General features: G+C 38.5%; 3 protein-coding genes across 3 annotated transcripts in view; 1 reads left to right on the top strand and 2 right to left on the bottom strand.

Moving 5' to 3' along the window:
• Positions 1 to 376, bottom strand: part of FANCF (FA complementation group F) — a gene marked incomplete at its 5' end in the record, with an annotated part of 1,183 nt that extends 807 nt beyond the window's left edge. The window contains one exon of the mRNA XM_084288389.1: positions 1 to 376. This exon is cut by the window's left edge and continues 807 nt beyond it. Within this exon, the coding sequence (XP_084144515.1) occupies positions 1 to 376 (376 nt within the window).
• A 34,069-nt stretch (positions 377 to 34,445) lies between these two features.
• On the top strand, positions 34,446 to 113,128 carry GAS2 (growth arrest specific 2; the record flags this gene model as incomplete). The annotated part of the gene is made up of 7 exons (XM_084287235.1): positions 34,446 to 34,587; positions 42,329 to 42,453; positions 59,008 to 59,149; positions 69,186 to 69,249; positions 73,787 to 73,931; positions 77,937 to 78,044; positions 112,910 to 113,128. The coding sequence occupies 7 exons, from the start codon at positions 34,446 to 34,448 to the stop codon at positions 113,126 to 113,128; spliced, it is 945 nt and encodes a 314-aa protein (XP_084143361.1).
• A 5,879-nt stretch (positions 113,129 to 119,007) lies between these two features.
• On the bottom strand, positions 119,008 to 123,235 carry SVIP (small VCP interacting protein). The gene is made up of 4 exons (XM_084287128.1): positions 123,049 to 123,235; positions 122,396 to 122,446; positions 120,595 to 120,708; positions 119,008 to 119,793 (listed from the first exon to the last, which is right to left on the bottom strand). Exons 1-4 carry the CDS (start codon positions 123,109 to 123,111, stop codon positions 119,779 to 119,781), a joined length of 243 nt encoding a protein of 80 aa, XP_084143254.1. The 5' UTR covers positions 123,112 to 123,235; the 3' UTR covers positions 119,008 to 119,778.
• Positions 123,236 to 144,179: the final 20,944 nt, after the last annotated feature.

Raw genomic sequence — 144,179 nt, 5'->3', positions numbered from 1 at the left:
AAGCGGCTTTCCTGCGGGCCAGCAGCGCCAGGCGGCCGGGCCGGGCGGCGGGGGGCAGCAGCAGGCGCTGGAGGAGGCGGCGGCAGGCGGCAGGAGGCAGGGCGCGGTTCTCCAGCAGCGCCAGGCCCAGCAGCTCGGCGCAGCGGCCCAGCTGCCCGAAGGCGAGCGGGGCAGCGGGCCGGGCCCTCCGCAGCCGCTGCCCCACGGCGTGGCGGAGCCGGGGCCGGGCGCGGAGGCGGTCGTGGAGGTGCTGGAAGTAGCGGCCCCAGTCCAGGGCCCGCTCCAGGGTCGGCGGGTCCCAGGCGCGCACCAGCGCGGAGCGGCAGACGGCCAGCAGCGCCGGCAGCTGCTCCACCTGCCCCAGCACCGCCTCCATCGCCCCGCCGCAAGCCGAGCCCGCCGCTGCACCCCCAGCACCGCCTCCCGCAGCCGATCGGAGCCGATCCGAGGCGGCGAGGGAGGGGTTAGGGGCGGCATTGGCCGAGCCGGGCGTCAATCCGCTGCCTCCCCATAAAGGGGGACGGGGCGGGCGCCGCCGCCATTCCGTGACGGGAGCCCGCAGCGCGGGGCGGGAGGGGAGGGTTGTGGCGCTCCACCAGGAGGGAATATAAACCTTAAAAAATAAACCAAACGCGCTTGTGACGCCTGAACGCAATTTAAAGAAGTGGAAGCTGTTCGCGAGCACACTGTGTGGGGGTATTTGGCATCTCCAGGGTGGCTGTGTGGCCAGAGGGCAGCCGTGGTGTTCCCCACTGGGGATGGCTCCCAGCCCGCAGCCAAACCCTGCTCACCTGCACCCTGTGGTGCCTCACCCTAACACCCTGTCAGCCATGCCCCAGCTGGCCGCCTTCACCAAAGCACAATGTCCGTGCCTCGGATAGAAAAGCCTCTTGCTGAGGGAGCTGTGAGCTGCCACCCTGTCCTCTGAGGGAAAAAATTCTGGAAGATTCCCTCACAGGCATCCCCCATGGGGGCAACTTGAGCAACACCTCACGCAAGCCACGGTGTAAATGTGCCAGAACCGCTTCCACACGCAGCGATAGGAGAGAGGCCCTCCCTGCCTTCCCTTCCCGCCTGCGCCAGCAGGAGCTGAAGGCCATTTCTCCACAGTGCACAAAAAAAAAAAAAAACAAAAACAAAAACACAGCACAACCTGGCATACCTGTGAGACCAGCAGCTCAGAAAGACTTCCTTCACGCCCATGTCCTGAAGATCACCTCACGGAGAACAGCGCGTTGCCCTCCGTCTCGTCCCTGTGAGGGCTGTGCACACGGCACTGCCTCACCGCGTGGCTCGGCCGGCTTCTAGCACCTTCCATGGCGCCCCGGCGGCTCCTGAGGGCTGGGGAGGCTGCAGGCGTACAGTGTGGGGGCACACAGAATTGGTCTAAAAACAGTAAAAACCCAAAATTCAAGGACAAAGAATAATGCTTTTCTTAAGTGGAGGCCCTGTTTGATTTTCTTTTCTTTCCATACACCCTAGTACTGAATGTAGCTCTGTATGGTGCTGAATATATTCCCCCTCTACTCTGCCCTCGTGAGACCCTACATAGAGTACTACAACCACATTTGGGGCCCCCAGCACAAGAAAGATGAGGGCCTGTGAGGACAAGCCCAGAGGAGGGCCACGAAGGTGACCAGAGGGCTGGAGCACCTCTCCTACAAAGACAGGCTGAGAGAACTGGGGCTGTTCAGCCCAGAGGAGAGAAGGCCCTGTGAAAGCCCCATTGTGGCCTTTGAATACTTAAAGTTGGCTTATCAAGGAGAAGGATTCTTTACTTAGGTAGATAATGATAGGATAAAGGGGAACGGTGTTAAACTAACAGAGAAACAATTCAGTCTAGACATTTAAGTGGAAACTTCCCTGTAAGGGTATGAATGTAGTGGAAGAGGTTACCAAGAACGGTTGTGGATGCCTTATCCCTGGAATAGTTCAAGGCCAAGCTAGATAGGACCTTGGTCAGCCTGATTTAGTGTGTGGCATCCCCACCTCTGTCAGAAAAGTTGGAGCTACATGATCTTGAAGATCCCTTCCAATCCAAGCTATTCTGTAGCTTTCTTGGGGTTTTCTAACACACACCAATTGTTCCCTGGGCACAGACCCCACTCTTAAAGACAACTTCTAGTCATTGAGGGCTAGCTTTAATGACAAAATGCCTCCAAAGTAAATAAACTTAAAATAAACCAATCTAAACAGAAGTACGGGTACTAACCTTTGCTACTAAAACCTTTTCCTAGACTGCTCAAGGAGCATGGTTTAGGAACCTTCTGTCTTAAGTACCCTCATGAAAACATGTACCCTTTCACACCTGAGCGCCCTTATCCTGTTTTCTTATTTCAGCCACCTACTTAGGAAAGAATGGGGTTCAGCTGTAAATTAAGGGCCTAATAACAAGAATCACTGAGTGAAATCCTATGACCATTGTTGTTGAAGGAGAATGGTATCTCTCAGTATCTATGAATACCCTGTAATTAACTGTATCTCATCTCTTTCTGAATGAGATGTTTTTGTACTGAAAAATCTTTTAAGCTTTCCGTTGATTGTTTCTAGAGTAATAAAAATAAGATGTGCTAGGGTGTTGCATTGACAATAGAATTATTGCTTCTATTGTTAATCAGTTTATACTTTCCTATCATCTGCCATGTCCATCTATTCCAAAGCATATTAGAAACTAATAAAAATTAAAGGAAAGACGGAGCACACAAACTCTAGTCATGTACAGTAAGCAGGTCTCTGTAGAGCTGCCTGAAAAATGGAATTTCTATTGTATTAAAAATTCTGAATATATCAATATTTGTTCTTGTCTCAAATTAGGATAAAAAGTCTAAATATCAGTATATTTTTCAACAATGGGATACAGATTGACATCTCTATAATAAAAAGGTTATGAAGAAAGATTTTTATGTATTTCTAGGTATCACAGCTGTATTTGGAGTCTTGAGTCATGATGGGGGCACAGTTGATGTATATATAATAAAAAATATAAAGACTAATCCAAAGAAGTACCGACATTCTGCATAAGATAGCATTAGAAGATGAATTTAAGGAACAAACAAAATGAACAACGTAATGCTGAGACAGTTAGATTCGTATGTTAAATGGTTACATAACAACATGACAATAGTCTCTAAAATAGTCATTCTTGTTCTACACTTGCTGTTGAAGGAAATCCCTTTCTGCTTTTTTTTTTTTTTTTTTTTTTTTTTTAAGAGGGAGGGAGGGAAGGGAGGAAGGGATGGGAAGAAAGAATGGGGGTGGAAGGGAGGAAGAGGGAGGAGGAACAAGAGAGGGAGAGAGAAGGGGCACACCTGGCCACTCACAGAGTATGTTTTGAGTTGTTCCACTGCAAGCATGGAGCCTATTGATCTGCTCATGCTGTTGCCATCTAGTAATCAAATTGAATAAACTTGGTTTCTTTCTCACAGGTTAATTATTTACTTGTATTTTTAAGTGCTATTACCTTCACTTTCCTATTTTAGCTCTAGTGAAGTAATAGCTTGGGTAGGCTTAGGGCTTTTCATTATAACAGCAGAATTATTGACTATCAAATTTTGTTATTTATGTAGTTAATTTTTAACAATTTGTGTTGTCTGTTGTAACTCAATAGTATTGCTAAGCAGCTTTGCAAGTATTTGAATTGTTTGGATAGTAGTGCTGAGTTGGGTTTCTGGAAGAGGAGTGGAATAGCAAGGAGGCACTTAGAAAAGTAAACAGTGTAAGGCAAAAAGATGATGTTAGTAAAGTTATTGTAACTTTGATGAGAATAACCCCGTGTAACACTACAGGTTTGGGGTAGAGTGGCTCAAAAGCTTTGCAGAGGAAAAAGATCTGGGGGTGTTGGTCAACACTTGCCTGAACATGAGCTGGCAGTGTGCTCAGGTGGCTAAGAAGGCCAACGGCATCCTGGCTTTTGTCAGTAATAGTGTGGCCAGCAGGACCAGGGAGGTGATTGCCTCTCTGTACTCTGCTCAGGTGAGGGTGCACCTCGAGTACTGCGTTCAGCTTTGGACCCCTCAGTACAAGAAGGACATGGAGGCCCTGGAGCATGCCCAGAGAAGGGCAACGAAGCTGGGAAGGGCCTGGCACACAAGTCCTGTGAGGAGTGGCTGAGGAAACTGGTGTTGTTTAGTCTGGAGAAGAGGAGGCTCAAGGAAGACTTTGCTTTCTACAACTACCTGAAAGGAAGTTGTGGGGAGCTGGGGATTGGCCTCTTCTCGCAGATAACTGACCCTGGCAATTACAGGCCTGTCTGTCTTACGTCAGTGCGTGGTAAAATTACGGAGAAGATTATCCTTGAGGTTATCTAAGCGCACCTCAGGGACCATGTCCCAGCAAACATGGGTTCACGAGGGGTAGGTCCTATTTGACTAACTTGATTTACTTTTCCGGTAAGATCACCCATCCAGTAGATCAAGGGAAACCAGCTGACATGATCTTCTTGGATTTAAGTAAAGCTTTTGACAGTTTCCCATAGGATCCTATTGGACAAAATGTTCAGCATACAGCTAAACAAAAACATCATACGATGGGTGAGCAATTGGCTGACGGGCAGGACTCCAACGGTTGTGGTAAATGGGGCCGCATCAGGCTGGCAGATGGTCACCAGTGGGGTGCCCCAAGGCTCCATTTTAGAGCCAGTCCTCTTCAATGTTTTTATAAATGCGTTGGACGTAGGACTAGAAGTTGTTTTGAGCAAATTTTATGATGACACTAAACTTGGAGGAGTTGTTGACTCTGTTGAGGTTGGAAAGGCCTAGCAGAGAGATCTGGACAGATTGGAGAGCTGGGCAATCACCAACTGTGTGAAGTTTAACAAAAGCAAGTGCCAGGTCCTGCACCTGGGATAGGGCAACCCTGGCTGTACGTACAGACTGGGCGATGAGATGCTGGAGAGCAGCCCTGCAGAGAAGGATCTGGGAGTTGTGGTTGACAGCAAGCTGACCATGAGCCAGCAGTGTGCCCTGGCAGCCAGGAGGGCCAACCGTGTCCTGGGGTGCATGAAGCACGGCATCACTAGTCGGTCGGGGGAGGTGATTTTCCCGCTCTGCTCTGCACCGGTGTGGCCTCACCTCGAGCACTGTATGCAGTGCTGGGCACCACAGTACACGAAGGACATAGAACTGTTTGAGAGTGTCCAGAGGAGGGCAATGAAGATGGTGAAGGGCCTAGAGCGGAAGATGTATGAGGAGCGACTGAGGGCACTGGGCCTGCTCAGCCTGGAGAAGAGGAGGCTGACAGGAGACCTTGTTGCAGCCTACAGCCCCCTCAGAAGGGGGAGTGGAGGGACAGGTGACCTATTCTCTTTAGTCACCAGTGATAGGACCCATGACAATGGTGTCAAGCTGAGGCAGGGGAGGTTTACACTAGACATCAGGAAGAGGTTCTTCACTGAAAGGGTTATCGCGCACTCGTACAGGCTCCTCAGGGACATAGTCACAGCACCAAGGCTGTCGGAGTTTAAGAAGCATTTGGACTGTGCTCTCAGTCACATGGTCTGAAGTTTTGGGTAGACCTGTGTGGAGCCAGGAGTTGGACTTGATGATCCTTATGCGTACCTTCCAACTCGGGATATTCTATGATCCTAACTAGTGATAGGACTAGAGGGAATGACCTCAAGTTGTGCCAGGGGAGGTTCAGGTTGGAAATGAGGAGACATTTCTTCTCAGAAAGAGCAGTCAGGCATTGGGATGGGTTGCCCAGGGAGGCGGTGGCGTCACTGTTGCTGGGGGTGTTCAAGGAAAGGTTGGACGTGGTGCTTAGGGACATGGTTTAGTGGGTGGCATTGGTGGTAGGGGGATGGTTGGACCAGATGAGCTTGGAGGTCTTTTCCAACCTTAATGATTCTGTGAAAGGATGTAGTAGGAGCACATAGATGTGGGGATAGAGTATTATTGTTAGGATAGAGTGGATTGTCAGAGAGCTTTGTGGGGTGCATTCCTGCTTAGCTTGATTACTTCTTGAAGAAAAATTGAGGGTCTACGTCTGGGCTTCACAAAACTGTTTATGATCATGTAAGACCACGTGCTTTGGCCACTTATGATTGTAGAAATCTCCAACATTGTTTTAGGATGTGTTTAGCTGTGTGTTTCACGTAGGATAAACTATACAGTCTCCTTATTTTGTCTGACAAGTGAAAGCCATGTGGATATTTTAAGGGAGACTGTACAGACTACACATGTGAGTGCATGAGGCTTTATTTTAAGGAGGCCGAGGAAGCATGTAATCAGCTTTTGTCACCTCATCTGAAAAATTATCACTTCATTTCCCAGGCTGAGAACTCATGTGGCTGTTTTTTTCTGATTATTAAAAAAAATAATAAAAAGGAAAAAAAGTGTATTTTGTATGATAGGCCAGAGAACAGGCTTAAAATTGCAGCATATCAGACTGTTGAACTCTTCTGGTGGATGCTTCTCAGAAGTAGCTATGATAGTGTGAACAGGGGCTAGGTTGGGTTTTATTTTTATGATGTCTATTCTTCACTTTAATGTCTAAAATGTGTTAAAAGAATAGCTTCTTTGAGAACATTCATCTACTGTTATGTTAGGCTGTGGTAAATGTTTCTGTGTTACAGCTTTTGATTGATAAGATACGCAGCCAAAACGGCTGTTGAGCAAGTATGAAAAGTGCCTGTCTGATGCAGAATCAGGGCAGTCGTTTCCACAGCTCCTTGAACACAAACCCACTTTTCCATGAAACACTGCAAAACAGTTTCACAAGCCCTGTGTTTTGTATGAATTACTGTACTGTTTTGTTGAAGCTGAGAAGTCAAGTAAAAGATTTGTATGAAATTTTTATGAAACTAGTGAGTTTCTTTATTCTGGTTATGGAGCCAACAAAATGCGCTCTGGCAGGAAATAGCAGTTTTGAAGCAAAATTGGTCAAACTAGCCAGAGGTCTGCAGTCCATTGTTGTATTTACCTTCCTCTCAGAAGTCATATCGGCTGTAACAAGATCATACCGTTTCTCCTAAAAATAGAAGCTAAAGACATTCTGTTTCCGCAGTATATGTAGCAATTGAAAACTCCAAAATGGTCTTTCCTTACATATATTACTTCATAATAAAAAAGCCATTCAGTAAATTGAGCAAGATGTATAATCATGTAATATTTTACATTTATCCATCATTTACATTTATCCATCATTTATCAGCAGTCCTGGCGATTGGGGGAGGTCCCAGTTGACTGGCGGCTAGCAAACGTGACGCCCATCTACAAGAAGAGCCGGAGGGCAGACCCAGGAAACTACAGGCCTGTCAGTTTGACCTCAGTACCAGGGAAGCTCATGGAGCAGATCCTCCTGAGAGTCATCACGCAGCACTTGCAGGGCAAGCAGGCAATCAGGCCCAGTCAGCATGGGTTTATGAAAGGCAGATCCTGCTTGACGAACCTGATCTCCTTCTATGACAAAGTGACGCGCTGTGTGGACGAGGGAAAGGCTGTGGATGTGGTCTACCTTGACTTCAGCAAGGCTTTTGACACCGTCTCCCACAGCATTCTCCTCAAGAAACTGGCTGCTCTTGGCTTGGACTGGCGCACGCTTCGTTGGGTTAGAAACTGGCTGGATAGCCAGGCCCAAAGAGTCGTGGTGAATGGGGCCAAGTTCAGTTGGAGGCCAGTCACTAGCGGCGTCCCCCAGGGCTCGGTGCTGGGGCCGGTCCTCTTTAATATCTTCATCGATGATCTCGACGAGGGCATCGAGTGCACCCTCAGTAAGTTTGCAGATGACACCAAGCTATGCGCGTGTGTCGATCTGCTCAAGGGTAGGAAAGCTCTGCAGGAGGATCTGGATAGGCTGCACCGATGGGCTGAGGTCAACTGCATGAAGTTCAACAAGGCCAAGTGCCGGGTCCTGCACCTGGGGCGCAATAACCCCAAGCAGAGCTACAGGCTGGGAGAGGAATGGTTGGAGAGCTGCCAGGCGGAGAAGGACCTGGGAGTGATGGTGGATAGTCGGCTGAATATGAGCCAGCAGTGTGCTCAGGTGGCCAAGAAGGCCAACGGCATCCTGGCTTGTATCAGAAACAGTGTGGCCAGCAGGGCTAGGGAGGTGATCGTCCCCCTGTACTCGGCTCTGGTGAGGCCGCACCTCGAGTGCTGTGTTCAGTTTTGGGCCCCTCGCTACAAGAAGGACATCGAGGTGCTTGAGCGGGTGCAGAGAAGGGCGACGAAGCTGGTGAGGGGCCTGGAGAACAAGTCCTACGAGGAGCGGCTGAGGGAGCTGGGCTTGTTCAGCCTGGAGAAGAGGAGGCTCAGGGGCGACCTTATCGCTCTCTACAGGTACCTTAAAGGAGGCTGTAGCGAGGTGGGGGTTGGCCTGTTCTCCCACGTGCCTGGTGACAGGACGAGGGGGAATGGGCTTAAGTTGCACCAGGGGAGTTTTAGGTTAGATGTTAGGAAGAACTTCTTCACTGAAAGGGTTGTGAGGCATTGGAACAGGCTGCCCAGGGAAGTGGTGGAGTCACCATCCCTGGAAGTCTTCAAAAGACGTTTAGACGTAGAGCTTAGGGATATGGTTTAGTGGGGACTGTTAGTCTTAGGTCAGAGGTTGGACTCGATGATCTTGAGGTCTCTTCCAACCTAGAAATTCTGTGATTCTGTGATTTTTTTTTCTTTTTTTCTTTTTTTTAAAAAAAAAAAAAAAAAAAAAAAAAAAACAACCAAAAAAACAACTGTGGGGAGGGCGATTTTATCTACTTCAAATGACATAGTAGCCACCAGTCATTACATAGTGACTTGTGTATGTTGATTAATGTGAACCCACAGACCATTCTTGTACAATATCTTGCTATTTGTACCACAGATTTTATGTAAAAATGAGGTTTTAGTTGAGGCTGTACCTGGCAGAACATACCACCTTGTTCTCAACTTCGGCTGAAATCCTTTGAAATGTTATGTCAAAATGTCATCTCTCCAACCCTGAAGAGTAGCAAAGCCATGACGTGCTTTTGAAATGAGAACGGAATGAGTGTGTGATTAAATCACATTGGAAAGGTATTGAACCTATGAATTTATAGATCAGTGTGAGCCTCAGACGGTTTGGAAGGACTATGTTAAGACATGCACAAGATAGAGGAGTGATTTGAGACACCCAGCACGGATTCACTGAAGGCAGATCTTGCCTAACCAATCTGGTGGCCTTCTGTAAAGGAGTGACGGCATCGGTGGACAAAGGAAGGGCGATGGATATCATCTACCTGGACTTGAGCAAAGCCTTTGATACGGTGGTTCCTCACCACATTCTTCTCTCTAAATTGGAGAGGTATGGATTTGAAGGATGGACTGTTAGGTGGATAAAGAACGGGTTGGCTGGTGGCAGCCAAAGGGTTGTGGTCAACGGTTCTTTGTCTGGGTGGAGGCCAGTGACAAGTGGTGTCCCTCAGGGGTCAGTCTTGGGTCCAGTGCTCTTCAACATCTTTAGCAACGACATAGACAACAGAATCAAGTGCACCCTCAGCAAGTTTGCAGATGACACCAAGCTGAGTGGTGTAGTTAATACAACAGAGGGAAGGGATGCCATCCAGAGGGACCTGGACAGACTAATAAGCATGTGTACAGCTCTTCAGTATTCTGGAGAAAAGAAAAAAAAAAAAAAAAGAAAAAATAGAATTACATGGCAAGCTGTGCCATGGTTTTCTAATTGTGAATAATCAGAAGTGGAAAAGCAATTGCAGACTTAAGAAGCTGTCTTTCAGCAGAGGAGCCACATTAAATAACCACTTGTGTAATCCTACACCAAACGCCCAAAGTGTGTATTAGTTTTGACTGGTTTTACCTAAGGCTGTTCGAGCTAAAGCATTTTAATTTGCATTTGCAGTGGTATAAGAGCATGCATGCAGTCATTTAATGTTGATTAGCTAATGAATGTTAAGGTGTTAAGCCGTGTGCTTTGGTCAATTGCCATTGTTTATGAAAACTTAAAGAGAACTTCCATTTGCTGTGTGTTGTGGCCAGGGATTTGACGTGTATTGATTAGAATGTTTCTCTACATGCCTTTTCCCAGGCTTCTTTTCCTTGAAGCTATGAAAAGTCTTAATTACTTACGTTAATTACTATTCTTACAGGATCAGTTATACATATTCAGCCTTTGAGCCAGTCTGAGCTCCTTCCTTCATGGTACCCCCTACTTCTCCCCAGCATCTTTTAGGGTATGTGCTAAGAAGTATCTTAAGGAGGTATCTGTTTCAGAGGGCATCTTACTGGAATCCCTTGAAAATAATAGCTCCATAAAGCTTGTGGTAAACGTCACTGTCTATAGCTAAGGGTTTGTAACTTGGATATTTAATACTGTGGTGCTTGTATGAAGTCAAGCATATGAGGACTAAGCTAAGTCTAGTGTTAGTATTACTAGGCTTACCATTTAACAATGAAATGTCTTTAATAGCATTGGAACAAAAGTCCATGCACTTAAGAATAGGATGTAAAAGAAATTCTTTCCTACCCATATATTCTGTGTATTTCCATGACAGTTAAATTGCTGTCATTCACAAGAGTACAGGGAGATCTTATAAACACACTTTCATGTTGGAATTGGTTATATTTTTCACATATATATATAACTCAGTGCAAGACAACTATGTGTAGAGCTATTTTTTTATGTATACCTAGGTTCTAATAACATAAGTCACTTTGATTTTTTCACTTGCATTGCCTAATATCCTGAGAACATTGTAAATAACCAGATGCACTAATATTGCTCCTTCATAGCTCTGTACAGTATCTTTAAGAATAGTACCTGCCTCTGTGTACACAGAGGTAGATACATTAACACATGCACATGCACACGCAGAATAGACATTTCTTTTTTGAGCAGTATGGCTTTTAAGTGTCTGTTGTTTCCATTTTCATGTCTCCAAAGCTTTTATGTGAATTCTTCCAGCACATTTCTCATTATTCTCTCAACCTTTCCTCTGCTGGATGGCTGGGGTTTCCAGACATATAACCTGAAATGTCCTGGGAGAATTTACATAAAAACAATAAAGCCAAGGAAATGGAAACCACAGAATATATACATTTTTTTTTTCAGTCTTTGCTAAGTTCATTGGTTAATATTTACAAAGGAATTCAATTTTCCATATTAACATCCTTTTCACTGTTAAGCAAACGTGGAAGAGTGGGAGAATCATTACTTAAGCGAATGTTCTGGGTTGGAGGGGCTATATATGTTTATCTCATTAATGATTCAAAGATTTTACTTTTCTCTATTTCAGTATGTCAAGAAGAACATACCATGACCAAAAAAAAAAAAAAAAAGATAAATCAAGAAGCAGGTGTTAATGCAAAACTTCGAAGGGCCTTTTCTTTCTATTTAAGGAATCTATAAAGGTTGGTTGTTTATTTAAAGAAACAGAGTGGAATACTGGTTTCTGTTATCTTTATATCTAGCATACTCTGAAAGCAAATAATTAAAACCAATACAGCTTCTTATAGGTTCAGTTATACAGTAAAACAATTCCAGTTTCTCTTGAGGGCCACTTGTTAATAATGAGTTATGTACCTGTCTGTGAAATGCTTCTGGCTGGTTTAGGCCAGACCTTACTGATGGTAAGCCTCTAGGATCACAGAAACCACTACCGTAACTGCCCTATTGTCTTGATGTCAACATCTTCTGTGGAAAGGGCAGACTTGAACTTCATTCCTGGCTCCAGGGTTTTTAACCTAAATGTGTTCTTGTAAGACAAGCTTCTTCCCCCATGTTGCAGAAAATAGATGTGCAGAGATGAGATCAGGAAAGTTAAGGCACGGATGGAGCTGAACTTGGCAAAGGATGTGAAGAATAACAAGAAGGGGTTCTACAGATACTTAGGTAGGAGGAGGAGACACGCCAAGGAGACTCTTCTCCGTCTGATAAACAAGACGGGAGAACTGGCTTCCTCTGACATGGAAAAGGCTGAGGTACTCAATAAGTGCTTGCCTCAGTCTACACTGTTGGTCAAGTTTTCTATGTCTGTCAAGACCCTGAACCTCAAGGAGAGGGTGAGAGGAGTGGATTCTATCCCACTGTGACAGTGGAACAAGTCTGGGACAGCCTGATGAAACTGATTGTCTACAAGTCCATGGGGTCAGATGGTATACATCTCAGAGTGCTGAGAGAGATGGCTGATGTGGCTGCCGACCCACTCTCCATCATATTTGAAAAATCATGGCTGTCAGGTGAAGTCCCCAGTGACTGGAAAAGGGGAAACATTACTCCCATTTTTAAGAAAGGGAGGATGGAAGACTGGGGAGCTACAGGCCGGTGAGCCTCGCCTCTGTGCCTAGGAAGACCGTGGAACAGATGCTTCTGGAAGACATGTTAAAGCATGCAAAGATAGAGAAGTGATTTGAGACATCCAGCAGATCTTACCTAATCAATCTGATGGCCTTCTGTGATGGAGTGACAGCATCGGTGGACAAAGGAAGGGTGATGGATATCATCTACCTGGACTTGAGCAAAGCCTTTGATACAGTCCCTCACCACATTCTTCTCTCTAAATTGGAGAGGTTTGGATGATCATCTTAGTGACCCTCCAAGGATGGACTGTTAGGTGCATAAAGAACGGGTTCCTGGTGGCAGCCAAAGGGTTGTGGTCAACCGTTCTATGTCTGGGTGGAGGTTGGTCACAAGTGGTGTCCCTCAGGGGTCAGTCTTGGGTTTGGTGTTCTTCAACATCTTTATCAATGACATCGACAATGGAATCAAGTGCACCCTCAGCAAGTTTGCAGATGACACCAAGGTGAGCGGTGCAGTCGATGCAATGGAGGGAAGGGATGCCATCCACAGGGACGTGGATAGGCTGGGTAAGTAGGCCCATGAGAACTTAATGAGGTTCAACAAGGCCAAGTGCAAGGTGTTGCACTTGGGCTGGGGCAATCCCAGGTATTTATATAGACTGGGAGAAGAAGAACTCGAGAGCAGCCCTGCGGAGAAGGACGTGGGGTCCTGATGGATGAGAAGGTGGACATGAGCCAGTAGTGTGTGCTTGCAGCCTGGAAGGCCAACTATGTCCTGGGCTGCATCAAAAAGGGGTGGCGAGCAGGGAGAGGGAAGAGATTGTCCCCGTCTGCTATGCTCTTGTGAGACCCCACCTGGAATACTGTGTGCAGGCCTGGGGCCCCTAGCACAAGAAGGATGTGGAGCACATGGAATGGGTCCAGAGGAGCACCACTAAGATGATCAGAGGGCTGGAGCACCTCTCCTTTGCAGAAAGGTGGAGGGAACTGGGCTTGTTTAGCTTGGAGAAGAGAAGGCTCTGGGGAGACCTCATTGCAGCCTTCCAGTACTTGAAGGGAGCCTATAAACAGGATGAGGAACGCTTGTTTACATGTGTTGATAGTGATAGGACAAGGGGAGATGGTTTTAAACTAAGGGAGATTTAGGTTAGATATTAAGAGAAAGTTTTTCATTCAGAGGGTGGTGAGGCACTGGAATGGGTTGCCCAGGGAGGCTGTGGATGCCCCATCCCTAGAGGTGTTCAAGGCAGGGCTGGATGTGGCTCTGGGCAGCCTGCTCTAGTGGTTGGCAACCCTGCCCAGAGCAGGTGGGTTGAAACTAGATGATCCTTAAGGTCCTTTTCAACCCAGGCCATTCCATGATTCTTTGAAAATTCTGGTACTTAGTAGAAATGCTGGGAAACCCAAATATTTTAATCTAGTGTTATAGTACTCCATATTAGTGATGACTTGCATTTTTTATATTAATTTCATATTCTTTTGGTTATGAATTTGTTCCTAGTCCAATGCTGAATGAAAGTTAAGGGTTAGATAACCAATAAGCATCACAATACACATAATATATGTATTTAAATATGCTAGTTCATAGCTGAACCTGAAATACTGCTGCTGGTTACCTGAGTAAGACAGGAAATTATCAGTGTTAAAAACAATGAATTGTACTTACAGAAAAGAATAACCATGGGAAAAAATGAACAACAACAAAAAAGAGAATTGACATGGTAGCACATAGGATATTTGCATTAAACCTAAAAGCCATCAGAAAAAAAGTTCTTTGTGGTTCACAGCTGTGGATGGAATGAAGGTGATAGGTGAAGCTGAATTGTTGAATTCATGGAATTAAGATAAAAGTCTAAATAAAAGGTTAGCTTCATTAAAGATCCTCCTCCCCCCCCTTAAAAAAAAAAAAAAAAAAAAAAAAAAAAAGTAACAGTCAGTATTAAACCTGGAAATAATCAAATTCATATTAGTTCAATTACTTCAAATGAAAACACTATTTTCAGTTGAAACCACTGCTGCAAGCATCTTCATATTTCTTAATGTTACAATAGCTTCCTTTGTTTTAGAGAAATACATTTGAAACTTCTCCAATAATTACTCTCTAATAAATCTATTGGAGTTGTGCACCCTGCACAGAGAAAATAACACAATGGAGTATTATTATTTGTCTCTCTATTTCTGTGAAATGATGATGCTCATCAATTGTTCAGAAAAGAAGTTCTGTTAACTAACAACTTATGACCTTAAGGACTGGAGTCAGTTCCTTTTTATTTTTAGGAAAAGTTGGATCTGTGGATCTAGTAGTATTTTGAAAACGGACAGTTTGGAGCTAGTCTTCTAGACCTAACTTGCCTACGATTAACAGTTCAAAAACACCTAAGGGAGTCACGTGCCTGGATGCAATAGCAAGTCAATGGGAACCAGATGCCTAGGGGTCTTTAAATCTCCCCAAAAATTGTGTGTAAATAGAAATTCTTGTGTCTAGCTTAGGGGTCCTCACTCATCTAAGAAAAGCATCCAGTGCACCCAGAAGATATTCAGGGTTGAAGCTTTAGGCAGGAATTATATTTATGGTATATACTCTGTGTGTAACTCACCTGAATACTTCATTCATAATGGATACATGATACAAGCTGTAGTATAGAAATGATTCATTTGAAAGAATAGTCCAAAGCATTTCCCTGGGAGAAATCTAAGTAGATTTTTAATCTCAAAATGAAACTTGCTTCTATTTACTTGGGTAGTTAAACAGTCATTTGAGGGGTTAAAATTTTTTACTGAATTAAGTTATTAAATGAAATAACTTGGGATAAATAAAAATATTAGTTTCAAAAGGAAAACAATCATGTTTAATTTTCTTACCTAGTTTTTAAATGACCATTTAAAATGAAATTATTTAAAACATTTGAAAAACTGAAATATTTTCTAAAAGCATTCTAATTGTATAGTAACATTGAGGATGTATGGTTACCTTTACCCCCAAAATTTTTGTTCTAAGCAAAGCATTTGTTTGGGAGGTTCAGCTTTGGGTAAGACACTTTCCAGCCTTCTGCTGGAAAAGTTTTAACCTCCTCTTATACTTTTAGTGATTGTTCACCGGTTTGAACTGCTCTTTGCTCACCTGATCAATTCAAAGGGCTCAGAAAAGAAGAAAAGGTCTTGTCTCTCTCCTGTTGAGACGGTTGCGATAAATAGCCTGGTTGAAAATTATTTTCTCTGGCTGGTGTGGGAAGAACTGCAAAAGAGGAAGAACTGGAAATGTAGAGATGGCCTGGTAGGATGCAATGGTTCTTCAAACAGTAGGCTTAGAATGAAAAGATGTTTGCTTCTCCTTTTGCTTAAGGAGACCGTTGTTTATTTATTTTGTTGTTTGTTCCTGTGGTGGAAGATATCATTTTTTCTAACAGTATTTTGTTCTTCCTGGTTTCCAAGTCCTTTTCTTTTACAGTCTTGACAAAATTTTCACAGGGGAATGAATTCAAGATGTGTACTTAGGCTTCATACTAAACACGTAAGGCTCAAGTTATACACGCTACATTGGTTCAAAGTAAATTGTCCTACAGATATGCAGCGTGCAGATAAATGTGTTTTGTCTGCTTAACTTGCTACTTTGGCTAATGCACCGCTATCTCAGATCGTTTGAATTAACTAGTCTGCTGGGAAGTACTGACAAAGGTATTGGTTTAAAAACAAAACAAACAAACAAACAAAAACTACACAGATGTGATTTCAGTTTTGTTAGTTTTATTACGTGTTGGATTAATTAGCAAATTGCAAACAGTGACTTCAGACGTGTTCTGAATATTTCTCCAGTTGTAATACTAACAGAAGTTTATTTGGTCAGATTTGGTCATGGATTTCTTCTTAAATTTGTCCCAAAACAGATTCAGTGCTTCAGTTCTTAACAGCTCACAGAACACTTCAGTTATCACTGGTCCTCATGCAAATGGCTGCCATCTTCAACAAAACCCGGTTCATTGTTCCAAGCCCCAGGGGAGAGTTGTGTTGAACTTTGCAAAACTGGGAGTCTATGTTAGATTTGAGAATTTTTCACTATCTTTTCAAAGAGAGAGATTCCAGAATCCTTTTTCCAAAATTTACATATTGTGTGTCTGGCATTCTTTGTATTTGATTTGCTTTCAAAGTAGTGTAAATGTTTTGGCTTCTTTAACATTTCTCTTTATTTCTGTAGCATTTAATGAAGAAGCATCCCATGAACTCAGACTATATATAGAATGTGAAATATGATTATCTACTCTATTTAGACCATTGTATTTATTTATTCATTTTTATTATTAGAATAATGAAAATTAAAGCTACCCTAAGGAAGTTGTGATTTCTATCTGTGTCCAGTAAGACTTAGTGTTTGATAAAGCAGAAGATGTGGATCATTGGTGATGTCTTAATAGATAATTATATATATATATATATACTCCCTCTCTCTCTCTCTCTATATATATATATATATATATATTATTTTTTCCTGATCAAAATTTCACATGTTTAACTGCTGGTATGGAAATCACATAGCCCTTATGAAGGATTTAGACCCTACCATTTGTGTAAACTAAGACTGAAGTATTTCAAAGTAGTGTTTTTACCGTCCTTTTTGGTTGAATAAAGCCTGAGAGCCACAGATGAGCAGTGAAGCAGTTGATAGCAGATTACACAGAAAGTTACCAGCATTCATGTACCTCATACTATCAGATACCTGATCTGAAAGTTCAGTCATAGTTGTTTAGTCTCTTTTGTTCCTAATTCTTCTCACTCACCAAGCTTGTGATATTTTGCACAAGTGTTTTTCACATTTGTTGAATTATTTCTTGATTTAAATATTCTGTGGGTTGCTTATTTGGACTTGAGCCAACATGCTAAATTAAAAGATGACAGAGAATTATCCTTAATACTGGAAGCATTTGGAAGAATGACTATAGCGTTCACAAGGTAAAACACTAGCTTTCTATCTATAGTTTTCTTGCCTCATTGTTGGATTTGGGCATCTGGTTTCAAGGTTGGTCTGAAATTTGATCTTTCTGAAATTCTCTCAATGTGTTTCAGCAGCATATGTCATTAATGAAGGGAGTTGGGTAACCGGTCTCACCATCGTTTGTAATTCAGCCTATGACAGGCAGCAGGAAAGCAGAAAAGCTTCAGCCAGCTCCAATTAGGAAAACATGCCCAAGGCACAGGCTATAGTATAAACAGAGATATGTCAGGCTCCTCCCTAAAAGGAAACCAAAGAGCACACTGGGCTTTGATGCTTTGCTTTTGGGCTGAACAAGAAACCTGTTGAACAAAACAAAGTAATTTTGATACTGGTGTGGCTAAGAGCAAGGATAAAAAGGCATTCCAAATGAAGAGAGAGAAACTGGAGGAGGATGATCTGTGGATTGCAGATGCTGAAGTAACATCTATGGAAAATAATGTCCTCCTAAATATGAAATTTCCAGAGTTGTATAAGCCTACTTTGGCCTGAAACAAACAGACTGAAAATATAGATGCTAGTCATTTGTCAACAATTAGATATTCTCTTACCACATTTCAGACAGCAAGGCTGGGATCTGGGAGGATTCTGCTGAAGGAAACTGTCATTCCACAACATGCCCCTACATGAAGAATAATGTCACAGGCAGGGCTGATGCTGGAATTGAGTAATTTCTACACAGCAAGAAGAGTGCTTGCAAAAGAGGTAATATGTTTAAAGAAGTAATGTTCTCATTTCTGTTGAATTCTCAGTCTATGACATCAAATTATTTGAGTCTTTTACCTCACAACTGCCATGACATATTTATATTGCATCTTATAGATCAGAAATCTGAAGTATCTGGAAGGATAAGTAACTTTTCCAAGATCACAGATTTCTTATTTTCTTATGACAGCAAGTGAGTATCAGAGCCAAGGTTATTCCCAAACCTCTTAACTTCCCTTCTCTAATAGCATATTACCAGATACACGATTTGCAGTGTAAAGAAGGAGGAAAGACAGAGAAAGGAAATATGTGCAGGACTCTTCAATAAATTAAATTAATATATCGGGCCCATCTTTATAGAATTCTGTCCATTTGTTAATGTTGGACTACTTTACAAGGGGAAGTTTTTATGCATATGCCTATTTTACAGATGGGAAAATTGAAATAAAAAGTAATTTGATGAAACTTGTACAACAGATTAGTTTGCATGGCTAGCAAAAGAAACGAAGTCTCCTAACCTCCCACGAGACAGGAATAACTTATTAAATGAGCTTGCATTCATCTTGTCTCATTTTGCAATGTGACACGGGGAATAATGTTCTTTCCATTAGGAGTGCTTCCATGATACTTCTTCCATAGAAGAATGAAAAGGAGTGCTGGAATCAAGGCATTCCCTAAGGTATAAGATCGAGTGAGCTGAGCAGTTAGAGGAAAAGGGAACTGGAAAAGAATAGCAATAGTATCTCAAAATGGGGAAGAAAAACAATAGCTTCTGAGAAGAGTGAATTTGAAATGTTGGTGGAGAAAATATAGGGTTGAGGAATAATTGCTGAAAAGTAGTGTCAAAAACACCAGGAGAAGGGCTGGAAGTGCTTTGAAGGTAGTATGGAAAGAAAGTCAGACTTGAAGAGCACCAAATTTGCTCCTGTAAGGACCGCTCTGCCTCTCTTTCCTCCACATTGTTGGACAGGCAATAAAGCTCTTGAATTCTGTCATTACAAAGGCAAGTTTATTAGAGTTACGCATTTTGTGAGCATGCATCACTTCAAATGGGGTAGAATTGTCTGTTGCTTTTTACTTCATGAACAGAGCAATGTGCAAAAAGTTGATTTGAACTTGGAAGATAGCCAAAAAATCTGCTGCTTTATGGGGTTTTTCATATGGAAATAAGATCCTGAATTGGACTCTTGAAGTTGCTCCAGTGAACAAAATAATTTCATACACAGTCCAATAAACATAGGGAATAAGTTACTGGAAGGGGAAATTGAAGCAAGGAATACTAATGATTGTAAGAGGAAACCTAGGTATGTGTTAGGAGATGCAAGACATAGAAAGGTGAAGATACAATTAGGGAAGGCAGAGTTTTGACCAACCAAGAGGGAGCAGGTGTTATTAGTCTGTTAGAACATTTTCTGTTTTAAAAATGTTTTGAATTCTTAAGTAATGAATTGGTCTTCTGGTATTCTTGGTCTGGAAAGTTTGTTACTTTGAAAAAACGTGTGCGTCTGGAAATTTTACATTTTGTTTGTAAATTGCTTTCCAAAGCACAGCATCTATCAGTTAACTCCTATGAAGATTATTTTGTGTATTTTGAGTACAAAGAATACAAGAATCTGATTTAATATATATATACATATATAAATCCCAGAACATTTCTGATACAACAAAGCAATGATGTTTTGGTAGTTGCTGGCATTCTTGAATCCTCTTTTTCTCACTGGTGCTCTTGTGCTCTTAGTAGCTAAATTCTGATGCCTTAATTTGACTTGCAACAGCATCTTATTTTAATGATTTGTCCATCACAGGAAGAAACCCACTACAGAGTCTTGTTCTGTAATATGTATGGAACAGTAGAAGAGATTATTGATGTTTAGTTTTGCTCAGTTGCATTGTATATAGTAAGCAATATGGATATAATTGTTATTTCTTTAAATTATTTTGATAGTGAATATGCAAACAGAAAATGTTGCTGAAACTGGTTTCAACTTCAAGCTATTTTAGTCTGTAGTTACATTGATGTAACAGAGAACAGAGTGAAGTTGATAATATCAATAAGTTCATCTCACCCTGTGGCAAAACTCTCCTTACAGATAAATTTACTTTCTGAGAGGTGTATGAGAAAAGAAAAGATGATGATGCACTGAATTAAGTATGATTAATTTGTCTGACCAAGCAGTAGGCAAAATCTGAGAATCAAATATGCATTTTCCCATCACTGTTTACATTTGGGCTGAGAGGTATTTGAGTTGGTTTCTGTTGTATAGTCTTCTGAGTCACTTGCAATTGCTATACTGTCTCATGGAGACAGGAATGCAGTTACATATATGACTTGGAGTTTTCTTCTTCAGTTTCAGTTACTTCAGGAAGGAAGAAAAATGCCATGAGGCCTATGTAATCTCTGTTGTCATTTAAATAATCCTTATCAATGTAATATCTGAGTTCCTCCTATTTAAGAAAATAAAATAACAATCTGTCATTCTTGTTAATATTTAAGGTACTGGTTTGTTTGGAGACAGATTATAATGTTATAATCTAATTGTCAAACAGAACATAGAATTTGGCCTGTTAATCATTGTGTCAACTCCAGTAGTTTTCTTGGAATGACAGCTGTAAGCTCTGTATCCATGAGTAAACTATTATGACCTTCTCAGTCAAAAAATATTTTTCTGTAAAAATCAGAATTGTGACAGCTTCTTGCCAGTAGTGCATATCCATAAGATAGGTCTCCGAGAGGCTTGTACTATGCACCTTGAGCTTCTAAGCAGTTTATATATGCTGGTGCATGGTACATCAATTCAGGTATGTGTATTCTATAATGATGGAAAACTGTTCCTGGGTCTAATTTAATCTAGGTGTCTACCTTGACCGAAAGATTAACAATAAATACATTTTAATAAATATGATGCAGAGTACGCAGTTAACTTTTATTTAGGCTTACCATGACAAAAACTTGTTTTTCTCAGATTACAGCTGTTGGTTTCACATATAAGATATAAAGCAAAGATTTTCATGGTAGTTGTAATTATCCAAGGTAACATAACTGTGTGTTGATTAAATTACATTTCTAGCATAGTAAGTTTACAAGATGGAAGAACAAAACATTTTACTCCTATACTGAAGGAATTGTTTGCAAAGTCTTAATAGAGCTTTAAAATGGGTATTCCACTGCAGATTTGATCAAAGTACAATTGATTATAAAATCACTGTGTGCATTGAACTGAATTATTGGAGGATGGAATTAACTTAGAGCAGGCCTTATTTCCATGATAATTAAAATGGAAAATCACTCATGGCTGAATTCATTTCAGCTTTACCCATAGTCCCTTAAGTGGTAAAAAGCATGAAAGTCAACAGGTACGACATTCTGTACTAAATACACACTTTATTCATCATTTCTGCCGCTGTGTGTCGGTTGCTCTCTGCTGTCTCTATTCTCTTAGCTAACCAAAACGTCCCATTTAATGGCTGTATAGTCATGTGCTTTAAGAGTCTATAAAGAATTAGGATGTCTGTCATAAATTACATTATATCCATTATATATAATTGATATTAGACTAGTGAATTGTGACCCCGGTTACATAGTGAAGGAGGAGTACTTGGGGTTAGAATCCTCTTGAAATAGTAATAGCCAAGTGTGAGCCTGCTCCAATGACAAGCTGCAGGACGCTGAGTTATTCTTGAACCGAGAAGGTTCAAAGTCTAGGGATATGGCAAACATGATGCCTGTGACTCTTCTCTGCCCACCAAGAACTCCAAATGCCTCTCCGTGTTCTCCCTCTCCCTGCTCCCTTCTTTTCCTCCTGTTTAGTGACTGTTACTTGAGCTGGCTGTGCATTGATAACCCCTTGTTCCAGGTAATTTTCTCTTCCTACCAGTAGCTGACCTGCAAGAATGATATAGCATCGGCTGGCCACCAGGTGTGTTGATTTTAAGACATGTCTAGACCAGGGCTGACGAATTTCATGGAGGAAAATAGGCCATTGTAATCATCCTTGTTGACCTCGTGCTCCAGAATTTCATGTCTAGTTATCTAAATGTCAAGGTTTATAATGTGCAGCCAAGGTGGAGTAAAACTTCTGTAATTTTTGAATCCTGACTTGCGGTCCCAAAACATAATATAGTTTTTCACATCTTTGGATAGAATTTGCTGCATGTAAGCGGATTAGACACCTCTCTGTCTATCTCTACAGTCAAAATTATATCAGTGATGATGTGTGGAACCATTTTGTCCTAGTCAAGGTAACGATTTTGCTCAGGTTTTCCCTGTGACTGTATGATTTCCAAACAAGCTCTACCTTCCTCAGTCTCTGTAAGTCTTCCTTCTCTTTCTTCTTTCCAAGTCTGTCTTCAAATCATTGTCTTCATGTGCACAGTCATACTCATATCATATCAAAAGTATGGAGTGTCAGAAATATGATCAGAATGTATGGACGCTGGAAGTTGAAGGTGTGGGGAGAGAGGATTATTTATGTGGAAAAATAGTGAACGAAGTGCTAAGATTTCACAAGGAAACACTTGTGTATTTCCTCTACAAAGGTTAGCAAGAATGTTATTGAAATAACTTTATGTAAAAAATGTATTTCTGCTGCGGGGAGTTATGTCAAATTTGAAAGCCAAATTCAAATCTTAAAGCATGAAACAGAAAAGTTGTATTCCTGCTTCAAGTGTGAAGCTCAGTGCACTCGTAACTGTGGTGTCACTGGTGAAACGTCCATAGCATTCATTTAATGTACATTGCAGATGCATACTTGGCACTGTGTTCCACTCAGTCTTGCGTGCATAAGATTTGATCTAAGTCACAGGTTTTTGTTCTTAACAGTTGTAATGGTGTTGCATTTGCTAGTCCGCTATTGATTCTTTGTGGAATGATAGTAAAAGAGAAATATGATCAAAATGATAATAAGGATAAAACGATTCACATAGATGATTCATTTGTCAATGTATGCTCTGCTACTATCAGCATCTGTTAGGTTATTCTTTGGGACAAGCTACCACATCAAGGAGTGCATAACCAACCTGGGCTTTGAGATCTTACAACTGCCCTTTCAGTCCTTCTCACTGCTTCATGTGCAAATGTGTATACAAGGTTTATTGCTTGTGGTCTGGAAAAGCCTCATCTTTACTCCGTACGTGGAATTAACTTAATTCAGCGTAACTCCTTATATGAAATTCCTAAACTTGGTAGAAATCTTGTAACTTCCAGAGAACACATGAAGGGGCTTTCTTCTGAGGGCTTTCTTCTCTCGTTCTCTCCCTCTTTTTTTTTTTTTTTTTTTTTTTTTTTTTTCCTTGACTGAGAAATTGGACTAACCAAAGAAATCTGTCATGCTCAGGGCCGTCCACATTTTACTACCCAGAACAAAACTAGGATTCTGTGCAATTCTGTTACCCATCTACTACATGGCTAGAACTCTTGATAGTTAAATACATCAGCATGCTGATGAAATGCTCTCATTTAAGTAGCACTCATCGCAGCAGTTAATAGTCCATCAGACCAGCATAATACGAGTGTAGGAATACAACAAATAACGAAAGATGTGGCCATTCTGATTGGCCAGAATTGAACATCTGCTGCTCAGAGAAGAGGAATTTGCTTACAGTGCAATTATTGAGGAATAGCCCGGCATTAATTGTGCAAATCAAATTTTCCCAGCAGATCAGAGTACAAAAAAATGAATGCAAATGAAAAATAAGGGTCAGCTTGATGTGCTTTATAGCAATCGGGTTAAGACAATTCTTTCAGTATAATTATACGTAATGTGCTCTGGCTAGAACAATTTAATTAAGTGAATCTACGCTGTGCAAGAAAAAAAATAATCGTGCTGGTTGACTAGAGCGCTCTTACGGAAAGCGATAACATGATACCATTAGGAAACTCAACAAGACAATCTACATCCATGCATTAAGAGAAACAGAAGTCTGAACATCTGTTTCCCGCTATTGAATTCACGAAAGGGGCTTCTCTGTGCACGGAATAAGTGAATAAACAACAGTTGGAGAAGGTTATCTCTGACGTTTAACAAAATGTTGAAATGTCACAAAAATGAAATAAGGTGAGAAGGAAATAATGACTGCACTCAAGGTGTGCTAAGAGTTAGCTGGGGTTCAGCTGGGCAGACGAAGCCCAGACATACATGAACAAGCAAAACCTCTATCCATCACCCTTCTAAAAGTGTAATATAAGAATGATTAATTGAGGAACAGCATACAGTATTTGTTCAAAATGGACTGCAAGGTGGCACGGAATCGTTTGGGAGACATATGGAACAAAGCAGAGTTCCCAAGACACAAAGCTGAAATTCTGCTCCTTTAGCCAGAGGGGAAGAAGAAAAAAAAAGAAAAATTGAAACGTGACAATCAAAAGAGGTGCTCTTAAGTACTTAAAAGTTCCAGAAACAACTATCTGAATTAATGAAAAAGAGAGTTTTTACTTAGGTAGGATGACTTCCTTTCTCTCTCCCTCTCTCTCCTTTTTTCTTTTCCACAATCAAGAGTCTTGGAAAGGGAGTAATAATAATAAAAGAGAAATGGACCCCGGCAGTGACTCGCTGCCAAGGGCTGTAATACAATATCTCAGCATTTCAAGGGTAAATCAGTGTCAACTGCCTTTGCCGTCCCTCTGAAAAAAAGTAAGTATTTAACTTCCGTTCAGGCTGCGCGGACTGCTGAAATATAGGAAATCGGGTTCTGAGGAGGGAAGAAAAAAAAAAAAAAAAAAGGAAAAAAAAAATACGAAAAAGGCGGCTTTCCCCGAGAGAGGAAGGAGCCCGGGCGGAGCGGACAGGAGCATGAGGAGCGGCGGGCGGCTGCTGCCGGGCTGCGCAGGTCGGGGCACGGGGAGGGCTCCGGGGGGCTCCGGGGGCTGGGGGGAGCCGTGCCCGCCCCGCGGGGTCTCTGCCCCGGCTCTGGTAGCCCGGGGGCGCTCCGGGAGCTTGGCCCCTGCCTCCGCGGTTAGAGAAAGGGGAGCGCCGCGGGAAGGTGAGCTGCGGGAGGGAGGGAAGGAAGGAGAGCGGCTGCTGCTGCTGCTGTTGCAGCTTCCTTCCCCGCGGCCAGCTGGGGGTTTAGGGGTCCTCCCCTCCCGCTCTCGGGGCTCCCGGGCTTGGCAAGCGGCTTGGGGACGCGGCGGGGGTCTCCCGAAACCCCGCGGCCGGGGCTCGCTGCCGGGGCCGCCCCCGGGCACCCCGCGGCGGCCGCGCTTGGTCCTGCCCCCGAGGGGCAGAGCCGGGAGCGGCGCCGATGGCCAAGGCATTAGCTCAGCCGCGCCGCCGAGGGGCCCCGCCGAGGAACGATCGCAGCCCAGCGCCGAGCCGGGCTCCGCGGCGGGTGAGCGCGGGCGAGGGGTCGGGTCCCCCCCCGGGCTCTCGGGCTGCTGGGGAAGGGACGGGGACACGCGTCTGGCACGGTGGTGGAGCTGGGGGGAAGCGCATGGGAAGGGCTGCGGGAGCCGGCTGTGCCCGCCGCCTCCCTCGGGCTCCGGGGTCAGCTCTTAGGGCGACCCCAAAGCCTCGCCGGGAGGATGCTGCGGCAGCGGTGCGCCCCGCCGAGCCCCGTCTCTCCGGCGGGGGCACCAGGGCCGGCTCCCGGGGCACCGGGGAGGATGCGCCGCGGGCTCCCCGTGCAGCTCCTGCACGCCTGTGACGTGACTTGGAAATGAAAAGCAACCAACCCAGAGTCTGTCTGCGCTGCCGCGTGTGTTAAATCCCGACCGGTTGCTTCCCCGCGGGGTAGGTGCCGTGCCAGGTGTCGTGGGTTGGTGGCGGTTTTGTGGTGTGCGTTGTGATTTAATAGGAAAGGAGCCGGCGCTCCAGAATTGATATCGTGGGGTTCCATAGGCCACCTGATCGCCACTGGAGTGCGGTACCCTGGTTGGAACCACAGCCAACCCAAACCGTGAAGGAAGTGAGGTGAAGAAGACTCAGTGCTGTCCCCAAGCTCGCAGCTCTCACTGACTCACTTGGTTCCTTTATTTTTCTTTTTGCCCGTGGTCTTATTTCAAGCAGCACGCTTACTGCCTGAAGTACCTTTCTGGCTCCACTTGAAACCTCTCGGTGGAAGCCTGACACTAATTTCAGGACACAACGGGGAAATGGACCTTCATAATTAAATGCAATGTAGATGAGCGTTGGTTTGTAACTCTGTCTGCATAGTGTGCCTGCAGCAAGAGATGCGCTTCCACTCCCTGTGAGATGTGCTTATGCCAGGTGTGTGTATATGTGCCTGTCTGGAAATACTTCCTTTTCTAGTTGAGATCTCAGGTGGAGATGGAAACTTCTTTTGTACTAATTTTTAATGGCTATTTTGCTTAGATAAGCAGAAAAACATGTGGTAAGAGCCAGGCAAAGAGAAGTCAACTTGAAAGTTTTTGGACTGTGTTACAACCAGCTTGGTTTCCAGAAGTTGTAATTTTATGAGCAGGGAGATATTGAACATTCCTCAGGTTTTGTTTTGGTCTATGTGAGAAGGACTCGTTGCTTTCCTTTTGGAAGAGGAGACATTATCAAGGCAACAAAATTGTTTCTACCAGGCATAGTCCTGGAAATGTCTAGGCTTTCAATGATTAGCTCAGATTTTTGTGTGGTTAACTTCATTTTGGTCTGGCCTCAGACCAAGGGCCTTACAGGTCTAAAGTATCAGTGCGCTGCTTCTGCCAGGTTCTGCATCCTCCGCTCTGAGCGCTGCGCGCGTTTGTAGCGAGTATATTCATAAAGGAAAGGACAAAGGCTTCTTGTGATTAAAGTTTACTTTATCAGTGTAGATCACATTTTGATGTAAGCCCTTAAAAATTCTAATTGATTAATGAGTTTCAGATGGTGGTTCCCCTCCGGTGCCCCTCCCCCCGAACACGTACAGTATGCTCCAAGTCAATCTGGGAAAGCTCCAGAAACCTTGGGCTAAATTGGTTGTGGTATAGTTTATAAGGATAATAAAATAACTAGAAAAATTGAATTTCCTTTTAAAAATACGCTTGCTGCATCTGTGAGCCTATGTTTTATCTTCTTGTTTAGGGTACTGAGAAAACTAAGATTACATATATACACATTTAAGATGATGCAGATAAGAATGACCTGTCATGCCTTACAGAAGGGAAGGCTCTGTACTAGCTTTTGAAGAGGAGCTATGAGAGGTAGTGGCAGAATCATAACTTTAAAAGTGACTGTGTTTGTTTTTACACATGTAGAATGACAGAAGGAAAGAGATAACTGTTCTGCACTAAGCTGAAAACTGCAGGTGACAAAAATTGCCTGTTTCACATTGACCAGTGAGTGATGGGTCTCTGCTCATAGTCCTATGGCTTCGTTTAGTCTATTTGAAGTATTTCAAGCAGAGGAGCTTTCACAACTTGACTTCAAGTTATACCACTGTCTAGCAGATCTCACCATTAAGAAGTTTCCTGACACCAAAGACATAAATTACAGAAGTTGTTAGTTACCCTGTGGCTTTCTAAGGAAGGCATTCACATCTTCTCCCCCCACCCTCAGCTTCTGCATACACAAGTGTGTGCACACATATGTATATGGTTGAGGATGTGGAAAAAAACAAAAAGCAGTCTTTAGTTTGTGGATTTATATTATTCTGTCCAAATCTGAAAAATATGTCAACACCAAGGTAGGAAGATAAAAATCAGTGCGCGTGCTTATGCTTAGGCATTCTGTATGTGTGAGTGGCACTTGCTGCTGAGACAGGGGCGATTGCAAGTATGAATCCCACTTTGTGGGCAGCATCACTTCTGCTCACACAAAAGTGTGTTTTGTTGCCGCAACTTTATTTATGAATGTGGGATCTTTTATTTAAGCTTCTTTTGCACCCAGCTTACAGTAAGCGACTGCTTCACACAGTCCACTTAAACTCTAGTACAGTTTCAAAAGTTCTGTTCTTTTCCATCTGCTTGAGGTGATTAGGACTAGCAGGGAGATCCAGCAGAGACCCTTGCCAGATACTCATGAGCTCTGTTCTGGCTTTTGATCCTCTGTCTCCTCTCTTTCCAGGATGGCTGCTTTCCAATAGCATTACCTTCTCTCTAAGACAGCAGGAGATTGTCTGCAGTTATAGCCGATACCCCTCTGTCAAAGCCAATGCGCAGTCTAGTGTTCAAGTTCCAGTTCCTTCAGAGAAAACTTTTGCTGCTCTCGTCTAAGCTGCTGTCTGCTCTCTCTACCACTGACAGTGAAGCTATTGCACGGTTGAATGCATGGTATTTTCTCTTCTATGACTAGATAGCTAACACGCTTCCTCCTACCATAGTAGGGGAAACATCATTTCACAAGCTTAAAGCCTAAGTATTTACTTCTGTGAAAGCTTGAGGAAATTGCCTTGGACACTGGGTTCCAAGACTGAGTTATGCCATCTTCTGTTCCAGCTTTGTAGAGTGAGTAGGCCACTGAACTGGCATGTGCACAAATCTTCCCTCCTGGCTAATTCTGTTCTGGCTGCCAACTGAAAGGAGCCAGTCCAATGTCCTGCCTGCTAGGCTAGAGAGCCCGAACACATCCCTGTTGTACACTCAAGCAACAGGTCTGTGATGCAGCTTAGATCAAGCTGGTGTAGTACAAAGTACCTTTGCATAAGAGATGATCTGATAGATCTCAACATAGTTCTGTATTTGCTTTAGGATTTTTTCCTTCCTATCCAATTTTAACATCTTTTTATACTTTTCTAACTGAATACAAAGAAATAGACTTGTTTTGCTAGATATTTCATTTCTATACTAGTTCTTAAAACAAAGTATAAAGAGGAAGTGACTCAGAAAGACTTTGTCCCTGACCCGGCAGGACAGTATCATGCAGCAAGTAAAAAGGAGTGGTTCAATCCTCCTTTTGTTTGCTGAGACCTAAATGCACGTGTCGTAATTAGGGACAAGGCTGAAGCAACAGCGAAACTCATCTAACAGAGAGCACTGCAAAGCCAGCAGGTTCTCTGTATAAACCATTATGTATATGTGCTAGGTGGGTAGTTGGGAGTAACAAGTTACTGATTTGCCTGATGAATTCACAGGCTGGAGCATGTGTATTTTTTTCACATGTGCATATATATGCGTGCACCTACACTTATACACACTTCTTACAATGCAGAGTAAACAATCTTTTCATTCTGATAATGCTCCAATTTGTTAGAAGAGTAGTGTTATGAAAACTTGCTCATAAAGGAAGGTGGTTGGAATCAGAAATGGAATTGAATCCAGGGATATGCAACTGTGGGCACTTAATTGTGTGGCCAGTCTTACTTTCTGGATTAAACAATTTTTGACTCCTGTGTGTTTTAAATACAGAGTGCATTATTCTTGAATCTTTTTATTCTACTGGTTAACCCCAACAAAAGCCAGTGGAATTACAGAAGATTACTTGTTTGATTCTCTTTGCTTTCATCTGATGATCACTAACAACAATCAGCAGATAGTGTAAGTTACACTGCTGGCAAAATACAAGCAGAGAGCTACAATACACAGAAAACTAAATGTACTACTGTAAAGCAAAATAAAAACTTCACTGTTTAGTAGAAGCAAGCAGAGAGAAATATAACCTTTCAGTGTGTTCAATCTGTTACAAGACACTGGGTGTACTGTAAACTATCCCACATTGAATTCTTCAGCTAGACAATAGGTCTGAGAATTTGAGATGTTTTCTTCTTATTGACAGAGGTTGGAAAAAAAAAAAAAAGGAAAAAGAAAGAAAAAGGCTGTGCTGCATAAATATGACCTGTAACAAAACAGAATGAAAAGTAGTTTAAGACCTTTCCTACTTTGCCTTCAGAATAGGGGGAAGAAATTGCTTTTTGAGGAGCAAAACATTTAGAGGTAAGTTTTAAAAATACTTAGGCATATCTCATGTCAGCTTCAACAGTTCATAGAGAAGTGTAACATACAAAATGAGATATTTGACATGTTTGTGTTGGCTAGTTTTAAAGAACTGTATATATGTTGATTTGATGTTGCTGTTAGGAAGTAGTGAGATAGGGAAAAACAATATTTTTTGGCTACTTTGTTCATACCTTGTGTCTGCCAAAAGGAAAGGATGAAATAGTTGTTGGAGCCAAAGCAGATTGCCTCCTCAGCTGTAGCCATGTATCCTTGAATGCTACTGTTTACCTCTGTGGCAAGTTAGGTAATCTCTCTTACTGATACCGTCAATGCTATATTGTCATGACAGTTTTCACTGCCTCACCAAAAAGTAAATATCTTAATACGTCTTAAAGCAGTGAGATGATGGTGTAGAATCATAGAATTCTTTGGAAGAATTCTAGAAGCATTCTTTAGAATGCTTTGGGTTTCAAGGGATCAGAAAGACCACCTGGTTCCAACCCCCTTCCATGGGCAGGGACACCTCCCACCAGCTCAGGTTGCCCAAAGCCCTATCCAACCTGGCCTTGAACACCTCCAGGGATGGGGCAGCCACAGCTTCTCTGGGCAGCCTGTGCAAGTGCCTCACTGCTCTGAGAGTGAAGAATTTCTTTGTAACATCTAACCTAACATACCCTTAGTTTAAAGCCATTCTTCCTTCTCCTGTTGCTAAGCTTCCTGATAAAGAGTCTCTCCCCATCTTTCTTGTAGGCCCCTTTTAAGTACTGGTAGGTTACTGTAAGGTCTCCCCAGAATGTTTTCTTTTCTAGGCTGAAGTGTAGGTACTTCACTGATGGAGTGTAGGTGCTTCAGTACTGAAATATTGTGGAGGCTTGAGTTAAACTTAGAGGTTCAGTAGCAGTCAGTGTTCACATAAAGAATATTTAGGAGTTTATAGCTTCTGTCACAATTTGATAGCTGTACCACAGCTGTCTCTTGTAGAATTTGTGATAGGAGCTACAGGTGCTACAGGAGTAATTGTGCTCTGTTCCTTGAAGGCTGATTTTTATTTTAAACATCTGAGGTAAGACTTTCTTGCTTGGATTCTAGCAAGGAAATATTTTACTGAGGTGTAGTGCAGGCTTGCAGAGAAGTGGCAGTGGTGGGGAAGTAGTGGGGAAGAAGAAGAAATCTTCTCAGACATGAAATTAAACTTAGAGATAAAGTTGGATTCTACATGGTTCATCTGTGATTCTTCAGGGTTCTTTTCTGTGAAGAGTTTTCATAAGTATTGATTTTCTCTTTCTGCTGTCTGAACTTTATATGTCAGCTCTGCAAATTAACCCATATCCTTTCAGTAACTATGGTTAATTCAGGGCTACTATTTCAAGCAGACCTAATCCCAGTGTAGAGATGCCCAAATCATTCAGTTTATAGCTCTTCTTGTCTTTCTTCATCTTTCCAACTTGTCCCATTCTGTGACCCTGTGTCCTGTTAAAACCACCTTAAACTCAGAGCATGATTCTTGTTCTGGATCTTGGCTCTTCTTACTAGTAAGGTTATTACCAGATTCAAATACCTATTTATCCTCCAAAGTCAGAGCTCTTTATTCTCCCATTTTCCTTCCTGCACTGAGGCCCAAGTTTCCTGAATTTCATTCAGCCTGGTTGCTGAGTTTTGTAAGACAAGAGAGGTCAGTATGAAGCATATTTCAAGATTTTAGACCTGAACTCAAATAATATCTCAGATCTGTCAATTCTGTGTTCTGCATTTCCCCAGACAACAAATTGAAGCATAAACAGACTGCAGTGCTTGTTTCATAGACTGACAGGGAAACCCAAACCATCTCTGTGTAGCTGGTCCAGGAGACTTCACTCCCTTTTTTCTGTTCTTTAAACAAAGAAACAATAACAACAATTTAAAAAAAAAAAATAAAAAGGTAACTTTTCCCCTTTAGAATTAGTCCTGCTTCATTGGTGGAAGCCAACTGCAGCTTTCAGGCCGTCTGTGAGGCATATTATAATGGTGGTAATCAATTAACTCCACATCTCACATACAAGGTCGTAGGAGTGCACCTACATTTGTAGGTGCAGCTTTCTTGAGGTGAAAGGACAGGGTTTTGTCTCCCTGGTTTTGCTGTTAGCACAGCCCAGCTGTGTGCCATCTGATGGGTGCCCCATGAAATGTCTGTGTACATCCTTGAAATATTAAAGAGCAGCGTACATGTAGGTTGGAAGGGACATCCAAGGGTCATCAAGTCCAACCATCTCCTCAAAGCCTTTATGAATCTTGAAATTATTTCCAGTGACGAGGTGCAATGTGTAGTTGTTTCCTGTAGAACAATGGTACTTCTAAATCCTGGATATGTGTTTTTCAGTATATTTATCAAAAGAAACAAATTGCAGGACTTTGTTTCCGAAATATTCAGCTACATAGTTGGTGTATAACTGGGAAATAGATGAAAAAGATGCATTTTTCTTGTGCTTTATTTGTGTATTGTATATGAAACAAACTTTTTTTTTTTTTTTTTTTTAATTATTATTATTTTAACTGGTGCAATTTCCAAGACAATTAAAGAGAGCAAACTAGTTTCTATTCTGCTTCTCACCTCATCAGTGGAGTTGATAGACTCCAGAAATCATTCACAAATTATTTTAAAACTACTTTTTGTCTGCAAAGAAAGTAACAAGTACATGTATTTATCCCTGATTTTTCCCACATACTCTTTGAAGACAAGTGGTGTTAGTTTTCCATCTTGCTTCTGTTTCCATCTGTCCAAAGAGAAGCAGTGATTTGAAGCATCAATTGTGTGGTTCCAAGTCACTTCAAACAGCTTTAAATACATTGTCATTACAAGTCCGAAGCTGTTCGCATCATTTAGTTAGAAGGAATCCATTTTGTGAGTGACATTCCTGATAACTTTTTGCACAGTCAACTGCCTAATTCTTTTTTTTTTTTCCCCTTGAACAAAATGAACAGGTATAACTTGAATGTAATCAACCAGACAAACACAAGTTCAGGCTGATGTTTGTAACAAGTCAGTTTACAGAACAGAGCTGTGCTTCGTTTACATTTTTAGTCTATCTTAAAATGCTTGGCTTCCAAAGGAATTTTGATACTTAAGGATTTTTCTTGTTAGAAAACTATCAAATATAATGATAATTCAGAAATACGTATTTGTATGCAGGAATACAAGCTTTATTGCCATCTCTGTCTCCTTCTCCACCCTCCCCCCCCCCCCCCCCCAGGCCCTCCCACCTACCTCCCAGCTGAAAACCGGCTGATTTCAGTGAGAGGTAGAGTCATAGTCAAAGCTGTGTCCAACTATTTCAAGGGCAACTAAAGTTTCAGGGTTTAGAGTGGGAGGTTGGGTGCTCTCATCAAGAGCTACGCAGAAGCTTTTGTGAACAAGAAGTTTAGTTACCCAGGGTATGGTTTAAAAATGCTGGAGTATTTTAATGTAAATGTTAAAATATCCCAAATAGCTTTTCATGTATTTGGAAATGCAGGTTACAGCACAGTTTTATGGAAATGCAATTACTTTTTACATTCAGTAAACATTTTCCTTTTGGCAAAGAATTTATTTTAAGTATTCTTGCTATTCCAGACCACAGTGGAATAGTATAACAAATTGGACTTTTTTTTTTAAGTCACTATTACCTCTTACCTGACTTGAAAGGTATGCAGTGCACAGAAAGAAACAGTGTTTGCAATGCTTCATAAGCTGAAGTCAGCTGCCACATATAACCACAGTTAGCACGGGTCACCTGGGACAACAGGCAAAGAACAATTTCTTAGGACTTTTACCCCCTAGCCCATTAATAATCTTTCAACCTCCATAAGGCCTTGTTGGTGCAACCAGGTTTTCAGTAGGCTACTGCCTGCCAGGCAAGAAAGCATCCCAGTCATTGCTGCAAGCATTAGGGTTCAGGTCTGATTTTCTTTTCAGGAAAAAAAAAATAACCTTCTTTCTTAGCACACGAATGCCACAGATGGGAGAATTAGTCCTTCAGGAACAGGGATATAGGTCCTGTGGGCCTAACATCCCTGGCCACTGCAGGAGTCTGAACACTTGACTAATATTTAACACATGACGTATTGTCTTACCTGAAACGAAAGTTTCCAGAAGTTGTCACTGAAGCAGAGGAGTCTTTGTGCAAATGGTGGAAGTGGGAAGTGTGGGTGATCAGCACTGGCTGTCATGCTGCTTTCTGAAGAAACAATGTTATTCAGTAAATCCACGTGGTGTTTTTTCTTTGGTTATTCTAAAGCTGCGGAATACGTGGATCCCACCTGGTAACTGGATTTGTTAATTGTTAGTAAGTTTGCTGCGGTAGCGTAACTCAGTTGTTCACATGTTTTTTTTGGGTCTGGTCCAACAATCTTTGAAGCTTTCCATTTGTTTTGAATGGATATTGGATCAGGCACCGTAGTGAGTTGTGTGAAATGTTTATTTTCATTTGATTTTAATCATTCCTTGCAGAATATTTGGTTTTGTGATGGCAACATGTGTAGCTTGGTGAGTACAAATGAAGTAGACGTTTATCTATGTGATTTAATCAGTGGCAACGCGAGCCATTAACAAAACAAGACTTCAGTTGAAGTGTTCATGTGTTAGATACCCATCTGTTTGTCTGACATCTGATTTCTTACAATCATAGCTAACATTGTTGTCTACTACAATTCTAAAAAGAGAACCTGTCAAAGTTTATTTGGTATAATGGATTTTTTTTTTCTTCTTGACAATCCAACAGGTACAACAAGTGGATAAGCAATGTGCACTGCTCTGAGCCCGAAGGCACGTGGGCCTGGCCTCTCTGATATGCATCAGTACAGTCAGTGGCTTGCCAGTAGACATGAGGCCAACTTGTTGCCGATGAAAGAGGATTTGGCCCTGTGGCTCACAAACCTACTGGGTAAGATACAATAAGAGTAATGTAATCACTGGGCAGTAAGAGAACTCTATGCGCTCTCAGCTGAAAATGCAGATCTTCAGACATCTTTGCATTTCAGAAATCAAGGTGGTTTTGATTAGCTAGCTATCTTCACCTTCTGCACTTGTTAGCATGGTCAGAAAAGCTAATAAGTAGTCGGAGAAACACTCCACAGTGTTTCTGACAGCAGCATGATTGAACTCTTACTCCCTCCATGTTTGTTCTTCCTCAAATTTCCCTTTCAATTTTCCTTTGCATGTGCTTTCTGCATTAATTCTATTAAGCTGGACAGTGCTACTTACTACCATTAAGTGTATCTTATAATTTTATGGGGAGACCTTGTACAAACTATAGGTGTATTGGATGTCTTGAATGGAAGAACCTGTTAAATAGTTCTTTGCTGACCAAGTAGTCTAGTGATTGATAATTACTGCCCAGTGCAATGTGTGCAAAGTCTTCCAGAAGCTTGTGTGTAGAGGAGCTTGACCCCAGGTTATGGCTGGGACCTGTGGAGTTACTGGTTCTGGCTCTGCCTCCTGCTGTGTGAAGCAGAAGCATATTGCTCATGAATATACAGGGAATACATCAGGGAAATAGCTGATTTTTGTAATAAATTCCTTATCCTCAAGATGACAGTAAGAGAAACACAGCAACAGTTCCTCCCCTTGTTCAAAAATCAGGCAATACTGTTTTAGATGAGGTGTTTACCCGAAAACCTTGCTCATCTTATTTTGGAGGAAAATTTGGATGAGCTTTTTTAAATTGGGGATTTTCTGTGTGAGTCTCCTCTGGTGAGAATATAGGCAATGTATTGTCTTGGCAGCTGCTGTAGCTGTACCCTTCCAGTGATATCCTACAATAACAAAGTGCCTTTCCTCTGCATGTTCTGCATTGCTGCAGTTTGTCTTTTTTGAGAGGAAGGGCAATACTGCTATGCTCTGAGAAGCATAGTAGAAAAATTAGGTGTCAGCAGAATGTACTCAGGACCACAATATTTTGTAGATAGTTGATACCTATTTTAGAGTTGGAATAGTTATGAACTCAAAACTGTAAAATTGGCACCTTAAATCACATCTTAGTGTGGTACTTCCATTTAAATTAATGAGTTTCAAATATTAAGTTGGTTAGGCAATGCCAGAGCAAAATCTAGAAATCCTGCCTTTTCGTTCCAATTACCACAAGACAGCAATCCAAAGGACTGCTTTTTGAATCAGTAGAAGCACGTTCTATCAAGGATTTAATGTATTGTTGAACTGTTTTAAACAATGAAGTTATAGTGAGCCACGCGAAAACAAATAGAAGTTTGTTAGCAGTTCCTAACAGAGCTTTTCCAGTGACAAGTTTAGGAATGAGGTCACTTTTTTTTAGTAGGAAAGTAGCAACCAGCAGGAGGCTCTGAAATGCCAACTGTAATTAAAAATCTGATTTTTCATATGGACACCAAACTCTGCACTGTATAACGAAATGGGCTCAGCCTTCTTTTAATTAAGCAGCATACACAGTTCATTTGCTTAATGCATTCCCCTACACCTTTTCACATCCAAGCTTTTTTTTTCTCAGAGATTGTTTTGAAGAACTAAGTTACAGTGATTTGTTCAAGTGCTTTGAATTCCTATGTAGATGTTGTTATTCAAATTAATAATTAAGTTAAAATTCACACTGAAAATAAATTAAGTGTAACTAAATTAAAGTAATTATATTCATGTAAAGATATTCACCCAGAATTCAAATTTGGTTTAATTACTATATAATTGTGGTTAACTTTCATGAGAGGAAGGACAAATGCACATATTGCTGTAGGATAAAATGTTCTGTATACTCATGCCCTAGTTTGCTATATGCTTTAACTTGTGTCATCTACATTTAAGTATCTTTATGTCACTTTATTATTAAAATGTCAGCACAATATGACTGCCCGGTTTATACTATAGTAAAAATTAGGATGTACTTAAATTAATTTTTGTCATGTTTGTTCACATTTTGTTTCATAATATTTTGTTCATTCATTTGTACTATGGATCAACAAGGACAAATAATCTTTTCAAATAAATGTAGAATTTTTCAAAAATATTACAAAGTAATTTAGTAAAGAAGAGGGACGAACCTCTTAGATGTACTTTGATCAACTGACGGCATTTTTGGCATTCTGTGGAGCAGCAAATACGTCCTACACAGTGTTAGTGGCAGTTAATTTTGCACCAGCGAAGCCTTGTGTGGGTTCAAAATTGCAAACTGGAAAAGATGAAAAGAATATTGACCTTTATAATACGAATTACATAAAAATTAGACATCACAGCTAGAATTTGACCTTATATGAGGGACAAACGGGAAGACTGGGATACATGATGAATCTGAAAAATAACTTTCTAAGAATTTTAACCCTGAGACATTAGACATTTTACTGTAGTTTAGCATGGAGATTGTTTCTGGGTAGTATCTAGTACTTTTGCACACATTTCACTATTTATTTTTGGATTCGTGTTGGAGAAACTCAAAGCTTTTGAAAGAACAGTTTGTCGTTACAGCTACATTGCTGAATAGATGTTACCTGCCTGCATTCCAGGGACTAGGAGAGGGACATCTCAGATGAAATCCATGTTTCCAATGGGATTGATTTGTGATGTTTTACGTCATAGCCTTTGCAAAATGGGGTGCCTCAGGGTTGCAGCAGGAATGGGATTACATACTGGATGTTTTATGGATGTTCTGTTTCATAGCCTCACTTTTCTCTGGTGGCTCAGCTGAGAGATTTTGCAGTGCCAAAGTTGAGGAGATGTATTGTCTTGCAAGGTGTGATCATCTCCTTAGCCATGTCCTTATTTTGTATAGAGCGAATGAAGCACAGTAAGCACGATGCTTTCACTGCTGATGCACTTCGAATTGGATAGATAATACATGTTTAGTTGAATCCTCTTGCTGACACTGAAATCTGTATCACCTTGAGCGAGCTTCACATGGGAATTACAGCCATTGGGCCACACTCATCTTCTAAGGGAGGCAAAATGACAATTTGAAGGCAACAGGGGTTTGCTGCCTTCTGTATTCTGCAATACTGTCTCATTTTATCTTAGGTATCTGGAGAGGGAAAAGGTTTCCATCAGAATGAGCAGGCCTCATGATGAGTTGATAGTGTAGGACAGATATAAAGTGCAAATTTCCCTGTTTCCCCTTTGGCTATTGTGTAAAGGCCTGATCTTTTTTTCCTGTTTCTGGGGCCTGTTTACCAGATGCAGGAGATTCCAATACCATTGTTTATTCCATCCTGCTTCATTTAGAACATGGAACTACAAAATAGGCCTTTAAGATATTCCCTGGTTATGGGAACATATCTGGGCTTCGGTGCTGAGACCCTAGCTATCAGAACTTCTGGGCTTCAGAAACTCATAGGTAAGGAGCTGGAGATTGTAAGATAATGAGGAACTGGACTTGTAGAAATTGCATGGTGTACGAGGCATGTAAAAGTTGCTTGCCTGGATAAGGAAATGGAGTAGACCTGGAGAAGAGCAATAGTAAGGTGAGGAAGGTCGGAGAGGCACTGAGTTGAGACCAGGTTTGGAATTTAAAGCTGTGTGGAAGGAGGCATAAAATCTGGGGGATGAAGGCTTGGAAGTCTTCTGTAAGAAAATTGTATTTCTTAGATTCTGAGTTTTAAGCAAAACCTCCTTCAGCTCAGTTATCTTACAGTCTAAGAGGATTTTGTAACAGTACCTCTATTTTCAACATCTGTGTGTTCAGCTCAAGCCAGTGGGAAATACAGGGAAATAATGAATATCTCTGAACATCGAGATATTCATGGCACTGATACTTGTAGTGTTTTTGCTGGCACTGAGTAAATTATGTAGCTGAGAGACTTTATAATTTTCTTTAGTATCAGCATGCCACTGGGGTTGTTTATGTATCCCATTTCAAGTAAACAATAATGTCAAGGCTATCAACATTATTCCTCTTGCTCTCTGCTATTCTAGGATACACAACAGCCTTCTTGTCAGAAAAGAGGCAGTTTTTTTATGTGCATAAAACCATTGGCCATTGTTTTCCTCAATTTTTTGTTGTCTTGGGTATGAATGCCACACAAGTAGAGGGGTCAAGAGAAATACTTCCACCGCTACCTCAGTGCAGTACAAGAGCATCCTCCTACTGAGATGTTTCAGAGATGTTTCTGTTTCTAAACTATTACTTTTGACTTACCATTCCAATCTTCACTTCAAATAGTTTATCAGCTAGTTATTGGGCTGGAGCCAGTGTCTTGCATTGTGGGAATTAAACTGAGTGTGGAACAATTCAGGGACGGAATAGAGGAAGCAGCTAGACTTTGATACCTCTGTTTTAATATTCAAGTCCCTCCACCTTTTTCTGAAGGTTCTGGTTGTCTGGGGAGGAAGGGGGGCAACAGGGAGTGCTTTACCCAGGGCATGTGCCCAAGAGGGTGAGGATACGGGCTCTTTGCAGTTGTTCTTTCACAGACCTCCCAGTCTGCTTGTATGAAGACCCCAGGGCTGGGTGGCCTTGCAGATAGCTGCCCGCAGTTCCCAAGCAATAGGCATTCAGGAAAAAGAACTACTTTTTTAAGGGGTATCTGGTCAGTGTAGTGTAAGAGAGGGTAAGCAATGCTTGTAAGGTTTGAGAAAGACTTCATATTCCTGTTTTTTTTTTTCATACTTCTAGTGTTGTTTTTTATTATATTTAATGTTATTACCATTCTATAAAAACATTGCAACTGCTTTCTTGTAATTATAGGGGGAGTTATACATTTTTAATGGAGTTTAATGTTTTTTCCATACAAATACACAGAGCCGTTTTTTTCCTCAGGCTATGAACATTACTCTCATTTGAATCAATACATTTCAACTGTTAAATATGTCAGAGTGTCTGTTTTAGCAAAGAAATACCACCTCTTGGAGCCATAAAATACAGTGAATTGAAAGCTGACACCTAATATATTTTTCATTGGATACAGATGTTCAGTGCAAAACTCATTCTTTCAGCTTTCATAAAAGGGAACAGAACTAAAATACTCCAGCTTAGCATACAATATGCAGTGACCAAACTGCTAATACAATTCAGCATTAAAAATAGTGTAAACATATTGTTAAATATAAGCAGAAGATAGAAGATCTTTCCTGTGTCTGTTTAAAGAGAAAATAGCTTTAAATAGGTTTAAGTGTCATGGTTTTTGTTATGTTTTGTTTTGTTTTTTAAGGCTTGACCAGTAAAATCTATAAATTGCATCTATAAATTATAAAACAGAATAGATTGGTAGGATGTGATTTCTCTTTTACCCATGCAAGAGGTAATTGTGCATTTCAAAACAAAAGTAAAACCTTGCAGAGATTAAAAATGTTTGAAATAGATTTTTAAAAGAGAAAATGAGTCTATTAAAAAAAATCCAATACTTCATTAAAAATAAAGCAGTTCCTATAACATGGTAATATTTCAATTTCAGGTTTCTATTGGTTTATACCTTTTGCCATAAATGTTGATGGCGCAAATGGGAATAAAACAGAAGCTAGAATGGCGATGATGTTTATTGAGGTGCTGAAATGCTCAATTTTTGTATCTGTGGCCTGTTACAGATTGAGACCCAGCTTCAGCTGAATTGGAGGCACTGCTAAAATCATGTCAGTTACGCATAAGCTACCACCATGATCAATGTTTGCAGTGCTGCTACTGCTCTTCTGCCTGGAGAAGTAATTTCCGTGTATGGGAGCTATAAAGCAGGCTGTATGGCAGAGGGAATTAAGGGAGGGGAGAGGAAAAACAAACAAACAAATAGAACCAACTGACATTAAACAGATATTTCTGAGGAATGCATTTGAAAAAGCAGATTTAACTGTAACCAGAAATGTAAGTCTGTTGTATGTGAGAATGAATTGCTGCAAAGATCTTTGTCTTAATCTTTATTCTTTAACTGACCAAACTGAAAAGACTAGGCATTTTTTTGTCCAAAGGATGCTGAAGTATCTAACAGTTTTCAGGCAAGGGCCTAGACAAACAATCTTTCCTTTTTACTGATATTGCTTTATAATACTTCTCTCTTCAATGTTGTAAGTGAACACTGATTATCAGATTACAATGTACTCACAGTATGTTAGGGTATAACATTAGTTTTTAATTATCTATTTCATTTTTATTTTTGAGTATTTGGTTTCCCTTCTCAATGAAAAAGTATAGAAAAGCTTTATTTCTACTTAATCTTTTTCATAGCTTTCCTATTTTTTTCCTTTTTTTTTTTTTTTTTTTTTGGCAAAAACATTGTGAACCAGCTCTAAGCAGACTAATGCTTTCAGTTTCCAGACATCTCATGGAAAATAATTTTTCCCACACTGACTGGAAAAGTATAAAACTGATTAACTGATTTGGTCAGGCAGCTGCTTCCTGGTCAAAAATCTGTGGCAAAAATAACCAGCAGTGGGCAGACTTCTACCTACTTTTTTTTTTTTTTTTTTTTAAATCAGTTTTGAGTAGCAGAAGTGGATGTGAATGGGCTTGGGAACCAGTCTCACAACATTATTTGGGATTGCTGTGTAATATCCTATGAAAAAAATGAGTTGACTGTGTTATTCCAGTTTCCAAATTACAGAGGAAGATATCACACACACACAAAAAAAAAAGTGCACCCAAACAAACAAACAAACAAACAAAAACTAAGTTCTGTCTTAATGGGAAAAGCAATAATTAGCAATAATTAGTCCTTGTTTCTCTCTTGGTATTGGTAGAAGTTAAGAATGCTGAACAAGACAGCTGCTGGTCAAAAGAGTCTCCAAAGAGAAGCCAATTTTTTCCAGTAAAAATATGAAAAGTTTCAACAAGAATTACAAATAATTTAATTTGAAAATGATGTTGTGATTCTGGGAGTTTAGTTTGAGGCAGCAAATAATTCCCTTTTCAACTGGACTGTCCAGCCTCATCAGAAGGCAGGTCTCTCTGTGGGACACTCGGGATCTCCTCCTGCAGGAAGATGCAGTGGTAGAGTCATGGAAGGTAGTTGGCTTTGTTCCAGCCAGCATATTTTGATGTTATCAGCCAGAATGGCAATATCAAATCAGACTATTGGTTCTGTTCTTTTGGATGAAAGTTTTAATTTGTGTGGCAAGTAGATACATGACATGAAATTTTGTCATCTCTCTCTCTCTCTCTCTCTCTTTTTTTTTTTTTTTTTTAACGAATCTAACATTTCTTCTGAAAAATGTTTTTTCCAAGGGGCTTTGCAGTCACTAGTATTTGCTCACATTTTTGCAGGATCAAGTCTTGAAGGCTCGTTAAAGAAAACTGTCATTTCCTTCTTTGCACAGTTTGCTGCTTCTGTTGCAAAATAATCTGCAGTAATAGTGTTAGCAATTCTTATGCTATAGCTACCCACACATACTGGTGTAAATCATCTGCCTGCTGCACAGGTAAAAAAGACAGCTAAAAGCACTGGAATTTCTTATGTAAAATGCTGTATGTGATTTCTTATAGGCTGGAATTATTTTCTGGTAACATACCTTCCCCCCAAAAGCATGTTATTTTTGAATAATTTGCTGTATATGTACTGGTGAGGTAGTAGTGAGATTATTCACTAAGTATTGAATGTAATGCAAGTTATTCAGTTAAAGCATGTTTTTTCAAGTTGTTGTCTATGTATTTAGAATGTCCTTTTTTTTTTTTTTTTTTTTTTTTTTAATAAGTGCAATTGATACTATTGCACACTTTTTGCCATGCTAACTTTCTGCTTGCTGTTCAGGTAGAGAAATAACAGCAGAAACCTTTATGGAGAAATTGGATAATGGTGCCTTACTTTGTCGGTTAGCTGAGACCCTGCAGGAGAAATTTAAAGAAAACAGCTTTGAGGCAAACAAGCCTGGTAAAGTAAGTGTCATTAAATGTTCTAGCATGTATTATCATTATCTGAGATATTTTGACTGTTTTGGTACTGAAATTTTCTGTGCAGTTAAGAATTTTTATTTATGGAGTTTCTGCAAATGGGCAGAGATATAATGGTTGGTAATGTAAAACTGGGGGAAACGAATGCTTCTTTGGTAATTAGTAAAGTAATTACAAGAGGAAGGTACTCAAAAATGACTTTTAACATGTGGAGAATAAGACATTGAATGGCATCTAGCAGTGTGATATGGTAGCTAATAGAGAAAACGTGATCCTTGTATGTATTTGCGAAGGGTATATTAAGTAGCCAAGGGAGGTGCTGTTTCCTCCATAAACAGCTCTAGGGAGGCCAATAATAAAATTCTATAGTTACTTTTGGTGTCTAGAATTTAAAGGTCCTGTGGTGTACTGGAAGGAGTTCAGTCAAGAGCTGCAGAGATAATGTGGAAAACATAAACCTTCAGAAGACACTGAAGAGCTGTGCAAAGATCAGGTTAAGATCTCGCTTGGTCCCAACCATAGGCTGACTATATTGGGAGAAATTAAAGAGTGCAGCAAGTGTCTTTTTGAAAGAAGTTAGATGAGATGGTTGACATATACATTAGTTCAGTTGCTCTGCAAGTGTTTTTATTTCTCTTTCTGGCAACAGATACATCTTTCTTTAAACCTAAAAAGGCAAATAAACAGCAGGTTTAAAACAAACAAACAAACAAAAACAAAAAACACCCAAAAAGAGAAAGCAAAAAATGCATTTTCTCTTTTTGATGTTCTCATAATTTGTCTGGAGGAGAAATCCAGGCACACCGTAAGTTTTATCAGCAGTTTTGAGGACTGACAGTGTTGTCAACAGCAGCTGCTTAAGCTGTTTTTTTTTTTTTGTTGTTGTTGTTTGTTTGTTTGTTTGTTTGTTTGTTTTTCTAGTTTCCAAGCTTAGAATTGTTGTTGTAGAAAAAAAATGTCTACACTAAGGCAGGCTTCTTCTTTTTTTTTTTTTTTTTTTTTCCTCTAAAGAAAAAGGAGGAGATAGCTGTGAGGAGAAGTGATAAGAAGTAAATCAGAGAGGGAAGGAAAATTTCTCCCACAAGGACAAAAATACAGCTGGAACTCATATTTCATATTTGACCTGGCAGTCAAGATTTGGCTAGTAGAAATACTGGATGACTTCTGAATTGCTCTTTATAATACGGTCCAGCTTGTCTTCACCTAAGGAGTGGTCTATTAGTGTCACAATAATTCCCAAATTAAGGAAAAAAATAAGGCAGTATTTTTGGTTGAGTTTAGGAGCTATGTAGGCAGAAAGAGATACTACTTTTTTAATTTATTTTTTTCTTAAAAATAAACAAATGAAAAGTTACTGTTGGTAACAAAAGGTACTAAAAGCTTCAGTGAATAACCCAAAGGTAAACTTGGCTACAAAGTTCTGAAATAATCCGTTTTCATATCTTGCCCAGCTGATATGCTAGAAAGTCAATTAAATCCTGAATGGCAAGCCATTTTATTTTCTTTTTTAAGACTAACATCTCTGAAAGCCATGTCCTTTTAATTTTAAATTGTCAGAAAAATAATAGGTGTAAATTAATCAACAACTACAAAATTCCAGTGAATATTCAGAAACTCAAAATATTCATTTTAAAGATATATTATTTTTTGTTTGCTTTTCTGTCATCAGACCTTTATCTGATGCTGGGTCATTTTGATAGAGCAGCCATTTGGAAAGATAACCGAGAAATATATCAGTGTTACATCTGTGTTCTGCCACTGGAGTGGTAGTGCTCCACTCTTAGATTAACTTCTTCAGTGGACAATATGGCCTTCTTTATTTCAGATAGCTGATCCCCCTTTTTTTTAACTGAAGTTACATTAGAAGCTGTTTAGACATTTGTAATTATGAAGACTTTTGGTCTTCATTATTTGTCAAACTGGTATAATAGGCAATACAACAAAATGGAAAACATGCTCCACTGCTATTTTCTCAATGTATATTATTTCATATTTATTCTAGTAAGAATTGGAAGAAATGTCAGTGTAATAGCTTTGTGTCATTGTAGGTTATTAGGGAACTACTTATCATTTCAGATTGTAATTCCCTGTGAAGCAATCCCAGGCAATAGGACTTGTATACACATTGGAAAATCTGACTTGTGGTGCCAAGGAAATTTATAAGAAGATTATACTGTATGATATTTAACATAGTAAGAATTCCACAGTCCTTCTCTGAATTATTATTATTATTATGCTCTCCAGTAACAATACATACGGAATTTTGAAACAATTTGGTCCTTTCTCTGTGCACAGGAAAACATAACCATTATGGTCTTTCAACCAGGTGCTTTGCAGCAGATGACTTCACTGGTAGCTGGAAGTTCTATAGAGACAGCCTCTATCAAAACAGATACAATGTTTTTTTGCAACTGAGTGAGGGAGAGAGAGGATAAGGCTGAAGATAAAGATAATAGGGATGGAGGGAATCTTACCAAGTCCCTCCACAAGCTTGAAGACTTGGTTTGTTTTCATAAGTCAAGTTTTTCCTCATTTATAAGCTACTTCCTAGATGGCAGAACTCCATAAAATACTTTGGTTTTAGTTTCATCTTAGAGGAAGATGACATATCCTGTCCTGTTTGATATATACTGCTGATCAGGAATTTGCTTTCACAGCTTTTTGGAGCTGTCTGGCTAGTTGAGCAGCTACAGCAACATGTGTAAGGATACAATAAAAAACTAATGCTGCATACACTCACTGGCCAGTTGTTTGCTATAATTTCTTAAGTTTGATCTACAGACTGACAGAGGTTAAATTGTATTGCCTCAGAATTTATTACTTGTACAGTAAGTTTCTATTCACTGTCAGTATTGCAGTTGATTTCTTAATGTAACTGCATGACTTCCTCTCTCACGAGGGAGGACTGAATGCTCTTCATCTTTCAGGGCCCCCATAGGTCAGCATCAGCCTTTTGAAGCGTAAAATAATTTGGGAAAGCATAAACCAAAAAGGCTGTGTCTCCCGTAATATCAGGTCTTCCAAATCTGGAAGGAAGAGGCTGGTATTGATATAAACCCTTCCTTGTTGTATCATGTGGAGAAGCTTTGGGATACTGGAAACATTTTCCAAAGAGTTAGGGAACTGCTGGTAAAGTCACTTGGAAATACAGCTTTAAGAAACTGAAAAGGAGATTAAGAAGTATAGAACAGATGAGTGAAGTCTTCCTTCCTTAAGAGTCATAGGAAGGCACCAAAGATCAAGAGAGTAGTTTTTTGTGAAAAGTGTTTATGTAGGTTAGGATTCTTCAATGTGGAAGGAAGCGGAATGGGTACACTGGATGGAACCTCTGAAATCATGAAGGGTGTGGCAGATATTCCCAGTTTTTCCTATACAAAACTGACATCTAATGAAGCTGGTAGGAGCCAAACAAACAAAAGTGGATTCTTGTTGATGAAGTGGTTGGAAGTGTCTTGCCAATGAACGTTACCCACTCGTAATGTTGACCTGGGTTCAGGAAAACGCCAAATAAGAAAGACCTTAAAAGTCTGAATATACAGAAAACCCACGAAACCCAGAAAGTCCCCATATCATCAAGTAGTTGGGGCCTGAGAAAGTGTTGAGAGGTATAATGTGTTTGCTGTTGTCTTAATCTTTCCTAGGTTGGAAGGTACCTACTTAAGGCTGGTCTAGTCTAGGTGGGCCTTTTGCTGATCCAGTAGGGTTGCTCTTATGTTTTGTGGGTTATGACTTTTGGGGGCTGAACGCCTTGCTGGTTGTGCAGGGTTGGGCACTGGCAAATCTGTCCTTACACAAGGATCACGCTTCTCAGAAATCAATTTAAATTAAATTGTACTTCTAGTTCTGCATACATATGGAATACCATTTTGCCTTTAGGACTGAAGTCTTACAGCTAAAAATAGCACCTGAGTCAGACTCTGCTTGGTATCTATTATCCAGAACAGTTATATGAGATTGAGAGCACTGGAGTTTGGCAGCCTCTGGTGCCTTTTACGCAGTTTCTGCTCAGCGCCCTCCTGAGCTTAATGTCTTAACAGGTACTTGGGGATGTCAGAATAGATACTGAGTGTTTCTGTCACGAGTCAAACTCCCTGACCTCTGGCGTTAGATTAGTTAATCATACAGTAACAGGCTATTAAAATCACTTCCATTTCTAATGATGAAAAAGGTAGCAATTGTTCATTTCAAAGGATGTTAGGTGCTAGATTCTTTTGCAGATCCCAGAAGACAGTGTTCTTCCTTGTTCAGCAGCTAAACCATGCTTCAAAACCTAGTGTTTCAGAAAATGTTGATATCGTATCTGAACTTTTGCTTCAGACAACTTAGAGTTTTGAATAGGGAGTGTGGTGTTTGGGTAGTGTGACTATGTAATATCTGCTTAGAGAAATATTTTTTTTCAGTTCTTTGGAGATTTTATTGTCATAATAATGTCTTGTGTGCATTTACAAAATGACGTGGAGATAGATGACTGATATCCGTCTTAATAAATGCTGGACACTTAAATGGTAGTAAGTTGATGCAACTACGTGTATTGCTGCTAATGATCTGTGTCTAGAAACTACAGACTTATTATTATAGCAGAGGTTATTCTGTAAAAGTGATTCATGTCACAGGATGCCATTTTTAAATTTTCTCCCATTGGCTTGGATTTCATCTCCATGCTCTCCTGGCAGTCTTTTACTTTTCCTGACAGATAATTAATTTGAGAATCTCACAGCTGTACAAACAAATTTAAAGCATCAAGGCATGTGCACTATGCATAGAGCCTGCATTTGCTTGGGCTTAGTTTATTAAGCCCATTAATTAAGATTTTAAAATAAACATGGATAAACTGTGTTAATGGTTATCGCAGTTTTAATAGGCAGGGTGTAATAGTCTGCCCACCATCCTTGAAGCCATAGATGTATTTATGAATATTCCATTGAAAACAATGGTTTCATGGAAAATGAATTAAAACAGTTCGAAGCTGAATCATTCCTTGTCTCAGAGTTCTCAGAGGTTAATCAGATAAATTTCAACTCAAATCTCCCCTAGAAATAATTTGGAAAAACAAATCAAAATCTAAAATTCAACCTCATTTTCAAGAAGCCATGATCTAGATGTGATTTGGCATATAAAAGAGGTAGAAGTATAAAATAAATCCAGATGCAAATATTTCTGAAGTCTTAAACTATTTAATTCAATTATGCATTAAATTTTATTCTTCCAGTGGGAGCTAAGATTATCCTGGTTTAATGTCATTAAACTGAATGTACGCTGAAAAAAAGCTGTTGTGTATAAAACACTAAATTTTGCCCTCATAGGTACATGTGTATTTCCATTGAAACTGTCTGGTAAAGCACCAATTTATTCACACACACGTTCCTGTATTTCCTAACGTTAAGAAATAGTGCACACCTCTTACCCATGGCCCTAGTAAACGAAGTGTATTCTGCAGTGGTTCCACATGCAAAGCTTTCCCTTGTGCCGGGAAATCTACTTAGTGAATCTGAGACTTGGAGGGTGCAGATCACTGTTACAGCATTGGCTTCTCTGGAGTCATGCAGATTTGCCTACAGTGAAATTTTGACTGTATGTGTTTTGAATTATAATTAAGAGATCTGTATTGAGATTTTGGGTGAAGGTTTCTTGCCCTTAATATCTAATATTGAAGTTGGATCTCAGATAAGAAACAGTTGTTCAGTTACACAAGCAAAAACTTAAAGTTTGTTTGAAGTTTTCCAGATGTTTATGCTTCTAAAGAGAACTGTGCATCTGTGGAAGTAAAGACAGAATCCTGTAAAGCAAAGGACTCTAGAAGGCAGGGAAATTACTTGAATTCTGTCAATATTGAAAGAAGGGACTAATGGCAAAAGAACAAGATTATAAACTGGAGACCATATTCACTTTCAATTTCAGCTGTAAGCTTATTGTTTGCTCTTGGGAGAATACATTCAATGCTTTCATTTTCCACATCTGTTACCTGGGAATACTATTCACTGCATGTTATTGCTTTGATTTGTGAACATTGCAAAGTGCTTTGAGCTCATCTTGTGCCAAACTGTATTACTATCCCACTTGCTGAGCTGTGATCAGTACCTAAGTAATTTCCATTATGAAAACAAAAAATGTTATTTGACTCGTCTCATTCATAGGGAACATGGAAAGCTATGGTTCTGTAAACATTGATAGGAGACAGACCTTAGCTTGCAAATCTATTGCCTCAAAGAGTTTGCTTTTTGCTCTGCAACAAGGCCACAAGAATATCTACTAAATGTAATATTCCTGGAGAGGAGAATCTGGGTTAGGATTTGACTGATCTCCCAGTCCATTGAGAGTCAGAATCGAGTAACAGCTTTAGGTTGCCCTAACAATTTACAAGAAAAAAAGATACATATAGTCTTGTTTTATCTTTTCAATTATTATTTTGCATCAAGGGAATTAAGTGAATGGAGAACTTATCAGAATCCTGGAAGCTCATGAGAAATAGCAAATAACATTTGAATCTCCAAGGAATGCATTGAAATGAGGAAAGAAAAAAAAAAAAAGGAGGAAACAAAAAAAAAGGAAAGGGGAAGAAAAAAGTGAAACCAGATAACTTTATTTTTCTTCTTGAAGAAGAAAAGATCCTGCCTTAATAAAGTCTTCCTCAAATGATTTAGGTGTTACGCAATGAAAATCAGTACATTTATAGTTTTCTTTCATTAGGTCTTTCTGAATTGTAATAATGCTTTTTGAACATTAAACAGCAAGGTATTTTTAATTAAGAACATGGCTACCAGATTCCTAAACAGAATCAGATTTGCGTGCTTGCTATGAGAACATCCATAGGTACAGCAGAGAGAATTGCATCGATTTTTTTTTTTATTATTATTTGGAAAGGTTCTAAGTTTTCCATGCCTGAAGGTGTAATTTAAATTCAAAGGGAAAGGGCTAAGAATAAACACTTTATTTGGGCAGTTTTTTCTTTATCTTTGCTTTGAAGTATCTTCCTCTGAAACGCGTGGATCTTGCTCCTCTCATACCCTGGATGGCCAAAATTGAAAGCGTGATCTGATCACCATTGCACACCTATTTTTACTGCAGGCTCCAGTTTTTCAAGGTTACCTGTGTCCTGTAGAGGGAATGGACTTGCAGCAAATATGGTATCCTGTAAGCTTGATGCCTCAAGCCTGTCAGTCCACAGTAAAGTCTCCCCAGCTACCACTTAGGCAACCACGTATGCACTGCATGGCACTGGAAAGCATTGCACGGCCTTAGCAAGTCTGGTGGTCTCATAGCCCCTGTTCAGGTGCTCTCTGTGAGCTGTAAACCTGATGCTCAAGCCAAGAATTGCATGGATGTGGTCAGGCTATGAATAGATTCTCTGTGGTCTGCGGCAGCAATTTGCTTGTCTACACACTTGTACTTTCTGGAGACATTTGTTTTCAGCTAAAGCTTGCGGAGCCAATTTCTAATCATACACAGTATAGATATGGTTCTTAGTTACGCAGGAGGGACAAAAATCAAGTACAGTACTGTCTTTTTGTGTATTAATCTTTATAGTGACACCCTGATGTGGCTAGAAGAGGAAAAGAGTAATCTTGTGAAATGACTCATGAGTCCTAATCCATCTGGAAGGAATCATTTCCACAAGACCATAAAGCTGTTTGTTAGCAAATTCCTTCTACCTTTCTCAGACATGTCAATAGCTTGCTGAGCTTGTGTTCATACGCACAACTGGATTGCTACCAGGTTTCTTGCAGATACTGGAAGATTTGCCTGCAAATGGTCACGTGGACAAACCCTACGTGCTTGAGCAAATAATTCTTACAACTCAAGTTTTCCTGCCTGCAGGAAGATTGCATGGTAGCATAGGGTTCTGTTTCTTACCACATGGTAACAGGAGATTTTTCACCAAACTTAGGATATTTTGTGGTTGTCTGCCTGGTATTTTCCAGGTGAATGTGTTGAAGAGCATAGCGGCTTTTAAGTGCACTTTATGCACCATGTTGAAGACAGTGCTATGCAGCACTGGAAAGAGCTCTGAAGCATCCTGTATCTTCAAGGTCATTCTTCCTGCTGATGCTTTGCCCTGGGAAAAGAATTTTTTTTTTTTTTTTTCCCCCCCTCTTTTAGCTGGAGTAGATGTGGACATTTAATCACCATGTGAACCGTCCTTGCTCTTCTGGAAAGTGAACCTAAGACAGGGATTCTCTTGTATACCTCTTTCTCTGGCCCTTCCTGAACTTGCAGAAATACTCAAAATTTGCATCTTGTGATAACTATCATGGAAAAAGTAGTTCAGATTTAAGGAGCTAATGATCTGTTAGCTCCTACTTTGGAAAATATGCTAATGATTCAGACTGAAAATAGGGTCAAGAGAACGGAATTTTGACTTCTAATAATACCATTTAGCTAGAAATCATGTTCCCCTCCTCCCCTGGATGTTTAGTTAACACAGTTTTTAAATAAAATACCAATATTTAGATTCTTCACAAAATCTCTGTTCAAACTGGATTTTCTTCATAAAATTTTACCATTACTCCAGCCTCAGTATTGGAGGACATAGTTTTTGAAAGGAAAGTATAAACAGCCATTTGTAGGTTTGCTTGATTTGCTTCTTATGTGAAATGCATTCTGTTATTATTATTGTTTATTTTAAGTCTCTAAATTAATCTATAAACATTTTTGCAACTTTCCAACAGATATTTTATGGGGCTTTCTGATAGACTGTTAGGGAAATGTCTGGAACAGGAACATAAGATTAGGCACTTGAATGTACATTAGCATTATTATTTATTTTATTTTTTTTTTTTGAGAAAATATAACTTAGACAAACTGTCTTTGGCTCAATTGTCCATTTCTTAAGTCAGATTTAGTGTTAGCAGCTTGAAGGAAGTAATAAATGAGTAAGAACTACAGGATTTGATACCAATAGTGAGTCTTGAACTTATAAAAGGAGCAAACATTTCTGAAATGGTACTTGTGAATATACTGCCACACGTTAAGACTGCAAGGCAGGAGGGGAAAAACATTAGTCATTTTCAAGTTTAGACACTAATTTATAGATATCATAATTATGTTGAATTTGTTTATTTTTATAAGCATGTATTCCCACTTGGGCACGTGTATGTAGATTGGCCCCAAATGCTTCAAGAATAAAGCAAAGCTTTGTTCACAACCTTAGAGAGTGAGTTAAGGCTGGTTTGGAAATTTGGCTGTGTAGATTAACATTCCAACATGTTTTTCAAATCATGGACACTTTTAAATTCTACGCCCGTGTAGAATTCCCAGGGCTCCAGCAGTTTCCTTGTGGTTTCTAATTGAAGAACTCGCAGAAAAAAAGTCTTTATCATAAAGGCAAAGACCTAATTTTTCTTAAAAATGATCATGAAGGACTTTGGAGAGTCAGACTTACCTGCAGTGAGCTACGTGTAAAATTCTTTCTCAATGTTTTCAGCATTTGCATAAAAATTTTATTTTTGTTACGCATCTGGAAAGTGAACAGATAAAGCACCTGAAAAAAAACAACTGTCTTCCTTTAGACTGGGTGATCTTTATCATGTATTCCTTGACACTTGGCTCGTGTTAGGTAAAGCACCATTTGCAACTAATCTTACAGAAAGGGCTGGGAAACCTCCCCATGCCCCATCCCCACCTTGCACTTCAAAGGATCACAAAGCACGAGATTGATCGTGGAGAGAAAAGCTGCAGGAAAAAGAAGAAGAGGCATGACAGTATACCCAGCACTGTAATAATTACATCTAGGGATTTGAATGACTAGTTACATTTGTTATTCAGGCTGCCAGTGAGATGTTATCCTCTAATTCCATGGATCGAAGAAATATGTTGGTTGTTCAAACTGCATTACACCACACTCTAAGTGAAAGCATGGAAACATCTTTCAATATGAAAATTTTTTAAACCTATAATGTGTTCTGATGGACTCGAGCTATTCAGATTCAAATTTTCTAAGCATTGTCATGACCTTAGCTTGGATTCTTCTGCAATGATTAAGGGGAAAAAGTGACTTTGAAATTTCTGAGACTAAAATATGTTGTTTTTGCCAAAATTTAATATTTTTCATATTCAAGAGAATCATTTACGCTTCAAGAATGTGTTATTTGATAAGGGATGGTCATGGGTTAATAAGATGTCTTTTAAAATGTGTCCTGTCAAAGTGCATTCATATTTGACCAAGTTATATTCCACGGAAAAAGTTCAGTTTATACATGCAGTTGCAGTTCATTCACAGGCCCTGTTGCATGGTAATGAAATAACCACAAACAGCTTACACAAATGTAGTCCTCCTACGCTTCTCATTAAATTACATATAAATGAGGGAAATTTAGAAGCTGGGATAGTTTAACTTGGTCAACTAACTGTATGTTAATTCAGCTCTGGCTTTGGCGATTGCAGTAGGGAAAAAAGTTCCACATTGTCTATCAAAGATAAGCTGTAGTTATCTTCTTAAAGAACAAGTGTGAGAATTGCCCCTTTTTGTTCTCATCAGATACCTAAGAAGCCTATTATGAAATGGCAATTTAAAAAACGCCAGTAAAAACATGAATTCTGGAAACCTAAAGGCAGTGTTCAGAACACTTAATGAATGGCGATGAACTCATGAAGCCAAGGCTGCTTTGACATGACATACCTTAGTCTCTGTCTTAATTTTGTTATAAAATGCTTTTTTTTTTTTTTTTTTTTTTTTTTTTTTTAGGTTGCAATTAGGTTGCTGTTTAGGTTGCAATCTCTAAGGAATTATTTTATAGCATAATAAAACCAAACAGTACCCCTCTTTTGGTTTTTGCTTCTGGCCTGCTGGCATTTTCAGAGCATAAATAGAAGTCATGTCTTTTAATTTGTGGTGCATGTATCCTTGAAGGTTGTCAGTTAATTCTAAATTATCTCTGAGAGATAATTGAGAAAAGTGAACTTGTCAGTAGGCTTAGGTACATTATACAGTTAGATGTCAGGAAACTGAAAGTCAATTTATAGACCTCCCCAAGCCATTGGACTCCGGTGACTTAATCCCTGCCTCAATTACACAAATAGAGAAGGCAGGAGCAGGGTCTGACATCTGTTTATGTGGACTTTTTGTTGTTGGTTTTCATAAAGGTGGTCTCACCCGCTCTTCAAGGGAAGGGTTCAGGTTGTTGGTCTCTGTGTGTTATCCAGCCACCCAATAGCCATGCTGTGTATGGGACATGCTGTGAGAAGGCTATTTCCTCCTTCGGTTTCTGTTTCCTTTTTTTTTTTTTTTTTTTTTTTTTTCCAGATAATTCAGTTGCTGAATAGCTCTTGAATTTTAACAGACACCTAATTCCATGTCATATTTTGCTTTCAATTAAATAGTGCTTTTTCTGGCACATGTCATGATTTTGCCTCATATGTTAAAATGGAAATGCCCCTTGACTAAACTTTAATCAAATCTAATTATATAACTAATTTTAACTGGTGAATGAAGCTTCTGCCATACTACTTCTTGGTATTATTTGCGTCTGGGTATACGAGTTAACTGGTTCATTATATATGGAGTTAGTCATCTCTTTTATTCTTTTGTTTTCTAAGACACTGCTAGAAGTAGGAGTTGCTGTGCATTTGTTAGATTAGATTTTCATAACTTTTTTTTAACCCCATCTTTTGGATACAAATCAGTTTTCATCTCTTGCTACATGAACAGTGAGCTGTGTCTTGGACAGAGCTCTTGGAATAACAGAGCCATAAACAAAGTCTTAGCTTTTAAAAATATATTGTTGTTAGAGTAAGTTTATTCTTCATCTATGCTTTCTTCTTAAGAAGTTAAAGATAATACTACATGGAAGAAATGAGAGAATATGCTTGACTAACACCATGGCTAAACTTAGATTTGAATTTATTTTAATGTCGTACTCTGTACCTTTATATAAAGCCCCAGTAATGTTAATTATTTCTGTTGTCATATCATAAACTGGTTGGGTATTCCAAAGCAATCCCAAATGTTTTAATAAAATCTAGGATGTGGATAAGGAGTGTTTTTTGGAATTTGGTGACTTCTACATTGCTTGCATAGGGTAAGGATCTGGTTAATAGACAATATTTAAACTGTCAACTCTTTAAACTCCTAAGTCTTGAAAATTTATATGTTAAGCTTTAATTTCTACAATTTTCCTGTATTTTGACTTTATCTTGTATATTTAGAAGGGCTGGAGGATGTTGCTCTTTTTTTTTCCTAAGGTTTTGTTTTTGACATGGGAGAGGCTTCATTTTCTAATTTCAGGTATGTATTTCCATATTCAGAGTTACTTGTATCCAATTTGTGTATTTAGTAAGTTATTTTCATTTGTTGGTCCAATGGTTATACTTTGAAAATGGTTTCTACCACAGTAAATGGAAGTAAACTTACTTTTCTTCCCCTTACTACCACAGTAAGGGGAAGAAAAAAATACAAAGGGTCCAGCTGAATAGCTACTTAAGGTTGCAGGAATTACTTTAGTTTATTCATCATTCAGTTCATACTTGCTCATCTTCTTCCTTGTACCCAAGTGGGAGTGACACTTCAAAAAGCTGTGAAATCCCTTATTCAAAAGGAGGTATGATTTTGAGTCTTCAAAATATGACTCAAATCTGCTATTAGAAATGTTGTTGTTGTTGTTTTAACATGTATGTGTGGACCCTCATTTTGGAAAAATGGTTTAAAAATACATTTTTTTTTTCCATGTGGTTCCAGAGCATCAGTGTAAAGAGAGTCCCTTTTGGGTTTAGAAGTGAACCTGACGGCATTTTTCCAGGATTGCGTCATATGTTTCACTCACACTTTCACATCCTGCATTAAACCACATGCATGCACATCAACAAGACAAGATTGTAAAAGGAGTGTAACTGGGGAACTGTTTTCATGATATCCGATAGGAGTAATTGCGGCCACTGCTGTTTCAAAGCAACTGTGGTTATACTATACTATGTCAACAAAAGTCACTTTTGCCATATGGAAAGCTAATTACTTCAGAATGATCTGCTAGAAAGCACTTCTGAGATATTCAGGCCATTTATACAAACCGGCAAAGAATACTTGAGCATGAAATCTTTCCTAAATAAGAGCTTTCACATGTTATAAGTTGAATGTTACAGTGAGAGTTTTGGAAATACTGAAAAAATAGACTTCTGTTTAAAAGGTGGTAGGCAAATTTATTAGGTGATAAGAAAATATGAGTATTTCCCTATGATTTCTATGATCAACCTGATTGTGCTGTTGTTGAATACAGAGGAGGTTTTTGCTGTTCTATTCAGCAGGACCCTAATGATGTGGGAAATGGGATGAAATATAGAATGCTATATGGTAGTGAGATCATGCAATGCCAGGGATATTTGTCTATGTAGTATTTATTCCAGAAATGACTGTTAGTTATGTGCATGTGTTTTTTTTTTTTGTTTGTGCATTTTCCCCCTTCAAAAATGCAGGTTTTTCCCTTCTGTAGTCAGTGTCAGTACGTTTTGTTTTTGCATTTGGGAAGTTTTCATCTCTGAGTTGTTCAGAGCACCTGTTAATCAACCATTTATCTGTTACTATGAAACTAAAGAATATCCCAGTTTCGTTAGGTATGATAGATCTGTGTCTAGACCCTTATTATTTGCTGTCAGTAGCAATAACTACACAAAAATAGTGTCTAGAAGACACTGGAATCTTGATAATTGTAAAATGATCGTTTATAGTTCCAGGAATGTCTATGTTTCACAGTGAAGTTAGGTTGATTGATATACTTAAAGGTCTGTCCTAGTTGTCAAGGTATGGATGTGTTATTGATGGATAGCCCATTATGTAAATGAGGTTTTAGGTGGTTTATTTACTGACTATAACTGCATAGATTTCTGATGCATAAACCATCTGTTCTGAAGTGCTTTTCTTGAAAGCATTTCTATAGACAGTCTTGTCATCTATCTAAATCAACAGATATAAAACATTTAGAAGCAAATTTCTTAATATGCTGTTAATACTGGTGAGCAGCAGCAGACCTGAAGAAGACTCCAGTTTTCTGCCTCCCATGTCAGGTATAGCAATGCCTTCCCCAACAGCTCCTTATAAGAACGGCAGTGTCAGCTCTCCTGGCAGTCTCCTTGGCTCCAGCTGCTTTTGTTCTGCTGAGGGCATCTGTTCCAGGGAGCAGCCTGGTCTATGGGGTCAGTGCTGCAGGTGGACTCATGTCCTGTGTGCTCTGGGCTCAGCAGAGTGAGTTGGTAGGGTCCAGGTGTCCTCTGATTGCCAGCTGGCACCCACCAGCTATATAGCACAATAGTTTGATTTTGTTTTTTCTCTTCCTAGTTGAAATTTCCAGAAATAATATGAGGGCTTTAAGACAGGCTTGCAGAACAGTGTTTAATACCGTTAGCATGACATAAAAGAATATAGGTTACTTTTCAGGGGATGCAAGAGGGTGAAGGCTCTAAAGGCAAGGAATTGGTTGGGTTGGTGCTGGAGAACTGAGTGGAAGGAAACCCTCTATGATTTCACCCGTAACATCATTCAGAGCTGTTCCAGGGCTTATGACTTGTTTTTGACTTGAAGACTAGCTAGACTGGCTGCAAAGGAGAGTCAGAGAATAAAGTAACTTAGATGTGCTGTGGAAAAGCAGCCATGAGAACTGAGGTGTGAACTGAGAAATGACAGAGTTTCACAATGCAAGGATATTTTCAGAGGAAAATTAGGTGTAGCTTTATCTCCTTTCCATACTCTCTCGACTAGCTTATACCTAAGTCTGCAAGTGCCAGGAACACTGGAGCTGGCTTCTGTCATCTTGTTCCTGTTATAGTGCTATGAATCTGTTACAAGGTCATCCAGGATTTGAGCTTTAAGTTGGATGTAGTCATTCAAAAAGTCCGACTGACATAGATTTCTTGGATATAATCTGCTTGGTATCTTTACATTGACCTGTTCACTCAGTTGGTTTAATGTCTGTGTATTGCATCATAAAGATGCTGTGGTCCAAGTGGAGGTATTGTGGTAAAAGAGTTTCCTTGTTTGATATTAATGGTGTAGCTTGGGTTTTTCTTTAAAAATTTATGTAAAACTGGTCAGTGGTTTTGATAATACCATGTAGAAAAATATCAATATCTCTTTATAAATGTTTTGGAACATAATCATTGTTGTAGAGCAAGTAGAAAAACGTAAAAAGGTGCAGTTGGAATAAGAATCTTCAGGAGCTGAGGGCTAGATGCAGAGCTAACTAAGCAATAGGCCTAAATATTTATAAGGCATGCGTATATATTTAGGGCAACTTCTAGGCTCACACTGACATAATGACAAGTTAATTGGAATGCTGTTTATTCTGGTAGACATTCTATTTGTAGTTTACTTGGTTATCAGGTATGTGGAGAAGATTAGTTCCGTGTCTGCATATGTATTCTGCAATTACATTACTGCAATAAGACCTCAAACTGAAAATCATGTATCAACTCATTCTAAATAGTCTTTAAATACTAACATAAGTACGCTACCAGCAGCTCTTGTAAAGGGTAGCCTGCTCCCATGTCTGTCTTCCCTCCCTACATTTCTAAGAATTACTTGGGACCATTCAAACTAAGATTTGGACATAGATACAGGAACTACCAGATAAGCCATTTTCAGTTTGCTACCAATTTGCTCACTTGCCATTGTGTAACTACTGACTCCAGAACAGAATAAAGTATTTCATAAATCAGCGTAATAGAAAAGCAGCATGTTAAAATCAGCATGGAGTCTGAATTCCTCCATGGTTTGCCGATTTCTAAAGCTATGTAGTAATAATATATCATTCTTTCTTTGTTTCACTGTGGATGACGTCTATTTTTCATTTTTTTTGGAAAAGAAACCTTAAATGAGAACTAAATGCTGAAGTATTCTTTGTATGCATCTCAGTAAAATTACCAACGTGAGCAACAAGTTTGCTGTAATAATTACTGTTCGGTTCAGGTATTGATATGCTATACCAGTAGTGTCTCCTCTGCTGTGGTTATGTAGATAGTCCTGCTCTGATACAATGAGAGTCTGGCCCTGTTAGACCTTAATCTTGTAACTGCTAGGCTAGATTTCTGGGTTGCACACAGGGGGCTATCGTGGGGTTGGGAACAGTAGCATTTCTTACTTATTTGCAGTCTTTAGTCCTCAAGACCTACAATTTCACACTCACCAAGCTATAGGGAAATCTTAAAAACTCTTCTAATGTGGAGATTTGAAACTAGACCTGAAGTTGCCCTTAATTTTGGGAAAGTTATCAGTAGAAAATCTCTCTTTAGAAAGTATTGGTTTTCTTCTTTTTTAATTGAGTGAACTGGACCAAACATTAGATCTCAAAGCTGTAGTTGCTAATGATAGCTTTTTCTTTAAAAAAAAAAAAAAAAAAAAAAAAAAAGGTTGTTAATACTAATTGTGATCTGAACTTCACATCACATGTCCAATTACTATGCTTCTGAAGAGTCTCTGTGGTTGACCACTTTGTGCCATTAAATTCTCAACAAAGAATGAAATGGACAAAGAAAAATGGTGGCATATTGATTTCAAAATATTTGGGTATTATATTAGGTGGCAGATATTAATTATCTAAATGGAGAACTTGTGTTTTTCAGACCTTACCAGTACGGAAGATTCCATGCAAAGCCAATGCTGCTTCAGGGTCTTTTTTTGCACGAGACAACACAGCAAATTTCTTATCCTGGTGCAGAGATGTAGGGGTGGATGATACCTGCTTGTTTGAATCGGAAGGTTTGGGTATGTATTTATTTAAAAAATAATTTTTAACTATAAAGCACTATTTTTTTTTATTTTTTTATTTTTTTGCCTTGAGAAAATGGCTCTTCTAATAGATCCTGACTCTGAAAATGACCTCTGTCTGTGTAGATTCTGCCCCTTATCTGAAGCATAAACAAATGAAGTACACATAACTTGAAATTCATTTAAGTCAATTTTAAAAGGGGCTTGTATAAAACAAAAATCTTAAAATGATTTCTTGCATGCAAATGATTTTTCATGATACACGCTTTTCTGTTCGTGGAATGTTGTTGCTTAGTTTGGCGAATAGGACAGTCCTGTTCTGTTCTGGGACAGTAGGATATGTGTGCATTCTCAGTTTTTGCTTCTGGTATTTAGCTCTTAGTGCAGATTCAGTGAGTTGTTCAGGATGCAAGAAAATATGATTTTATTCTTCGTGTCCTATACTGGATCTTTTTTCACCTGATTCACTTGGGCAGCTTTGGAAAAGAACTATCAGTGCTTCAGGGTGCTTTATCAAAAGAATTGGACCATTTAAAAAAACATTGTTATATCAGTATATATTCTTTATGTATTCTTTATGATTTTAACTCCTCTCTTCAAAGGGAAACTTAGGGCTTAGTTACCTCAATGTTTTGTTTCAGACACCTATCGCGAAATAGAGGGACAAATCTGTGCTTATTATCTGAACTCAGATAAAATTATAAAGCATTTGTGATGATAGACAACTCATTTTCTATGGAGGATAAATGAACACACTTTACTTTAACAAGAAGCTTTGTCTGGAGTTCTTACCTGTGTTGCAATTGATCTATTCCCCTTCTTTTACAGTCTTGGTCTTCTAGCACAACTATTTCTGAAACATTTTTTTTCATTTGTCCTTTTACCATGTGAGAGTTATTAAATGAAATGAAGTTGTTCGGCAGAGAAGAAACTAGTATCATTAAATTGACAAACAGTACTAAGATATATATTGTCTCTATTTTGTTAGATAAATCCTCAAGACCAATTTTTTCTTGCACACAGTAAATCGAGTATAAGATGAACAACAACCATATTTTCAAAGTTTTGAAATGAGGGAGAAGTTGAATATTTCCTAGAACAAAGAAAAGTGCAAAGTCAAGAAGAAAGGAAACACAGACCTCCAATAGCTTGAGATTAGCAGAGCCCCTCTAGTTAAGCCAATATCTAAACAAATATAGGTTTTCTTCTGCTATGGTAAACTCAACAGTTCAACATTGTTCCAATAACAGGTTAACTGTGTAGTTGAAAGTGTGTCTACAGTTTCCTCCTGTCTTGTTAAGAAATAAGATCTTATTTAGAGGTGAAATCAGCATAGCTTTGATAACATCATTCCTGTATAAATGAATTCTTACACATACTTTTAGACATATACAGTGCTTTGCTAGCCACAGTATAATATAGACTGCAAACATACCTGGAAATTTGGTGTTAAAGATGACTTCTGCTTTCAGAAAACCAAAGCGAACTGTGCTCAAATACATAAGCCAGACGTGGCTCTATTGGGTTTGTTTGATTACCGACTGACTTCACTCACTGACTGAAAATCAGGTTCTGTTCTCTGAGTGTTACTATGTATGCAAAGTATATGTTGAAAAGACTTATAGTGCTGTAAATAGGTTTAGAACTTGATAATAAGAACTTGACCTATTTTTCTAAAATTGACAGGGTAATGGTGACCGTGCTGTTTCCAAACAAGATAAAAATAGAAGCTGCTATTGTTCCTCAGCTTGAGGTGCAATTAGGAAAAGTTTTGATTTTGCTTGAAGTTTTTCAGTACTACTACATTAGAAGTAATGATGATTCATAACAGTTATCAATTGAAAGGATTTATGTTTCTCTGTCACATAAATCACATTTTCCCTTGCACAGAAAATAAAAATTCAGCACAGGTAAGTAGCATAAAAGGTTCTATTCAAAGTGGTGAGGAATGTGTGAGATTGACGTGTAAGTGTTCACATTGCCTCATGAAAGTTTGCTATGTTCCTGAAAATAAATAACCCTGGTGAAATGGTGTTTACAAAGGTAACTAATTTTTGTTTTCTCCCTCCCCTCCATGGCTAATAAACTGTACTGAAACATAAAAGCTTGTGTAATAAAGGAAATATTTTCTGCCTATATTGAGGAACCTTACTGTTTTAATGTTCTTGCTTGCCTTGATTTTTATTCTCCCTTTTTACTCTGCTCAGCCTGCCTTATGGTATGCAAATGCTTCTAGATGCACATAATGGTGTTTCCTTTATGTATCACAGGAAATATTCATGCAATCTTTGAAATCATGCAAGACTAGCCACACACACATGCATCCAACACTGCCATGTTTTTGGTACTTGAATGAAGGTTATACAAAGGTGTTCCTTCATATAGAGTTAGAACAGTGGGAAACAGGCAGCATGGCAGATAGGTGTGGCCCACGCCTCTAAAGCTTGCAGGCAAGAGATGTTGATGGGAATCTTGAGTGTTCTTAGAGTTTAGGCTCTGCAATGTTTTAAAATTCTGGGGTGGATCCAGACAAGCAGGTGAGTAAACCTACCCGTGTCACTTTGTGTCTTTGTCCATTATTTGTGGACAAGTGCACAGATTTCCCTTCTGCCTGGGCACTACTAGCGCTGACTTTGGAAGCCAGTAGAAAATGGTGTCTTATTCAGATAAGAATAAATTTGCAGTAGTTTGGATTTTGTAGGTATACTCTGATTCAGTACATGGGTATCTCTGGTACACAGTGGTGACTTACTCAATTACATGTTTCTGTATTTGCATTGAAGTTAGGATTTTGGTATTCAAAATCTGTGTGATAGGATTCTAATAATAATAAGTGGTAATAAATAGATCAATTCTGATAAATAACCTGTCAAGAAAGGGAAATTTTGCATGCTCCCTGCATTCACTGATTAATTAACTGTTTTTAACAATTATTATTTTGTTGTTAGTGTATTTAAAGAAGGAATTATCTATATTGGAAGGGCAAATGATTATCTGAAGTCAAACTTTGCATCTCACAATTTGATCTGATGATGATTGTCTTCAAATGGGGTTCTCAGTTACATCACAGGTCAAAATTTATCCTTTATCTAGTACTTGGAACATGATGCACTCTTTGCAGTCTAAGAAATGTAATACTGTCTGTAACTCCTCTGTTTCCATGTGTCATGTATATTTTGTAAGTTCCCCTTTGTAGGTTTTTAGGGCAGCAGATCCACACAGCTATGATATTTGTTTATGGAAGCATTCTTGATGGAGATTCTTGTAATTATGGTGCTCAAGCCTGAAGAGTGTAATACTTGAAGAAATACTGTTGGCCAAATAGTAAGAATGGTAAGATTTTGTACGATTGCTTCAGTTAACTGAACTTAAAGATGAAGTTATGAACTCATCGTTGGTAATGTAGTGTTGTTGGATGATTATAGGATTTGGAACCAATGAATATTCTGCGTCTCTTCTGTGATAGAGTCTACCCAGCAAGAAAAGGGTTTGCCACTGAGTGTGCCAGCATGCTAATGTGTGTTGTTCATTTTGAGAGTTATTGGATATTGTTGTATTAATGTTTTGTGCTTGTATATTCTGTTACTGTGTGTGTGTGTGTGTGTGTGTGTACACAGTGTGTGACGTGGACTTGTTTTGATGCAATTTATTGGTTAGAGTTTACTTAACAGGTTCCATAAACAAAAGCATGTAGTGCTTTAGTGGAAATAATAGACAGAAACACAAACACCTCTGACCTCTATTCTAATACTGCTTTCCAATTAAAAACAAAATAAAAAACAAAAACACACAATACTGAAATGACTGCTTAAAAATATTTAATGTGTAGTGGCAAATGGTTTCCTTTTTATGATTGATTTACTCTAATTTAATTTTTCTATTGAAAAACGGAAGCATATTTTGACCATTCTTTGAGTGACATATTGCCATCTTACAGTAGCACATGGAATTTTATGTGTAGTTGCATCAGAATAAGGCTACGTCCCATCTTTCACAGCATTTTACTAAACAACTCATTCTATTGTTGAATATGTTCTGTTTTGAGGACTATAGAAGCATCCAGGCAGTGTTATTAGCATTGGATTAGCATCATAATTCTAGTAAATTGTTACTGTTTAGATGTTATCTATATTAATTCTACATTAGTTCTGTGCTATTGATAGATCTATTGTGTGCAACTTTCATTGTTTTGAGACTTCTGTAACTGATAGAAGGATGGAAGGCTTCAGGCAGACCTCATTGTAGCCTTTCAGTACTTAAAGGAGGCTGATAAAAAAGATGAAGAGGAAATTTTTACTCGGGCAGGTAATGATAGGAGAAGGGGGGATGGTTTTAAACTAAAAGAGGAGAGATTTAGATGAGATGTTAAAAGGAAATTGTTCAGTCAGGGTGGTGAGACCCTGGAACAGGGAGAAGCTACGGATACGCTGTCCTTGGAGGTGTTCAAGGCCAGGTTGGATGAGGCCCTGGGCAACCTGATCTAGTGGGTAGCATGCACAGGTTTGGAACTAGATGATCTTTTAAGTCCCTCCCAGTGCAAGCCATTCTGTAGTTCTGCTATATAGTTCCATTGGGAGAACCCAACTCCATAAGTAAGTACGTGTATGTCATAGCTTACTTCTTTTTGATGTACAAGAAAGGATATATTGGGATCAGTTGAACAGATGAGGTGTTGTCTAAGCAACATTAAAACACAAAACAAACTACTGTAGGATCTGAAGGAAAAAAAAAAGTGTTTAAGGAAGAAGTGGAAGACAATAGAAAGAAGGATGAACCTTCTCAAAAATCTTCCCTAGGCTTGTGTGAATTATGATGGGAGTTGGAAGGGTATGATGACTAGTACTAAACCTCTATCTCTTTATGTCTAGTGAGCTAGGAAATGCTTTAGAAGAATAAATCACATACTTTTTTTTTTTTTTTTGATTCATCTGTCTGAGATATAAAATATATAGCTATATATATGTGCGTACATATTATATATGAAAAAAATAAAAGAACACCACCCTGACTCTGTTAAAAATGGCTTTTAAAATGTTAGGAGCCAAGACCTGAAATTTAGCAGGCAGTTTTAAGAAGATTGTTCCTGTATCATGGATGTACATTCTGCAAATTTTAATTAAAAATAAGTAATCATACCTCATGTTTCTTATTCTGAACACCCTTAGTTTAAGTGTGCTCAGCAGCCATATGCTGTCCATGTGCAGGGTGCATGCTGTCATCTCACAGCCCCCGGGGGTGACCAGCACTTCAAAGCAGTGGCTGTTCCTCCTCTGCTCTCTGGCTTTTCCTGCTAGGGTCTAGCCACTGGGCAAGGGAGAGGTGGAAGATGTCGAAATATGATGAAAAGCAGGTAGGAAGGAAATGAAGCATAAGGAAAGAGAAAAAGGAGTGAGTGAGTGAGTGAGTGAGTGAGTGAGTGAGTGAGTGAGTGAGTGAGTGGAAGAGGCAGAGAGCCTGTATTAAGAGACATGGGCAGCAAAAAGATGGGGGCAGTGTGGAGAAAGAAGATAGAACTAAGGAGTGGCAGGAATAGAGGTTTGTTAGGAGCTGAAAACAAAGTATTGTTGACAAAAAAAAAAAGGCTGACAATAGCTGGAAAAGATGCAGGCAATGACAATAGATAAGAATTTTAAATAAATGAGATGGAAAGCAAAAGGCCTTGTAATTGTCAGGATATCTAAAATAAGGTGGACTTAATGCACTGTTGGTAAATCTTCACACTGCTTTCTTGTTGAGCAAACAACAGGAAGATTCTCTCGCAAGGCAGCCATTTCCCTTCTGCAGTAGATCTATGTAGCACGCGTGGCCTCTACATTTACATTCCTATTTACTTACAGTCATCTATGCAGAAGATTCACCTTCCTAATGTTTGTTAGGAGAAGACTGACCAGGGATTCTCCATGAATACTGTTCTCTTCTGTATGTGACAGCTTGAAAAACTATAGGAAATGGCATACAAAAATTGTGTTAATGATGCAAAGTGAAGTACTTAAGCTATAATTAAGGCTGGCTTTACCACTTTAATTATTTTAACTGTTTGATATATCTATCAACTCTTCATGTGGTCATGGTCTATCAAGAGCTGTGCTCTCTTCAGAATGGACCTTGCTCTGGCCATGTATTGGTAGTGATTGGTTCAGGAAGTGAAGGAAATCATTACTAGTAGGTCTTCTCCTCACACGCCTCACTTGATGCAAAAATCTGAAGATGTTGATTTTTGGAGAATAATATAAGATGTTGAAAGACCGTTTTTGGATGTTGCTACTGAATAGCATTTGACAAGTGACTATGGCAGTGGTATGAAACATACCAGACCTTGTAATGGGATCGCTGCGATGTGTTGGCTTTGCTTTCATAAAAAATGTAGTGCTAGAAAACATGAAAGTACCCTGCAGATAAGGGTGTATGTCTCTTTAAATAACACTTAAATTAGTGTGCATTTTTATTTGTAATGCATGTACGTTAATTCTGTGTATCAGATGGAGATAATTACACTTGCTTCGCAGGAATGTTAGAGAGATCTCCACAGTTGTTTTTTCTTCAGTTCTTCACACCATACAGTAGCACTGGTGGGGAAATGAGTCATGCTGTAGACTTTGAATGATGTGCAGTGAATTATGTATGTGGCTATACATAGAATGCAGATGGCTTCAAAAGATCAGTTCAGCTTTCAGCACTTACCGTGTGTAACTGTGTATCAATTGCTTCAGTTCAAAAAAAAAAAAAAAAAAAAAAAAAAAAGCATAGCAAATGTATGTTTGCCATGCAAGATTTCTAGGATTGAGTAACTGGTCATATCAAAAGTAGATGTGGTGCCCATTTCCAATAAGTAAATACTAATGTAAATTCAAGTAATTCAGAAGATGGATGCCTTTCCCACAGGATATAACAGAATACCATAGGCACAGTTATTGCATTTCAACCTGTGCTTGTAACCAATCACCTCGGAATGAATTGCCTGCTGTCCACAAATGATATTGGCAATATATATGTCTGTACAAATATATGTTCAGAAAACTGTGTACATGTGAGGATAGAGTTGTCCATGAACTGCAGTACAATTAGTGTAAGAACTTAAATATGAATTATGAGGAATCCTACACATTTTATTTTTAGTGCCATACTGATTCCAAATAATACAAAAAGTGAATTCCATGCTGTGTAGTGTCTTTGAAATAGTTTTTGCAATCCTATTCTATTAGATGTCTCAAACTGCTTTAAAAACATCAATGAATTTGCAACTTCCATATGTAAAACTAAAAAAGCAAGAGAAAGAAATAAGGTAGATTTTTTTTCACATAAAGCTGAGGAGGCAGCCTCTAGAAAGTGACTTTAAATATCAAGTTTTTGGTCACTGTGGAATAGCTCAAGATGTGAGTTACACTCGAGATGAGTACTCAGAAATTGAGACGCTTGGAAGTGCTTCTTGTTCCAAAAGGCAGTGGTCTTGTTTGCTTTTTCAAAGTTACTGAACATCTCAACCAAGATAGGTATAGAAAAGCAGTCTTGTGTCTCTGTGGCATTCGCTAACTCCTGAACATTCACTAGTGAGGTGGTAGCCCATTATACAGCTGTATTTGGAAAATACCAAAAATTTTGTTTTGAGAATCTTTAATTATTTCCAGTGGGTATTGCAGTGTACAAAGAAACACTTGTTTGTCTCTCAAGTACTCAAATACATATGCTGGTATAGTCCTCAGGAATGCTAACATTGCCTTGTGAGAAGCAGTGTGTCACCCTGTTCTTATCGCGTGACCAGATGTTTGTTTTTATGCTTGGTTATTGCCTGCACAGCTTTTCATCCTCTAACAATGATTTCACTGTTTCACGTTGCTCAGTGTGAAATGCATGAAATGTGTCTAGACTATGTTGAGTCAAATTTGCTAAAGAACTTTGGGTTTTGTTTGGGTAGAAGAGCTTTAAGCATTGACATAAAAATACTTTACCTTTCTTATTCAAGTCTTTGTTGAGTAATATCTATGAATCCTTTTGGAAGTAATTTTACTTGAGGCTCTCTTTTCCTTCTCCCTTCCAAAAGTTATTCAGACGTGTATATGTGTGAATTGCAATTCAGAAACTCCCTTTGACTATTCCAAAAATGGTTTATTCCACTTGTAGTCTCAGAGATGTCTTATTTCTTTAAAATCAAGTTTTATTTTGGAGTAGTACTAACTGCTTTAGAATGAAAGCAGCAGAATATCTTTCGAGAGTCATGAATATAACACTTAAAAAATATTGATTGCTAGTGAAGGTTAAATATTTCGTAAAATTACTTTGTTGTGGCAAGAAAGAACATTGAGAATAGCTGGATGTCCAAGTCTCCATCTTTTATATTCTTAATAACAGATGTCTGAAGGATAAAAATACTTTTCCTAGTATATTGCCATTTTAGTTTTCATGCTCTGCAGTTTTACTTCTGGAAACATATTTGGATGAGATTAGAAGGGAAGAATGCATACATCTTGAATTGCTACATATACGCTAGTAAAAGACTTAAGGGCGAGCATTCAACTCACGTAATTTACCACAGATTTATTCAAGTCAGTGGAGCGAGAAGTTGAAGTTGCAGAAATTGAAGATCAGCCCCAGTAGGCATTAGTTATTTAGAGGTGCTTAACTCTGAATTCCAAGTCCAGGTCTTATGCATACATTATAGGACAAAGCAACAACTTTGAGTTTTAGCTAGACATTGAAATATGTTTTTCAGGTGTATATGTGTGTGTATATATATTTAATTATTTTTTTTCCTCATACATTTCAGTTAGGTGAGTCATTAGACAACCAAAACATTTATACTACAGATGTCTCAGCTTGAACTCATTGAAAACACATCAACTTCATTGCCTTTTTTTTTTTTTTTTCCTCATTGGTACAAATAGTCACACAATTATTTTTTTAGTGTCAGTTCAATCTGAAGTATAAGGTACATATCTTTCAGTTAGTATGGGAGTTTCTAAAACCTCAAGTTTATCCAAAATGTGAGGGTTATGCTGCAAGAGACAGTGACAATGGAGACATCTCTCTACTGGAGAGATGATGACGATGTACTCATAATTCTCATAGTTTATCTGTGTTTTTTTTTTTTTTGTTGTTTGCTTTGTTTTTCTTCTCTTTTTTTTTTTTTTGGTATTTCTTTGAGGATTTTGTGGGAGTTGATTCTACAAGAAGTCACAGGCTTTCCTTAAATCCTGATTTTGTTTTTTGCTTATGTATTTTACCAGACTTCTCTGCAAAACTCTACCTATCTGAGATAAAAAAAAAAAAGAGAGAATCTTTTCAGATAATGGTGATATTTCTGAATTAGAAGTACAGAGATTCATAGTGTGTTACAGTTTCTTCTGAAGCTTAACAACTGCAGGTCATGAGGAATTCAGGCATAAAAACTTGCATATTTGCATGTGTGTATATATATATATTACAGGAAGCAAGTGTTTGGTTTGGTTTTCTTATGATGAGCTTAATTCCTAGATTACTCACATTTTTTATTTGTTTTAAGAAGAAAGGTATGAGAAATTCAGGACTAAACTTACAGTGAGGTATATTAATGAAGTCTTGTAGTTTTTCTGATTTAAATTGGTTAAGAAAAACAGTGATGTAAAGGATATGAATTCTTTTAGTTTATAGGGTTAAAAAGAAAAAAACAAAAACCAACAAACAAACTTAATTTAAATGTTACTCATTTATTTTTGATCCTCTTCTAGTCTGAGAGTTCTGCCAGAGCTCTTTATTATTTTTAGGATATTACAAACTGATTGTAGGTTACCAAATAATTTTCCAATGATTTAGAATTTTATTATCAAAAGAATTAAAGGATAACTAAATGGGAATTTCCTAAATCATCTGCACTCTGAGAAACAGTCCTTGATCCCATCCTTTTTGTTGCAGTAAGTAAAATTCCAGCTAGCTAAAGAAAAATGCAAGTTTCATCTGCGTTGAGAGTTATAGATGTTGATGATTTAGTTCTGTCCGTCACAAAGACATTTAAAATAGCTTTTATTTATATATGTTTTCCATCTTCACTTTTCTTTTCCAGTTCTCCACAAGCAGCCAAGAGAAGTGTGCCTTTGTTTGCTGGAACTTGGAAGGATTGCAGCAAGGTAGGTGGAAATATTTAAAGAATGAAGAAATATTTACATTCTTGACAGCACTGACTATTGAGAGACTTACTAAATCAGCACATCCCAAGCTAACTTCTGTGCTCATCAGGTTCAAGAAGAACATGATGTCACCCAGGACACATATAATAAAATATCTATACCTTCACATCAGTAAGCTTTTCTCTCGGCTGTCCTTATATTAGGAGGGGAGACAGTTGAGAATGATTTCTAAATAAAACTTTGATCTGTTTCTTTTTCTAATAGTCATGTCTGTCTATAAACAATTGAGATTTCATTAGTTTTGCTGTTAATAAATCAGTCTTCAAATAACTTAAATCAACACTGATTCTTACCTCATTTATTTAAATAAACTTAGCTCTGATTCTCACCAACAGAATCAGGACAAGAATGGAATTAACAGCCTGTGTTCCACCTCTGTCAGATGCTCCTAATCAGACAGGACCCTCAGTACCCTTTAGTGTTATTTTTGCCTGCAAGTCACCAGTGACTTTTTCTAGACAATCAAAATGATGGTAATTAAATGCAATTTTTCTGTTTTTGCAGATGCAGAAATAACCAGAGCAGTGCATAATATTTTCAACAAAATATCTGAACAGCAGTAGTGCTGCCCAGTCATACATGTAAATGGCAATTATACGAAGCCCTCTCTATTGCAGTGGATTGCCTTATTTAAATAGTTTCATTAATTTCAGTAAAACGCCTTGTGTTTACAATCAGTATGAAGGAGGCCTGCACTTATTCTTAGTAAAACAACTAGTATTTTCATGGCAAAATTTTATTGTAGGCATTCATATTTTATGAATGCAACTCATTTGGGAAGCTGCTTAATTCAACTTGTCTCTTGGTCAAGTTTCAGAAAAGCCTTTGTTGCCAGTGGAAGTTGGCATAGCAATGGTGGTAAGAAAAAGAACTGATTTCTACATGGCAGGAATTATTATACATCATTATAATGTTTTACAGATTATGTTACTGTATTCATTTTTTATTTACGGCTTAGAGGTCAAATAACATATGTCTATATACTTGTTTCTGCTCTAATATCTCTTACTTGAAAGCAAGCAAAAATATTTATAATCTCTTATGAGGGGCACAAAAACCGTTCAAGGGGAATATAATTGATGGTTCATAGGCTGATATAATGGAGAAGTAGTTATTTGGCATCAATTTTCATTGATCTTTTGTAAACTAAAACTATTATTGAAAAAGAATATGGACAGTTCCCTCCACTAAGCATAGGAAAGAAAATTTGCTGTTTTAAATGGGAATGAGGCCGGTTGTATGCTCACTTTGTAAAGCAAACTAGGTCTGTTAACAGCCTTTTGGGGTCTGCTTTCCAGAAGACTTGTCACAGAGATTTTTTGAAAAGGTGCCTCTACATGTATGTGCTTCTACAGAATGAGAAGAATAGAGACACTGAATAACTTCTTACTTTCCTCTTCTTTCTCTGTTCTAAAAGCAGAAAGATATGTTCAAAGCAGCCTATTCATCACAAGGAGCCAGCTTCAAGAATGCTAATGTCCAGCTAGATTACTGTTAGTCTTCAGGGTCTTCTTGGGTTTGATCCATAAATGAAAGAGAATGGGGATCATTCCAGGCAGAGACAGAACTGAGTTTTGTTCTGCTCAGCTTGAAGTCATTCAACAGATTCTCTGTGGACAAGGGTAGATGGTTTCTAATTTACCTATGCTTTAATAGCATTTTAACTACTTTAACAACACATCTCTCACTGTGTCCTTTTAACCAAATTAGAGAGAGATGAACTGGATGGATAGACTACACAGAGAGTGGAAAACTGTAGTGACTGCTTAGCTCAGAGTGTCAGCCCCACTGGTTACTCATGGCATTTATTAGGGATTTATACTGGTGACAAAATTGCTTGAACGTTTTTATTAATGGTCTAGATGGTGTGATGGAAGGCAGCCTCAGCACATTAATAGATGAACAGGATATTGTGGGAACAAGTCCACACACTGGAGAGCAAAGTTGTCCAGAGGGACCTTGACATGTTGAAAGAATAGAAAAATTCTGGAGTTGGAAAAGAAAAAAAAAAGAAAAGAAAACAAAAACAAAGAAGTGCAAAAGCATGCACCAGGAGCAGAATACTTGTGTACGGGTTAGGGACAGACCATCTCAGCAGCAGCATTGCAAGAGACGGCCTGAGAGTCTGCCAAGAAGTGGTCTGGAGTCATCAGGATACCCTTGTGGCAATGAAGATGACAAATGTGTGTAGGGCTGCATTAGTAAGAGCAAAACAAGCAGCTCGAGAGAAGTGCTTGTTAGTTGGAACATGTTCTGTGTGAGGAAAAGCTGATGGACATGGATTTCTTCAGACTATAGAAGACAACTTTGTGGATGCAGTTGGCATCTTGATCTACCCAATGGGGGTTGGATGGAGGTGCCTAGCAAAGCCAACTCCTTCAGTTCAGTTCTCCTCTGAAAGCATGAGAGGCAGCAAGAGAAATTCTGATGGGAGATGCAGAAAAAAAGAATGAAGTTCTTATGTAACTGTTAAACTCTGGGGGCAAGACAACCCCCACAGATCTCTTGAAATTACTGTTGAGCAATTTTAACACTTCTGGTATTGTATTCAATTTTTCCTTGGTAAAAATGGGAAGTGGTGCTCTAAGAAGTCTGTTGGAGATCATGTTACAGTCCAACGCTGCTTCATTTGTCGTTATGAGAAAGCAGGCTAGAAAAGAGCAGGAAAGGAAATTCTCAGCATACCTTCCAGAACAGAATTTGCACCTCTGCTGCATGACAGAGCCCTCTCAGAAAAGATGTGGTTTTACCATTTCAGCTTCCCAGCAGGTTGATCCATTCAGTATCAATCCAGGTTGATTCCACGTGTGGAAAAAAATGTGTGTATGTTTGGGCTTTTTGTTTGTTTGCTTTTCAACTCAGCACCAGAAGAATTTAGAACATAACAAACACGTGGAACTTTAAAAGTCTGTTACAATGATAAAAAAAAGAAAATGGAGATTATGGAAAGCAGCAGAAGTTAAGAAGCAACATTGCTTAGAAGAGTGGAAGAGTTTTATTTGATGAGTAAGGCTGCATGCAGGTGTAGGCTTAGGGCCCAGCGGGAATTTAATGATTTACAGCCTGTCGGCATCTGCAGACAGACAGGAAGTAAATGGATTGTATATAAGTGCTTGCTTCAATGTTGGCTGACTTTTCATTAGGCCGACTGCACCAGTTATAAGCCAATACAAGCACAGATTTGGTTCTTAGATTTCTTTCTATTAATTTACTAGGCAGTAGTGTGACTAAATTAAAATTTATTAAAAAAAAAAAAAAAAAAGAGACAGTATATGCATTTATGCCCTTTCTCTGTATGCATTTAACATTATTTTCGAGTATTTAGATTAAATGTTAATAATGTGTTTGTTTCCACTCAATATTTCAGTGTCCAGATCTTTACCTAGATAAGTCAGCATAGTTCTGCATCTGGTCTATGGACTTTTCTACTACAGAAGAAAATATGGTTTCATTTATGCAAGCCGTTTGCTTGCTATGAGAAATCTACATGGCATGATAACTTTATCAAGTCGAAGCCCTTCTCTGAAAAAGGAAATCTTTTTTTTTTTTTCCTTGTTTTTCTTGTTGTTCATCAATGTTGGCACAGAAAAACGCAGAGGGGAATTATCAGTGATTAGGAAAATAGGATGGGCCTTTGGACTCCTGACATATGTCCAAGTTCTGTTGCTTGCTGTGAGATACTGACTTAATCATTTGCCATAAAGCTTTCAAAAGCAGGCATTGTTTTAAAGAGCTTTGCTCTCCAAGTGTTGTGCTTCAGATGCTCCATGTCAAAGCTGCTTGTATTTGTTTTGGTTGGAGCTGCAAGTATTTTGCCACTGTAAGCAGAGGTCTGAAGATTGGCTGTGAAAAACACGTTATAAGGAAAACACTAGCTGATTCTGAAAAATACTGGCTGTGTGTCCATTTATTGGCCTGTAAATTTGGTACAATATTAGAGGCCAGGATAATCTTTAATTCCTTTTCAGCTGGAGTTCTATGAAAAATGCTAACAGAAAATCAAAGATGTCAAGTAATTTGAAGGAAAAACAACAACAACAACAACAACAACAAAAAAGACACTTCCTCCCTCCCCCCCCCCAACCCACACATACAAGCAACAGGGACAAAAACTGCTAGTGTGCTGAACTTCAATCAGTCCTCCACAGCAGAGAAATTTTTAAGGCCTACTGTTATTCATAAATTACTCAATCACCACCATACGTTATCAGACAGAGAAGTTGAAGAACTACACTGGCTGTAAATTTAATTAACTGAAAGATATTATTTAATTTCATTCCTGGTGTTGATTTGGAGTGATGGCATCAATGACAGATATATTTTGTACTTGTTTATGAACAAGTACAAAAAATAGGTTGTATGTGGCAACCTATTATTGCATGGTAGTGTGATATAAGAAGTATAAATACTTTCCACCATTTTTTTGTAAAACATTAAATACAGAAGGACAAGTAATTTGTTTGTGTGTTTATAAAAGGTTTGGGGTGGAGCCTCCTGGATTAATAAAGTTGGAAAAAGAGATTGAACAAGAGGAAACGCTTTCAGCCCCCCTCCCGTCTCCTTCGCCCTCACCAACAAAGTCTCCAGGGAAAAAGAGCACAGGGAAGCTCTTGGATGATGCTGTAAGTTGTGGGGAAAAGCTTCCCATCTGGTCCATTCTCGTATGCACTTACTTGCAAAACACACAGAAGCTTCATTTTTACATCTCACTGTATTTTAGAGATTTGCAGGCTGATAGAGTTAATTTATTTTTGACCGCAATTATTTCTGCCATAAGCTTGGAAAAAATTTAGCATTGTGTAGGAGATATGCAGTTTAGCCTAGCTTAGTGTTTAAGGCCAAGTTCCCTTCTTATTACTCTGTGTTTTTCTGTTCACTTCTTATTCATCAACTCCCACTTGATGTTTTGTCTGAGAAAGGACTGAGTCAGGACTATGAGATTTGGCCCATACTGACTTGTACAGACAGTTAACAAATGCTTTGAAGTTATCTCAGCTTAATTTTTATTCTGCTGTTGTGCATGTTTCTCACGTGGTGGTGGTGGTGGGGGGGGGAAGATTTTTTCTTCATTGTTAGAAAGCATCTTGCTTTGAATTTTATTAAACTCTTCGCATTATACTGTAGTGTTCATATCTCTGTTGCAATCCCTAGAGGGGTTCATTTGAAACTACTGGAATCAGATGAAAAGGACACAATTTGAAACCAGGAAGAGGTTAAACTTGAAAAGTACAAATATATTCTATAGAAAGAAGCTGTTACTATAGTAACTGTTATATTACAAGGTAGATGTGCCACCTGGGAGTTACAAAGCACTTCTTGAAAAATCCATGTGCCACTTTTTTGTTAGAAAAAGCAGATGGAATATAATGTTTGTTCATTTTATTGAAATACTTTATACTATTTAATGAAAATAATTAAATTTAACTTTTTTTTTTTTTTTTTACCTTTTTTTTGTTTGTTTTATTATTTCTTCCACAACTTTACAAAAGCACTCACTTATATTTCAATAGAATTGAGGAAGAACAATTATGCGTAGGAGTGTGGTGACTGCATATCTTGTAGGAACACGAGAGAGTATGAAGGTTGTCTCCAACCACCTCCTTTAATTTAGAAACCAGTAGGGATAGAAACATAATGGAATTCATCCAGCTAGATTCTTGACCCTTACTGCCCCAGACACTCACACCATAAAATAGCAGCAGTGCTCGTAGAGTCCAGACACAAAATAAAATAGGATATAATTCTTCCCTCTGCTTCCTTATTTGATTTCCAAATTCCACTCAATAATACTGCCGTATCCTTTGGGATCGTAAGGTAATGGAAGCCTCAATAGGAGGATCAGCAGAGAAGGTCTCATTATCTGCTGTTTTACAATGGTATAAATCTGTTGGCTTTCATTCTTCACAGCTCTAATATGTCTCTATTTTGCTTACACAGCTCAAAACAATCTTGAATCTGTTAGGTCCAACTATGCTGTATTTTTGCTTGCATAGATTATCCCTGGTAGACGTAGTAATTAAGGCATATTCCACCTTACCCATTTTCAGATGGAAATTTCAAGACCATCTTCAGAGGTGATAACTGTGATAGGATATTGTGTTAGGAATCCCTGATTATCAAGCAGCATTCAGAGGACCGTTGTCAAAAGGATGGGGATGGTGTTTAGAGGACTACCTACATTTCAAGAGATATAGGAATGCACCTTTTGCACGCTCAGAAACCTACCCTGGATTTCAGTCACCAACTCCTCGCTTCACTGACATTATTCCTATTGCAGCAGACTATCTAAATAATTTGATTCTCTAGAAAATGGAGGCTAACACTTAGCATTTGTTCATAAGAGTCACTTAAATAACTAGTCTTAAAATAATGCAGTGATTGTACATTGAAACTGAGGACAAAACATCTAATAGTTAAGAACACTTTCTGTGTCAAATACACAGAATCCCTTTCCTAAGTGTAATTTTTAAATGCAGTATTTTTCACAAAAACATAATGCCCTATTTTTAAAGGCAAACAAATATTACTAATAAAAAAGTACTTAGTAAAACTATTCCACGAGGTAATGAAGTTATTCAGATAACTACACTGAAGAACTTCAGACATAATTAGATGGCCTTCATGTTGCTCATGAAGGCTGGTTTCAAAAGCATTTTTGTTCACTGGTCCAGTATAGAAAGAATAATTTTGGTTAATGTTTAATTTCTTTCCAGTGTGTTTAACAATCTATGACTTTCTCTTAAGAGCATATTTGAAAAACTTTGGTTTTGCTTCACAAGTATTTTTTTAATTTATTCAAGGTAACCAAAATACCTCTTGTATTGCCATAGCTTTACTCGTTTTTGTTTTTTTTGTTTGTCTTCTAAGTTCAAAATGTTCATGTCTTAGCTGTTCTGAGCAGATTATTTCCCAGTCTTCAGACTGCTTTTACAAGGCCTTGATAGACAATCTGAATTTCAAAAGGACTTTGTAATGTTATTTGAAGTGGAGAAAACCTCCAGGAAGTTCCTCCAGCATTTTGCATTGTTTGACACCCACATACTAGGTCAGCTTCCATCAAAGAAAAGTGCAGTGTATGAAAATGATGTTCCTGTGTACAATTGGAATGCCAAATAAATTTCTCAACCACATTTCTTTTAGCAATTGATGGCTGTTCTACTTTCAGATCACTGAAGAGTACAAAATAAACTTTCACTAAATATTAATGTCTCTGGTAGCATATGCAGGGCCGCATTTTCACAAAAGGCTGAAGTCAAGCAGATGTAGCTGACAAAAAGCAGGAAGGTTGTTTTAATCTGTCTTTTCTCAGCTCTTCTTGCTGGGGCTATGTAGTCATGTTTGGCATTGATAAAGTAGAGCAGCCTTGAGGCCCCTTTAAATTACTCTTGATTGCAATAATGCCCTAACTTGGTGATCATCAAAGAGTAGTTAGCAATACTGAGGAGCATCTTGGCACGACTATGTCAGAATATTCTCTGCTCACCTTTAATTAAAGTACAAGTGTACTATTTGAAAGTGCAAAATGGAAGTATTGGATAACTTTTATCCAGAAGCCAAAATGCTTCTCTATTTATTGTATTTATTTAGAAGGCAAAATACATTATTATGACACCTTCATCTGTCAACTGTACTGGTTCTTTGACAGTTGAGCTGATTCACCATAAAATATTGAGTATGCATCTACAAAATTTTGATGCTAAACTCAAATTGTCAAAGTGTTTGTAGACTTCAATTATACAGTACAAATTTTATGTTGAACTATGACACTTGTCTCTATTTTTACCCTTTCACAGCTGTAAAATCCTCCTTGACATTGGAAGCACCACAGTCTGGGATTATGGAAATAATTTAAAAAATCAGCATTCAAGATCTGCTTTAATATATAAGCCTTATAAGGAACCGGGCGTGCATGTGTATATATAATGTTAACATTTTATTTAATTGATTTCACATAGCTTGTATTTCAAGGCTAACGTGCAACTGATTCCTGATTCTTGAGTCTGGCTAAATTTGGTGCAGCTCCTGAAGGACATACGTGCACAATCTAAATGTGCACATGAATTTATGCAGTGCTTTCTATAGCCATCCTAAGGCTGAGTGTATTTAGAAGTTACCCTAGATCTTTTTGGTCAGTGAGTGATCTGAAAAGACAGGGAAGCATTCACAGATATTTTTCCTCAGTTTCCTAAGAAGTAAGCAACCTTTTTTAGGTTCTGAATATTTTAAACAATATTACAGTGGCATTCACATCAGTACAAGAAGGGCCCAATGCTGAATTCTCATTCAGGATTTTTTCATTCATAATTCACGTGAAATTCTCAATAACTTCGATAGAATTTAGATCTGAGTGAAGGGTTTACAATGTTCCCTTTAAAGAAGTGGTAGGTGAAATAGTATTTCTCAAAAACAAATAAATAAAATCAAGATGAAAGTATTTAAAAAAAAAAAAAAAAGTGAAACGGAAATGAAGAAAAATGAGGAAAATACCAGCAATGAAGACTTAGATTAATGGTATCATGTAAATGTCCTCTTGAATGTTTTGCCACAGATACTATTTTAAACAGATTTTGTTAATAACTTCCTTCCTTTTTTTTTTTTTTTTTTTTTTTTTTTTTTTTTTTTATCAGGTTAAACACATTTCTGAAGATCCACCTTGTAAATGCCCTAATAAATTCTGTGTGGAGCGCCTTTCACAAGGAAGATACAGAGTTGGAGAAAAGATCCTCTTTATTAGGGTAAAAGTTTTATTTTATTTTATTTTATTTGATTTGATTTTATAGCAAGTTGCTAGTGTCTTCTACCTTCCCCTTTGGAAACATTTTCTTTTTAACCAGCATCAACTCAGTTTTATGATGCTGAATAAAGAAATACAGTGGGTTAACTGACTTACGGAATTATTAGCATTTGGTAGGTCCTTCTAATTCTAGGTCATTGAATTTGCTCCGTCTTTGATCAATGGCAATCAGAAGTCTTTACAGAGAAGATGATTTCCTCACAGTTCTGTCTGAAAGAAAATCTACTTCATCATCACAGCCTTTCCCCCACTTTGTATTGGCTGATAGTATTTGACAGGTCCGGAAAAGGATCAAAGACTTCATGATCCTTGAATTAACAAGTCACAGCTAAGACATATCCCTAAAGTAGGGGAGCAAAACATTAATGTCTGTATTACTACATGTGATGAGCAGGTATTTCTAAACCCAGTGTTGTATTTCAGACTTCATATGTAGTATATTAACTCCAATACCAGAAAGTAATTGTAAATGTAAATATTTCCTAGCATTAATGTTTAGCTGAATTTAGCACAAATATGGTAGCCAAAGTTAATTTTGATCGCCTTAATCTTCTGGATGCATGCTCATGCTAATAATGTGAAAATACTCGTCATACAATTTTGTGATAGTGAGGAAAGAATCCGGTTCATATTATGCTTCTTTCCATTTTTCTGTTCACACGTGCTGTCCTTGGTAAAGACTGGTTCGAATGACACCTCTTGCTGTTGAAGAACTGTTATCCCTGTTTTGTTAAAGACGTGAAACTATGGCCTGATAAAACTGAGGATTTAGTACTTCTAAGAACAAAAGTCAGGAGGACTCCTTCCCATCTATAGAAGTCAAATTCCCGATTCAACAAAACAGAGTGCTTTCTATGTCATAAATGTATGCTTAATTTACACTGAAGTCAAATTTAGATAAGGGTTTAGGTTGTCCCATGTGTATAAAGTTGAGAACATGTTTAAGTACTTTGCTGAAAACGGAAACTCCCATTTAATTCAGTAATAGCTAAGAGTGAAGAAGAAATACAGGATTTGTAACAGATAGTTTGAGATTTAACATGCTAGCATAAAGGATTAATAGCTTTTCTGTTTCATAGCCAATGAGACTTTTTAATTCTGTGATATTTTAGGGTACTAACTTTACATGACTTTGAAGAAGGTAGTTTCATTAACAAACTAATCTGTAATCTGGAAGAGTTTAACACCTCTGTTTTCTCCCTTTCAATTTTCATTTCAAATAACAATATCAAAGTATTTTAAATCTTCTAGATTTGATAAACTCATTTTTTTTCTGCCAGAATGGTGAACGTCAAATTCCCTTTCACTGGCTTCTTCATTGTGTAATCTAGTCCAAGTCAGATTTTGTTCCAAGTTTGCAAACAAAACACCCTTTTCATATCACGCTACCACATTCCAAAGTAGAATTGTGCCAAAAAATAACAGTAATATAGATTAGACGTTAAAATACAGTATTAAAGATCATTCCTGCAACATTGATATCAATGGAAACTTGCCAGGAAGTTCAGTGGGAACAAGCTTATATTCATAGATTTTGGAAGTCATTTGTCCTGGGTTTTGGTTAGTTTGGATCTCGTTTTGGAACGCTCCACTGGATCGCAGTAAGTTTTGATTCTTCGTTCTACGTATTTTTATTGTGTACATGAGTAGATTTATTAGTATCTCTTTGGAATCCTTTGGACATTTCCTTATGAGAAAATATGTTAGAGATGCATAGCTGACTTCTAATTTTGTTGATATTTGGCACCTTGTTCTGGTGCTGCTGAGATAGTTCCTCCTACATTCCGTGTTCTGTATAGAGTGTAACACAACCAGATAGACGCCACTTGTTTATAATCCAGTGTGTATAATCAGTTGAACTGAGACAGTTTTTCTTAACTTCTGTAGATCGTTCTGTACCAACTGATGAACATGATCACTTCTGAGTGGTGTATCTGGTCAGCTTCAGGCAGAACTGCAGTGTTCTTTATAACCAATATGATTTTGATGGAGCAGGTTTCTATAGAGGCTTATTCTAGTGCTGGATCATTCAGAGTTTCTGTGATCTGACAGTGCTGGAGAGCCAAGAGAAAAGTCAAGCGCTCTTTCTTTCATGGAGACTTTCAGCCTGTGGTTTTCATTCCAGGCCTTTGTTGTATGTAAGTACCTTTTTCTAGCACCGTTGATCACCAAGCACATTTTAAGCAACTGCCACATCTGCAGCCACAGCAAGTTCATGGTTTCCTTGGTTTTAGCAGCTGAAATCCAAATGCAATTGAGTAATATGCTTTACTGGTATGAAGACTTGGGTCTCACTGTTGCAGTTACCTTGACCATCTTATTGCAGGTGCTTAAAATTACAGAAAGAATTTCTTAAATGACTATCTGCCCAACCTTGTCCTAAATCATGCTTTTCATCAATTGTTTCAAGTACTAGTGTAAAATGTGCTCAAGTTGTAATTGTTCTCAAAAATAAGATGCTAAGTATCTGTATTGCTGAAGTCCATTTTCCCTTTTATGGGACACTTCTGTACCTAGTAACTACGTTCTTGTATTTATTGCTGTTGGTGCCCATATCTCTTTGGAAATGGCATCTAAGCTTCACAATCAATTATTTGTCTGTTCAATCTTTGATCCTACCATTATGCCACGAAGTGCTTTGGGGTACAAGTCTTAATCTTACCAAGTAGTATTGAGTTAATAAGCCTGTTTGTAAAAATAAAGAATAACAAGACATGAAAACTTCAGTTGCACAAAAGCATGTTTTTTTAACTTGGAAAACTGAGTCACAGATTTTCAACTCTTTATTTCTTGCAGAAGACAGCAAAGGAGTTATTTACATTAATACATAATTTTATATTAAGAAATATCAGTCAGGTCATAGGAAAAGGTTATTTTTTAACTATGACTTTCAGTGGCAAATATTTCAAGCTATCTTGTGGTATAAGGATAAGGATGTATGATTTCTGCAAACTAGCAAGCTTCTCTCATGAAGATGTATACTATTGATCCACATCCATAATAAAATTGAAAACACTGGGTTCTGCAGAATGAAAAACTGTTTCTCTGCAACTGGAGTCTGATTAGGTGGTATAATGGGTCCTCACTTTCAAGTCTGTCATGTTTCCTGACTTCTGATTGCTCTTGTACTTTTTGACCTTGTTCTTTTAATCATTAGTATCAGTTATTTGCTTGTGACAATAATGACACATTTAAATTGATACTAGTTCTATCTGAATTGAAATCTCAGTAAATGAAAGGCATTATTTTCCTGCTATAGCACTGATGTAGAAGCTTTCTTTTGGGACTCTCTTTCAATATGTGTGAATGCATATAAGATCACTGGTGGCTGCAAACAGCATGGCGATGTTCTTCCCCTCTATTGCCCATTTTTAGTGAGAAAAATGCACTCATGTAAGCACGCTTGACATCCAGGTAGACATGATATACCACTTAACTATGTAAAAACGGAAAGCAGATGGATTATACAGTTGTCAAGACTCAGATATCTTCTGCTTTTCCAGACCAAATAAGTAATTCATATTCACAGCTCTAACTGTGCTTTTTGGGTTTGGGTTTTTCTTCAACACTTGGCTCTTTTGTCTTGCTTATTTGAAGGATTCTAAGAGATTTTCTGCTTTGCCAAGGCCCTCTCACTTCTAATCTTCACAACAGTTTATCTTTCTAGCACATTAATTCCTTTCCTAGAGCTTTATCCATATCAGATAACTTTCAGTGGTGTTTCAGATGTCAAAAGCATTGGCTGATCAGGACTTCATCAGGATCACTGGACTTCAAGGACAGTGACAGTCATTCACCTCTTCTTTGAGCTTTGAATCCGAGTCTTCTACTGCTACTAGACAAACATTCTAATTGTCAGCTCAAGGTTAACTGCTAGAGATGATGTGAAAGTCATGTCTAAAGTCTCGCCCTAATTTATACCCAGATGTAACTTGTTTTGCTTGTTTGTTTGTTTGTTTTTCTGTTTTGTTTGGAGATGTTCTCACAATGGATGATTGGACTTTTTTTGTTTGTTTGTTTTTAAACCATGTGCCAGTTCCTATGCCACAGCTTGACCCTCTCTGAGTATTTGTTGTATTTCATCCTTATTCTTGCAAGTGAACACTGAATTCTTTCAACCTTCTCAGTTGTTAGTTAGTAATTAGTTACCAAATAATTATATAAGGAAATTCTCAATACTTTCAATAAAGGTGGGTAACTGAATATAAGTATGTGAAGAGTTATAGATCTCATTGTTTCTGTTTTTTTTTTTTCTTTTTTTTCTTTTTTTTCTCTCCCTAGAATGCTGAGTATATAAAAATAGAACAAATTACATAAATCCTCTCATATTTTCTTTCCCTTTTTGAGAAGATGTTCTGCTGACTCAACTGTCCTTTTATAGAAAAGGTACTGGATCACCATCTGCATATCTGAGTGCACAGATAAACTGCTAATCCACTCAGCCATGAGTTTACAGACAAAAATTACTTTGCAACATGAAAAACTCTTTATAATTTGTTGTTAAGAATTACAGGTTGGGATCCATAGGTTTATATTGAAAGCAATAGGGGGAAGTATTTCCAGTTATTTCTTGTGCTTCTGCTTCATAGATTAATCTTTTTGTAAGATTCCATTTTGAACTTAACAGCTGTTAATACATTTTACATTAATGATGAGACAGCAGTTAGTGTTCACAGCTGGAAGCTAGTAATCCTGATGTATTGGAACTGGAGATGCAGCTATTTGTAATGTTACTCTTTAACGAGGTTAGCGCCGAGCTTTCTATGCTCTTGTATAAACCTTTTGCTTTCCCTTGCTGAAGCAAAAAGGATCTTGTATTGCTGTAATGTGAGCACTATTAATGAAGTCAATGCAAGCACATCTATCTTTTATAGGACTATGCTGCAACGATTTACAAGATGAGTGAGAGTTAATATTCTTCACTATAGCTTTAGACAAGTAGTAGACAATGCTAATTAAAAATTTAACTGAATCTTTAAGGTGTCTATTGTGTACAGTATGCTTTTAAAGCATATTGTAACTTAACTTAGGCTACCATTTAGAGAAATGAAAATAAGTGAGGCTTATGTGATGTTAGTAAATCAAAGTTTCTGCACAGTTCATTAGAAATTCTCATTGAACATGTAGGATTCAGACATAAAAGTGCATTTTTTATCTCTTGCAGTATTCTTTAGCTTTAGGGTAATGTTTTTAAGGAACTTGAAGCTTTCATGGGGATTTCCACCTAGGCTTTATTTCTTGAGTAGGGATGATGGTTTTAAATCGAATTGTACTGGCCATGGTTTAACAAAACTGTTATGTAGGCTTTTAAATATTTAATACAACATGGTTTGGCCTTTGCATTCCTGAAATAACATGAAAATTTTAAATTGTTTTTTAAAAGGCCTTTCATTTCTTTTACTTTGCCATTCTCTTATCAGTGTGAAATGAATGTTTTTTCCTCCTGTTGTATCCAGTATCACTTTGTTTGGAGCTTAAATTATTCATTTAATGGCAAAGTTTTACTCACACAGGAAATGCAATTGATTACAAAAGCTCATTGCATTGCAATCGATTTCTTCTCATTTAAGTAAAAACTTTTTCCCCATGAGGATAGTCAAGCCAGTAAACAAGTTGACCAAAGGGGTTGTGCAGTCACCATCTATGGCGTTTTGTGTAAGTCAACTAGTTAAAGCCCTAAGCTACTTGATCTGACCTTATAGTTGACCCTGCTTTAAGCAGAGGGTTAGACTAGGTGACTTCCTGAGCTCCTGTCCAATCTGAATTGTTCTATCTCCTATCAGATAGGACTAGAGCGATGTCAGTATTTTAAATCAAGATCATGGGAACTGACTCAGGTATCCAAAATATAAATGTTAATAATTCTACTGGAAAATAGAAAAAATAGAGTTCACATTTTTTACTGCAGATGTAGGTAAAGCCTGTCTCGCTTGCGGTTTGTATTTACTGTGTTTTCTGTGTTTTATAAATGCCAAATCCTTATGAAATTTATAGTTTTAGTTTAAAGTTAAGTTCTGTCACACCTCAGTGGTAACATGCAAGATAAGTAGTGTTAAGTAGTGTTAAGTAGTTTTTATCACATGGGCAGCAGTATTTTATCCCGTGTGTTCAATGGATTTGTCCTCAATGCTGCTTCTAATTCTGACCAGTAGAAAAGTAGAAAATGATATTTGTCCAAATGCTCTTCACCACAGTGAAATATAAAACGTTATATTTTAATGAGAATATGGCTTGTGTACCAACTATTTTTTCGACCAGTATTCCATCAGGATGTGTTAATTTTTTTATTTTTTTTTGCTTTGGCAGTAGTTGTGAGATGTCCACTAAAGAGACTGTGTTGACTATGCAGTTGTGCTGAGTGTCTTTTTTTTTGTTTTTTTTTTTTTTTTTTTTCTTTTTTTCGTCCCCCTCTTCAAAAGTGAATATTGTTTTTAGAATCTGAGTGCTGTATTCATGTCACCTAGGTTTCATGCCTACAGCATTTTTTCTAATGGTGAGGAACACACAGTACTTCTCTCTTTCTATTACATTTATTAACTGGACTGTAAATCAATTTACAGAATTACGTGGCTTTTTATATTACATATTTCTTGGACTACAAATTTAAAAAATACATTGTTCGTTTCACATTTTTGTTTTAGTTTAAATTTGGGGGCAAGTTTTTTGTCTTTAATGATGCTATTTACTAAGATTCTGTCTGAAGATGTGTTCAAACACTTGAAACTACTTGAGCTGCATATGCATGGATCAATAGGAATTGATTCTTGCTTCAAAAGCCAAAAAAAGTATTTATCAAGAGTAAACCTTTGTGGTGCAGTTCGTTTAGCCATAATAGTCACGTCCTTGAATTATTTATTAATCTGTCTAGAAGCCAAAGGCTATGAAAGTCTCATGATAAATATAGTATGTCTATTTTATATATGAATTTGTACAGTAATAATACTGTTTGCATAGAATGAACAATTCTCCTGAAGAACAGATTTTTAGATTTTATGTCATTAAAAATTAATATTTTCATTTGAAATGTAATTTGCAGTTAATAGTTTAGAACAGGGTTAATATTTACTAATTAATTTAATATATTAAAGTTAAATTAATATTTCAAAAAACTGTGGTAAATCTTGGTTACAGTAAAGGGAAATTAAGGAAAGAGACTTTGAGGGCATATGCATGCAAATTTGATTATAAATATATAAATATAATTATATGATTATAAATATACAATATTTATTTTTATATGATGATTAATTTCCTGTTCAAGCTGTTTGTGCTAAGCATAAAGTTTATGATCATAATACATTAACATATTAAAATGTAGGTCTTACTTCTCCCTGGGTAACTGTCAAACACTGGACTAAATCTTATCTCTTACTCTCTCTGCTTGAACGTGCAAACTCTTTTTATGTCAGAAATTGAAATAGTTGCAGCAAATGGCTATCCCAGTTCACACGGGACTGAAATTGTGCTTCTGTGGCTCCTGTTCAAATCAAGATAAACTGCAAGTGCTTAACCATGGCCAACATTTGAGCCTGACTTTATTTTTCTGTGTTTTTGATTTTTTTTCTTGATATTAGAAGTAGCATTTTTGACTCAAAATCCATTTCTATACTTTGTACATCAATTAACAAATTCTCACTGATGTTATTTTCTAAATAGTCTTTTTAATGTTCCATTGCTAAAAGAGTAAGAATATAATTACTGCCCTTTTATTGTTATGAAATCTTAATTAATTATTACCAATGCTACAAAGCTAAGTGACAACTGAAGGAGACAGACATAAACTGGTAGACAAACACTGAAGTCAGTCATAGCCCACAGAAGCCACAAAGAATAAAAATTCTCACTTCTCCAAAGGTGGAATTTGGAGCTAAATTTGGGTATGGATAATTTGGATATTAAAATATGTACGCAGTGCCATTATTTCACCTTTCCTGAAAACAACTTTATTTTTAAATATATATATGTATTTACATAGGTCCAGAAGTGCTTTCTCCAGACTGTCTTGTAAAAATGAACAATTATTTTGTTATATATGCATATGAAAACAAGTTTTCCAATATGTTATGATTGGGGGGTAAAAAGGTAAACACAAATTTCTTTAACTAATAATGTTGGGTTTTTTTTCAACTTCATCTTGTTTTGTGGTTTCATTGACACCTAGTCTGTGTAAAAATTATCTAAAATATATATTTTTAAAAAAATGTTGTAAACTCTTAATGGAAATTTGGGAGAATCTCTTCTATTTTTTTTTTTTTTTTTTTTTGGTCATTAATTTTTTGAAAGGCAGCAGCAAAACAAGCATCTGGTGCTGTACTAAATACAGCAAAAGTTTTCTTTGGCTAAGATTAGTAAACTCTGTAGAACTCTTATTAAATAAAAAAAAAAAAAGAAAAAAAAAAAAAAGAAAAAAGGTACAGCTGTATCTGAAGACTTCCTCAAGTCAAGTCATAAATCAGCATCATTTGATTGACTGCTTTGAGGTGTGGTAGCCTGTCTTGTTTTCAGTAAACCAGAAATTAGTTTGAAGTTTGGACCTTACGATCTTGAAGGTGTTTTCCAACTTCAAAATATTTTAAGATTCCACGATTTAACTTACAATAAATAAATTTAAAAAATCATTAAAATTGTAGTATTTGATTAAGTCAGTAATTCAAACATGACAACATATGCTGATATTTTTACTTAGACTACAGGAACACTCAATTTAGATAAACGCATGCTATTCCTTTGTTGAATGTCATGCTTTTGCCGATTGCCCAGTGCTTCGGTCTGTCTATATCCCATTTGCTATCAAAAGTAGGCCTTTTGTCTACACAACTAGATGAAACCCTATTTGTACTTCTTATAAAGCTGAGAGCCAGAGACATTGTCCTAAACATTGTCCTTTTATATATATGTATATATATATATTTATATATTTATTTTTGATTTGCGTGCAGATCTTATTATATCACATTACAGTATAAAAAAAAAAGGTAGGGGGGCGGAGGGGGCTGCTTCCTCTGATGTATTTACTACACAAAGCCTTTGACAGTCTGGCTTTTCTCATAGAACCTTAAACATGTGATCACCTTAAATATAAAAAACATTCATGTTACTTAAGAGCAAGTATTTCCCTATAAAGAGACTCGTTTTTAACAATTTGTCAAATGCATAGCCATAACAAATGGCTATCTCATTTAAAGGAAGATTTAACAATCTCAAAGACTTTCTAAATATAAAGGAAGTAACTTTTTTTGTTCAACTGCCTGCGTAATGGAACTCTTTTCTACCTCACCGGTGTTCAATCCTAACAGGCCCCAGCCTGAAACCTTCCCTTTCCCTGATTTTTATTTTATTTTTATTTTATTATATATATATTTTTTTTGTTCTGACAGAGGTACCAGAGGTGATCCAAAGTAAAGGCATTGATCTCTACACATCCAAATTTCAGCCTTGATCCCAGACACAGTTTGGAAACTTTCCATTAGAGCAGCAATATTTTTAAATAGATGTGTGTGGTGCAAGTGGCTTGGGTGTGCCACCGAGACCTACCATCTGCCTCTGCAAGCAGGCCAGAGTGTGGCTGGGGCCTTTCCTCTTAGTAACAGGCTGTTGCCCTATCCCCCTTTCATTCATGTTATTTTACATGTTGCACTAGAAGATGACCTAGTAAGAATTTCTGTTTAACATATATTTTTTTTAGACACACGTTTTTATCATGCTGTTACCATTCTGCTGTAACATACTGCTTTCGGTGGAAGACATTGGAAGTCAACCTAACTGGTATTTCTCTTTTGGCAAGACGGAGGCCAATAAGATCTGCACATGGGAAGTAAAATAATTCCTGAAAGTAAACTCCAAGCCAGCAATCCCCCCGTAGTGTCAAGCAACAGTTACTATTATGATTTCTTCTCTGTATATGTGTTAAAACACAGAGGTCTATTACAAAGAGTGTAAGGAGAATGCTGGCCTAAAAAGCCTTCTTTGCAAAAAGTATTTATTTTAAATATCATCAATATGCTGGTGTGTCTCAGGTCTAAAATTACAGTGGTGTTCAGAATTCTTCTAACCAAAGTCACATAAATCAGGTAAAATGACAGCCTGGCATTTTAGTGAAGCCAGTTTTTCAGAAATGACTATGCTGTTTGTGCTAATTTCTTGGTTCATGTTACTTAACTGCTTCCCTATGATTTACTGAGGGGCAAGAGGGAGAAGGAGTCATTTGGCATTTCATAAAGACACAAAGAACCCTGTTTCTGTTCCTGCCCCCTCCCCCCTAGCCCCCTCAGTCTCTCCAAGTATATATATTAGCAAGCCAAAGAATGATATCATGGCATTTTCATAGTGAAAGTGTACATTGTTCTTGAGTCTCCCTTCTTTTGCTCTTTGGTCTGTTCCTGGTGGTAGTGTTTTTTATTTGTTTGTTTATTTGTTTTTTCTCTTTAAATCAAATATAGTATTTGTAAAATATCCTGTAGGAAGTCCTACATAAGACAATTCTGAGTATAAACCCTTTTTTGTGAAGGAGTCAATGAAAGTTTGATCTGCATGTATTGATATTTGTGTTTTATTATCTTAAAGATTCAGGTGTAGTGTAGATACCGTATATAGGAATATCCTGTTACTGGCCTAACTGTGGAACACATTTTCCAGTTAAGAAAAAGTAACAGAAAAGTGGGCTTAGGTGTCCATTTGATTTTTGTGTTGTTCTTAATCTGACGTAATTTAATCATTTAGTCATGACTTAGATATTTCCCTTGAAAACAGTGTTTTGAAAAAAAATTCTCTCTGGGGAGTTAAGATTTTCTCAACCTCTGAGAACCAACCTATCAGTATAGGAAGGCTAGAAACAATGAGTAAACTTTATGGTAGGTTAAGAGCACTCCAGTATGTGTAGAATAATAGGGAAAAGACTTTTCATTCAATGTGTTAAGCATCCAGATCCCTTGTTTCAGCTAGTGAAAAGCATTGCAAAATGTCCATAACGTACTGACTAGGCTTGAATATGCTTCTTCAACTCTGTCTTTTCTCTACTGTGGTTTCAATTTTGTCCAAAAAGCTGGCGTGAGGGTTAAGCCAGATGAGATACCTTCAAGCTCAAAGCTTTATACAGTGTAATAGGGTGTCAGTGGTATGAAATATTTGCTGTAGGAAATGTGGAGATCAAGTATTTGATCCAGGTCTGGCAATGTAGTTATATCTGCATAAGATGTTGGTCAGTGAATTCTTCTGTGAAGCCAACAGTCTGGCTCTATTTGGCTTAAAGCCATCGAGTAATTTTTTGCAGATTCTAGTGAATATTAATATATTGACATTTAATACTTCAGGAATTGTTACATAATATCCCCATTTTGCTAGTAATGAAGTAAAAAAATCCAATATAGAAATAAGACTATACTGATGATGAGAGATGATGTTGGTTTGAAATAATAGAAATCCTTAATCCTGAACAATTACTGCAGTTCAGATCAAAGTATAAGGCAGACACTGAGCTGGAATTGCATGTTAAACTGCAGCTTCATTTACAATGTGCATGCTTATATGTTCTTCCAGGTTTAATTCCTGTGTCAGCTGGGTGGTCATATGTTTCCATTCCATGCTTTGCTTTGGTGGTGGCAAAATCTGTAGGCCTACAGGTTCAGTTTTGACCTTTGTAAGATAAAGGAGACAAGTTCAAATCTAGAAATACTCCCCTGACTTTTCTTGATGCTTCAGATTCAACAGTCCTTTTCCAATGTTTACCATGGATTTATTTATTTTTTAGTCAATCCCCCAGTCTACCAAGTTGATAGATATTTCCGTTTTGAGAAATGCTCTTTACCCATCCCAAAGGCATACTTACTGCCCTAAATGGTCCACAGAATGTGTGTGGCTTCAAGCAAGTTGAGTCCAGCTTTTACCACTCCACTTAGGGTGGTCAGCATCTTCTTTGGAGATGAAACCCAAGAATAAATTCAATATATTGACTGATCTGAGTATGATCAGTCAAATCCCCACCTTGAAAAGCAAGCTATGAAATCTCATATTTTGATTATTATTTTTCTCTATCACTTTGGTAATAGAGATATTTTTAGATATTTTTAAACTATTTGAGTTAGTGATATTCAATCTGCTTTTCATACCATTTTGGGGTGTGTATTATCAAAGTCTTTGTTAGATGCACAGGGAGAATTAAAAGGGATAGCTGTGCCTTTTAGATGTTGCAAATGTAAAAAGGGAAGTTGATTAATTATTCTGGGTTTTGGCACTGAATTGCAAATATTTATTGACTGTGTGCTATTTCTAAATCTAGTCAAACTGTTTTGCAGAACATATAGATCATAGTGAAAAAAAAATCAATTAAAATAGTATGTGTGAGGGACACTGTGAAAACAAAGATCTGTACACAAGAATTTGGTAGAAATTCAGCTGCCCAGTGCCAATTTCAAAACTGACTTCCCACAAATAGCACCTTTGAAATATGACCTTATTATTATTATTATTATTATTATTATTTATTGTAAGATGCCAATGTGATGTGTTTTCAAGCAGATACAAGACAGAGCTTGAACGATATAAGTTCATTGCTACTACATGGATGCATGAAATTCCACAGTACACATGGAATGGTCTTAGCCACCATCTAAATTGTCACACAGTTGCACTGTATTTCTTTCAGGAATCTGGACATGAAGACTTTGGCTTTTAATATTTCATTTGAAAGGAAGCACTAATTTATTTGCAATGTTTAATTTTAACAAGTTACATTTGTAGAATTTCAGTACATGCTTTCAAGAAGTCAAGAACAGTCACTCTTGATGCTTAGATTATATACAGTTTCAGTTAGTTTAAAACAGTTACATTTTACAGTTTGTAGTTAGCCTTACCTATGTTTAGAGTGTGAAATAATTTGGTTTTGGATGCACTTGGTTTTTCTGAAGTCCAGATTGCAGCTAGAGCTTTTTTTTTTTTAACCTGTGGAAACCAGAAAGCAAAAGGAGAAGTAACATGTAAGTCCTGCTTTCTCATGGATTAAGATGTGGCTGGAGTGCCACACAGACCTGGAGTGTAAGAACATAAAAAGTGCTTTTTACACTGCAGTTCAGATGTATGACAGAGAATATTTGGGAAAGCATTTCAGCCAAGAACGTTTCCACAGCTTTTGAGGCTTTACTGTAGCATCACCTGATGACCTAAAAATAAATAAATACAAATCCCGTGTGTTCATACAAACAAACATTACCATTGGGAAAGATCATCTTGTTCATTATATTTTCCATTAGAACATTATTTTAATAATAAATATCTATTATGCTGATTGATTTTAAAAAAAGTGCTTACCTGAAGGAAATTGAATGTCAGGATCAGGTATGCAAAAAAATAAGGGCATACTAGATTTGCCTGAAGGTATTTACTTTGTTTGGTAGAAAGATATGTTGCTACCCAGAGAAATCATGGTTAAAAAGCATGCATGCAATAGAATGCTGTTTGTTTCTCCCTCTGTTTGCCCGCTTTATCTCCTGCAACAGAGGAGTAAATGATGGGGGAAAAAAAAAAAAAACAACAAAAAAAAACCCTTGTGCTTCTGAGTACCTGAGAAGGGGCTTATGTACTGTAAAACAATGGAGTTGCTCAAAGTCAAGCTGTGCAAAAATTAGCACAGAGGAAAACACCTCTGTCAGGAGAGTCAGCTCTAAATCAGAATCAAGTTTATATATTAAAAGGAAAAGGATAGAAACTCCAGGCTACTCTGTTACAATAATCAGTACCTTTTTGGCAACTAGTACATTTTCCCATTCCAAGATCTTTGCCAGAACCTAAAAAGATCTTTCTTCTGGTATTTGCGGAAAGATATAAAACCGATGAGTGCAAAGAGATCCAACATGCTAGAATATATACAACAGGGGATTTCCATGTGACTAAATATAAGTCCCGTCAGGTTACAGCTGGCGTCTATCAAAACTAAGCTAAATTATATTACTAATGCTAAATTTAGATAATTCATTCCTGTGTCAAGAGAGTTATCAGAGTCCTAAAATCGTTAAATATTCCAAAGAATAGTGCATTGCATGAAAAATATGTATGCCGTTTGTCTGATTGCTTCTTCCCTTGACCCCATTAGTTCTTTATCTTTACTTCTACACCAAGGAAGTGGCTTTTTTTTGGTAGCACTTTCAGCACTTAAATGGATATCAGGCTTGGCCCCTGGTCAGCCACTCACGAGTGCAACAAAAATATTGTACAGTAAACTGTCTTAGAACGCATTCCAAAGATAAACTTGGAATTCTGCAGAACAAAAGTGATAGTATTACCATGATTTTTCCTGGATCCTTCCCATGGAAAAGTGAGGGTTAGGCACAAAGTTAATATCAGATGTGCAAAGCAGGCATGAAAAGAACAGAAACATCAGAATTCTCTCTTTTATCACCCAAATTTACCAAACCTTGCCAGTTTCATATCCATGTAAACTGTATTATCTTGTGTCAAAACAATTTAAAAAAATGTTATACATCAAACTAGATGAGACTGATTGCAGCTCAGTTTGGCTTCTAGTTAGACAGTCAGCTGAAAAAATATGCCTGGTTAAATGACAGAAATTCTGATTCGGACTTGTACAGGTTAGAACATGAGAACGATTTTTTCAGGTCCCTGAAAACTGAAATCATTGTACTTTTTGTGTTCATTTATGTTCTGTAGTGCTGGAGTGATAGTGTAACATTACGTACAGGGTGCTGGTAAGCAGGTCCAAAAATGGACATAATGACTGACAAAGTAGTTGTGTATGAAATGAAATAGTCAGCCTCCGTATGTAAAATCAATACCTTTTGTAAGTTGAAATGCAGATCCTTCACTTCTCTGCAGCACGGTAAGCCCATTCTCAGATCAAATGCTTTGGAACTTGGAATCAACATGAGTGCAAGTGCTAATCTGATCCTAGAAAGAAAATAAAAAAGAGCAAGAAAAGTCGGTACCAGCAAAAGATAATTCAGCCATGTTGCTATATGTTAACTTGTGCTCATCAATGGAAATAAATTACCCCTGACTTGTGTTTGGATTACTGTTTTTTAAAGATGAGAGAGTAACTAGATGAGGGTTTTCTGCTTTTATCTAGTATCAGGATAAGATTTTTTCCACATAACATTCAAGCTAACATTCTCCAAACATTTGTACTGTTCTCTAGTTTGTTGTACACAGTACATAATTTTCTGGGGTTACTTATGGTCCCACTAAATTTAGACCAAAGACTTCCAATGCAAGCTGGAATCACTTGAACTATGGTGGACTTGAATTTAAATATTATACTACAGATTGCACTTGACCAAATCTTCCCAGTGTCTTCAGTCAAGACTGATGATTGCAGTCTCAGATAATTCATTTCTGGTCCATAATATCTTAATTTTATTCTGAGTTATTTATTCAATTCAAACTGATTTAACGATTTTTTACACATTAGTATAGCTTCAGTTCGTTACTTACAATGTTGATTTCATAGATTTGAACTGACATAATTTCATTCCAACATTGTAACATCATACCTCATAGATTCACGCTGACATCATTTTGAAAACTTTGAGAGGATGCTTTGTACTATTTAAAGGAAATTAAGCCTAAATATAAACATTATTGAACTTAGGATACACTAGTTTTCCCCTCATTTTCCCCAGTTGTAAATTAGAAGGTATTTTAGTGAAACCCATGGAGTTAAATTTATTTCAGGCCCGTTCATTTAAAAGAATAATCTCTAGTTTTAGTTCAAGAAAGATCTGATAAACTAATCTGTTTCTAGATACTTTCCAAATGTAATTTTCTTGGTTGTGCATGCAGTTGCATTGATTTAAAAAACAGGAATGGAGGTGGGAGGCAGTTTCCACGTCTCTGCATTTTACTTGGTCACATCTGTGACTGGTTTCATACTTCTGGTGTTGCCCTAAACTGTTCTATATAAAGATGGAAAAGAAATCTTGCAACTTTTGTGTTCTTTGTCTGTTGAATCTTATCTAATAGCGCTAAGTTTTCTAGCATAACTAAAAATCATAAAACAGAAGGAATCTGAGGTACTCTATAGGCAGCCAACCAGTATCTTGGCTCCTTGGGCTTTGCACTGGTTTTCTTGAGCCTCTTACAGAGTTGTGATGGTTCTTCTAAACAATTAATCACTGATTAGTCAGTGACAATTGTGGAATGTTGTCTTAATATTGTCAGCTTGCGCATATTTTAATTGTAAGCCTCTTGTCTCAGTTAGAGGTGCCAGTAACCAAAAGATTGTTCTTTGAGATAATTTTCCCACAAAAGCTATAGTTGTGACACTTCTAGTGATAGGTCAATGTAAACAGTTAGACTGCAGAATAAAGTTGGCAGTGCACTTACCACTGGGGATCTTAGCTTTCTCTCCTCTAGGTAATGCTATTCTCTTGTTGTGTTATTTAATTCCAACTTACATATAACTAGAAAATGTTTGTATTTTGACTGTACCACATATGTAAAGGCCTATTGCAATCTGAAAAGAAATTGAGATGGAATTTGAAAACAGTGAGAACCCTGTGTTACTAAATGAGATAAGGATCCATTTTTATGAACTGGCATTAGGTTGAGGTACATCTGATAATTATAGTGCAGAGGTCCTCTGGCACTCAGGACTAAGAAGAAGAAATAGTGTAGAAAAAAAGTGGAAAAAATACAGATAGTGTATTTTTCTAAGATAATTGCTGCATGTGTAAAAAAAAAGAAAAAAAAAAAAGACTGAAATTAATTTAACAGCTGCTAAAGTAAGCGTAAATTACCCCGATATTCAGTATAATTAAGTACTGTTAAATATCAGTTGTTAACTGATCTGATCTGATCATTTGCAACATGACAAATAATAGAGGAAATACAGAATACAGATGTCTGCTTGTCATGACCTTTAATCTTAAATGTTGGTCAGCACATGTTCTTTGTTTAACCATACTCTGTCTAACAGGTTTCTGAATATTGGAAGGAATGCTTTCAAAAGAGGAAAAGGATGCCTGGTTGAATGGAGCTGTAGAAGGGGAGCTGTACACATTTGAAGAAAAGAAATTATTTTCTTAGGTGTTCTGTCCATTCTTTGTTCTTCTGTTCATGTACTCTTCTTTATATGTGTGACATAGACTGAATGAGGCAAGAATGCGATCGGTCTGGAGCCCGGAGTAATTATGCAAAGTTTTCTTGTGATAATTATTGAGTGTAGGGTGCTTAATGCAATGTGGTGCATTCCTGCCACTCGTCGAAGGAAGGAGGCAGTGGAAATGTTCCCATGAGAGTGAGTGTGAGTGGGAGGAGATGGGATTACAGCTCCTGCTACACTACACCGGTGGGGGGAAGCAATCGGAGGCCAAGGCTTCTCTTTGTGAACCAGAACTTCTTGGAAGAGTGTCAGAATAGAAGATCTTTTTCAGTATATTAGGAATTATTTACATGTCTGTAGAGTGAGATTGTGCCACCAAGACTTTTGCACAAATCATAGAATCATTTGTGTTGGAAAAGACTTCTAAGATTATTGAGTCTAACCTTTAACCTAGTACTTTTAGGGTGTGAGTTAGCTGCATGTCAGCTACTCTATGAGTATTCACACGCAGGCTTTCACCTTAGGGTAAATGTTAAGCAATTGTTCCTGCTGCACTGGTAATAAAATGATATTGCACCTGTATGAGGAATATTCTGGCATCACAGTGTGAAGGGACAAGAACTATTCCATGTATTCTTCTCCTTGTCCTTTTGGAGTACTGGATTGCCAGGGGCGCTCATAAAGAGAAGGCTTGCACCCTTCTCCATTTCTGTACTTGTTCCTCTGCATCTTCCATTATTTGGCAGCTTTCAATTTTTTCTTGCCTGTAATGCAGAGAACAGACTTTGCTAAAGCTATAGGTTATGGGAAGTGAAGAAAAAAAAGCACCCTATAGAGAAAAGATGGAGGAAAAATTGATGGGTTAAATAATTGCCATGTAACCCACCTTTAAACATGATGCAAGTACCTGATGGTGTTTATTAGTTCTTGTTGCCATTAGAAGAGATTTTGAAAGCAATATCTTCAATGTAGCTACACTTTAATGAGTCTTTTCCATAGAGAGGAGTCTAAAGGAATAGTTTCCTTCTAACAGATCATATTGTTAAGTGTATTTAATGATAGAACCAGACAATTACATGTAACCTTTTGAATTAGTTGGAATAAAGGCCCCATGAATTTCTTTACATCTCTTTTCTAGGGTCACTAAGCAACCAAGGACAAATGGCTTTATATCTGCATGGCATATTGTATTGCTTTTAAAAGCTTTTTAAATGAACATTAGTTCTTTGCCACAGGAATAAATGGATTGTAAGCATATTACAACTCTTCTTAAATCACTTCTAGTTTTTGACACAATATCCCCAGGCCAGTGTAATGACATGGCTGAGGCTTCCCCAATTTTAGACCTCTTGCTTTAGTAAACTTCAGAACTGTCATCACTGCAAAGCATTGTTTTGTTGTTGTTCTGAGGCTATTTGTTGTTGTTACAGTTTTGTGGGGGTTTTGTTTGTGTGATTTTTTTTTTAATATTATAAGTAGCTGTCACAGAGAGACAGGGTCTGAGTGTATAATGAAATTGTGCTGCATCTTTGGAGACATGTGGGCAACTAAATATCTATAAGTACAGCCCAGTTTCATCTGAAAACTTTCAGTAAGGAGCCACTCTTTACTATGAGGATGGTGAGGCACTGATACAAGCTGCCCAGAGAAGCTGTGGATGCCCCATCCCTGGAGGTGTTCAAGGCCAGGTTGGATGTGGATGGGGCTCTACGCAACCTGGTCTGGTGGGAGGTGTCCCTGTCCATCCATGGCAGGGGGTTGGAATTAATTGATCCTAAGGTGTTCCTCCCAACCCAAGCCCTTATATTATTCTATAATAATGCATGTGTTACCTACAAATGTTGAAACTGTTTTTAGTTTCTGTTATATCTTCCCTGTGTTGACTGGTTTACAGCAGTTATTAGAAACTCCAATTTCTGAGAGACATTTTATCTGTATATATTCAGATGCCCTATCTTTGAATAGCTTGCAATTTAGTACACAGAAGAAATAAGTTGTTACTCTCAGCCTAGGGACTCAAAGCATGGAATTCAAGTATATTTACTTGCTAAAGGTCATGCAAGAGATGTGTATGAGAACTTATAATAAATCCTAGGTCTGTCACATAAACTTGATGAAGTGAAATGGTATCATATCTGTTGTATATTACTTATTGCTATGATTTGTGTCAGATAGCCCATGCCTCTACCATCCCTGAAGGTAATCCCATGAAGAGTAAAGAAGTCTGAGTACTAAAAGTATTATTGAATTTTTCATTTCAAAAAAAAAAAAAAAAAAAAAAAGGAAATTTTCCAGGAAAAAATGCATATCTATCTTGGTATTCTTTATCTGGGGCCCTCATTGCAGAATGCTTTGTAGATTTTTTATTTGTTTGGTTGGCTGTTTTTGAGTGTTACCACTGCCTTCCTAAGAAATGATATAACAAAATAAGTTCCTATGTATATTTCTAATTCAATGTCACCTCAATACAGTGTCAGTACGTTTCCAAGGCAATGTCACCTCAATACCTCAAGACTGAATGTGATGCAGAGATATTGCTAGAGGCAGAAGCAAACATTTGGGTTGTGAGAACATCCCTTGGTACAGCAGTCAGCTTCTCATGGTGGATGAAGCTAGATACACAGCAGGAGCTGTTGGCATCTATTTCATGTTCTAGTACAACGGTTCTGCTGTGGTGATTGGCACTTGAGAGATAATTCACATTGTGGATATAGGAAGAGAAAAGTAAACTTTTTTTTTTCCTTTTTTTTTTTTTTTTCTTTTTTTCTCAAAAATCTCTTTGAGCTAAAGGTACACTTAATGGAAACTGAAAATAAGGGCATGGATATACTTTCAGATGCCTGTACTGGAAACAATAGCTCTGTATTCTGGTTTAAATCCAGAGACTAAGTTTTCCTGTGTTTCCAGTCACGAGACAGAAATGCTATCCTCTTTTCCATCCTGGGAGTATACAATCTTTGTGGTCTTTATTTCAGAGTCAAGATAGAGAGCATGTTGCCACCGCTTCCTTTCTTGAGTCTATCAAAACACCACAGGCTGTTGTCTTTCCTTTAGCTTACTTGATAGCATCATGCCAAACAAGGAGGCTACTACTAGCCAAGTGGGCTCATAGGCTGATGAAAATTATCTAAAGCCGAGGTGCCTGTTATGCTGATCAGTGCAGAAGACCGGTACTGTGTCAAATATTTTTAAGTTCTTTCCAAAGATCAGTCTACTAACATAAAATGCATGGCTTTCAGTTTCTTTTAGTATTTCAAAGTGTCTGGAAATTATTTGTTTTCCTTTACTTTTCATTATGCAAGCAAGTGAAGAAGTTTTAACCGTCCTTTGTGAGATCCTCACTGGTTCTGAACGTGATTGTGGTATTTGTCTGCCTCCTTGTGATTTTCTTTATAATTGCAAACCTGATGTGTAGGTATTTTTATTTTAATAGGCCATGCTAAACAACTGATAACAATTGACTCTAGGAATCTAATTTTTTATTTATTACTCAGAAACACATAAGAGTGATGCCTTTGAGAGACTCATTAACGAACAGATGAGTGTGATCCCATACTTAGTCATCATGTTTTTTCTTTGTGTAAGCGATAGCTAATGCTATCATACCTTCCCATTGCTGACTAGGTTTTAAATCTTGTGACTAAGATGCTATCCTGAAGGTGACTTCATCTTGCGCATGGCTCCAGACAACAACAGTTTCTATTATAAGTCATGTTATTTTTGTAGCACAGGATGTACAGCTCTGAAAAGTAGCTCTTTCGTTATAAAAGAAAAAGGGATAAAAAGGTTAGAACTCAGATATAACTTAGAAATAAAATCTGAGTATTCTGAATAAATTGTTGTTATACATCTGCTTGTTTAAATGTTAGGAAGCAGTGGTGATGTTCTTACAAAACTTCTGTTTGCAATATAAGAAAATGGGACAGTTCTGTTTCCTAATTTTATTAACATTATGTGTTCTCATTTTATTCTGCAGTGGAGTCTGCAGGGCGAAAATCAGGTCTGTGATGCTAGCCACTGTAAAAACTGCTGGGCACTGTAAAAACTCATACTAAAAGCTGATTCTGTTCAGATTTTCAGATGATCAGATTGGATGAAGTAAATAGATATGTAGTAAGAGAAAAAAGCTTGTGTTTAGTGGACTTAATTTCTCAAGGTTGTGGAGAAGGTCAGTCATATAAACCTGAAAAATGGCCAATCACATACCCAGTCCTTGATCTGTACTGCCTTACTGAACTGTTTGCATATGAGGTCTGTAGCAGCTCAGAAAGTCACCAAGAAGAGATATTTAAAATCACCAGGTATTAGGATTTTGTTTTCATGTTGGGATTTGTGGTTTGGGTTTTTCCTTCCAAAATATTATGACTTCAGGCTTAACACATTAAAATGAAATACTAACAGCCAACTTGAGGACATCGGCATAACTATCTCAATTGAAATTATTATTGAATGCTGGGTAATACCTTAAACAGAATTTTAACATTTATGGGTCACGATTCTTACCACTAAGGAAGCTGGCAGCATCTTGTTTTCTTGAGGAAGTGAAAGATAGGCATATTATTTTTCAACACTGGATGGCTTCAACTGCAAGAAAATTCAGACATTCAAACAGGAAGGGAATTCGGGGACCAAATGTTATGGGGAGTTGTATGGACTTCTAGATGCTGGTGGCTGAAAATAGTCTCTAGCAAATCGAAGTCCATTTGAAATGCAACTCAACCTAGCATTGATTGAATTAAGATAACAGATTTCACCTTCTGGCTCTGAGCTGTTAGTGTTCATGAACACTTTATATCAGTACTTCTGTATGATAGGAAAAATAGAATTACAGATACTGAAAGCTTTCTTTCAGCAAAAATAAAAATGTTCAGCTACTTTACTCAAATCTTGTCTGTTCAAGGAATTTCCAGTCTCCACAACAAATCTGATTGTCATATACCTTTGTGGAGCAAATGATTTCTAATGAAATTTCCTTCTGTTTCCTCCACACCTGTGAGAAAACACCATCCATTTGGGTGTTTTTCAGTACTTAGCACATGATCCTGCTGCAATATTGCTTCTGAAAGGGTCTTTATAGGCTTACTATCTGTAGAAGACTGGGTTTCTGACCATGAATCTTGTCTTGTCCACTGAGGAAAGCAGTAGTTTGGGAAAAATAGCCCACGATCACTTCCATGACAAATATTACGAAGGTCACAGCTACAGGAAAGTTATTGCTGGGTGTGCTGTATCGATATCTCTGAGGATAGGGATGCCCATTGAAGGAATCATATCAAACATTTTACCTCCAGCTTATGCATTAATCTTGCATAAAGTACAGCAAAGCAGCTGTTTGAAGCAATGTGAAATGTTAAATGTTCCAAGCAGAGTTAGAGTACTGTAAAGGTTGCTGCAGTTGGATGTATGTGATAATTCAAATCAATCTTCTAGACTTGTAACGTCTCTGTGTCACTTATCATATACACGTCACTTGCATGGGCAGGCATTGAGAAGTCTGTAGAAGAAGCTTTTTAATTGTTATTATCAGCTTTCCGGAATTATTATATTTGGCTTTTTTGAGGCTGTTATTCAGAAATTAGGAGAGACAGAATGAATCTTGAGAAAATAGCTTGAAAACAGATGGCGCTTCAGGGTTCAAAAGAACATTTTCATGTACTTCTGCAATGCTATAACACGAGTGTGTTCACATGCTACCCACGCACATTTGCATGGTATAATCCTAGATTCACTGAATTCAGTGGCAAAATCTAAACTGATCATCACTGTGCATGAATGTGTATTCACACTGTGTAAATAACTTAATATGCTGAATGGAATGTAAATTTGGAGAATCTTAATAGTCGGGGTAAAATTAATTCCTTTTGTATTTACAGAGGTTTCTGTTTTAAAATTCATGCACTGCTTATGAGCCTAGCTCATATTTTTATTTCTTATTAGAAATTCATTCTGAGTACTATCTTGCTGCTCCAATATGTGATTACAGTGGTATTCCTTGAGGGGTAAGAACTTACTTAGATTGAGGAAGTGAACACAAATTGTCCCCTTAGCTATTTGTTTTCAAGAGACTTTGCAAGACTCAAAATGCTTAGCTATCTGCATCTACAGAACAGAAACATCAGCTATCTACAAGTAAGAGGAATCAAAAGTATTTTTGATTCAAAGGTAAGAGTAAAGACTTCTTTTTAATCAGTCACTCATAGATTTATTTTGGCAGTGTCATGCTTATGTTTTTTAAATGTTTTTCTGACAGTCTTCCACTCCCCCCTTGTTTGATCTTAGCGCATCTGGTTTTCCATGTCTCCATCCAGAGACAGCATTTGCCAGTTTGTACTTTTTTTTTTCACTTAATCTCATAAACTCTGCCTGATTTCTTTTTCCATATTTAATGTTTGCCATATCGTCTCTTCTCCTGAACGTTGCATAAAATAGCTGGAAGTAGCTAGATTTCTTTTAAACGTCCCACATTTCAGTTGATAGGAAATAGGTCTGCTTTGTGGTTGGCCCCCACATAAAAGTCTGGAGGGGAAGCAGTAAGAAACTGACATCATTGCCTTCATAATCAACCAGGTGCAGGGGCTTGGAAGTGCACAGTCCCTTCACCTCCAAATGCCATTCTGAACATGACTACCGCATCTAATTAATTCTCCACAACGTTATTCCTCCTTGTCCAAGAAAGAAAAGCTTCCACTTGTCAGAAATTCACTTGACTTTTAATGAATAAACAAGTGTGTTTACTTCTATCTGCATCTGAGTCATTTCTCACACACAAAGTGCTCGCCTACGCAGGATACTTTTTCAAACAGTAGCCAAGGTCTAGTGTTAATTAGATACCATAGGCATACTATTCCCAAATTCTATAAAATTGTGTCATACAGAAATAAAAAGTGAAGTTTGAGGGAAAGTTTAATCAAGAATGAGAATCCCAGATGTCCAAACCTGCATGTTACTTGTATCAGTACACATCCAAAAATGTATCTTGGTTTCAGTTAGTCAGGCATACTTGGAGTAATTCTGTTATACTTTGAAAACAGAAATATGCTTCATTAAGTGCAACGTTTGTTCTGTACACAATACTTTAATTTGACCTCCACCAGCGTCATCAAAATTTTCCTTTTTTTTTTTTTTTTTTTTTTTGGTAAAAATGTTTTATGCGACTTTGCCTTTTTCTTAACCTCCAGAGCTCATTGGAGGCCATGCAACTTTAGCTGTCTATGCCATGCAGGATTTCCATGGTTGTGGTTTCAACTTCTAAACCAATTCCTGGCCTTTTCAAGTATATGAAAATTGGCGAAACTCTTGTTCTGTTACAATCTAGAGCTTTGCAAATAAGGCTGGCTCCCTGTGTGTATGTTCAATCCAGAGCTGAACCAGTGGGACAAGCAACTTGCTTCATTAGTTTCCAGCCACATGCAGTAGTGTTTTGTGCCATTATACCAAGCGTATCGGCTTAACTCCTTGCCAAGAATAAATAGAAGGGGAAAGCTGCATTTCCACAATGTGAAAGAGGAAAAATTCCAATTTTCTCACTCGATTATTTCTTTTGCAGAAGCTGAGATGCCATTTCATGGATTCCAAGTATCTTTTGTAATATAATGGCTGGGGAAATGCTACTCTATCAAGACTGGACCTCTTCAATAATCAACTGTTTGTTCCTCAATGCCTCAGGCCTAATGAGGTCTTTCTGTTCATTTCACAATGCAAGTGGACCCTTCTTCTTCCCTATCTCATTCCGATAAAATTCCCTGTCCCTCTGACACCACCTTCCTTATATGTCTGTGTGTGTGCCTCAGGTTCTGATGCCAGGTATCATGTGGAATTCCCTTGATCTTGCTCCATAGTTTCAGTCTCTGATTTCTTTTCAAATCATGACATTAACTAAAAATCATCTTTTTGCTAGATCCCGTAATTATTGGTACAGTACTGTCAGTCACATTTCTAGTTTGTCCTCCGAGTCATTAAATTGTTGATCTATAACTTCAATAATTAATTGTAGTTACCCCTAAGTCTCCCTTTCTGTCTTTTAATATTCTATATCTAACATCAGTACAGTGCTTCATTGTGCTGCTTGATTCTTGGATTCTTGCTCATCATTAGATGCCTCTTAAAAATAACCTTTGTTTCCCCTGGCTCTTGCATATTACTGTCTGTAGTGTTACACTGGGTGTTTCTAGGTTGAGTGTTTGTTATTGGCTCAGTCATCCTTATGTCCTGGGCTTCAATGCTTCCTGTCCTCCTGTGCTGTCATGAGGCTGTCATTTGCCATTCTCTGCTTCAAGTGGAGGTCACAGTCCTAGCTGTTCCCCTCAGACTGTATGAAGCTTTAGTCATGTAGCATCATAGTAATTCTGTCTTCTTAGACACCCTACATATTTGTGCTCAAATACATGTTTCCTGGATTGTTTAAAGCCTTTATACAGTGTACGCTTTCAGCAGATGCATATTGTAAAACCAGTTTATAACTAAGAAGCTACTTCAGTGTTTCCACACATGTACCTCCACTAGGGAAAAGCTCTAGAAACAGGCAGTGTATTAAATCTTTCCCTTTGGTATTGGATTTCTATCCCTACTACACTCCAGCTTGCTGAGCTGTGACTACATGTAAATGATTGTTTTCATTTCATATTGCTGTGGTGCTTGGTGAGGAGGATTTGCCTTCTGAATAAACCAAAACAAAGGAGCAACATTTAGCTCTGTGTGAGGGCAAAAGTCAAGGAATTGAGATACTGGTTAACACTGTCCCCAGATTTTTAAAGGGTTATACATATTTCATTTACCTTCCCCTTAAGCAGATAGGATAAAGAATTTACAGTCATGTACAAATTATATGTTACTTAAGCAGTGTTAGAATGTTTTAACTTTCTTGAGCAGGTGACCAGATAATATATGTTAGACCTACAAGTTATGTTAATATGCAAAGACTTTGTATTTGAGCTACTGCAGTCTGATATGAGTTGAATCACTAGACACTTACTTCTGTTGTAGCAATCTGTCATAGCGGGATGCAGATGTGTTCAGTTCCCATCTGAATCATCAGCCCTGTGCTGAAAATGTGACATCTTATAACAGTGTTTCATAAGTCCCATAAAGAAACGGTTTTGACTGATAAGTTAGTTTAACAGCGTGTATAAATATTGGAAAAATCAATTGAAAAGTGGTGAGGTGGAAATCTCAAGTGAGGTCCACAAATCCTCTAGCAGGAACTTGCAAATGAAATTAAAAAGGTTTTGAAAAGGAACTGAGCCCCTTGAGGAAAAGGTGTTCTTGTTTTAGTTCACATGTAGTTGTGCTTCATTTGCTTATTTTTTAAAAATTTTTATTTTATTTATTTAGTTATTTATTTTTATGGAAAGGAGGTGTTTTTTGGCAGATGGAAGCGTTAGCCAAATGGACAGGTGATAAATGGACAATAATGTCAGTCTAGAAAAAAGAGAAATCACCACAAAAGCAAAATGACTGTCTGATCAATTAAGTAAGGACAAGTTAGGTGAAAGCGGTTCAGTTTGTATTTTAAAAGAGGAGAAATCTCTGCAATGTGATTTAGTGAAGTAAGAAAGTTGATGCTATTATGCATCGCTTCATACAAATATCTGTGAGATGAAAAGGAGAATGAGAGGGCTCCTTTTTAAGGGAGTGGATTTAATTAGCAAAAGACATAGTGCATACAGTTTTAAAGCCCTTATCCTTAGGGCTTTTCAGAAAAGAAAAAAATCACTCATATTAGCAAAAGGTTAAGGCTTAGATTTCAGAAGAACACAACCCAAAAGACATTTTGAGAAGTTGGCTAAATTCCCATTGTGTTCAGTAGGAACTGGATCAGTCACTTAATGAAAATGTTGTGTAACTGGTCTTATTCGGTTTTATTAGACTTCACTATGTTTCCCTTGAGACCTTTTGGTGCATGTGTTAGTTAATCTGGTAGGAGACCAAGAGTTTACTTAGGTATCTCACATGGATCATTTTAATATCAGTGCTTAAGTATTTCGAAGCTTGCAAGCATTATGCTTTAAGTATTGTTCGTGAGCCTTCTGGCTTTGTGGCATGTTTCAAACATCTTTTCTTTTTCTACTCGCAGATTGGCATTTTCAGGTAGAGGTGGAACAATCTTAAGAATTCAACTTCTGTGATCCCAGAAAACTCTGTGAGCAAGGGAGGATACATAAAGAAGATAGTTAAATAATTTAATACCCCCCTTTTCTACACAATGTTGAAAAAATCTGATAGAGCTCTGCCTTCCAAAACTTTTTCAGTCAGACTGACAAAGGCCAAATTGGCAGGATCATTTTGAGGAGTGAGCATAAATCATTGTTCAGGCTAGCCAAGCTCTGATCTTTTCTCTAAGCACCAAAAATAAAACAAGTGATTTACAATTAGACATTGGCTCTTAGCATTGACACCATCAGCCATTTTACGAAACCTGTGAAGAGCTACATGTTTCAGGTCAGTTCTGGAAAAGCGAAGTGTAAGTAAGAAAATCTCCACATACTGCTCACCCAGATTCATTGCATTCTGTGACAGATTTTCATCTTATTAATTCCTGGTTCAATCCTTCCTAAAAATAATAATGAATGGCTAATTTTTTTCAATGACAAATGGAAAAAGATGCAAAGCTGTACTAATTTTGAGAAGGAATAGACAAGGCTATATCTGTTATTGAGCCAGCTTTCAAAATGTGAACAGTCAATCTTCTTTATTTTTTTTGTACATTTAAATATTTCCTTTTCTACTTTATTGTAGAATCTGTTAATAGATTTAAGCATAAATAAAAAGTGTAAAATAATAATAATTCTTTCAAGCTACAATGCTGTCTGTGACAGAGGACATTAATAATTAACACTATCATCTCATTCTTATTGCTGAAGAATAAATAACATGCTACTAATATGAACCTGGTATGTATATCTGTAGCAGTTTGGAGTTAAATATGGTAAATGGTACCAAAATATGTCACTGTGACCCAAATTCTTATTTGTTATGCGATACTGGACAATCAGCATATATAGTAAAAAATAGTGCTTGTCTTAAAAATGTTCCTGAATATCTCACTAACACTGAACCGCTAGCATTCCTTCTTCTGTCTTCAGCACTCTGATATAAAAACAGTTCTTGGCTAGGAGAATGTATGGAAATTAGTACTCAGCTTAGTTTTGGAGAAAGATTCACTTAGTAGATTATAACTTCTAAAGAGGTAAGGATAAGCTTAAAATCACTGTCTTGACTTTGGGTGACCTCCTGAATTAAGGTCCTGTCTTCAGAGAGAAAAGCCTGTAGTCTTCTCTGATAAATTTTGGTTGAGTGATGTTAGAGCCAAATTTTGAGAAGAAGAAAAGCAGATGCTTATGCATTTTCTGTTTTATACTACTGAAACATTTTCTGAAACATTTTCTGTTTAATGCTACTCACCTTTAGGTTGACTTTTGGATGTTTGCACATGTGAATGATTATTTAGATGCCTTCTGTATACAAACTTTGCTTGATCTTTTGATCTGAAACAAACTTTGTACAAATGACTCAGTGAATTACATGAGGCTTCTGATCTTTCATTGTAAGGCCTGGTCTATATGTACTGTAATGAAATGGTTAGAAGGCTTCATTTGCGCGAGCCTCTATGGCTGCCTCACCTGGAAAATCTATCAGGCTTCAGTGTATCAGCAGCCACTGAAAATCATTCCAGCTGGAACTACACTGATACAATTTTTGTATCACCTATTTAAGTCAATGCTTCTTTCATTCCCTGCCCCTGTATGTCAGTCAATAGCCATGGAGAAGTGTGGGTGTTGCTGAACTGGTTGGGAACTTTATTAGGTTCTACATGAAAACTGAGCTCTTTGCTCAGTGAGAAGTATCACTTGATGTAAAACAATAAATGATAGTCTGCCCCAAACTGGAGACTAAAGGATTTTGAAGAATGCCTCAATGGTGGTTTATTTTCCACCAGGAGAAAAAAAAAAAAAAAAGAAAAGAAAAAAAAAAAAAAAAAAAGGAATGTTTGCATTTGATTTGTGTAGAGAATATAGACTTAAACCAGTGAGGCTTCTAACTCATTTGTAAAGTATCGTTCCACCGTGGTCTTTGTGTATACAACATAGCATAGGAAATCGCTTCACTTAACAGAGTGAATACCCGTCAATGTGTTTGATATCGCCCACGACGTAACATGAAAATACAATTCTTTATAATTCAGAAGGAATGGTAATTTTAAAATTCAACTCCAGCACAGTTAGAAATATTGAGACAAGCAATTACCGTGAGCACTTGACAACTTTTTTTCAAGCTGAGCTTTTTTATAATGCTTTTTCCATCTAAGTGAGATTGATGTAGTGTGATTTACTACACATAAGTCCCTGAAAATGAGAGGGAAATGTTAATCCAGCGAGCTGCCTATTTTCCATGTCATTAGTGTGGTTTCTGCAGAGAGGGGAAGCGCGAGCTCCCTTATTGGGACTTTAGAACTATGACACAAAAACTCAGAGGAGGTCCCTAAACAAATCCATATGTAATGACGGGAGCAATAGAAGTTGCATTATTTGAAACTTTTAAAAGTAGCAAACATAATCCAAACCAGTTTTGTATAATTCTATATTAAGAGGTGGTTAGACAAAACATGACCTAATGAGGGATGACAAAATAAAACAGAGAGTTCTGTTTTTCAGGTGGGGAAACATCTTTTTTCTTTATATAATCAGATCATAGTATAATTCAGGTTGGAAGGGACTAATCTACTTTTGTCTGCCAAAATGCACATTAATATACTCTAAGAAGATTACTTCAGTGTGGATGAATAATTAATATCTGGAATTGGCTACATAATTTGCACTTTTCCAGATTTGCAGAGTTGAGGTTCAATTTGAATTCCTCAGATGTGCACTTAGGCACACAAATGAGTTCTTAAACATTTAAAATCAGCCTTATATTTTGTCAGACTCCTGCTTTTCTCTGAGAAGACATTAACACCCACAAATTCAATGACAAAAGGAGAATGAGAGCCAAGAAAAAAAATAGTTGCAGGGGAGCTGTTTTCCTTCCGTATACCCTTGGGAATTGCGCCCATGATCCCTCTTGTCCATAAGGGTGAACTCTATGTATGCAGAGCAGTAATACCTCATATAAAATGTGTGTTGGAGTGGCTGGGAACTTTTAAAAATAGCAATGTATCTAAATCTAACCTGACTGGTGCTTAAATCTGATGGTATTGCAGAATTTTGCTATAAATTTTATGATGAACTCTAGAGATGAAGTTTCATAATCTCTGCTAACAAGGTAATTTTCAAGTCTGTAATTACGTGGCTTGCAGCAATTTATCAGGAGACTGTTACATATTCTCGATGGCATTTTCAGGTCACTGAATCCTCAGGGAAGTAGCAAAACTCCACAGAGCAACAATTACCTGCATATTTCTGAAAATTCACTTCCTCGTTTGAATGTATCTAGTAGACTTGGTGCAAATACTTATGTGACTGCATTTCCTGTACTGGCATGTACTGGAAACTAATACGCTGTCAGAGTGATAACATTAATGATCATGGAAATATGATGTTACTAAACATCACCATGAAGTACTGCTAATCCACGGGCCACAGGGCAGCTCTTTTTCTTTTGTCCATTGCCCTTGTACTGGCTTGCATCAGAACTTTTCAAAAACTCAATGGAAGAAGTATGAATCTAAACCCAACATGCTGCTTGCTTGCCCCATCCCTAAATCTAAATCTGCATTTTGGGGCAGACAGCGACAGGCCACTCTCAGCATGACATGCACATCTGTGTAGTTTCCCCCCCTTTCTTTTTTTATCAAAGCTGTTTTCAATTTTTAGACCTTTCTCTGACCGCTGGCCAGTGCCCACTCAGCTCTCCTCAATGTCATCTTCTCGGTCAGCCCCCAGTCATCACCTGTTTGAACACAGTATTAGCATTACTTTGTTCAAATGTTGGCATAGACTTCTCTGTACGTGTCAGTGACCGTCAGAGATGCTGAACTGATATTGTCACAGTTTCTTTTGGAGAGTCCATGAAAGCATACAGCTGGATAGGCTCCTCTGTATGTTGCCAGTATTTCTTGGAGTCTTTCTCTGGGCCCTACCAGGCTGAGCTTCATGTGAAGTGACAGATGTGATAATTTTCAGTGGCAAGCTTCAAGAGGATGTAGGTTAACAGCCAAGCCTGTCATGAAAAATGCTTAGTGACTAATACTGAGACTTGAGAAAGCCATTTTTTGGCATAGACAGAAGGGTAGATCAGCAATGTAAATGGTACAGACAAGTTGCAGAGCAAAACGATTCCTAAAGAGCTTCAGCTGCATTTCCAGAAGAAAAAAAAAAAAAGTTAAAGTGGTTAAAGTGCCATGACCGAGTGCACGATACGGGTGCGCTGGTGCTGCTGTGACTGCTGCTGTGACTTAGCACTGGCCTCGAAGCCTGCCAAGTGATGGCAGGGAGGTGTTCCAGCTTGCTGCTGGTACTGTGCTGACAAAACAGTGTGTGTAAATCTTACCAACGCTAGGATCTCTCTCTCTCTCTCTCTCTCTCTCTCTTTCTCTCTCTTTTTTTTCTATTTTTTTTTTCTTTTTTTTGTGGCCTGCAATATCTCTAGGGCCACTGTGAAAATATATTAATGTAGAAGCCCATTTAATTATGTGGTTCTGAACACCTGTCAAAAAAAGGTCTGCTAAATGCTAAGATACAAGAAACAAGAGTCTTATCTTCTGATGACAATAAATCTAAATGGCTTGTATTCAGGAAAATTTAATTGAAATACATTCAGCTCTTATCTTTCCCAATCTCATTAACTTCATACTTTCAGAGTGCAAAATTTTCTCTGTGCAGCCTCTGGTGTGATGTGCTGCGTTATTTTGCCAAACACCTTTGGATTTTATAGTCAATATACTCTCAGTATGTAGCCTACATCATTTCAGAAGTTGGCCTAAAATCACGCTGACTGACTCCAGACTGTGATTTGCTTTAGGTTGCTGAGTTTGGCTTCCAGAGCCCAGCCCCAGTGCCATTAAAGTCAGTAGGATTCTTTCCGTTGGCTTTTGCAGGATTTGGATGAGATCCATCGTGTGTAATTCCTCCCCCTGCTTCCCTTCCCCTCCCTGAAATATCCTTAAAAAAAAAGTTGTAATATAATCTGAAGAATAACATTTTTGGGCCAGATTTTCAGTTCCTATAAAACCAAATAGATTTTTTTCAAGTCAGTAGAGCTATGCTTATTTACATGAGCTTAATATCTTCACGTACAGCCTAATATCTCTCCAATAGTCCACAAAGTTCCCTCAATTCCTTTATGTGAAAATCAAAACAGTTTAAACCATGTTTCACTTTGATGTCCAAGTCCTATGTAGTGACAGCATACTTTGAACTTCTCTCAATTGTTTTTCCTGTTATCCCTTTGGTATGCCTTAATGCATACCAAAACAATCTATAATTTCTTCTGCAAAGGTATTGTCTGGTAATTTGGTCATTTGGAAGGGTTTTCTCAGCTTTAATTGGCTGGATAGCAGCATCAAAATACATTAATGTTATGAATTTATTGGCCTTGATAACTGACTAATTAAATTTATTACTGTGGTATCCAGCTTTTTTCTCAGAGTTCTCATGGAAAAGCTGGATTGGGGGGATTATAGAATCTCAACCAAAAGTTTCATCTTCAGCTGAAGGGTGTTGCAGTGGAAATGGCTTTTTCAGTTAGAAATTAGAGCAATTATTTATAGATGCAGGAGAAATCCTTTATTCTTCTGTGGGGAGTCCAGAGCAATTTTGAAGCTAGCAGATTTATTCTGGATTTGTGCTGATGTTCCTGAAATCAAAATATGGCCATAGGAATAAAATTGTGCTTTTGTGGCACAGCACAGCATAAACAATGACCATATTTAGGATGCAGGAAAACCCTGTCTCTATAGAGAGCAAGCAATGAATTTTATAATATAAAAATAATATATTCAAAACGGAGGAGAAAGACAGAAGATGTATATTTAACCTGAGCATCAGGAAATAGCATACCACATAGGTTTTATTTGTCTGTGCAGCAGTCCCTAAGGGGAATTGAACCAAATATATTTTTTTACTAACTTTCCATTCCTAACTCTTAATCAGAAGTCCAGATACTAACTTCTTTTGGAACGTGAAGCCCCCTCTGACAATATGTGGAAGCTGAAATTCAGCAACACTTAACTCATTCCCACAGCAGCATCACATGTCGTGGTGGACTGATGTAGAGTTTAAAATGCTTTTACTTTACAAGTTCTGGGTACATTTCTCAAAATTATTTTTTTAAAGCATTCAAACAGGAGAAAGCAGCTAAATAGAAGTATGTATATTATTGTCGTAAGGCACTGTCACTGTTTGAACTTCAATTTTCAATTTGATGTAAAAACCATTTGCTTCTTTCATGATACATTGTCCAGACTGAAAATGTGATTTAAATTTCATGCCACTGAAGGCTTTTTATTTATTTATTTATTTTATTGGGCATTTTTATTTATTTATGTATTTATTTATTTGCTTTGCTGTCTGTACTCTGTGTAGTGATTGTGCACCACTGGGCTAGGTTACAAAAGGTCTGTATGCCACATAACTCTCAGAAGTGCAAATATTGTAAGCCCTCAAGGCAGTTATGCATGTATAGGACAATGTAGAGCTGTCTGAGGACAGTGGCCTGGAGGTGGAACTTTCACAAGGCAAATTTTTAATTTCTTGTGCTATGGCTAAATTATGTTTTGCAATTCATAAGATGCATTTAATCGAAGCATGTTTCAGTGCATGAATTATGACTTGACTAGGTGCATAGACATTACTTTTGTAATTGGTGAAAAGCCTTATTTGAGTTTAGGCAGAAAATAAGTGTGGACCTTGAGGTCCACACTCTACAACAGAGATAGGCACCTAACTGGACAGTTGGATACCTCTGTCTTAATCTAAAATTTCTTTGTAGGTCAAGCACTAGTGTTGCTGGAATAAAGACAGCAAGCATAAGCACTACTGAGATCTTCTCCTAGGATGAGCGTAGGGACTTTTCTTGTATATTCTTTTACAACTCAGCATAAATTGAGATATCTCAAAACAGCTACAGATATAGCAGTTGTGATGTCCCTCCTTATAGCATTTTATTTACAATATATGTCAGCAATACTGAAAAACAAAAAACAAAACAAAAAAACAAGCAAACAAACAAACAGTACTTCACTTCTTCATTTTCTTAAATAACTTTTTTTTTTTGATATTTTAGGAGATAAAGATCTTTTTTCTTTTTTTTTTTTTTTTTTTTTCCCCTCACTACTTCATTTATATAGTTCCTTCTCATGTAAACAAAAAACAGTCTCAAAACATGTATGATGGTATCAAAACATGTATGATGGTATCTATGTATTTAAAAAAAAATAATCCATGTGCCCTACCATGTTTACACTAACTACGTGAAGAACAGGATCACTCAGTGGCATCAGACTCGGAAAAGAAGTAGTAATGTTTACAGACAGTATGAAAATTTTTAGTTTTAAATACTATTTTATTTTATTAAAGTTTTAAATAAACTATTTTTATATTTTATATAAAGTTTTATTTAAATTTTTTTTTAAAAAATATTCATAGTTACTGAGTTCAAATAAAAAACATTCTACAGTTTTGTTTCTTTCCCTTTTATTTTAAAGCAAAATACTAATATGTCTGTGACTTTTAATTAAATAAGCAGAGCTTTTTCCAGCAGGAAGAATGAAAACCCAGTGAATGGTTCACCTTGAAGATTTTTTGTTCCTTTATATGTAATTTCAGATGCTGCACAACAAACACGTGATGGTCCGTGTTGGAGGAGGATGGGAGACTTTTGCAGGTTACTTACTGAAGCATGACCCGTGCCGAATGCTGCAGATCTCTCGAGTGGATGGGAAAACTTCTCCAATCCAGAGCAAGTCTCCAACCCTCAGGGACATGAATCCAGACAATTATCTGGTTGTTTCTGCCCATTACAAAACCAAGAAGGAGATTAAGTGAAATAAGCTTCTCATGTGATTGGGACTCTATATATGTAGGTCCAAATTATTTTCTCAAGTGTAGCAAATTTAGTTTATGCTTTAAAAGGACTTCAGAAACTTTCAGACTGGAAATGGCAACCCATTTTGAAGATCTTTGAATTGTAGAAATATTTATTTCTAGTACTGTATCTTTTATAGCAAATTACCCTTGCTAGGCTAATTACTACAATCAGATAAGAAATAGACATATATTTTTAGCCAAATTATTACTCTTTAATACGTGAATGTATACTTAGAGTTACATAAAGGAGTGGATCCTGTTAAAGGAAGAAAATACATAATACAATATATTTGTATGAAAATCTTATGACATTGAATCCTTGACTGTTAGACTAGTTGAAATATATATATGCAGGTGGAAAATTAGTATTTGTGGAAATTATTTGGTAATGCCTCTTGAAATGAAATCAGAATTGACTATTTTTATGGGTTGCAAGATTTTTTTAAGCAATAGAATATAGAGACTTGTTGCATGCCAAACAACTTCCCAAAGTGATTACTTAAAAAAAAAAAAACACAAAAACAACATAAAATAGCTCAAGAAGAAAGACCCACAACCCTTCTACTCTTTAAAACAAAAGGCAATACCAAGTGCTAGATCCGCACTTAGATCCTTCCTCTTTCTGACAGAGTTGCCCAATATAGAAGCAGAAGGAAGGTTGCCCCTTCCCCTGTCAGACAACAGAGACGGCCAGCTGTACTAGCAGGGTGATGTTTTGCAAGCCATGAAGGGAAGTAGTAAAAGATGCATGGCCCTTCTATCCAAGGAGGAGCTTCACAACAGACTAGTCCCACTTCCATCACAAAACATTATCCTCTGCTTGAGCGTGAGCTTTTCCTTCCCCTTATTTTTCATTCTGTTGGTCATGCCAAATATAAAATATTCATTACCCTGTCAGTAGAGTGATTCACATTCTTGTAAATCATTCACACACCTCTAAAATAGCTAAAGACGTATTGGGGCTTAGTTCATAATTTTGGCTACTTTTCTTTGTTTATATTTGGTAATTTATGTGCCTTATAACTTCCTAGAAAAATCATTTTATAGGATTATTTCACTGACTGTATAAATTCGAGCAGAACTCAGTTGTTTCATTACAAATGAAATAAACTTTTTTAAAAATACTCATATGTTTTCAAAGTCTTGTTTGGTATTTGTAAGCTGTATTCCTGCACTTTGGTGCCACTGAGGAGATGCCTACAATGTAGAACTGCTTACTAACCTAATAGTAAGGTAAACAGCAAATGGTGGTGCAAACATTTACTTACGACAGATAGCACAGAAAATACTTGGATTATGTTTAATTTTCCTCCTTTGCAGGGAAAGAACAGAATTGAAAGTGTTCCTGAAGTGTTTTTTTTTTTTTTTAAAGTATCAATTGCTATTTTTCTGTACTTTTTAGTTTTAATAAATACCCGTATGATCTGCTCCTGTGGTCTTAAAAATTAAAGGCAAGATTTCTACTGGCCACAGCAAGACAGGCTCAAGACCTTGTTCCCTCACGCTCAATGCCTTACTAAAACCACCACATTTTATCACGTATCAGTAGAACTATCCTACCTTACTACCTATAAATACCTGCTAAATACTAGCAATTACACAGTTGCTTGGCATACAGTGTTGAAAGATATTTATATGTTAATAGATTAAGAACAGACATTTACAATTTTATATATATGTTATACTTAGATTAATTTTAACATTAAACATCAACAAATAATCCCAGTAAATCCAAACCAAGATTTTAAATTTAATAAATAAATAAGTAATAAACTAGGGTATGCATTTATACTCCAGCATCCTAAAATCACATTGAAATACTACTTGACTTAAAACTTCAGCCTATTTGATGGTATAATAGGAGCCCTTTAAAGGATTTTTTTTTTTTTGACGTACTGCCTGCTACCACCTAACTGGAGTAAAACGTTTTCAGGTGGGGCTTCTGTCATTTGATGCACCTGGGATGGGTAAGGAGCAAGGAGAAGGAAGTTAAAGCAGGAGAATCAATAAAAAAAATCCTGCAGTAATTTAACTTCTTTTGGAAAGAGGGGCTGGAGATATCATATTTGGAAGGTAAGTGTAGTTTTTTAGTTAAGTGGTGTCTTGTTATTGTACTAAGCTCTGAAGCAATGTTGGATATTTATTTATTTATTTTTGGGGGGAGTTAGGAGTCTGAAATTCATGTTACAAAGCTAAAGCTGAGCATTCACATCTTGCTGAAGGAGTTAGAGTGCTTCTTGTTGTTTGTTAGTATGGGAACAGAACAGGCTGTTTGAAAAACATTGTCTGTGGGGGGGAAACGAAGTTGGTCATCAGTTATTCTGGATGATACTTAAAATCTCTATGGCATGGTGTGTGGCTAGTAAGGTATCTTGCATAAATTCCGAGGAGGCTGAACTGAATATCAGAGTACCAGTGGATGCTCTGGCCTTCAGTGTATCAGATCTGCAAACATTGTTTTGTATCCTAAGCAAGGTCTGTTGAGACTCTGAAATAGTTCCTTGTTACAACAGTGAATAATGAAAAGATGAAACATTGACGCATCAATGGAGGCTGACAGTGAGGAAGAGGACCATGTAGTGACTTTAGCTCAACTTGTCATTGTGTAACTCTGCAGTGTGAGTGTCAGGGAGGCTTACAAAGCTGAGCTACTCTGAACTGCACCAGAGCCTCTTCTTGAAGTGTGAGTTGGGTCATGTAGAAGCCAACACAGAACCACTTTTTAGCTGTGAATAAATAAATAATGCTGGTAAAACTCAAGATGGTAATTGGTATAAGATGGCTTTTAAAAACTATTATCATATAACGTTAAATAAACATCATAATTCTGGAAACAATTCAGAAATAATTTGGAAATGTTAATTGTAACACCTGTTAATACTTATTGTAGAACATACCTTATGTTACCTTGCTGTTCATATTCTATTTGTCTTTTTTATTTTATTTTTTTTTTCCCCCAAGCAGATTTATTTATATAATTGAGTGGGAACATTACTTTACCTTATCTTTATTGTAGTGATAATTGAGCCTTCATTTGCATTACCGACCCCCCCCCCCCCCCCCGCCCAACAGCAACTTAAGAGAGAGAAATTCTATGGTAACCAGCTCAAGGAGCTCAAGGGCTCTTGGTGGGGATGAGTGAAAGAGTGAGGTGTGAATATATGTGTGGGAAGGTATAGCAAGCTTCTTATAACTGAAGACGCAACACTGAATACATTATACGTGTTCATTTTAGATCAGTGAGATGAGCTGTTTGCCGCAGCACAGTGTTACAGCAGCATCTGCTAGAGATGCTTATAGGGGTTTGATTCTTCTGGGGCTTATATTGTGTACTGCCTTGTTGGCTGCTGACTGGGAAGGAAGCCAAGGGCCTTTTCTTTGCTTCGTCTCCTACTTTCTTAGCCTGTGGGTATACTGGAGTTTGAAGTAAGGTGAAACAGACCTTTAGGATCACGCAAAATTTTATGCGGCTGGAGAGGTTTTTCCATCCCAGTCCAGCTGCTGGCACCACTCGTACTTGATGAGCTTTGTCTCCATGATTGAATCTGTCAGGGTGCCCAAACCACATGCTGAAGCCATGTGTTTGGCTAAGGGCGCCCAGTGGTGCTACCTACCTACCCTTGGGGAGCCGTAGCTTCTGCATTCTCCCAAACCTCAGCAAGTCCTGCCTCAATCTCTGCCTGGAATCAGTGTATCTTGACAGTGCACAGTAGCAGATGGTTTCATTCTGTAACTATTGCTGCAATGACTATCCTGTCACTCAGTTTCAGCCCTTTGATGTCAGTTCAGGAGCATGGTTTTCTGGCTGCCAGATTTTTTTTTTTCCCCAAGCGTTTTGCAAGAAACTAAAAATGCTTTCAGAAGGTAGGCGGAAGAGGTGTGGTCATAGTGCTGTAAATCAAACACAGTATCAACCACCTAACTCATTTGAATGTTTTTGAACAGTTTCTGAGGGGAAGTGAACTGATAGGAATGGAGGAAATAAGGACCAAATTCCTATTGAGTTTAATAGCTACTTAGTGCAGCACAAAGTGGTAACAAAGAGGGGTGGTATCTGTTTTTCCAAGTAGGGAGCAGCTTGAATCTATGTAGCTGTTGGCTTTACCACCTAATAGCACTCTGCAGGCAACGATAAATTGTATGCTACTGAACTGCAGTATGTCTTGCTTTCATTCTGATCTGGTATTAACATTATCAGAAAACTTAGTAAAACAAGAAGTGTTTTTATTCACCCAAGTCATTTCCCAGTTTAGGTTCAGGCTGTGATCGCCCAAACAATCAAGCCAGGATGGTGCAGAAAGCTTTTTTAAAAACAGTTTTATCACTTGGTGACTTGTAATACAGAACAACAGCACCCCAAATCCTCTGAAGTCTTTCTTTGCTGTAGGAATATATTTCATGTTCAAAACCAGGTCACTTAAGAAGCGTGGACATATCTCCTATTTAGTGAAGGGTTGGACAAAGAAGCAAGATTTGCTTCTGTGGTAATTCTGGGTTGCAAAACCTCCTTTAAACACAAGGCCCACTCAATCAGAGGTGATCTGATTTTTGTTTATTCCCACCTTCCAGGAACATTGCCAGGCCAAGAGCCACAAGTAAGCCAGTTGTATTGGCTGGACCAGGAATCAATGACAAGTGGTGTTTATGTTCAGCCAGCGTGGTAATCTTTAAAATAAATGTACAGCATTTTTGCTGGTCCAGATGATATTACCTGGATAGGTAAGCAGATAGGGCTTACCTTGCCCTATCTATAGCAAGTGTGGGTAGCATGTCATGGCACACTAGCATGAGAACTTCACACTGCAAATACCTCTTGCTTTGTCAAAGAGGAAACTTCAGCAGGTGTCCAGGAATCACAACTTGCTTGATGAGGTTATTATGTTGGTTTCCATGAAAATCTTCGTGATCACTACTCAAGTACCGACTCTCTGTTAGGTCAGTTTGCTGATCTTCCCTTACAGTAAGATGGAAAGCGAGAAGTAAAATGTGTTAGTTAGAAATATCTAAGTACCATCTTAGATGGTACATCATAGAAATATGCTAAGTACCATCTATATAATCTCTGTAGGACGCCAAATGGGACAGATGTTGGATTGAAATTCACATTGCAAACTTTTTTTTATATACTTTATTACATCTCAATGCATTTTCATTAGAATTAATTGGTCATAGTAATGTTTTTTAAATACAGTGAAGAGAACAAGTGCAAACAATCAAAGGAAACTACATGTATTCATCATCTGCCAAGGATACAACTTCTTAGCCCTAACGCTATCATATTAAAATTGTAAGGTCTCCTTTCTTGAGTCAATTATGAAGGTTAAGCCAGGAAACTCCCTGTGTCAGGACTGAGCTCCTAAGACAATGTGAGACACAATTTGGGAAGGTAAAACAAGTATTTAGTTCAGGGAAGGCAAAAAGCCAATATAGGTCAAAACGGGGTCAATGACATGCTGAGCCAAACACAATGCTTTTCAGGGAAAAGAGTGGCCAGCTTTTTAGCATTGATCATGCTGCAACAAGCTTTCCTTGTCTATAAAAACAGGGGCTTGAGGTCACTAGTTATGCCATAGTTTAAGTAGCTCTAAATAATCCAAGGCAGCTTCACATTTGGGAAGGGAATTACAGACATTCCTGAATACAGAAGAAAAGCGACAGAGCTTCAGGCGTTTGGCCAATGTTAGTGCAGTGTAACAAACCCACCCAGATAGTACAGAAGTTTCAGCAAATGAACCAGCCAAGAGATGACATAATGGGTCTTCTGTTTAGTGTTTTTCAAAATCATCTGAAGTGCAGCACTGCCCTCTTGTGTTTAAAAGGAAAAAGCAACAAAACAATGAATTAACAGTATTTTTAATGTAGTGTTTATGCTCCAGTATTCCTTATAAATACGTATATGTTGAAGAGAAATTCACATCTGAAAGTGAGGAGAACGCTTATTAGACTCACAATAAAACAGCTTTCTTGCTGTAAGTATACAGGGTTTATAAAGGTGTATTATGCAGTGTCAAAAGGCTTCAGTCTGTGAGGGCCTATCATTGAAACTGCTTTAGTTGTTGTTGTTTTGTTTTTGTTTTTTTTTAAAGGCACTAAATCCTTAAGCAATTCACAAGTTATTAGGAAACTGAAAAGAAATGTGGTAACCTACATATCCAGATACATATTTATGAACTCCATTCTATATAAGGAGTTGGATAAAAGTTTAATTGTAGAGCTCGAAGTGAGTGTTAAACATCACATGGGCATGTGAACTCTGCCTAAGCTGGCCATAAACATAGACATACCCACTGACCAGATAACATACACACAGACTGACTACAGGGTCAAGACATCACTTCTATGTGAGAAAACCCATCTCACTCCCTTGAGAGGGAACCAATAAAACATGCACATAAAACAAAAATTGGCCAAAACCTAGTGTTCAGAGGCTTGAGCTCTTAACTTTCTTAGTACACAATTCCACATCTGCCCTCCTGCAATGGCAAAGTACTGCTGAGTCTTCATACGCAAAGAGCAAAAGCCACATGATGAGTAAGTGCCACTCGGCTGCAGAAACTGGCAAGTTATTGGCAGTAAACATCAATCGTCTCTCCAGAAGTCATACTTCTTTATCCAACCTGCCACTAAAAAAAACAACAAAATGCACCACAGGTTTATATGAAGCTGGAGGGGTAAATATCCACACCACAGAATTGTAGAAAGACCAACTCCCTTGTCTAATGCAGTTTATATCCAGTGAGTGGTGGACACAAAGCTCACCAGTGGTAGCAGATATGTGAACTCCCACCCACAGAGTTCCACTGCTATGAATGCCCTCATATCCAGCAACAGGGGGAAGAGATAATTGCTTACAAAACTTGTGTTTCAAGAAATGGATCTAGCTATTGCCCTGGAGAACTCCTGCATTAAATTTTCACCCATTTTTCTGTGACAGTTTATTTAGAAAAGTGGTAGCAATAGCAGCAACCAAGTTTATCAGTAAATAGGGCAGCATTTTGCATTTTTTTAGGAAGAGAAAAAGATGGTTGAAACCCCAAACATTTACTGTACTTAGTTGAATGATATTCTGTAAACTCTGAGCCAAGAAGAGCAAGTCTCAAGAGGTAATGAAATGGGACACTGAGGTCAGGGAGGAGGTTCCCCAGTGCTGAGAGTATCATAAAACTGAGGAGAATCAGATCATTGGTGCAGAAACTGAGAGCAAGACGGGAAAACTAAGCTCTCTGCCATCCTTGCATCCCAGAAATTAAATCTGCTTGCGAATACATGACACATGCTTCTATTTCTATTCCATTTCCCTTCCTCTTGTTTTTTTTTTTTTTTTCTTGCATTATTCAATCTTGTAGACAACAACAAAACAAAATCGGATTTTCCTTAGTGAATATCAAGACAGTTGCATCATACTGTTTCATTTTTAAACTTACTCTCAGTCCTCCTCCTCCTCCAGAACCTGAAGCTGCAATTCTTTTTTCTATTTCTTCCTGTTTCTTTTTCTTCTGCTCTACGGAATAAGTGTTCTTAATACCTCGAGAGGAAGCCTGCGAGGAAATATTTGCATAAGGTCAGTCATTTTTATGGATAGAAGCCAAACTGCGAGTCCTGGTAATGGTACCTTGTGAACTCTGGTTTGCATGTAAAGATGGAAACAGTAATTAACGCTACCATGATGTCAAACCAGACTTTTCAGAGTACTTCTTTATATTAAGTGCTCTTGCAGGTATGTGAGGGAGTTCTAGTTTGATATTAATATATCCAGGTGAACATACTTTAATGCAATTAAGTGTACCCAGTTTGCATCCCTTAAGACACAAGGACAGAACTTAACTTTACCAAAAAAAAAAAAAAAAAAAAAAAGCTCTGGGCTTTTGGTTTTTAGTTTTTTCCAGCGTCAGGGCCTCTTCTTCCCCTCATGAACAGACTTCAGTGGGAAGAGACAATTTTGGCAGGTACAACTTCTAAGAACTTCAGCTGTTTAAACATCCATTCATGTTTTTCAGCTCTTCTCATCAAATGGAGATGCTATCCAAGTTCTTGGTACAAGTTTAACAATTTTTTTTTTTTTTTTTAAAGAGAGAGAAACTGAGTGATACTTGTATTTTCTTTAATAGCCTAATAGCTACCATAGAACTTCAAAGCTATCTGCAACCCAAGTTGCTGCTTCACTTCTCCTTCCTCCCAGGAAACCATTTTAGCCTTTTAAGAGCTGGATGAGGACTTCCTTCTCTTATACACTTCTCAAAAGTATATTTCAAGCTGCTATCCTCAAAAAAAAAAAAAAAAAAAAGAGAAAAAGTTTAAGACTACAGGAGGATTGCTTCTAATATGTAGTCTGAGACAAAAATGAAAAGTAACAATTTCTACAGAAAGGCTCTGAAATGTTACTGTTGTTGGTTCAATTACTTAGCTAACTTCCTCAAGACCAGGTCAGTGTGGTTGTCACTAGTAATAGTCAATTTTTAATTCGATATATAATTTCAGTAACATGGAAGCAACACGTGACTCTCTTTATAGATCAGCTGTGGTATTCAGGATATACTTTTTCCTTACTGTCAGTTTTGTATGGTTCACTTCTTAACAACTTCCTTGAAAAGTAAGGATAGGAAGATGGGCTAGTGAGTTCTAGCCACTCTCATAGATCAGTGATGTTCTACCTCATGAAGCTTTAAGGCTATTGAAACTGCTAAAACCTACCAGCCTTAAAAAGACGGAAGACAAAGTACGTACTTTTACCTTACTAGAACTTAAGCTGAGAAATACTTTTGGTTGTTCCCACACTGATAAATCAAACTTGTGAGTGTCCATAATCTGCCTTTTTAAGAGATGGTAAATGTATTGTAACTTGAAATTGCCATTGCAACAGTTGAATAACAACTCTAGTTCTCAGTATTTCTGTCTCTTGCTTTCAAGTCTTATCATGTGTGGAAAAAGTAACAGTGAACTTGCTCTTCAATTGCTAAATGGTTTTCAAACTCTGAAAGAACTTCTTCCATCCAAACAAGCTCAGTTACCTTGCAGTGGTCTTTGAGTACTTACCTAGCTGCACAATCTAGTATGTGTGTGTATATACTGAAGTATGGAGGTAAAATATCAGTACTCAGAAAACTTAGCGACAATGCCCATAATCCATGCACGATATCTGGTGTTCCTGCAGAAGTCCTAGCTACTTTCCCTGTAAACCAGCTCCCCAAATATATTCTGAATAAATAGCATTTAATCAGGCGTTACCTCCATCTGCCTCTTCTCGGCAGCTTCTGCTAGCTGTCTTCTTTTTATTTCCTAAATAAAATGTGAAAGACAGTGAAATTCTATTCCGATACAGTCTGTACCTTCTTTTAAAAGTCTGCATTTTTAAGTGACTCAAATCTGTACTGCAAACCGTCACGAAATGCCAACCTTATGTCAATTAGCTTCGTTTTTACCTCCACTGCAAATGTGGGAGAACAAAGTGTGTTTAGTGACTAATGGGCTAGAGAAGCAGCTGCTGACAGAGCTGCAGTCCAACCCTCCCCCCCTTAGAAACCTCTACGGTGCTTTTGCTCCCCGAAAAACAAGGAGAAGACAGTGATAAATGTCCTTGGGGAAGGTAAAGAAGGGGTTGTTGTACTCTTCCTGGCTAAAAGCCGCAGGTGGGGAGTGGAGGAGGGCGGGCAGGGGCAACCAGCCCTGCAGCAGCTCCTGTCCCTGCAGCCTAAACCTGACCCCGTGCGGCTGCGGGGAGCCCCCAGCGCTGTGTCCAGGGCACCTTTCTCCCCTTCCCAGGGCAAAAGGAGGCGCGGGGCGGGGGGGGGGAAGGACACAGGCGGCGGGGCCAGGCCCAGGGCCTCGGGGCCTCACCGCGCTCGCAGGCGGCCGGGGGGAAGCGGCCGGGCCGCACTCACCGGGTCGGGCGTCTCCACCACGTCCTTGACGGCGCCCCCCAAGCAGGGCAGGCAGAGCCCCATGGCGGGGCCCACCGCCGGCACGGCTGGCGGCGGCCGGGGAGGAAGAGGAGGAGGAGGAGAAGGAGGAAAAGGAGGCGGCGGCCCCGCCTGCGGCCTCCGCCCGGCGCCGCGCTCGGGCAGGGCTCGCCCCGCCTCGGGGCCGTGCGGGGCGGCCGGGGGCGGGCATGGCCGGGGCCGGGGCCAGGCTCGGGCTGAGCGCTGCGAGCCCAGGCGGTGCCTGAGGCTTTATGGGGTCACCGGCGGAGGAGCCGAAGGGGCGGTGAAATCACAGCCCGAGGAACCACCCCAGGAGCTGTCCCCGTGTAGCTCGGGTCCAGGCGGTGCTGGCGGGCCCGTAGCCAGCCCTCCCCAAAGGACAGCAGTGCTCCAGTTCCCGTTTGTTCATGGCATTAGTGTCAATGTCAATTCACTTGATGACACAATAAATCCTTCAAAAAGTAAACTGCGTTGCCTTCATTGTGTTAGGGCAAGAGGGGCAGTAGTCTAATTAATTTCCAGGTGGCTCTGGTAAACCTTAGGACTTGTAGTTTACTGGAAGTATGCTTAAATTAGAAGCAGCATTTCCATTCCCTGGTGCTATGCTGCCATCCACTGGCCTTGAGCAGCGGCAGGCTGCTTCCACACATCGGGTACTTGTATTTTTGGCAAGAGGGTATCAATGATACCGATACTGAATGTCAGCAGGGGGCTTCCTGGGGTCAGTAGAAAGCTCCTGCGGCCCTAATTCGCAAACAGACAAACCTTCCCTCTGACCAGACAAAATTGTATTTAGCTGTCAGCGATAAAGCAGAATTCAGATGGAAGCATTGAGCCACATTATCAGGAGTTACGCTGATAGAAGTTGGTGATATCTAGCAAATGCACAGTGCTCTTTCTGTCTGATTATGTTGGTTTGGCCCAGCTGTATGTGCCAATGCCTGGCAGCCCTTTGGTGCTATCACGCGTGCTATCGTGAAATGAGAACTTGAAAGTCTCTGGTTTCTGCAGACCATAGCACTTGTCCCCATCCCTCCCAACTGGCTTAGTTGGCACTCCAAGGTGAAGCAATTTCTGAGAGATTTCTGACATAATTTCTGAGAAATTAACATAAACTGCTAAATGGGAAGGAACCAAGGCACCAGCATCTGCTAGATTTCTGGAAGTGTCAGAATAACTAAAGCTTGAGCCAGATTTAGTGCGGTCTAAAGATTGCTTTTGCTTCATGCTCCAATACGATGGTGGTGGTGGGGTGTCTCAGAGGTCCTGCTGAAAACTGATAGTGACGTGCCTGTTGCCAAACCCTTAAATGCTCTGGCACAATCTCAGCTTGTAGCGATGTTGTCAGTGAGCACAGCAAGCACCTCCGTGCACTGCATTTTGGGCTTCAGCCTTTTGTCCCCTTTGAGATGGTTTGCTGTGCTTTCCTGTCAGCACTGAAGTGCCATGCAAACCTCTTCTCTCCATGCTGGCCTTGTTTCCCTGTGTTTACTGATACCGAATTTTCCAAAAGTCTTTTCCTCTTTCCTGTCTCTTAGACTATTTCTGTTCCTTTTTTTCTTAAAATGTTGCTACCTTCTCTTTTGTCCTAGTTATTTATAGTAGCTATGGCATTGCTCTATTCAACAACATTTCCTGAACTTGGTTTTGTCTATATAGCCCTTCTCAGGGGTTAGGTGAAGAGTGTTAGAAGTACTCTTCACAAACAATGCCACATCTGTGCAGTTTCTTTCCTGTCTCAGTGCTATTGAACCAAGTACTTATTTTTGTGCCTATGTTCTTGTCCTGCTATTTATTCCATGAGTACACGATGTCATATGTTACTGTAATTTTAGTTCTTGTGTCTGTTCCCTGCAGCTCTAATGAGCCATCAGAGAGGATTATCATTACTGCTAAACGAAGTACTTTGAGCCAGTCACAGCATGGCCCTGGGCTTTCTGAAGTGAGCATCAGAAGTGTGGCTGTAGTCCTGGGAGGCTTATCAAGCTGGAGGGAGGGAGAAGGAGATTTACCTGCCTCCCTCCATCATTCACAGGTAGAGGCTGTCTAAAGGAAGGCAAGAAGCTGCAGCAGCGTGGCAGGGCTGTGGTGCTCCAGGAGCTGCAGCATGTTCTGGGGTGTTATGATTTAAGTTGATGCTTTGTAATGGAAGCAGTTTTGTTATCATTTCTGAGCTTTCAAGGTGCTATGGTTTTATAGTTGGATGGATTAAGCAATTGAGTGATTAGTGCTTGTCAAGCTTCAGGTGAGACCCCAGGGGTTCATGGTTGCTTCAGTCCCCTGTATCAGTACCATGATAACCCCTGAATACAGCAAAAAGGTGTCTGTCTTGCCTACCAGGTTTAGAGGAAGATATAAACGCTATTGAACAAGACTTCTCTGCAGAGAGAGACAGCGCAGCTTCCTGGTAGTGTGAGTGGATAAGATATATAACTGAGAAGTGAGTGGTCCAACCAAAACCACACTTCTTTAAAACTGAGTGCATAAGGCACAGAGTGCTGGTTATTGAGAAGTAATTGGAAATATGGTACCAACTTGTTCTCTAACAAGACATTTAAGGAAGTTGCTGAAGTTAAAGAATAACCTTGCAGTAACTTTGCTTAGTCTGAGGTCCTTTAAGAACTGATTTCTTCTTGAGGCTTCCTGCAATAAGCTTAAAGAAACCCTGAGTATGTATAGCTTGACATGAAGTCAGCAGGATCTTTGAGTATTCGGATGTGCTGATGCTTGAAAATGACATACACGTTCAAAGGTTGGGAAATAAGGGCCTTATTCAGTTAGCTTCAGCACACGGGGCAGATGCTCCCTGGCCTGAAGCAGCAGGGCAGCTGGTTCCCCTGGCCAGGGGTGCAGCGTGAAAGCACGAGTGAAACACGGAGCTGGCAGCAGGCTGAACTCATCTGCATCGCCTTCGGAAGCGTTTCTGAAAACAAGCAGTGGTGATCAGCCGTCATTCCCTTCCCTCTTAATCCTTCTCTCAGTCTCTTCAGACTAAGCAGACTCTTCTTTCTCTGGGGGAACCTTCCCCCGTGCTGGGGGTGAGCAGTGCAGAGCATTGCTCTGCTCCTTGCCTGGAAAAGGGATGACGCTCATCATCTGTAAACAGCACAGCAGGGATCGCTCAACAGAGTGAAGAGTGCTCTTCCTGATTACAGATGGCAAAGCTCTTCGATTAATTGCACGCTGAGGATTTATTGCCAGTGTAAGATCAGTAATAATAACGCCTGGTAGCTCAACAGTAACAGAAAACAGGGGAGGGTTTGGTTCATTTTATTATTTTTTTGGCCCCTTTCCCCACCCTGCCAAATGGTAGTGCTATGTGTTATTGCATAATACGTTTGTTATGCAGTCACCTTCAAACGAGCAAACAAACCACATACTTTTAACAGTGACATTAACAGGAGTATCGTGTTTCCTGCAGGGGCTTGCTAGACTGATCAATTGGAACTTTTTTTTTGTTAATGTGATGAATAGTGTGTAGTGTTTTGAGTATCTGATTTACCAAAAAATACACACTACAGATGTCTTTGACCTTTATGCAGATTATTTTGTGGCTCATTAGAAGATCTGGCAGTTCATTACATGTTCATTTGTAATAGTTACGATGGTGCTTGTGCAAGAATGACATTGATAAAAGTCAGATTAAGATGCAACTCAATGCAATTTAAGGCTCGATCTCTTTTGTCTTCTTTAAATCCAGCAGGTGGTACTATTGACACAAGCATTTCCTGAATTTCCCAAATCTATACACACACTTTCGATTTGTTGTGTTTTAATATTGCAGGCAGTGTGGCTTTGAATAGGAATGAGGATCATACAATACTATCCATTAGAGTTCTGGAAGTGTCAGAAAACCTTTTTTGGAGGGGAAAAGAAAAACAAAAACAAAAAAACAAAAGTGAGTCCCAACAACATATGTAAAAAGAGGAAAAACAACTGGAGGCATTTTTTATCCTCCACTATTGTGTATGCAATATAGGGCAGAGAAAAGGGAAGTGGCTTTAAGAACCCTGGCCGAATGATTTGAAGGTCGATAACGTACATTTACAGGGTGAAAATTATGGGGTAGTTAGTCTACCCCATAAATGCCTCTTTCTCTACAAAAGAGCACCTCTTGAAGAGCTATTAACTGCCACAGTAATTGTAGTGCTGATCTTTTAATGTGGGAATTTACTAATAATGGAGAAGTAATGTTGTTAGTGGTGTGTGTAAATCTAGAGAAAACCCATTTCTGACTGAGAGTTTAACAAGCTTTTGTGATCATTTTATTAAAAACAAACAAAAGAAACAAAAACACAAGGAAAACTGATTAGAGACCGAATTCTAGTTATTGGGAGTAAACTTTGGAGTGCCTAGTTAAGGTATCATACCTCTCTTCCAGCTAATAACAATACTTATTTGACTTTTTTAAACTTCTTGATTTTTTTCCCCAAGAAAAATGCAAATAACTGTACGAGTAGCTGCCTTGGTCATAACTCTGATTTGTGCACTGGCAGTACTTGCCTTCACCGTGCAATGTTTTTACAACAACAGAAGCATAGACCCTTACGGGAAAGGCGTGGGTCAGCTTAGTGCCACGCTGTCTACTGGAAAAATAATTGCAGCCTCTGTGGACATTTATATAAGCCTCTATGGCCCTGATATGTTACTCTGTAGAAATTAGCCATCAGTTTAAATGCCACTTGGAAAGGACTGAAGCTAATCAATACAAAGGCTGTCCCTGATTTCTGAGAGCATCCTGCTGGGGCCGTGATGTTGCATAGATGGTCGTGGGGCTCCAGGTCTGATGGCCTCCACAGCAGCTCCACCAGGTCAGTCCTGCTTGTGTCATCTTTTTTCTGGCTTTATTGTTGCATACTGCGATGCTCTGTAGTAAACAGAAAGGGGAAATGAATTTCTGGTTGTAGAATAATTATCCCTGTGTAAACACCACCTCCAGTATAGGGGTGATCTATTCCTATGAATATAGGAAAACCTACGCAGCTCTGTTAGTGAACAACAAGTCAGGCTAAACAGGACCATTCCCCCAGCCATTCTTCCCTGTTCAGGCCTATGTAACGGGTCTGTAAAATGTGTATAATCCAGCCAGTAAGCAGACTAGCCACAAGAACCAGGTGGTTCTTGTACCTTAGGCACACTGGATATATTCAAGTTGGCAGTGATGCTGGTTTAGATCCTTAGTTGCTTTGTTCTGGCTCTTCCATTCTCGTCTGGTTCAAGGACAGCCATGTGCAATGGTCCAATGCATGCCAGAGGTGCACTGTTTGTTAATTTATTACACCAGTAATTAGGGCCTGCAAATCGTGTGGTTTTTCACTCATAACATTTTACTTCTATATGTAGATAGTGATTCCAACCACAGAGATCATGAAACTTTAAGACATCAACTTCATTCGCAACTCTGTTGGTAATTCCACCAAAGTCCTTGGTGTTTTAATAAATAAATAAGGATCTGTTCTTACTGTTGCCAGACCGAAGTCTTAATTATAATATTTGACTGTGGGGCAAGAGAAAAAATACAGTTGCATAGAATGAACATGTTTCAGTGACTTCGTGTTTTGCCTGTTTTTATAGGACTGTATCTCAAGAGTTACTTCAGATAATAACTCTAGGTTTATGCCTGTCTTGAAACCAAAAACAGGAAAGCTTCTAGCTACTGCCTGGTTTGGGACAATTCAGAAAACTAACTAGCTGTGAAATCACCAGCTTAACGTGAAACAAAATATTTTATGTACACATATTGCAGAATATTGGCAGTAAAGAAGTAATGATCTTTAAGTATTCACTCTACTTATGTCTTCACAAAACATAGGGAACCATATGTAAGGAGCATTTTAATGAAAATACTTGATGATACTTGATAACAGTTTCCACGACATTGAGAACTAGTACATTTAAAGTTTGAGTTTCCTCAAGAATGTGGCAAGGCAGATTTTGTGAAAAATTGTTTATGACTAACCAGAGGATGATGAATATGGTGTAGTGCTCGACTAGCTTGATAGAATACAGATGCAGATATTCAGTGATCACTTCATGATTTTCTGCAAATTTCCTTTTATATTTTAGCTTAGGGATTATTGAAAATGTCAGACTGCTGTCCACGCTCTGGAAACTCTCTATTTTGGAAGTAGAACTTCTGCCGAGGTCCAGGAAAGCTGACCTTTTTTAAGCCATGGTTTAACTTCATAAGCTTTCAGTTAATCTTAGTGATTTTGCTTCATTAGCAGTGAATCCCTTGCCATTAATTTCCCATCTTTCCTAACAGATTGTCACAATCTGCTCTCTGGAAGCAAGGGAGGTGTATGGATGTCACTCGTGGGTGACTAAAACTTGCACACTGCATACAAACTTCCTGTCTATACGTTTTCCTTCTGAGCAGAATCCCATACATTGACATCTCTGGGAAACTCTGTAAAAATCAATGGCAGCACTTCCTTGAATAATATCTGTAAACACCTGGAAGTCCTGCTTGATTGACTGTCCGGCACATAGGAATAAATCCTCGATGGAATCCTGATGAAGCTCCTTCACATGTACAAAGGAAGGCTTTTAGGTCCTGCACTGAACACGTTCGCACGATGCACTTACCAGTCCGGAATGCCTTGGTTAGACAGCAATTAGGGGCTGCCAAAAAACCTTCTGCTTACAGTTGCCACTTATAATGAAAAATTTGCATTGTGAAATAGCTTGTGCCTGAGTACAAGGGCAATTAAAACCGAGAAGGAAGACTTTGCTGCTCTTTAAGGTCAATTTGCACTCTGCCTTTGTACGGCTGCACAGTTTGAAAAATCGCTATGCAATAAACTCATTTACATGACATACAGCACTGCATACACTTTCTCCCTCTAGCATGTTACCAGAGAGAAACATTGAATTATTGGGCAGAAAATAACTTTGAAAACAAAAAGCAGACTGTTTTCCTGCGATCGGATAAGAAGAGGAACAGCTGATTTTTGGATTGTGTATATTCTGCTTGGTTTCTGCATGCTCCTGATATTGTACGCTGCTGCCTTGGGCACCAGTTTCTTATCTTCAGTGCAGTGTGAGGTTCAGCTCTCTCATGGATGCCTTGTGCACGTGTAATAACCCCTGCAAATCCAAGGGGGGCTCGCAGTCTTCTCCCTGCCATAGTGCCTGTGTTCCCAAGGACTGGTACAGCTTTAACATATCTTACTGAGAGGGGATGTTCTGACTCAAATTCTGTCCTTCTCAAAATTGTCTCCATGCAGGAACTCTCAGTGCTTATCTGTTTGCACCTTTTACTGGTTTGCTGCTCACTAACGTGGGTCACATCATATAGCTGATGTCTCCTCAGAGGTGAGACATCTGTAGGCCCATGCCAAACGTGGGGCATAAAAACAACAGGGCACTGAGAGCACGGGTATCTTACGGACTTGCCTACAAATGTGATTGTAAAATTTCATGTCTAAGTTCAGCTGCCCTGTTTGTGTGCATGCATGTGTTTTTATTTTGTTTGTTTTGCTTTTGTTTTTAAACCTCTTGCACCTCTTGCATCCACTCAGTGGGGAACATTTGTATTCAGTTACACATTTAAAATGAGTATTGCAAGGGCTAAGAACAAAACAACAAAGGAGGAAGGCCACAGGTGTGCATTTGTTTTTATTTATTTATTTCCCCTTATCCTGGAAGTATGACTTCAGCTACACCTTTATATTAAGAAGAAAACAATGCACACACCTATGTACCAAAACAAAAATTTTTGCAGTCAGCAGATGCTGGAGTGTCTGACAGTGTATGTGGCACAAAGCTTTTTTTTTTTTTTTTTTTTTTTCCTTTTGAGTAGTGCATCAGACTATTCTTAGGGATAAAATTTGTAGTGATATGTAAATTATTCTGTCCCCAAAACCCATGGGTGCATGTTCTGGAATATATTTGCAATGTTAATGTTTCATGGTCTTTTTGGTCATTCTGCAACCTGCTTGTACAATTCCATGAACATAGCAGTATTTTTATTTATTTATTTATTTATTTATTTATTTATTTATTTATTTTTGCCTTAATGGTCTCCTTGGACCAAGAGAAGAGCATACCTGAGCTTTACCTAGACACGTGGACAATACCTACTGATAAATTCCTTAGTGATGATTTTTTGACTTGGTACATTTACAGTGTAATGTAAATCATAGCCTAATAAATAGAAATCAGCAGTGCAATAGAGTTATAAGTTTTCAGGAAGTTCTAGTGCTTCTCAGAGCCACATGAAAAACAAGAATATTCACTAAAACTGTAGAATAAATGTATGTAATTCCAGTATGCCACTTGAAGGGGGGAAAAAAACACACAAACACCTAAATTGCAATACTTCCTTACTCCATTTGAAATAGTGTGTTTGGTAGGAAATATATTTCCTATAGGAAATATTTATATATATATATATAAAAAAATCTTTCAAAATTATCTAAAATTCTGCTTTCAGTGTGGCTGAGTACATATATTGAAGGCTTTAGGAAGACAAGTCCTTGAGCAGACTGGAGGTGCCATCCTGGTAGGTCAAGTGAAATTCAGGAAATGAGGAAATCAGGGTAAACTTCCAGATTTCACCTGGGTGTATTGTCACCAACAAATCTCATGGCAGTAATTTGTCATTATTCACTGGCATTTACGGAAATAGATGCAGTACCCATTTGATTTCTGTGGCTGTTAATGTTTTAATCCCATACTGAAGAGAATGGCAATGGGAAGAGGTTTCTATATCCCTAGCCCTTTACAGGTTTGCATTCATGGTGAGTCAATCAGATTCTTGCTAATTACCAGATAAAGAGCAAACAAGCAGACCAGGAGCTAAGTAGGCCTTTCCAGGGAAACAAGGAAAACTCAGACATAGCAGAAACTTGTATGTGAGTGAACACAGAAATATTTAAGGGTCACAACAGTAAAAAGTTTGCTTAAAGAATAACATGGGGATTTGTCATTGCTATAGAAAATTTGTGGTATTTTCCTCGGTCTTCTAGATAAGAAGCTTGCTGGGTTGAAGCAGGCTGGCAATAGCACTGCTAATTTGCTTTGGAAAGGACACCTTGTAGCTGTTCATTACCTGAAAGAGGAGTCCACTGCTTTAAAATGCTGGCCACGGAAGAGGCGTGGGTATGCCTTGTCAGAGGAAGCCGACACAATAGTGCTTAATAGCCTCATTCCTCCATCCTGTGACATCTCTGCACTTATACTCCCACGTGTTTTGTGTCTAGCTAGTGTTTCAACTTCTACATTCTTTCCCCTCAGCTGCTTCCTATCTTGTGATTTTGCAGCTGCTTTTGTCATTCGTGATCTTCCAAAGCCCCCTGTCCACTTTTCTGACCCTGTGGAGGATTGCTGTCTCAATTCTTCACTTCTTTATGTGCTTATTGTAGACAGAATTGTTTGTGTCATTTCGTTGGTTTCCCGACACTTAGCATGAAAAGGTTTGGGTTTCATCTTTTTCTAACAGTGCCAGGCTCAAGCTGCTCAAACTTAAATTCCTCATGTGGGCGTTTGCCTCGGGCTGCTTCTCTTTCAGGAGCTTCAGCAAAAAGTTCAGTTACTATAGAAAGTGTATGGGGAGCACTGAGTCGTGTGTTCAATGCAAACATCCGCCCTGAGAAGATCTTGTGCACCAGAACCCTTGAGCAGAGGCGTTTGGCTCTTACCCTTGTGCCAGGGGTGCAATGGGGTGCCAGCTGCTTAGGACACCTCTTAGTGGGCACACACGGGAGGTTTGATGACTGATTGTGGAGGAAAAGCTGTGCAGGTGAAAGAAGTGGAACAGTAAGTGGGAAACAACTGCTTCGTGCTGGCTCTCCTTGAAATATTCTCGAGTGCATCTTCAGAAGCAATGCTTGCTATTTTTAACTGGCTGCAGCAATTAAAAAGAAGTGCTGTCTTCTTTGTGAACCGTAGATCAGATCTGAATCTTCTCAGTGTAATGTTTCCATGGCAACATGTTGTATGTTTATTCTATATATTTGAGTTCAGATAAACTCTGTTCCATGCAAGTAACAAGCTATCATTTTAAAAACTGAATTAAAAAGACATATATTATGCGCAGCTACTGTACAGTAATGCATCACTTCTTCGTAGGATATCAACCATATCACTGAACATTGGTCACTTATAATACATTTTTGACTATAAATAAATTAAGATTATGAATTTCTCTTCAGGACTGCCCAGTTTATGAGTCAGACTTCCTTGTCTTTATGAACAATTCTTCAGACTACAAAAAAAAAAAAAAGAAATAATTTTTTCTCCCTGCATTACAGATTATGCATACTCTCCTATGAGTCACAGTAATACCATCCGTAGAAAAAGGTGATTTGTAGAACTACATGTAGGAGGCTTCTCCCCTTGATTCTTAAGGGCACGAGGAATCTGTGTAATCTATTCTGCAAATTAAAAATACATGTATTCCATGATTGCAAGTTGCAATTTATTCTAATATATTTTCAAACCATATATAGAATGCAAGTTGCACCAAGTGTAAATCTCAGGTGCAGATGAAATATTGGCTGAGTTAGCGCAATCTCATATCATAATACAGGAGCCATTGAACTGCAACAGTATTGTATATAGAGTTGGCATTATAGAACAATGAAGTGCTAATAAGCTACCATGGAAATTGTTAACGTTAAGGTCTTTCTACTAACTGCAGGGACTTGCTGAAAAGAAAACTGAAGAAAGGACATTAAAAAGCACATTACCGTAGATGCATGCACTGCATCTTTTAACTCACCTGCAAAATAGTTGTGCTTCTGGCTTAGTGTGTTTTCAATACTGCTGTTGTGTTTCTTATTTCTCTCTGCTTTAAGTTACTGACTTGATAGTTGACTGATTGATTTCAGATGGTTGTTAGTGTATTAGCAGAAAAATCCAACTGGATTGCCAGGGGTTAGAGGTATAATTTGGAGCTCTGGCTAAGGAATTTATTACACAAGACACTGACCTCAGAGGTATGAACTGTACTTGCATGATGGTTTGTGCATCACGTTAATGGGGAGGGTGTCCCCAAGACAGCATTATTAGTGTGCTGTGCAAACTGAAGATGGTTGTCCACAACATTTTCAACCTGGTGCATTTTAAAATGGTATTCTAAATTAGCCTTGGGAATATACTATTTTTGGGGGATTTGCAACAGAAGTGTATCAACCTTGTAAAGGAATCTAAACATCCTACCACCTCTCTCTCCATATGCGCATGCGCAGGCAGTTTTCAAGTGTGATGTGGTGATGGGTGCTGTCACAGCAGCACATCTGCTCTTGGGTGCTGGTCAGAATGCAAAATAAAACCAACCAGAAGGGATGCCAGTGGGAAGACTGCAGAAAACCAAGACATGACTTAGAAAAATACTGATGAAAATTGAGATTCTACCATGAAAACATAAAATGTTATGTGAGAAACAGAAGAGGAACCATACAGGACCACTAGAGATCTGATTATCTGTGATGGAATTTAATGGCGATCAAATAATCAGTATATTGGTTGAGCACAGATGTTTCTGACAGTCTTGGGAATGGCATCTAGATTTTGGGAGAACAACTCGTATCTCTGTTCTTAACATGTAATTGTAAAACAAGCACTTGATTGTTTGGGTAAAATAAGAGTTTGTAATGATCGAACAGGCATTTAGTTGACAAGTTCCTCTTTGTGACACTGGGCGGCTGCTTCATCTCAGGGTTCTTGATGCCAAAGAGTCAGAATAGCAAGTACTACACAAAGCTGGCAGTTTGGGGAAAATACATGAGTGTAACTGCTTTATTATGCCTGCACATCCTGCAGTTTTACATAATAATACATTTAAGATGCATGGGGCTTTACTTGTCTTTTTAGAGCTCACGTTGTTTTTCTTCTCACTTGAGACATAAATGCAAAGCAAACCTCATTTATTGAATCTGTTAATCTCTGGATTAACAGGAGTTGTTAAACTGATTTGCAGAACTTGTTTTTAAGAGCTATTAAGTTTTGCCCTTTTCCTTATACTCAACTGAATAGTGATTTTAGGATTATTGAATAGTTTTAACTGTTTCCAGTGTAGAAACCATCTTTCTTTTTTTCTTTCCATACTTTTTTTTTTTTTTTTATTTAATATTATCATGAATTGCAGTGGAGCAATGCAGTTCTACTTACTTGTAAGTGTACGCAGTTCATGGAGTATTTTTATTTTCTCCTCAGGGTTACAGAAGATAAAAATTAAACTTAGAGTGAGTTACAGATATTGGATGCTGTAGAGTTTGTGTGAATGATATGGGTCCGAGATGAAGTTCATGTCTAATGTTGTAGTTCTAATTAAACTGAGTGGAAAAAAATCTCCTAGGAGTTGTTTTCATTTTAAGGCTAGACCCCTCCTCTTTAATGTAGGTCAGAAAATGGCTTGTATTAATTCATGGGATTAAATAAACTTAAATGGCATTTTTTCTTCTGAAATTAATTCCATTATAGAGAGTCCTATGGCATTTAACAGGAATGAAACCAATAAGGTTTTCTACATAAATTACATTAGAAATGTGCATATTTTAAAGGAATTATCTGTTTCTTTTTTAAAGAGGATTTTTGAACCCTTCTCCAGAATTATATTGCAGGGATATAATTCTTTCTTCCATGCCAGAAGATACTTTAGGACGAATCTTAGTTTTATAATATTTTAATAAACCCTTCCACAAGGGTTTGCATCATAAGCTGTTCTAGGAGAAGGGAATTTGTGACATTTTCATTTGGGTGAGTCAGGTGTTCTGCAGATTTGCATTTAAACATGATGGAAATAGGTTTCCTTTATTTTAGCAGGACCATAGCATAGTGGGTAAGGGAAGGAAGGATTTTTACCTTTCAGATGTTTGTGATGTGTGTGAGTCATGTCTTGGCTGACCGTGACCTGCTGTGAACCACACGGGGATAGGAGGAAAGTTACTGGCTTCAGACAGTCTTCCAAGCTTTTAAACATATTAGATGAGTGAAATGTAGCCCGACGTCCTCTTGCTCATGAAGAGGCTTATGCTAACAGAGAGCAAAAATGTCTTCTGTCTTTTTTATTAGTTTACGAGAAATGCATGCGTACATGGAAGTCAAAGTAAATTAATATTTTTATTCATGAGAGGAACTATTACTCATTTTCTGTTCATTGGCTGCCTCTCATTTTTACCATGCCCAGTCAACTTGTGAAAACAGCTTTGCTATTTTGTCTGTTGGTGTTTCAGCCAAACTACAGCAGCTGTGATAACACCCTTGAAATACATACATAATCACAGGTTTTAAGGTTAGCTGACAGCTTGGACATTTCAGCAGAAAAGAGCTAAAGGTAAAGTGGGAGCCCTGTGAGTGTATGATCTGCTTCTACCCTGGGCTTGTGTCCACAGGAATGTCAGCTGTGGGGAGCAGAAAATGTGTGATGCCTGTTGTGTGTAACAGAAAGGGGAGGTTTGGTTCTGCTTTTTTCCTTCCTGACTCCCTTTAGGAGACAAGTTGTCATTCAAACCTTCTAGGAGAGGGTTCCAGATATTGGATCTAAGGAAATGTTGAGACGTTGAAGCTCCAAGAGAGCAGAATTTCTCATATGCTTGAACCCTCTTTTCTTAGTTAAGTCCCTTGCCAGATAAGTGCCTAGCTTTCTCCTTGCCACAGTCTGCTGAGATGCCCAACTTTCTTCCTCTCTGCCTGGGGAGCCTGGTGCCTAACACCAGGTTTGGCATCCTGTTTTGGGGTAGGCACATCCAAAAGAGGTTCTGCAGTGCCTTCTCTGATGTTCGAGTAGCTTTATAGCTATAGTCCTTATGTGACATGAAAACTGGTTACAGCCTAATGCATTGTTGCCTGATGTGACTTCAGCATGCATGACAGCCTGCAGTCACGGGCCTCCACTGAATAATTTTCATCTAGTGGGTCTTTTCGCGACTTCCTCTGAGTACTTTCTTGTTACAAAGTTTGAAATGATAAACTGGAGATAAAAACAATTTTCTGAAGCAAGTCTATTATTAAATAGCCAGAAGCATCAGTAAGGGTTGATTATGCAGCTTGTGTGCAATTGAAATGGCTGCAACATCATTGTGTCACAGCAGCACAACGTGCGTAGTTGCTCTGGTTGCTGCTCTTTCCTTGTTAGCGAGTGAAAATGCAGTGGATAAGAATAGTTTTTGACTAATGGCTCCCTTAAATATCTCTGAAAAGGTTCTAGGGTAAAGAGAACAAAGTTCTGAGCCCTGGGCAGTGACAGGGCTGGAATGAGGGAGGAGGGTGTTGTGGTGTTCTCATTGTCAGAGGTCCAAGTGGCCTTACAGGGGAGGCTTTTGTATGCAGGGAGTTTTGCAGAGCTCAAGCTGTGGCTTGTGCCAGACTCCAATCAATACCCACAACATTTGATCTCAGGCTGTTCCCTCGCATTTGCTCCTTGCACAATAACACTATGGGGCTCATGCAGTACCTGTATTAAGATGCTGAAATTTATATTAATGAAAATGCGAACAGAACTTGGTGAAAGGGCAAATCCGGGTTATCACTTGGCCACTGGGCATTTCTCTGTGTGTTGGCTCCCCACTAACCCTTGTGAACCTGCTGAAAGGGGGTCTTCATATGAGGACGTTTGTGGAGTTCAGTGTACACACCTAAGCCATCTATGCAGTTGCAGGATAGCTTGTTTCAGAGTAGACCTACATGTAATAGGGAAACTAATTAGTGTTGTACTTCAGGTCAGACAAACCTGGTGCTGTGTTAGCCAGTGTTACATGGCATTAGAATGAGAAGGAGAGCTTGGATTTTTTTTTGCAGGTTCTCTGCATGTGGACTGTGGGAACACTGCATGTTCTTTTTGTGTGCTCTTGGCTGCTTCCTTCTGAGAGCCCTGCTGGCTGCTTCCCACATAGACCACAGCCCATCTCCACCATCCTTGCTGTGCTTTCAATGGGGAGACACCCGGGAAAATTGTTTTGCAAGCTAAATGCTTGTAATCTTTGTTCATAAATGCTCTGTCCTTGAGTTCCCTAACTGCTGCAGATGACATCTGGGACTCACCTTTTTGTTCCCCATACAAAGCTCATTGTTTGAGACATTTTTCTCTGGCATGATTTAGCATTGTTTTAGATCCTTTTTTGTGCATGAGGTGCTCTGACCTAACACAGAAAGAAAATGCTGAGCCAGTTTGGTTGGAGATCAAGGTGGAAAATAGCGCATCCTGTTTTCCTTGAATATGAGAATATTCTTTGCAGTAGACCTGAGATGTAGTTAGCGTGCTATGTAGTTTTGACTAGCAAAGTGAGAAATGATAGCAGTTCCATCAAAATATTAGCATTTAAAAAACAAAACACACATCAAAACAAACAAACAAACCAAACCCCTAAGTTTAAAACTTTCAGATTAGTTTTACATCTTTTTCTTCTCAGTCTAACTTCTGTTGTAAGTTTGAGTATGCCTAGTTCAAAATACTTCATCTGTACATGTGTGAACAATATTTTGAGTTCATTTTTCAAAGTAGCTGTGTATTAGCCTTTAATAAAAATTCATCTTCTTGTTTGAACATTGTGCCCTTAATATGGAATCCTGACCTCATACAATTGCCCTCTGAGGGGTTATTTTGGGTGTTTGTTTTATCTTCTTCACATGCTTGCGCTAACCTTGCAGCTAATCTGATATTGATTTATTTCCCAGGGCTTTATTATTTGCAATTGGAAGTAGGTTTCAGATTGGATTCTGTACCAACTGTTCACTGCAAAGGACATGCTCTGTGTGGGTTGCTAGCTGAGATGGTGAGGACAGAGGATCTATAAGTGTCCCAAGTCTGAGGTCCTCACATGAGGTGTGAGCAGTTCTTGAAATATATGGTCATCCTAGCCAGATTTCACAGGGATCTAAAATATAAAAATAACTATAAAATACCTCTAGTCAACAGCAGCGTGCTCATTGCAATGGGACAGATTCTGAATTCTGTTACACTTTTCCTGCATTGGGATGATTGACTAAAGGCAATTCAATATCATGAAAGTAGAACTGCTTCTCTTCCCCTGGAAAGATTTAGGGGTTTGGTAGTAAGCTAGAGGCAAAGGAAAACTACATGGAGTCTTTCCCTCCACTGCAGCACTTGCTTTTCAGTCCCAGTATCTCTTGAGTATGTAATATAGCCTTTCTGACTTGAAACTATGTGTTTTATTTCCCTTTTCAATTACTTCTTAAAATATATCATCCATCAGAGTGTTTTTAGCATGTGAATAGCCCCAGTGATTGCAGATTGAAACAGATCAGAGTTTACAATAAGACATCTGTTGAGAAAATACACTTATTGACAATGTAAATATTGTATTCGGATACAAATGTGAATCTCCTTTAAATTATGCATTGATTTAGAACAAATGAAATGGCATCTATCTCTTTCATTTCTCATAGTACTATATACTGCAATACAGGGATGCTGGCTACCTTCATTATGTGGTTCTCTCCTTGGTGCCTGTATCCTTTCAAACCCCTGTGTTTCAGGCAGGAAAAGCAGACTTGTTAGTTGATCTGAATACCATTCTTCATGGTGAAGAACACATTAGCTTTGAACAACTGTAAATCAACTTGTGAGTGAGTCTGTGCTGGAGCTAAGTGTGGTCCAGTTCACTGGAACCAGCTGTTAAAATATCAGCCGGTCCCTGGGCTAGCTGCTAAAGAAGAAACACTGCCTGCAGCAAGCTCTGCTTCTCCCTGCTGCTACCGTCACTTTCAAGAACTGCTGTCAGTGTTTGTTGGGGGCTGTTTTGTGAGCTTAGTGTCTAGCTTGTGTTCAGAAGGCCCTGAGTATGTAAGGTCCAGGTGGTTTCCCTGTCTTAGAATGTCTTTACTGCTTTGGCCTGGAATTATTTTGGGAATTCTACCACTGTGATGGAGGGGGTGAACACATAGTCCTTTGTGTCTTTCCCCAGTTTTTCAAAAATGAGTTAAGAGCTGTGCTCCAGATGCCACAGCCGTGACACAGGGGGAGTGTTCCTACAAACATACAAGTAATCTGGCCAACAGTTGGAATAATTCAAAGCACTCTAAGTTTCCTTCAGCAAAGGTTTTGTCCTTTACAGAGTATCTAGTGTTTTGTTCCTGAACTTGCATGGAGGCAACCAAAAAAGAAGGCTACAGTTTCATAACGGAATATCCCCCCAGCCCAGGAAAAGACCAGAACAAATTTTTATTTTTATTTATTTATTTATTTATTTATTTATTTTAATAAAAGACTGTCTCCTGTTCTCACTGTGCATGAGAATTCACTGAGTAGAGCATATCAGACTTATTTTTTTCTTCCCCTCCACCCGCCAAGCAGTGCTGCAGGATTGCATTGGGTATATATGTATGCAGGTGAAATTCAGCTGCAGTGTTTTTTTCCCCATGCAGATCCTCTAAAAGTACAGCCCCAGCAAGAGACCTGTCTACTGATTCATCCAACACACAACCAGTTTCTTGTCTATCTGTTTCTGCTGATATTCAACCCTCTACCATTTTAAGCTTTATTTTGATATGGGGAAAAAAAAAAAAAAAAAAAAGGTTCATTTTCCTCTGGCCAGCAGAAACACTTGGAATATTCTCTTTTGTATGAAGTCCTGTCTGCCAACTGCTTGGCTCCTGTCATCATGTCCTGGTGTGCAGGTAGTCAGTTTACAAAGCTGGTCCTTATGTGGTTTTAACAGAATGGAGGAGCTATGAGCTAAGCATGGCATTTCTGAAAGACTGCTGTAAGCCTCAGTGTGATAATTTCTTTCAGGAGCTCATTTCTTGCTTATTTTTGTGGATTTTTTTTTTCCAAGAGTGTTCGTCCCGAGCCAATCCTTTTTACAAGAAAGGTGACCCTTATGATCAATGTGAAAACTGGCTTTTCAAACAATAGTAGTAAAGCTCCTGCTGAAATTATTTTTCTGCACCTATGTATAGCTCCTTCTCCAACTTTTCGTCTGAAATCAGTGTAACATTTTAGCTAGTTCTGTCAAAAACTGAAACAACTGTGCCAGGTTTCTGCCTTGTGCTGATAAAGTTCACCTTCACGAAGTTACAGGTAACAGAAATTGGTTTTGCAACCACCAGTCAGAGAAAGCACATCCTCCATTATCAGAATCGTTTTTTATGTGCATAACAAAACAAAGGGACAAAAAGAAATCTACTCCAATAGAAACGCCTATAGTGCTGGAACTTGGGTGAGTGTAAAGCTACCACAACAAGGGTCACACACCTAAGCAGAAATGGTCCCTGCTTGGGCTTTCTTTTGCTTAAATTAGACAAGCACAAGCTGTGCCCACAACTGCTTCAGTCTGTGGAAGAAAGGTTTTTTTCAAGCATGAATTCCTCTTTGGACCCCTCTATGGCTTGAAAGACAAGGATGAAAGATGCTTATGAAAAGGTTTTGGACCAAAATCATTGAGCTTTGTGTTGCTCACTCGCTGCTCTAAATCCAGGACTTGCAAGGGCTTTCTGTGGGTTGTGGGTCACTGCAGGGTGGAGGAGCATGGAAATCTCCGTAAGTGTGGGGAGCCAAGGGAGGATTTGTCTGACCATTTTTCTCTTGGAAAGCAATGTGTTTGAACTGTTCTTCATCTTCAGCATTCTCTGTATTGGCTGATCTGTATAAATGGATTTATTATGAATAATATGTCATTAATAATGAAATAATCTATCCATCATATTGACTGTTTTGACTAAATGAGCCATTCACAGAGCTCTGCAGTATGTTGAGATATTTTGCAGCATGGCAAGATTTATGCCTATGTATTTTTTTATGATTAAAGATGCTGCTATTGCATTAGGCAATACAAGTTTGCAATAGCTGCTGGTCAGTGCAACAGTTCTGTGCAGGGAGAGTTACAGGTCGGGTGCCTTTTGTATTTGTGCAAATTTTCAGGCTTTTTCTGTTTTCAGGCAAGTAACCCCCACAAAATAGTCCTGCCCTTAAAGGGAAAGGCTGAATCCTAGAATCCTCTTCCACCTAAAATCTCTGCTAAAACCATTAAGGCCAGTCCTGTAGCCATTATTCAGTGAAAAGTTTGCTTACACGAGGCTGGATCCAGCCCTGCCTTAGTTATTTTCATTCAGTGAATGTTCATCCCCTCCTTTCTTTCTCCCAAAGGAAATCTGGCAGCTTGTCTGTTCCAGAGGCTGTGAAATATTGGCAGGTTTCAAAACCGAATGTGTCAGCCTCTCTGACAAGCAGTCATTCCGAGGGCAGGCAGCAATCCTGACGTTCACTCTGAAACCAGCCAGCTCTGTGCATGAGAGAGAGAGAAACCAGTGCCATGGAAGTGAGAGCTGCAAAAAAATCTTTTCCAAAGGGCTGCCTGAGAACGCGCTCTAACAGTGGACTGCAAGCTGCAGCCTCGAGCACACCCCACCGCTTCCAGAAATGCAAGGAAAAGAGCAGATCTGTTCAGCTTCCAGCATGGTCCTATGCTGTGGAAGCCCATGCTGGTGGTCTGGCTCTGGGGTTGAGCAGTGCACCGCAGTGGGGAGGCTCCTGTGCAGCTCTGCTCTTGCCCTGGTCCTGGAGGAGCACGCTTGCCTATTCGCCCAATTCTAAATTTTTGAGTTTGCCAATGCTTAGCACGGGGTCTAAGCATGCCACACTTTTAACTCTTAGCTTTGGCCAGCTGCTGGTGCTTCAGCTTGGAGTGGTGTGGTGTGCTTGGGCAGCAGTTTCTGTTTTGTTTTTTAATTCTGACTAGAGTACCATGAACCCAGATGATTCACATGGTATAGTAGTGATAATTCTGGCATGACATCACTTAATCATGCAGCACCTGGCTTATCTGTTGCCTTTTTAAAGCTGTCCAATAACATCTTTTTGGAGATTTGCATGTTCTCGTACTTCATTCCCTTGCCCTGTCCTTGTTACCTTTAAAAGAGGAGTTCCAGTGTTTCCATTAGCGAGGGGATTTCTGCCAGCAATGATTTTAAGTGCTGTAGAATGAACAGTTCATTAAACTGGAAATGATTTTAAAGTGTTCAAGAGCCTGGGGCTATCATTACAATCACACTTGCAAATGGTCCCCACCTCTAAGGCATATTTCTTATTATTTAGGAGGATCGGGGATATGAGTACTTTGTGCGCCATCACAAAGTGTTTTAGTTCTGAAATCATCCTTCGTTGCTGATTTATTCCAGTAAACAAGTTTGTAGGTTTATTCAACTACACTTTTGAGGATGGGGAGGACCTCTATTCTTTTTTAAAACCAGCTGTCACGCACCTTAATATGTTATTGTAACATTCATGAGGCAGAGACTAGAAATACTAAAATACCATATAGTATATTGTTTGTATTTCTGGTCCACTTGGAAGCAGGAAGGGGAAATATTTCAACAGATTTGGTTTTGTGAGACTGATAGCCAAATGGTACAGATTTTAGGAGATCTGCTTTAAATAAAAAGTGTTTTAATTGAAGGCTTTTTTTTTTTTTTTTTTTTTTTTTTTTTTTTTTTTTAACAACCACCCCCTAGAAGAATTTTAGAGTTGTTCCATCTGTAGGAGTGTTTGGATCAGGAAGGGTGTATATAGCATTTTGGGAGAGGATTACAGTAAAAATACATTTATGAGGATGTATTATGTAGAAATAGATGTTAATGCATGCAAAGAATTGGAGTTCTAGAAATAACTGAGCTGTGGTATCATGATGGCCCCTTGAAGTAATATCTTCATGTCAGGAGGAAATACAATGAGTCATGTATATATGTGGGTAGACTGATGCTGTGTGCCATGCTGTGTATCACATTATGTTCTTTGCTGTTCTTTGGGGAAAAGAAAAAGAAAGGCAATCTCAAATTTATCTAAAGAATCTGATAAATATATGGCTAAAGCAAATTTGCCATAAGCCTGAAATAAGGTCCAGAAGGGCAGCAGGGATGTCATGAACAAATGTTGCTGACATTAACTCCTGTGATTGCAAAATGTCAAGAATGATTTTCAGGAAATTCCATGATGTGTATGGGATTTTCAAAAAGGTTGTCCAAGACTTGTATTTCTCAACAAAGAGGAAAGCATTTTAGTAGGGGTATGGTAGTATGTTGGGAAGGATGTTTTTTCTTTCACTGTTAAACTGCAGGAAGGAGAAATGAAAAGGGCTTTGTAATATATTTTCGAAGAGAGTAAGCTTGGCACTGGGGCTCACAATCAGGTT

This window comes from Netta rufina (assembly GCF_964035555.1).
Source record: "Netta rufina genome assembly, chromosome: 5".
NCBI classification, from domain to species: Eukaryota; Metazoa; Chordata; class Aves; order Anseriformes; family Anatidae; genus Netta; species Netta rufina.
Note: the sequence above shows the minus strand (reverse complement) of the source record. Positions and strands in the feature narration are given on the sequence as shown.

Coding starts and splice junctions, on each gene's coding strand:
- SVIP (XM_084287128.1), bottom strand. CDS start 123,111: ATGGGGCTCTGCCTGCCCTGCTTGGGGGGCGCCGTCAAGGACGTGGTG. Junction 122,447..123,048: donor TGGTGGAGACGCCCGACCCG/GTGAGTGCGGCC, acceptor CATTTTATTTAG/GAAATAAAAAGAAGACAGCT. Junction 120,709..122,395: donor CCGAGAAGAGGCAGATGGAG/GTAACGCCTGAT, acceptor ATTTCCTCGCAG/GCTTCCTCTCGAGGTATTAA.